Source organism: Cnephaeus nilssonii, assembly GCF_951640355.1.
Source record: "Cnephaeus nilssonii genome assembly, chromosome: 3".
In the NCBI taxonomy this organism is placed as follows: Eukaryota; Metazoa; Chordata; class Mammalia; order Chiroptera; family Vespertilionidae; genus Cnephaeus; species Cnephaeus nilssonii.
Window position 1 is genome coordinate 56,282,645 of NC_137074.1, and position 120,802 is coordinate 56,403,446.

Consider the following 120,802-nt stretch of genomic DNA (forward strand, 5'->3'; position numbering starts at 1 on the left):
TTTGTGGTAATTTCAGCTTTTTAAAAAATATGTATTTTTATTGATTTTAGTTAGCAAGGGAGAGGGAGAGAGAAATAGAAACATCAATGATGAGAGGGAATCATTGATCTGCTCCCTCCTCCACGCCCGCTACTGGGGATCGAACCCGCAACCTGAGCAGATGCCTTGACCAGAATTGAATATGGGATCCTTCAGTCCGCAGGCTGATGCTCTATCCACTGAGCCAAACCAGGTAGGGCAATTTCAGCTTTTCAAGTGTTTAAATAAATATTTGCCTTTGTCCCTAATTTCATATTATTTTTCTTAAAGGGGTCCCTAAATTGCATGAGCTTCAGTCCTCACAGATTGCGGCTTATGGCTAGCAGCAGTCTCTGTGAGGGCGGTCAGGAGGTATAACCCTTAAGGGAAAAACGGTTGGGAGGCAGTGCTCAGGCTCTGTCATGCTGGTGGGTGGTCAGTGGCTCAGCAGATCAGAAGCCCCACGTGGCTGTGGAAAAGCCCAGAAGCGGATTCCCATTACAGAACTCGGTGTAGGTGAGGATTTGGAGGCCTCGTGTACATCTGAAAGTGAGGCTGAAAACAAGGGGACAGGTTGAATACATGCATGACAACAAGTCGTATCCCCAGATCCCATTGCCAGCGCCCAGATTCGTCACTCAGCTGAAGACCCTCCCTCCCAACCTGGCTGATGGAGCCTGAACCACTCCAATCTGTTCTCTGAGTTATCGCTATCAGCAATTTACCTTCTTCAGACATCTCTTTTACTTTTCAACTTCTGAAAACCCAGTTGTCTGCCTGCATTCAGATAAGCCCCTCTATGCTTTCACATGTTAGTTTATTTCATGATGGGAGAATTTTGAAACCCAGACCAACTTTTTTTCCGTGCTGCAGAAAGCGGAAGGCTTGAAAGCAGCCAGATGATGACAGGAATGAATGTCTGAGGGCACTGAGGCTTCGCCATCCTGCTAGAGGAGACTTGTGCTTGGCAGCCTCCCAGCCTAACGCCAGGCTGGCACCCAGCGATGTGGCAGGCAGCATCTGCACGTCATGCTCTGCGAGTACTGCTCACTCTGCGGTCTGGACAAATATAGTGGTTTGTTACTGTGACTTACTTGGCTGTCTTCGAGTCTTAGAGCCAAAACATTTTTACGGCATGGATCCTGGATGGCAGTGATAACGTGGGCAGATTTACATATAGAACTTCCTATTGAACGTTTTTTAGAAAAAATTTTTCAGGAGAGTAAAAGGTAGTAAGAGATCAGATGCAACTTATTTACTTAATCCTAACAAAACATCTCCAAGGTTTTGAAGAATAATGTTGTTGGAAGAAACTTCTTTCCCTTGATTTTTTTCCAAGTTTTTTTCTAGCCTTGCTTCATACACACAAGTAAGCTCAGCATTGCACGCCAGTGACTCTGCCGTGCTCGGCCCGCCGTCCTCACTCCACTGCCCGTTAGAGTAACCTGGAGATCAGTTCTTTTGGGGTGGGGCTCTGGCCCTGGCTGTTTTTAAAGCTCCCCAGGGGATTAACCATGCAACCAGGACTGAGAACCATCGGACCCGGGAAAAGATGGGCGAGGATGTTGGTCTATCCTTTTCCCAGAGAGTGAAACAGCAGACAATCCCGGTGGTTGTAGGGAAGTCAGCCTTTGGGTTTTCCAATGGTGAGAGCCCAATGGCAGCCTTCCTTCCCTTTCCTCGTGGCGAGGGACTTGGGGCTTGAGGTGGGAGGGCAGCTGGGATCTGTGGGCCATAGCTCTCAGCTCAGGCTGTGAAGGTGACTGTCATAGAAAGAATGCCCTCCCTCTAAGCTAAAATACTCAGGGTAGGAGATGTGGCCCAAGAGGATGAGGAAGTCCTCGAGAATGAGTTTTTTGACTTTGCAGTTGGAAGTGATCCCGGTGAGAAGGAAAGGAGGACATACATAAAAGAATCTGTGGGGGCTGCCCTGCGGCGGGGGGGGGGGGGGGGGGGGGGAGCTCAGACCATAAAGCACAGGAACAAGGAGGGGGTGTGTAAATGACCTAGAAGGAGAGCAGCTGGCTCAGCTCTGAGTCTTGCAGCAAAAAAGCCACAGACAACAAAAAGGGCTGCTTTAATGAAGTCCAGAATGAGAGGTTCCAGGAAGAAGATTTGGGCTCGCTGCTCGGAGCCAAGTACATAATGTTGATGGATGAGGAAAGAAAGTGAAAACTCCACAACTTTTATTTCTGTTTACCCTGTCAAAGGGAACGATCACCGCACTGAAACGAATAGGATGACCTTTGGTTGGAGGCACCTGGAATCTAAGACACAAAGTTCAACTGGGGAGGAAAAATGCAAAAAAAAAGCTAGGAAAATTATAAAATTTAAAAAAGTAATTAAAATCAGAATAAAAAAAATAAAATAAAGTGAGAATACATAGATTAGTAGAACCGGGCAGAAAGTATGACATCCAAACACATTTTGAAATGCACTCTATGCCATAGAGTCTACGGTAAAGTGACATGCAGTGGAGAAAAGACGAATAGTGTTGGCTAACCATTTAGAAAGACAAAAAGCTGGACTTCTTTGTCATTCCTTACATCAAAATAAATTTAAGGTGCATTTTAAAACACCAGGAAAAAAATAAATAAATTTATATGTGATCTTGGAGTGGAAAAGAGTTTTCTGAATCTGTATATCTACATATAGATGTCTACACCTACACACACACATAAATGGCATTGATATATATTTGTTTATGAACAACAACAAAAAAACCCCAAGTGCTTGGAAGGATACACACCAAACTTGACAGTAGTTATTTGTGGGGTGTGAAAATGAAGGGCAAAAAGTGAGATAGTTGCTCTCTCTTTCTATGCACCTGTGTGTGTGTGTGTCTCTGTGTGTGTGTGTGTATACATATATATAATACACTAACACTATTTTAATAACTAAGATTATAAATATATAATCTATTTTATGTATATTTAGACATTGGTTATCTATTTGTTGATTTTTTTTACAGAGAAGGTACATATAGCCCGGCTGGCGTGGCTTAGTGGTTGAGCAGCGACCTATGAACCAGGAGGTCATGGTTTGATTCCTGGTCAGGGCACATGCCCGGGTTGTGGTCTCGGTCCTCAGTGGGGGGCATGCAGGAAGCAGCTGATCAATGATTCTCTCTCATCATTGATGTTTCTCTCTCTCTCTCTCTCTCTCTCTCTCTCTCTCTCTCTCTCTCTCCACCCCCCCTCTTCTTTCTTCTCTGAAACCAATTTTTAAAAAAAGGTACGTATAATAAAAATAAATTTTAAGAAATCAATATTGGTTAAGAATTTGAAGAACAAACTTGCTTTAAAATAATTTCAGATTTTTTTTGGCCCAGACAAATCTCCCCCCAGGGTCCTGAAAGAATGTGAGAACTGGCTAAATCATAGTCCAGGAAAGGGAAGACTTATTAAGCAGGCATTGTGCTGTTTAGTACAATAATAATTAGCGGAGGCTTGGAAAGGAAGCAACAATCACTAGAAGGAAGTGGAGCCAACTCTGAGTTCTGTCACTTGGACAACCTCTGTGACCTTGGACAAGTTACCTAATCTCCCGGAGCCTCAGCCTCTGCATTACAACACCACGGGGTTGTGTGAGCATCGAATGAAATGAGGCTAAAAATGCTTTCGAAGTGTAAAGGGCCATGCACAAATAAAGCCTTGCTATTCTTTCACAGGGATAGTACATTGATTCATCAGAGGATTGTGGCAGACCCAGTATATCTGGATGCAAACAAAATATTTGCCACATTTCATTGCATATTTTAAGAAAGGTTGGAAAATGTGAGTCAGATGCTGGGACAATTGAGTGGGCTAGGAACTTGCTGAATGACCATTCATTGGGATGCTGAACGAATGGGTTGATGGGAAATTTCTACTGGCCTAATACAGGATTCACTACACTCTGTATTTTACAAGGCTTTAATTTTTATCAAATTTGCAAGTGACATAAAGTTTAAGACAGAAAACTTATGAGAGACGGAAACAGAATCTAAAATATCCCAGCAGGCCAAAACAAAGATTATTTTTCGAGATAAAATGTAAGTGGGATAATTATCTCTAAATTATATAAAAATTTTGCAAACATTTAAATATTATAATTCCTAGAGTTAGCAGGAGTTTAGAAAACCAGGTAATTTCATATTGTCTTGAGAAGAGTATAAATAGGCACACCACCAAAGAAAAATAGACAATGTATAACATGGGCCTTAAAAATAAGCATATTCTTTGACACAAAAAAACACTTCTGGAAATGTATAAATTGTGCAAAATAACCTAACCAGAGATGTCTATACAAGTATTATTAATGGCTGGGAATAACTATCAATAGCATATACATCTAATAGTACAGATTTTATAAGTAAATGATGGTACTTACATCGCATGAAATACTATTTTGCAATGATTCTCAGCAGGGGGTGATTTTGCCACCCCTCCCTCCCAAGGGACAATTGGCAAAGTCTGGAGACATTTTTGGTTAACATAACCTGCAGGGGGAGGGAGGTACTCCTGGCATCTTAGGGGGTAGAGTCCAGAGGTACTGCTAAAAACCCTACAATATACAGGAAAGCCCCCCACCCCTGCAGCAAAGAATTATCTGCCCTCAAATGTCAATAGTGCCAAGAAATAGTGTTGAGAAGCTCTGCTATATAGTCTTTAAAAATTATGTTGAGGCAGAAGAGTTAACGATATAGGGAAATGTTAAAATATTTTGTAAAATATTTTAAAGTGTGATTAAATACTGAGCAATTTCTTTTGTGTGTGATAAAAACGGACTGCATTCAATAGTAATTGATGATAGCAGTGTTACGAGTGATTTTTCTTCTGCATTCCTTCCTGCATTTTTCAAAGTGTCTTATAACATGTATTACCTTGAACTTTCCAGTGAAGGAAAATATTCAATGAAGATTAATTATCAAGGGCTGGTCTTTTCCATGAGCGGTGTGAAAAAGTTTTGATGGTTTTTGTTGGTAATGAGTCTGCAGTCTTGGGCTAGATTAACCAAGATGCATCTTATAAAATGTGGAATGAGGGACCCGGGGTCCTCTCCAGCCTGTGCTGGCCGGATCTCACCTGGACTCTTGTGTTCAAGACTGGGCACGTTTTATCAGCATGTGGGAGTTGTATGTTTACACTGCACCTATTTATGCAGAGACAAATGTGTTTTCCTATTGATTTAACAGAAGCGGTGATCTCAGTCTGATCCAATAAACTGAAAGTTCTCTTTGGGTAACTCTAGGATGACTCCCCAGGTAATGTCCAGTCTTCAGAGCTCCCCTCCTCCCTTCCACACGAGGGGTGGACAATGGTTCACTTGGGACAGTGAGGGAGAGAGGACCGACCCACACCAGCTCCTGCAGGTCCTCACTCCTCCTGCTGGTCAACGCTGCACCTGGAGTGGTGGCAGCTGAGGGGCAGTCTGTCACTGTCCACTGCTGAAGCCGGGGCTCAGCCACCTTCCTTCCTTCTCTAGTCCTGGTTGGACACTACCTCATTCCCGCTGTTGGACCGCTAAGGTCGGCCGGTGATCTCACACGTCTGGTAAGCTCATCAGCCAGATTCTCGGCCAACTTTGGCACCGCTCTGTGGGGACACAGGAAAGGTCCTGGCCACGCAGGAAGCAGCTCTGCCTAGAGTGGAACTCAGCCCTCCCTGCTAAACTGGGTCACTAAGTTATTTACTTAGGACATGCTCTTTTCCATGTGCAATATTTTTTGGGGAGGCACTGCTAAGGAAGTGGGTGTTAGGGGGAAAAAGAAAGGCTGAACAGATGTGGAGGTTGGGGGAGCGGAGATTGGGAAGTTGGGACATTGCACAAGAGCTCTCAAAACTTTCCATTTCACTTAACAGAGCCCCAAACAGTGGCACCTCACCAACACCCCCAGGAACTCCGTGGCTCCAATCCTCCCTCTCCATGAACCTGTCAGTGGGAAGGATGGAGACTATGAGGGAGGGGCCAGTGCAGGAAACAGGGCTGCACATTCCTGCAGGCAACTCCTCAGCAGGCCACAGAACTGCGCTGGCTGCTCAATACCAGGACCACTGCTGACAGCCAAAGTCACGGCAGCGGGTGCGAGACAGTTCTACTCCCCACGGAGAAGCACCGAGTGGACACATGAGGTGCTCGGGCTCTGGTGCATCGCTGGGCACAGGGCTGGTGTTAGCCGCTCAGGACTGGGGGCGCGGGGGTGGGGGGATGGTTAGGGAGATGTCACAGAAGCAGGAGGCAGGGAGGCACTGGAACAGAGTGAGGCCTGGGGTGGCACTGTCCGTGGAGAACGTGGTGTGAAGGTGGGATGTGATTGTGGTTGGGGGCGAGCCGGTTAGCAGATCCAACATCTGCACACTGAGAATTCACCACCATGTCCCCCACACCACCCCTTCCAGCCGGGGTGCAGAGCAAGCAGCCTCCAATGCCCTCCTCCACTCCATTGAGGGGCTGGAAAAAGGAAGAGAAGACAGAAATAGCTGGAGAAAGAGAAATATGTAAACAGTTCCAGGAAAACACACCAAGATTGAAACCACAATGACCCAGAAAAAGCTAATGCTTGCTCACCGTTGGCTTCAGCACCCCATTTTCCCTGCTCATGCTAAGGTTTTTCCTCTCAATACTAGTTATTATCCAACAGGACATTTTGTGGTCCGACTTCCTTATTCTGCTCTTCAATGACTGAATGGGGCCAGCACTCATGCCACCCACTCACCCTGGGTTGTGGCTCTCACCTCCTGGAGGACGTGGAACGGGGGAACATGAGCATCCATTCTTTCGTTAGCACAGGCTCCGAGGAAATAACCCACAGCACCAAACAACTGGTTTAATTTTATTTCAAAATTGTACAAAATGGCCATACGTGGCTCTAAAAAACTTTGTCTTCAGACACATGGAAATTCAGAAAGAACAATAAAACAGGTATCATTCACAGTGCAATGGAAAGGCTTTCTCTGAGGCAGAAGTTACAACTCTTCTTTCTTCTTCCCTAGTCTCTCGTGGTCTCCCTCCCGGAGGGTTCGAATAAAATTGGTAAATCCCAATTCCTGTGGGGAAGGGGAGCAGAGGAGAAAAAAAGGAATTTTAACCCGTGATGCAGATGTCATTCTCCCCCTCACTGCCCTTCTCTGACACGCCCCCCCTTCCCCGTGTACTCACTCCTCTGGGCAGGGAAACTGGCTGAACCAGTAGGGGCAGCTGGTGATGTAGGGCGGGTCTGCTTGCCTACCGGAGAAGCCCTGAGAAGCGGGCAAGGAAACTCTCCACCCCCAGGGAGCCCCCCGGCCTCTGGAGATAGGGTTTCTATGACAACCCCCTGAGACCCTCTTCCAGCCAGGCCCAGACCCTTGCCTCTCAGGTCTGATGGGCCAGCTGAGCCTTGAGGCCTCCCATTGCTGCCCCTCAGTGGCTGTTTCCCTGTTCATCAGCAGAAAGAGCTCTGGGCAGATTTCTCTCCCCAACTCACCGTCCGATCGCTGTCATATTTTTCTACAAACTTCCCGTAGTGGTAGTAGTGGAAAGTGGGGTAGCCCTTGATGGCCTCCTGTTGACACAGGTCCTGGTTCTTCTCTTTGATGCAGTCAACAGCAGCACAGCAGATCTACAGGGGGAGAGAGGGAGGGTCAGCCTGGGCCCTCCGCACACTGTGGCCCTTCCCCAACAGCAGGGAGGGCTGCACCAGAGCATCCCCAGCCCGGAGCTCCCCGGAGCCTGGCGGTGCCTGTTTCCTATTTCCCAGGCAGCTGGGTGAAGTCTGAGGGCCCGGCTTGGAGTGCCCTCAGACCACCTTTTAAAATCAAGGGTACCGCAGCCCATCTGTATCCGCAGGTTTTGAATCCGTGGAGTCAACCAACTACAAATAAAAAATATTTGAACAGCCCTAACCGGTTTGGCTCAGTGGATAGAGCGTCGGCCTGTGGACTGAAGGGTCCCGGGTTCGATTCTGGTCAAGGGCATGTACCTTGGTTGCGGGCACATCCCCAGTAGGGAGTGTGCAGGAGGCAGCTGATTGATGTTTCTCTCTCATCGATGTTTCTAACTCTCTATCCCTCTCCCTTCCTCTCTGTAAAAAAATCAATAAAATATATTTTAAAAAATATTTGAACAAAGAAAAATCCCTGTTTCTAAAGCGCAACTTGAATTTGCCACACGCTAAGCACTACGCTGAACCCACTGGAATGAAGTGATGTGTAGGCACACCCTGCTGTAGCCTTTATGCCAACACAGGTCATATGCAAATACTACGGCATTTTATGTAGGGAAATGAGCATCCTCAGATTTTGGTATAAAGGCTACAGCAGGGTGTGGTTCTGGAACCAATCCCCCAAGGATACCGAGGGACGGCTGTATAATGACCACAAAGGAAACTTGGACTTGAAAGCAGTTGCAAACATCACAGGTTTACATGATACTTTCTGGGAGGCACAGTGGGATTCATTCATTTACCAACTAATATTCCTGAACATCTGCTTGGGAGGCAGTGTAGTTCCAAGGTTAAGAACAAGAGCTTTGAAGTCCAGTTTCTCAAGTGCAAACCTTGGCTTGGCTGTATATTAAGACTTGGGGAAAATTACCGCACCTCCTTATGTCTCAATTCCCATCAGCTCAGGGCCCTGGCACATAGTTAGTGGTCAGTGAATGCCAGCTGTTGTTATATTCACTCCTACCGGCCCCATACACAAGCTCTGTCCCCGCTAGAAGCTCAGTGTCTGTTCAGATAAAGGGAGTCAGATAGAGACAATCCCAAAGCTAGTTAGGGATGATGGAGATGGTCCTGGGCGCCAAGAGAGAGCCGGGGAGTGGAGCAGAGGCACTGTGCATGGTTGCCATCCGAGCCAGGCCTGAAGGAGGAGGCAATGAAGGCTGGTTCCAGCCAGGAGGGCACAGTCCAGAAACTAGAAAAGAGTTCAGCAGGACCAAAGCAAGCAGAGTTTTGGGTCAGAAAGAGGCCCCCAAATTCCACAAGCTGGGCAGTGTTTCCTTATTATTTACTGTTCTTTCAAAACAAGAGACTCTAAGGCAGACACACAGAACTTTCCCCCTGGTCAGGGTCACAGAGCAGGGCAGGAGGGGAGAGGGCCCAGTGACGGCAGCACGAGAGACAAAAGCATCACAGGGCAGGGGAGGACCAATTCTGAGGACAGGCGGCCTTGATCGAAGTCCTGCCACTGTTCTAGAGGCCAGGTCCAGGCTGACCTTGACCAAGTTCAGTCACTGAGTGACGGCTGCTCTCACTGCCGAGAGACACATAATAAGTGAGATCATTTTAGAGCCCAGTGCCTGCTCTGGAGGAATTAAAAGAGGGCGATTCGATGAGACAATAGCCAGAAGGGCTGCTTTTGCCAGATGGCCAAGGAGGCCTTTGCGAGGAGAGAGCATCTGACCTGAGCCCTGAGTGATGAGTGGGCAACCAGCTGCGTGGTGAGCACCCAGAGGGAGGCCAGCCCACACCAGGACCTGAGAAAAGAATGGCCATGGGGTCTCTGAGAACCAAGCCCATTAAGGAATCCGGACTGAACTACTACCACAGCTTCATTGAAGTGTTGAAGAACCACCACTCACATGGTTCTTTGGCTGCTGGTCATTTACATTGGAACAGAGGCTCCCTTTCCAGGTGGGAGAGCCCAGCAGGCCGCCGACAGTCACATGTACTGAGTGAAGAGGGAGGTATGGCCTGCCCTCTGGTCACCAGTGTGCCAACCTGTCCTCCCTCACCTGCCCTCGCCCTGCTCTGCTACCTCTGTGGCTACACAACGTTCTCTATAGTACAACTTAATGGAGCAGAGTTTGCAAACTCGCTGCACACAATCCCTATCTGGCTCTCATCCCTGTTCTATTTGGCCCACAGAGTATTTTTTTTTAAAAAAAAATCTGAATTAGCTGCCAACCTAGAAAAAGAGCCAAAAGATTTTTATATCAAAGTTTGGCTCGCCAACTTCTCCTTAAAAGCCAGATTTGATGGCACTTGCCCTGCGTTCTCACAGGCAATGCCTGGTGGGAGCTGAGGGGTGGCTGTCTCCTTCAGGTGGGTCCAACTTGCCATCCCTGGCCTCCACAGGGAGCCCGCAGGCTGGCCCTGCAGCCACCGGACCTGCAGGCTGGCCCCGGCCGGCTCCCAAACCCAGTTCGCCCTCTCGAGCGCTTTCTGAATTATTTAGGCACGTGAAGCAGATGCTCCTCTGGCTGTCTCGGGGTTCTGTTTCTCAGGGCAGGCAGGGAAGGGCCCGGCCCAGGGGAGACCCCACACCAGAGCCGGGCAGCTGTCTGCGTCCAGCCCTCAGCCAGGGACCAGTGCTCCTCGCTATGCTGTGGAAGTGTTTGATGAGCGTTGCTCTGGGCTGCTGCTCTCCCTGCATCCACTGTAAATTATGAATTTAATTTGTATACATGCCCTGGAGCGGTGGGAAATGTAGTGCATGATTTTATAAATCTGCTAAATTAAAAATGTGTTCTTATTCGAAATCACCTAAACGCACTGCCAGCCGCACACGCAGAGGGCGACATCCAGCTGCAAAGGCTCCGCCACACTCAGTTTCCAGGGGAGACAAGGGCGGCCCCTCGGAAGGAAGTGGCGTGGACTCTCGAAGGAAGGCAGCAAGCAAGCCTTTCTCATCTCTCCCAACGACACCTGCCCAACACCTGCCCCTCCACGCCCACTCAGGATGTGCACCGAACTCACCGGCGGCACCGAACGTACACCTCGAACTTCCAGGTTTGCTCCCTGGTAGTTGGCCGTCAGTGCCCGCCCGTGTCCCCCTGGCCCAGCCCTTGCCACTGTCACCTGTGAGTCCTGGCTGCAGAGAGCACGAAGTAAGGCCTGCGATGGGCAGGGCTGAAGGACATACCCCCCTGGCATGGTCTCTCCAGGGACAGCCTAGTTACCCACGAGGTAATCTGCTCATTAATGGCCCTGCTCTGGTTCCTGCCCTGTCTGCTCTCCCTTCCTCTACCCCCTCCCTCGGCAGCTTCCTGAGACCACCTCCCAAATACACCCCTGCAGTCAAGTCCCAGGCCCCCACTGGCTTCTGGGAGAACTCTGACAATTCCTGCTTATTGGATTCTGACTCTGCTTCTATCCGGCTGGGTAACTCTGGGCTAATCATTTAAACTCTCTAAGAGTTGATCTTTGAATGGGAAAGTCATAATACCTCGTTGATGAAGCTACTGTGAGGATTACATGACATGCTCTTTTAAAGTATTAATGGGAGGCCCAGCTGGCATGGCTCAGTGGTTGAGTGTCAACCTATGAACCAGGAGGTCACGGTTCAATTCCTGGTTGGGGCACATGCCCGGGTTATGATCTCGATCCCCAGGAGGGGGCGTGCAGGAGGCAGCCGATCAATGATTCTCTGTCATCATTGATGTTTCTATCTCTCTCCCTCTCCCTCTTTGAAATCAATAAAAATACATTTAAAGAAAATAAATAAAGCATTAATGGGAGAGGTACTCCCAAGAAATGGCAGATATGTTATGGTTCCTTCATTCAATCAACATTTACAGAGGACTCAGGAGCAAAGCAGGGAATTCAAGGACAAATGGGGTCCCTGTCCTCAGAGAGCTTTTCCTTCTGATGGGCAGACAGCTTTGTAAACATAGGATGGGGGAACTATATACAACAGAGTTACAGCAGAGGAAGTTACGGCCAATCACAGAGGAAGGGACCCTCCCGGGATGACCTTCATTCCTGGCCAAGAGCTGCACGGCGACCCCGGCTCCGCCACCAGGCTGGGCACACCTTGATGTACAGTGAGACGAGCCCCGCCTTGCAGCCCAGTGGTCCCCTGACCTCTGCCTGTGTCCACCAACCTTGCACCTCGGATCCCTGTCCTCCATGGCCCCTGCCATAATGCCACCCATTCCAACACTAACAGTGTGCAGCCCTTTCCCCACTCAGCCTGCCCACTGCTAACGTCCCCCAGTAAGCTCCTGGGAGGGGGTGGAGGCTCCCCAGCTAAAATATGAGCGGCCTCACATGGCTTTATTGACTCAGTAAAATAAATCTCTGCAGGAGCTAATATTGACTTTGGCTATGAAAATGGAAGTGAGCGACCAACTGCATATTGATCGGGGGAAGAAACAGGGACCAGCTTCTGGGTGGAAAAAAATACAATTCCGGCTAAGAGGTGGATGTCAGAAGACCCAGTTCTGGCTGCAATAACCCACTGGGCATTCCACGACTCCTCTCCGGGCCTTGGTCCCTCATGAATAGAAGGCGAGAGCTGGCCAGACCTGTGGTCACCAAATGCCAGCCTGTGGCCAGCACAAGAGCCAGCTGTTGTGAATCACAAGTCCTGGAACCATCCCCAAGAGTCTGATTTGATAGCTCTACGATGGCGCCCAGCAATGGGGCACCAGTAACATTTGTCCCCCAAGCCAGAGAGACAGAATGCTTCCCTGAGGTTACTGAGAGCCACCTCCAGGAGCCCCAGGCCTGGAGCGGCCCGGCACAGAGGTTAAGTGTGCCTCTGAAACGAGGGGATCTCTGGCTTGGAACAAAGGAAGTTGGAAGGAGAGACAGAGGGAATGACCCCAGAAAAAGGCCAGCAACATCACTGGCCCGCGTTAAGACAACTAAGCAAAAGGTGTATCAGTGTCTCAGAGAAGGAGGGGTCACCATGAAAACGGGGCTCCTGTGCACCAGTAGAGGGGAAAGGGGAAGAGGAGGGCTGGCCCTTGGCTGCCGGCTGTGGGCACAGCCAGCCTGGCCTTGTCACAGACCTGGAGCCATGGAGACCCAAGCAGCCACCCGGGGAAAGGGCAGTGGGGAGACCTCACCCCCCCACCACTCCCCTGTGTCCAGAGCAGATTGTTCTCCGGGGAGCAAAGGCTTCCCCATACTACCCAAAGCCCAGAGTGAGGGCGCCCTGCAGGGACGGGCCCTCCAGAGCAGGGGCAGCCACCCTGACGAAGGCACAGGCCCCAGTGCAGAAGCAGGATAGGTGGTGCGGGCGACGGGAGCTGGGAAGCCCTTCCTGCCACGTCCCTCTCAATGCTGGCCGAGTGGCAAGAGAAGGAGAAAATGGTTCTGGTCCTATACCCGCTATGGGAGGGGTGAGGTGTACCTTCAAAGGCACAGCCAGGACTTGTGGGTGACTACGGGACTCCCTGAGTCTAGGGCAGGGTCCTGGGGTGTGAGTCCCCAGTGTGTCCCCACATGTGCCTGTGCTCCAGCCTGGCTTCCTCTCACTTGCTGTCCCTCTAAGCTCTCCCCATCGTGTTACTGCCCCTCCCGCAGGGCCGACTCAAGGTGATCCAGGCAGACATCTGTGTCCAGCCAAACCCCACTTAGCCTGAGGCTTCTACAAGGAAGATGAGGCCCCACGGCAGAGATGCATGACCTTGGGTTTGGGTGTGTGTGGGTGCGTTTCTGGGGCCTGCCAGGGGACAGGTTCCTACGACGTTGTCCCAGGCTGGGAACGGTCTTCGTGTTCATCTAGACCGGCGCTCCAACTTTACAGAGGAGGGAACTCACAGCCTGGAGAGTTGATGGACTTCTCCCAGGTCACACAGGTTAGCAGCAGCTAAGCCGCACCATCCTGAATCCTGGGGTCTTCTCCTGGCCACACACCACCCTCCCCAGGCGGCAGGTGGTAGCCTGCCCTGCCCTGGCTGCTGGAGCTGCCGGGGGGAGGTGCCTGGGGGCCCCCGCTCCCTGAACACTAATCCAATCTGCAGGTCTAGCTTGTTAATTTTATGCTTCATCAGTCAGCCGCTGCAGGAGCCTTTCAGTGACGAGGCTCCATAGACAGAGCCTGCTCTCCTCCGCCCTGGCTGCCTATAGTCGACTTTGGTGAATTATTTTATTTGTATTTTTGATTATATAAGTAATGCACGACTACAGATCCTACTATAAAAAGGTTCAAGCTCTAAAAAAAGAAACAGATAACCCCTCTTCTACCCCCTCCTCCAAGGAAGGGTTGCAACGGCCCAGTGTATCCCTTTTGGTTGATTTTGTAGCATAAATTCAGCGGCTCTAGGCTGCCTTATGAAAAGAGAATGTCCTGGTTCCCAGGACCCCCAGGTCTCGGCAGATCCTATCTGGGAAGGGGACTGAACGGAAAGGAGGAAGGTGTGGGAATTGGGGACAGGGCAAAGTTGGAGGCAGGACAACGGATGAAGAGGAGTATCCATACCTTCCGGTCATCTTTGAAGACGTCCGCGGTGGAGGTGAAGTATGGAATGACCTTCTTACAGTGTGGGCACCCTGTTGAGAGGGAGAGAGAGTGTTGCACACGAGGGGGAGGCTGCAGAGCCGGAGCCCTTCCCAGGACCCCCAGAGAGGCCTTTCCGGGAGTGTCTCTCACTTAACAGACTGTGCGGGCTCCTCTCACTCCCACCACCTGCGCACCCCACTGTCAGGGCCCAGGCATCAACCCTGCCCCTCCAACCACCATCCTGTGTGTCTGCTGTGGGCATGAGGGCTTTGTCGGCGTCCCTGTGCAAGCGGCAGGCCCACGCCTGCCCAGGACCTCCCATCCCACAGTCACCTTAGAAGGTGATGTGTGCTCAGGGTTCTCTGAGCCTGTTACAAAGCCCCCTTCTCTTGCAAACCTCTCCATTTCATGACTGAGAAAGTAGGACTGGGAAAGGAGGGGCTGGGGGTGGGGGTGGCACAGGAGTAACCACGCTGCCTGAGGCCCTGCAACTTAAGCTTTGGGGCTCACTCCCACATTCTCAGTAACCACTACCCTCATCCCAGACCGAGCTGCCAAACCAGCTCCTGGTCCTCATGCCGTCCTTCTCCCCTTCGCTCTACAATCCACCTGAACCTGGGATCCAGGAACGGGAAAGCCAAGGTCAGGCTGAGAGGACAAGCTGCAGGGGGTCCCTGCCGCTTCTAGGCGCCTAGGTTCCTGACCCCAGGAAGAGGCCCATCAGCGTAGACAAGGACCGGTCACTCCAGCAGCCCTGTATGGGACGGGGGGTGCATGCGGCCCCTCAGGCCCTGACAACAGCATCTCAGGCACAGACTGGCACCTGCATAGGGCCACTTCGTCCTCCTATCCCAGTGAATCCAGGGCAGCATCGGCTGAGGAGAGAGTCCGGGAAGCTGCAGGCACTCTTGCCCAGACTCGCTTTCTTGGCTCTTCCCTCAGCACCAGCAGATCAAAACCCAAGCCCACCTCCTCTCTCCACCATTGTCCAGACACTGAACACATGCCAAGAGAGCGAACTGCTTTCAGCGGAAGATTTCCCTGACGGTGGTAATTAATTCTCATCAAAACCCAGGTGGGAGAGGCGAAATGCCCTGGCTCCAGCCAACTTCCTGACAGACAGCCAGGCCGGCCCTCCAGCCCTCCCTAGGCCTGGGGGGAGCCAAGGTGGGGAACAGAATGGCTCTGCTCATCTGCTTTCCCTCTTTTAAAAATAAGATAATAATGACTGGCATTTCAAAGGGTTTTGTGAAACCAAATTAAGCCTAAGCTATACTTTAGTCTGCAGTCAGTGCTTCAAGGGCTCCCGAGATGGGCAGGACCACCCCTGTGGCCTGGCTGGTGGACTGGCCAGCTGGCCCCAGCACAGTGTGGTCCGTGATGGGGAGGGGGCTTAAAGGGATTTTCCATCCTCTGGCCCAGGAGTAGAGAGGAAAGCTAGGCTGGTTATGGGTTACATCAGAACCAAATGAGACGAAATGCCTAGTACAGCCTAACTCATGGCAGATACTAATAGATGTTTTTCAAATGGCCTCAATGGCAAATACAGGAATACTTCACTAATGTGACTCAACAGAGGTAAGAATAGCTCAAATTCATGAAGATTTCAGATAATGAAGACATGACAGTATAGAGTTTTTAAAACATTTACAGAGCTTAATGTATGTGCTGGTGGACAAGGCTTATCAAAGCTCACCCTAGGCCACCCAGAGGGCCCTCATGGATGCCCGCTGATAGCATCAGGCTGGCCAGGAATAAGCTACCCTCTTCCTCCGAATCTGGTAGCACTAATTGTTCCTTTCTAACTTCTCTGCTTATGGAAAGTACAAAGGTAACTGTAGGCCTAGTGCAAACTCCCATTACCATCAATTTAAAGTCTCTAGGCCGCAGATTAATGGCCTCCTGTTGCATCTAATCTTTTCATTATCCAAGAGAAAGAGCACAGCGATTGAATGCAGGGAAGGGAGGCGGTTTTAGAAAGGGCATAAAGATGCTGCCAGGGTGTCAGGTGGGCCAGAGAGGCACGATTTTTTTGATCTGGATTCTTTTAAAAAAGGCACCACCGCTGTACAGCAGGAAACCAGAGGAGTCTCCCAGAGAGAGGAGAGAGAAACAAAGACTGAGGACAGAACAGAATTCCAATTCTGGAGACTCAGCCACACTGGCCTAAGAAGGGCAGTCACCGTGGCCAGACCATTCAGAGCAAATGGGGCTTGGAACAGGGGAGAACAGGGAAACAGCAGGAGGAGGATCTGTGTGGATGTTGGGGAGGTGGGGGTAGTGAGGGGGGTGTGCAGGGAGGAGATGGGGGAGGGACATGGAGGTCAGCTTTTGCTTTTTATTTTATATCTACCTCTATCAGGTGTTTGACCTTTCTGTCGGATTTAGTCTTTGTATATAAATGAGTAAATACTATTGACTATATCTACTATAAATTAGCATAAATTATTATTTATTGTTATTATTATTGTTTATCCTCACCCGAGGATATTTTTCCATTGATTTTTAAAGAGAGTGGAAGGGAGGCGGAGAGACACAGAGAGAAACACTGATGTAAGAGAGACACTGTCGATTGATTGCCTCCCACACGCCCCCAACCTGCAACCGAGGTACATGCCTTTGACTGGAATCGAACCCAGGACCCTTGAGTACAAGGGATGATGCTCTATCCACTGTGCCAAACTGGCTATTTTTATTATTAAAAACTAGAGGCCTGATGCATGAAATTCACGCAAGGGGCTCGGCCCCCATCCGCCACAGCGGCCGCCTTGGCCCTCGCAGCCCTGGTTTCCTCTGGAAGGACGTCCGGTCTAATTAGCATATTACGTTTTTATTATTATAGATTGTTAAAGGCTTGTTTGTCTCTGGATAGTTCCCCTCCCCCCAATATTGTCTAACCCCCTGATTAACATGTCGTCGGATCTGGAGCAGAGTCCAGAGATTATAGGCACCAAGCCCTTTGCCGTAAGTTGAGTCGCTCACTGACTCACCCTATGTGTAAAGTTATCTCTTGCCGGGGCCGACTGTGAGGCCCTTGAGGCCAGGCAGGGACCACGCCTCCTTCCCTTGTGTTCTGGGTTCAGGACTTTGCTCAGCACACAGCTGGTATTTGAGGGAGGTCCTTAGCACCCCAACAGGGTAGGAGTCCCTGCCCCAGAGTCACAGGGTGAGGGGAGTTTCCAGGAGAAAGCATTTAGTCTGGTCTTTCTAAAGTCCACGCAGCAGCTGGTCAAGGACTCCAACCTCTACAGCCAGGATGTCACTTGCTGCTGAGAAAGCCCCTGTTCTCTGAATTGAATCTGTGACAGGAAAGGAGCATCAGGCTGCAGAACAGCTGTCACGAACAAGTCACCCATTGAATCTCCTGGGACTCAGTCCTGCACCCCCACTCTGCCTGGAAGGAAGACGCTAACCTCTTAATTCCTAGTCCTCCAGGCTCACTCTAAGGACAGGCGAGGACAGAGAGAAGCTCTGTAAGGAACCCAGAGCACAGTCCCCCCAGCGAGATGGGTGAGCCGCCTGAGGGCGGGGTCTGAGGCGGGGTCAGGAGGCAGCCCCTTCCAGACAGTGAGGGCTGAGGAGGGACACTGCGGATGAGTGACACTTGACAAGTGGGGGCAGGAGGGGAGCAAACAGGAGGGCTGGCTGCCACCCAGCAGGGTTATGACCAGCTCGAGCTGCCTGGCTTCTGCGGAGCCCGGCTTTATTATCCCCCCACCCCCCCAATGAAGCTGGGCATAACCTGGCAGAGAGAAGGGCGACAGGAAGTGGGACATTCAAGAGCCTGGCCTTTTACGGATCAATGAACTTCCAAACGGGAATACACAAAACCCGAGGTGACCAGCACCCCCGTTAGCAGGTGTGTCACTTCCTCAGCTCAGCTTAAGCTTTGATTGAAAAGGAATCGCAGGATCTCAGGAGCTGGAGCAAATGTGTCAGCTTCCCCACAGCTCCAAAGCCTCTGGGAAGGTAACTCCAAATCCCCAGGTCTGAAGGTGAAGTCAGTGTCCGGAGGGAGCGGGGAGCCGAGGGGCGGGAGGAAGTGGCCGGTGGGAGGCAGCCAGCCTGGAAGGTCCCGGGAACATGAGGAGACTGCGTAATGACATGGCACATCCCTGCCACAGACAGCAGCGGAGGGCTTCAGGACTGATGTGAGGGAGGCTCCCCAGGAGGGAGAGGACCTGACAGAGCTGACCTGGATTTGAAGGGGCCCTGGATTTGAAGGGCAGCCTGGAACGGAACTGGGAGCCTTGCTTACCGCAGAGGCGAGTCCAGAGTCAACCTGCAGGTGCCCTGGTCCCAGGGGCGACTTCTTGGTTCCCTCTGGCCCACCCCTCTCTCACCCCCCAGTGAGCACCCCAGCTACTTACAAGGGGCATAGAACATGACCAAGGTGTGTTTCTTCTTCTTCAGGGTCTCCCGGAAGTTGTCCCCCGTCAGATGCAGCACGCTGGTCTGCTGCTCTTCCCAGGTGGGCTCTGGGGGTGGGGGGGCCTCGGGGCTGCAGGGAGCCGGGGTGGAGGGGACACAGTCATCAGGAGAGGCCCATGAACAGGCAAGTGCTTCCTCCCCTTCCCCCCTCACCACGCAGGGGAGCATGAGAGAGACCCCTTTGCATCTTTTGTAAAGTTTAATTTAAAACCTCTGTTTAAACATGAAAAAATCTGTACCATCAGCAAAGATTCCCGATTCCCTCGGAAAAGCCTAAGAAGGAGCCACTCTGTGGAGGTGTGGAACAGCTGAGCCCCTTTCAGGGCGGGGCCGCCTCTCAGGTAGGGCCCTCACTCCTGGCCGTGGGGACAGCAGCTCCTCCACACGGCTCCCCTCTCGCCTTTTGTTTCTTCTGGGACCCTGAAGGCCGCCCACTACTTCCTGCTCCTGAACCTCTGTTCTGGTGGAGAGAGCATGGGCCAAAGAGTGCAGTGGGTCTGGGTTCAAATCCAGATTACTTACCAACGGTGTGACCTTAGGTAACTTACTAACCTCCTCTGAGCTTCCATTTTCTTTTCTGTTAAATGAGTACAATGATACCTACTTCCTGGGATCCTTAGAGAGCGCGGAGAGTGCATGAAAGCACCTAGCCAGCCAAGCAACTAACAGCTGTGAGAGCCCATGTGCTCTGATAAGTGACAGGCGCGTAGTGGGTGTTTATCATTTCTCACCCTCTTTCTGTCCACTGGTCCCCTCCCCCGGCCTCACAAAAGGATAGATAGAGCTCCAGGGTCTTTTAAAGCCTTTGTTGCCCTTGCCCCCTTCTCTACAGCCACGCTCCTCTCTCCCTTCGCTGAGAAGTGTCTCTGGGGGGTGGGTGGTCTGACACAGCCCCCTGCATTCTCTCCTTTGCCCCTGCACCCTGACACCCTATGGCCACTCTCACCTTCCAGAAGCACTCTCTCCTTTTCTGGTTCTATCTCTCACCCCCTGCAATTCCCCAAAGTTCCCATTTTGCATAAGCTGGTGTTTCTCAAAACACGGAGGCTGAAGGTCCCACTCACACTTCCTGAGTCAAAGATTCAAGGACGGCAGCCCCAGGATCTGCACTTTAAATCAGCACCTCAACACCAGGTGATGCTGACATACATCCAAGCCTGAGGTTTGAGGTCCTAACCAAGTAACTCCAGTTAGATGTTGCTGTTTTGAATTCTCTCTCTAAAGTCCTGGTTCCCAACTGGGCATCATTACACCAGGTACTAGGGACCTTGCAGAGGCTGGAATATGTCTTCTTTATCTCGCCCTCAGCAGAAATGAGGAAATAGTCTCGAATATTTAAGGTGTGTGTGTATGCTTGTGTGTGTGTGTGTGTGTGTGTGTGTGTGTCACACGTGTGTTGGGGGAGGGGTGTAGATAGGAGAAAGGCTCCTCAGTTGTGTCCTAACAATTCCTGCCTCTCAAGCAAGGCCCGAGGCTTCCTCCATTTCCCAGGGCACCTGTGTGACAGCTCAGTTAGTCCCTCACAGGACAGGGAAATGCTAAGAACTGCATGTTCCAATGTCCTGCGGTGAGTTGGAGGGCCTTTGGGCCTGTAACCGCAAGGCTACTCAGGTTCTCTGGACTTGCAGACTGTTGTGGGGTGGACTGTGTCCCCCCAAATTCACATAGTGAAGTCCTAACCTCTAGTGCCTTGGGAGGTGACTGTATTTGGAGGCGGGTCTATAGAGGTAATTAGGTTAAAATGAGGTCACGGGGTGGGCCCTGCTCCAACCTTACTGGTGTCCTTTTAAGACAGAAGAGGACACAGACACAGACCATGTGAGGACACAGCGAGAAGATGGCCAAGGAGAGAGGCCCCAGAAGAAACTAACCCTGGAGACATCTGGTCTTGAATTTCTGGTCTCCATAATTGTGAGAAAATAAACGACTTGCTCTCTGAAATCTTATTCTCAGCCCCAGGATGCCCCGGGCTGCACTGTGGACACCGAGGAGGCCCTGTGAGCCACCAGCAAACCTGGGTGCAAGTGAGTCCAGCTCTCAATACAAAGAGCCGTGTGTTTCCTTCATCCATTCACGGGGGATGGAACAAAGTGCAGATGATGGCACCTGGGGCCAAGACCTTGGGAAGGGTGGCTGGGGGCTCTAAAAAGAGAAACACAAGGCTTACTGGAGCTGACGAAACTGCACCCAGAAAGGCTACCAGTGGTCTCCTGGGTGAGGACCCGTGGTGAGCACACCAGACGTGGCTTTAGGATTGGGGAAGTCAAACTGGTCTTGGCTCCGTGGCCCTGAGCCAAGGGCAGTAGCTGCTAAGGTTTAATTCTCCTCCTCAAGGCCGTCTCCGGTGGCCGACAGCCAGGAGTCAAGATGTACTAGCAAGACCATCAAACTTACTTTCGAATCCACTCAATAAAACTCTTCTTCGTTCTGAGCACGGGCACTGCATATTTCTCTCCATTCTTAAAGTACTTCAATGTGGGGAACTCGGCGATGTGGAACCTTTCTGCCAGGGCCTTGTTGACAGTGGCATCGACAGCTGCAAGGACACCAGAGCTCTGGGATGGGGGAGAGGCCAACCATGCACGACAGCCTCAGACACGGTGCTGGCAGAACAGAGGAGCCCAGACGACAGCCCCCAGCTCCCTGCCCCCGGGCCTGCCGGGACCTCACTGTGGGGTGGCTGGCCCCTGGGCCCATGTACCCCAGGGAATGACCAAACACTGGCACGTTCATCATTTCTCATTATGGGCTGAGATGAGGCTTTTCAATCTGCCCACCAAGCAGGCTGGGTAGACAGACTGTGGCTGTTCCCAATAGCCAGCGTCCCAGAGAAAAGAGGGGGAATCCTGGGGCTTCTCCTCAAGGCCATGACCTGACAGAGGCTACCTGGACGGGCTTGGGAATGTGACCCCAGCCTCTCTGCACCCCTCCATCCCTGGTAGGGCCCCACCCATCTGACTCGGAAACGTGGAAGTACTACAGATCTCCAGGGGCCGGGAGAGCTGCTGCAGAGCTGGCAGGGAAAAGCCATTGCCATGATTCATGTCACTGATTCTTCAGACAAGAATGTGGTGGGGAGGTTAGGGGAAGGAGGCTTACGTCTGCTTCTCCGTGGAGGACTTCCGCTGCACTCTCAAACTCTGGCTTCATTTTCTTACAGTGTCCGCACCCTGAGGGGAACAATCGAGAGAAACCATTCCCATGGCGGGGAGGCTCTGGCGATGTCCCCCGCCGCCACCTCTGCAGGACAGCTCGGCCTGCTCCCAGGCGCCCGGGAGAAAAGAAGAATGAGGACAAAGAAATCGTGCCAAATCCACTGGGGAAGAGTCAGCCCCAACGAACCACCTATTTCTCTTCTATTCACAAAATACTTCTCATTCACATATTTCTATGGCATTGAATTCTGTACTGCCTTATTGTCTTCTGATATTTTAGGAGCAGCCAGGGCATCTTTTTAAAACATAAATCAGATAAAAATCCCCCTGGTTAAACCTTTCCCGTGGCAGGCACATTAAAATCCAAACTCCTTACCCCGGCCACAAGCCCACACCATCTGGCCCCTCCAATCTCAACCCCCTCCTGTCCTCTGCTCGGCGGCCGTGGCCCCCTTTCTGTCCTCTCTCCAAGCTCACGTCACCTCAGGGCTCTTAACGCTGGTGCCTGGAACACGATCTTCCCCCAGGTCTTTGCATGCCTCACTCCTTTATTGCAATCACGCTTTAGTACGAATTTCACGTCTACAGAGAAATTCCCTGGACACATAACCCAAAAAGGCCTCACTCCATCATGATCTCTTCCAATGCCCTATTTATTTTCTCAATTGGACTCAAAGCAGCTGGAGTAACTGCCTTACTTGTTCCCTGTCCATCCCCCCAACCGGACAGGCCTATCTGTCTGTCCAGCTCGCCACCACATCCCTGCTATGAAGGACGGTGTTCCACACACTTTGTGAATGAATTAACCTCATGGCTATACTGCTCAGGTTTACACCTGTGGTAACAGGATTTAACTGGACTAAATCCTTTTGGGGCAAGTCCTGCCTTGTGCCCAAATAGTTGCTGGTTTTACTAACCTCCTCAATTTAGTGTAACTGGCCACCAAGGCAGTTTACTGTGCAGGTACTTCTGCTCCCCGGCACCATTTACACATTCCCCTGCTCTTACCATGTCTAAAAAACATCTCCGGAAATCTCCAACACCCAGGGATATTGTTCTAAAGTGTCCCATACATACCCTAGCACTGACATGATATCATATGATTTTTGCTTCTAGCATTAATTCTCTCTGCTCCCTGAATAAAATACTGAAGCTAAGCAATAAACTTCTGTAGGCAGTTTTTGATGAGGAGACTGGCCAGGCCCCGAGGAGGAGAAAGGGCTGGCTGGCACCTGCTTGTTCTGGGGAGCCAAGCTGTGGGTCATGGGCGGTGCTGGCCTGGACCCCAGCTCCAGCTTCCTGGGCCTGGCCTTCAGGACATCCTGGCGGCAGGAGAGTGCGAGGAGGAGGGTTACACTCCGGCCCGCTGCGCTTTAGTGTCCTGATTGTGATTTGATAGGCCATTAAGTTTTATCACCAAACTCCTTGTTGGGTTTTTATCATCTGTGTAAGTGCACTTACGCTGATTTTCATGACCTGGCACAGAGGCTACGCATCAACTCCTCAATCACACTCTTCTCTGACTGTGGGAACGTTGGCCTCCCATCAACCCCAAGCCTTCAGATGCCTCTGGCCTCCATTCTCTTCAATTACACTTATGATTTTATTATCATGGAGACTTTCCTGGATTAATTTGGGAAGCTCCCTGGGACCTGAGATTCTAGAGGAGCCTGGATGTTCCTATTCCCATTCCTGCTACCTATATGAGCAGAAACACTGATGTCTTAACACCGTGAATGTTGTCCCTCCCCCACTCCGCCCCCTGCAGCCAGACACCTGAGAGCTTTTTTGAGGCTTCCAGCTGTATACACACCAAATCTGACTTTTGCACACTCACAGACACTCTGGGGCAAACCCCACACTGATGGATGCTTCCATCCGTCACATAGCCCTCTTCTTGTGCAAAGAAAGACTTAGGTTTTTCCCCTCCTTTATGTTAGTGTAAAATATAGATAACAAGCGCTTGAATGTTTTCTTCCAGGCCTCTATCCTAAGGAAATACTCTGACATGTGGACAAATATTTATGATGAAAATGCTCTGTGCAGCATGATTTATAACGGGGAAATACGGTAAACAACTCCAACCTTCAACCTAATGACGCTGGTTAAGTAATTTATGGTGCCATTATACAATGGAATAGTATGTGGCCTCAAAAGCATGTACAAAAAAGCATTTTTAAATAGCATTAAGAAAATACATATAAGATAATGTTAAGAAAAAAGAAAAAAAGATATGCACGGGAAAAGAGACTTAAAGAAGTAAAATGAAATCCCTTCTTTCCACCTGGCCCAACAAGCAAATGAAAAATCCAGATGAATTAAAGAACAAAATACAAAAGCAAAAATATTATGACAAAATACAGTGCGCTATTTTTGTATCTTAGGGGTAGATTTCCCAAGCAACCCAGAGGTCGGGATGGGAAAGCAGGTTTATGGAAGGCTCCGTGTGGAGACTGTGGCCTCGAGGGCTGCCAGGGTTTGTAATCTTGGCTTCCCTTTTTTGGCTATGTGGCCTTTGGCGAGTTCCTCAACCTTTCGGTGCCTCCCCTTCCTAACCTGTAAAATGGGATAATCCTGATACCGTCACAGGTTTTGTTATGGAGGTGAAATGAGTGAATATGTGGAAAGTGCTTAGAACAATGCCTGATTCATATAGTAAGCGCTCAAAAAAATTCTCGCTGTTATTTAACTACTAAAAACATAGAGCTTTTGTACAATGAAAGGCACACCCTAAAGAACGTTAAAGCAAGCAACAGACTAACAGAGAACATCTGGAACATGGATGATAAATAAAGATTAATATCCATAACCACAGAGTTCTAGGTCAAAAAGAAAAACAAACAAACTGGTCCAGTAGAAAAATGGGCAAAGGGTATGAACAGGTGGCTCACAGGAGAAATAAGGAAAGCTGATAATCACAAGAAAAGATGCCCGACTTCCCTGGAGTCCAGGGAGCTGCGGGCAAGTGGCCCTTTGGCCCAGGCTGGCAGGGCTAGAAAAAACTGACAGCACCCAGGCTGGCAAACATACAGGCTCTGTTACACCTTTCTGGAGGGCGAGGTGGCAGGATCTATCAAAGCTCAAGCACACGTACCCCATGGCCCAGCAACGTTACAAATTTCAAGAATCAGTCATAAATATTTAGTCATATCCCCAAATACGTATGTTTACACTTGTTCATTGCAATGTTTGAACAGTGCAAGGCTGGAGACAACCGCCTACCATCAGGGGAATAGTTTGCAATTTACAGCATCTCTAAATTATAAAACGCTATTCAGTGGTTAAACGGATTGAGATAGATTTATATGCCAACACCTACGGTTACATGAAAACATCTTCGAGACCTACTGGTGAGTGGAAAAAAAGCAAATCACAAAAAAATGGACAGGGAATGATCCTATTTACATAAAAAACAAGACCCGCTTTTTAGGTAGAAGCGCAGAAGGAGAAGGATAGAGCAACTGTTCACAGCACTCAGCCCCGGGAAGGAAGACGGGGTGGGGAGCACCGTGTTCGTACGTATCCCCTGAACCTTGCACTGCCAATAATGCAAATGTCATTAATATTATACTTAAACTATTTGTGCAATTAAAAAAATAAAAGTGATTGCATGAAGGATTTTATGGCATGATAGTTATACAAACCTCTACATGTGCCAGAAAAGTCAATTTAACTGTATGTAAATCTAATAAATAAAAGTTAAAGACAAGGGGAAAATCAAAGAAGCCAGCAAGAATGATGCCAAAAAGAGAAATGCGGTTTCCTCTGAATCATGGGATTATAGGTTGTTGTTTTTTTACCTTAATCATTTATATTTCTCTGTGCCTTCTAGATTTTCTACGAAGATCACATATTACTTTGAGAATAAGATTGAAATAAAGAAACAAAGTCTGGATTCAGACAGGGACCTGCCGTCCAATGGACTGTCAGCTACTGCAGGGCAGGCCGGGCGGGCACAGCACACACCTGCTGGTGGTGGGTTGTGGCAACGAGAACATCCACAGGGCCTGTTGCCAAGGAAAGGGGGAGGAACAGGGCAGAGCTGCTGGCTGGCCCCCAGGGTCCTAGGGAAGGGGCGGGGGGGTGGGGGTTTGGTTCCCCAGCAGCTTCTTTCTTGGATTCCCTGCACCCACAAGGGAGACAAGCCGCTTCCCAGCGACACCCTCCCTGGGAACTCTCACTTTGTCCTTTTTACCATCCCTACACATGGGACGCTCATTCAGGCAGTGTTATTACAGCATCGAACCCTTCCCCGGCCTAAGGCAGGGCTGGAGTTACAGGGAGAGGGAGGAGCAGGTGGAGGTTATTGCAGTAAAACAGATGGGGACAAGGACAGATGAGTGACAACATATAATCTGATTTCTCCTTCAGGAAGCAGCAGAAAGGAATGAAAGGCGCCCAGGAGGGGCAGTTAATGTCCTGCTGCCACGCCCCCTCCCGACACCATCTTTGTCCTCCGTGGGACGGGAGAGCTGGGCTGGGGCTCAGCCTCCCGCTGAGATGGATGACAAAGGAGGACGTGCTGAGCAGTGGAGAGGCCCCCCAAGGCTGGGGCCCAGGCCCAGGCCTCACACTTCCTGGTGCACAGGCCCCTCTCGGAGCCCACTGCCCACTCAGACTATCCTCCCCGGAGGCCTGGCCGCTCCTGGAGGGCAGGGTCCAGGGGGCAAACCCGCTTTAAGTTTCAGTTTCCCTGCTCCCCGCTGTGACCTGGGCAGAACTGGAGCTAACTGTGGAGGGCCCGGCACTGTGGCCCAGCCTGTGCTCATTCGCTCAGTGACCACTCGGATGTCAGATACGTGGCTGCAGAAGAATCTGTGGGGTTCCCACCACTGCAGCTGGGGGAGAGCAGAAGGCAGGCGAGGAGGTGAGGGAGAGGCTGAGGGCGAGTAAGGGACAGGAGATCTGGGAAAGAGGTTGAAGAAACAGGGGCCAGTGAATGTTTGATCATTACAACAGCCATGGCCGTGCCTGTCCTGCCAAGAACCCAGGAGGGCAGCTCAGTGGGCACACCCGGGCTCCAGGCAGAGAAGCCAGTGACTTGCCCTGGAACCCACAGGTGCGGGGAGCACCCGCCTGGGGAAGGCACAGGTCAGGAGGAAGATGAAGACCCGTCTCTCTCGGCCTTTCGAAGCTGGAGCAGGAAAGAAACAAACGTGGGGCACTGACTCTCCATAGAAACAGCCCAGCAGAGAGAGTCCACGGCTCTTCCTGGAGTCACTGTCAGGAGCAATGTCCATGTTCTTCCTATACTTTCCTATGCTAACCCTTGGTGACACATACATGCGGTCCGTTGGGATCCTTTAAAATCTGATGCAAAGAAAGGCCTCTCCCACCTAGTAGGCCTATCCCAAGGAACAAACCAAGGACACCTGGCAATCCTTCGTACTCTATGGTCTTCTGTGTCGGCAGAGCCTACCTTGTTTTCCCCAGTCTCCAAAATGGCCTGTTTCTAAACCAACCCCTCTTTGGGACTGACACCTGTAATGTTGTGATTTCCAGAATTCACCTTTTCTACACTTGGGACACCTGGGACAGCACTGCCAGTCTCTGGCCTCCTGGCATTTGTCCTTTTCTCCGGGTTCCTCAAACACCCCCAAAATGGATCCCCAATCACTGGAGCAGCTGGCATGATACACAGCTAGGCCACCAGGAGCTCTCTGCTCTCAGTTCACCTCCTGGGCTCCGTGTTCTCTCTAAACCACACGTACTCCATCTCAACCCAGGCTGCAGGCCGTGCTCCTGGGCAGGGAAGGAGGACAGTGTAGAGAGATTATCTGATGCAGAGCCACTGCCATCTGATGTGAACTTGGACAAGCGGTTCATTAAGAAGCTTTACCTCCTGTTTTAGCCCTGAGCCCTCTCATGCTGCCAGGCCCCCCCCCCCCGCCCCGGATACCCCCCCAACACACACACCAGAGCCAGGCGCTGACAGACACCTCATCGGGGAATGCAGGGTCCCCAACTGGCAGACACCCACCAAGAGGGGCCTCTGACAGCTCCATTTGCTAAGTTTGAAATCAGAGCCCCTCAGCGGGGCTCTGCACAGAGCAGCATATTAGTTGTAATGTTCATTAGTAATGACGAATGGGGAAAACAAAAGCTGCCATCTGGTTTCTAGTTCTCACTCTCTGATTTCTAATTTAGCTCCAGAACAACTTCATTTGTTCATTTTCTCATTCGTTAAGCCCCTACTCTATTCTGTGCCCATGGGTGACTTGGGTCAGGGGCGGGGGCAATGAGTGATGTCCTTTTGGTTCAGGGAGGGAAGAGAATGCATAACGAGGGGGAGGGGCAGGGAGGGACCCTACAGTCAGGCTCCTGGCCCCAAGACCCTATAAGCATCAGCCACTACAATGGTCCCTCACAACCTATGACTACAAAAAAACAACAGACAAAACAGATCTAGTTGGCAACCAGGGTTGTTAAAAAGAAAGTGCTTCTAATGTATCTGGTACATATTTTTGGATAATTTGCAGGACTCATCAAAGGGGACACCTACTCTTCACGCTGTGATCATAAACCACAAACCACTGCCCAAACCTGACGCAGATCAGAAATTCCCGGGGGGACTGAAAGCAGCCAGTTTGCTTCTGCCTTTACTGCGGGGAGAGGGATGCAGGCAGGATGATTTCAGCTCTAGCCTCCACCTACAGGGACACACTCACTGAGGCCCCGGCAGGGCTGGGGTGACCTGCTCCTAAGGCCCTTAATCAGGAGACTTTTTGAAACACAGGTTTTTTTGGGGGTTTTTGTACGTGTCAATTTTTTAGAAATCAAGAAGGAAAAGGGCCAAAGGGAATACTTTTCCTTTGGATTCTCTTAAGAATTTGACACATAAGAAAAAAAGAGTTGTGGACATCCCCAGTAGTAATCCATGTAGGAAAAATTCCCACATAACCACACCCACGCAACGCTTCAGGGGGAGGGGCGGGCAGGCCGATCAGGGGTCAGCAGTGCAGGACTCACAGAGCGGGGAACAACGTGTCACTCCTTGGTGCGTCAGTCTCCACATCTGTAAAATGGGGTTAGTCATATTCACACTGTGGATAAGATAAAAGGAGATGACCCTGCAGGAAGCCACGTTATCACCACAGAATGAAGCGCACTGTTATCATGAGGATCCCTATAACTAAGACGATAATAACATATTGTCACTGAATACGGACTGGACAATTGTGACACTGATTGGCAGTTACTTTTTGCTTTATTTTCCTCCTCCACAATCTCTTATTCGCTATCATTGGGCCAAAGAACTGGTGAGAAGCTAGGAAAGAAGAGCGCCCCCCACCTGTACACCATGTGTCCTAGGGTGCCAACGACCTACCTTCTTCACCCACCCCGGGCGGGCCACCCTCCCCCAGTACTGCTCCCAGGAGCTCTGTGCCCCAGGCTGTCATCCCTTGCTCTCACCCATCCTTGCTCACTTTATAAGAGCAGCCTTCTCCCTCTTGGAAATGAATTACAACCAATCTCCATTGGAATGGGGAGGGCACTGGCCTAGGGAAATCCTGAGCTATAGGCCTTCCAGCCATATTGCAAACACATTTTACAACTTCATTTGTTCATCTCCTCATTTGTTAAGCCCTTACTCTATTCTATGCTCATGGGTGACTTGGGTCGGGGGCAGGGGCAATTTCCTTCCTTGATCCACTGTGGCTGCTTCAGGCTGTGACTGGCCCAGTGAAGCAGAAGGAAGGCATTCTAGATGCTGGGGAGTCTGAAGCTCCAGCCCTGGCCTCACTGTGCCCTCCCAGTTGCTTGGCAACAAACAGCCCTCTCGGGGCCTCAGTTTCCCACCTGTAAGATGAGGGGTGATTACTGTTCTAGGCAATATCTAATGGCCCTTCCGGTCCTAATTCCTCCAATTCTGGGAAATTCACTTGCATTTCCTGATTCACACTGACTTGGAGGAAGTGGCTCAGGTCTGCCAGGTGGAGCTGAGGGGCACGTTGCAGCATGACTGGGACTTGGGGGATGCAGGGCGGGCTGCGTGCACCGTGGAGGCAGGGACCTCGCCTAGCACCAGAGCACCCCTGGCACCGAGGAGGCATCCGACGAGCAGGCGCTCAGTGGCCTTGCATCCCGGAGCAGCGCCTCCTACGCTGAGCGGGGGGAGGAGATGGTGGGGAGGAGCCAGGCTCCACTCACATGGGGCGTGGAACATGACGAGGACAGAGGAGTGCTCCTTCAGAAACTGGTCAAAGTCTTCATCGGTCAGGTGATAAACGGAGCCGCCCTCATCTGCCCAGGGAGTCTCGGGGACCTGGGGCTGTGGCGGCTGCGGACTGGAAGACCAAAAACAGGCAGAGCTCAGAGCACGCCCTGGGGCCTGAGCAGCCCGTACAAAATCCAGCCCCTTGGCTCAGAGCCCCCCTGGCTCGGCCAGGCTGGCTGCAGGGCTCACCAGGAATCCCCCTGGTGGCGGAACGAGCAGAGGGGTGAGTGGCCTGGCCCTGCCCACCTCCACTGTCCCCGCAAAGCCTCTTGGAAGTGCTTAGCTGATGTCCCATCACAAATAGTGGGGTGCAGCGACAGCTCTCTAGGCAGCTCATGAAATGTCGCTGCCTCCCAGGAATCTGGAGGTTTGTGAGCTTCTCAAGCTCTTTCAAACGTTCAGCAAACTGGCGAGAACCAACAGCACAGCAGAGTGGCCTTTGGACAGCTGGCTGTTGTGTTTAGCAGCGCCCCACAGGCAGGGACCGGGAGAGGGAAGACCACAGGGGAGGGGGTGCACATGGGGGTGAGGAGGAAAGAGAGAGGCCGGGAAGGGAAAGGGAGGCTGCTGCATGGGTGACCAGTGTGGGAGGAGGTCATGGAAAGGAAGAGGCGGGGGCCAAGCGAACCGGGCTGGGGGTACCCTAAGTATGGCAGCATCTATGGTACATCACAAGGCGTTCCTAGAGACCAGGCCAAGGTTATCTAGTTCTCCCCGAGGCAGAGCTGGAGCAGGAAGAGCCGCTTGGGGTGAGTCCAAATCCCAACTCCACCATCGCTGCCTACAAAGCCTTGGGAGCCCCCAGCCCCTGTGGAGCCTGCTTCTGCCCGGGGTAACTGCGTGTTGGTGTCTACACGGCCAGCGGTCCGCTGTCTGAGCGGGAGGCGCTCAGGTGCCCTCCGTGGCTGGTGACACGAGCTCCCTGGTGCTTCACTACCACAAGCACCTTAATTGCCGCTTTGAAAAAAACCCATCAGGATGACAAATGTGAAAGACAACCATTGTTTCCTGCTTCTCAGCGCTGATAGTAGAAAAGTGTAAAGTTCCAGCAGCCAGGGCTGAGGATTATGAGAGCAATGTGGTGGACACAATGGAATCCACCACTCCTACCCCACAGCAGGGCCTGGGTGTGACGGTAAACCCCCCTCCCCCGCCTCAGAAGCCCTCCTGGTGCTTCTGACTAGGCCCGGCTGGCAACCTCAGTCATCCCCTCCCTGTAATGGGGAGCGGCAGGGAGATGGCAAACCACTCTCAGCCCTTGTGCATCCCACATCCAATGGGGCTGGTGGCAAAATCAAGCTTGGGAATGTCACCAGCCAGACAATGGTCTCAGACCAACACCAAGAAACCTAAATTCTTATGCTTGGGATCAAAATACCAACCCCTCCAAACACACCATCAATTCCACTTCGGAGAATTTATCTTTACAACACACTTGCACTCGGTAAAATTATGTGCATGCAAAGGTATTCGTCGTAGGTGACTTGTCATAGCGAAGACTGAAAACAGCCCAGTGTCATTGGTGGGAGATGGGCAGGTAGCCTGCAGTCCGTCCACCCGACAGAGGGCTGAGCAGGGCAAAGGACCAGGAAGCTGCTCCACTGTCGTGGGCAGACTGCCGGGACACACGGAACAGGCCGTCACGTGCTAACAAATGTGGGAGAGATTTAATAAATACTTTTTCACATTTGCCCGTGTCTGCATAAAGAAACGAATCAAAGTTGCTACCTCTAGGGGGTAAGAGCAAGGAAACAAGACTTTTCAGTGTATAATTTTTAAGTATCTTTTTAAAATTACTTTAATTATATGAATGGAATTAATATTAAAATAACTAAAATCCGGCAAAGCGTACACACTGAATGGAGAAGCCATGGCTTAGCAGCAGTAGAAGCACATGCAAACGCCTGAGAAACTTCTAGTTAAACATGGCAGAGAACACACTCCCAAACCGCTAACGTAAGAGTGCAGCTTGTTGTTGTTGCTGTTGCTTGTAAGGATGAACCCACAGGAGCAGAAAGAAGGCAACCATGAAGAGAGAAAAAAGGCCAGTGCCATTTTAGAAGTTAGAAAAATGACTTAGGCAAACGGAGGGCAGGATCCTGATGCGGGTGCAGAGGGTACGGGACGGGGGAGGGGGCCAGAGGGGGCAGGAACCACACCGATGTGCCAGGCAGAACTCCAGCGGACTCACAGACACCACCCCCTGGAAGCGGGGCTGGGGCTGTGGCCCGGGCTGAAAGCAGGAGGCAGCTGAAAGCTTGCGCGGCCAGGCCCTATCCTGCCCCTGCTCTAGCAGCCAGGTGCACACCCCTCTCCCCGCTCCCACCCAGCAGACAGCGCGAAGCTTACTCTCTGGAGAGGACGGCCAAGTTGGGCACAGTGGTGAGACTTACTGGGAAGAGGGGGATTGAGTACAAGTCTGAGGCCAAACACTTTTTACTGTCTCTCTCCTTGGAGATTGGGGCTCCCTCTTATCTCTGTACCCCTGCACCTAACACACAGCAGATTCCCAGCAAATGCTTTCTGAATAAACGATGGAACAAGAAAAGAATGGTTAAAGGACCCGGAGAAGACCTCGGAACACAACAACTACCTTTGAATATTTCCGACTGCATCAGGAAAAGAAATTAAGATTTATTTTCCATGGCCCCGAAAAGGAGAACCAACAGCCACAAATAGAAGCCCCAGAGAAAGAACTGCAGCTCAACAGAAGACAGAACCTTCTATCCACAACAGATAAGCAGGAAAGAGAGCTGATCGGGGGTCAAAGGACCTGGGCTGGAGTCCTATTCCTCCACTCCAGCTCTAGGGGCTCAAGCAACCAACTTGACTTAAAACAAAAGGCAGCCCAGCCAGTGTGGCTCAACGGTTGAGTGCGACCCATGAACCAGAAGGTCATGGTTTGATTCTGGTCAGGGCACGTGCAAGGGTTTCTGGGCTCAATTCCCAGTAGGGGGCGTGCAGGAGGCAGCAGATCAACAATTCTCTCTCTCGTCATTGATGTTTCTCTCTCTCTCTCTCTCCCTCTCCCCCTGAAATCAATAATATATATATATATATATTTAAAAATATACAAGACAGTATATTTGTGGGCCTTTCTTTATCTACTCCTCAGGTATACCTAGACAGAAAGTGGATGTGAGACAGCACTTTGTAAATTTACGAAGTGTGACTCAAATGTTCCTAGAGACTCATAACCTAAATCGTAAGAACCCTTCCAACAGGAATGGACAGCCTCAAAGGGAGCCCCAGCCCAGCTCTCCGGGGTGTCTGTGGGGCTGAGGTAACTCCACTGACCCTAGAGGTGATGCGAGCATTAAAGGGAACTGCAGGGGCAGACTCACTGACGTTGACACTCCCTTCCCACCCTGAGACTGAGTTCCCGGGTGATGACACTCCCTTCCCATCCTGAGACTGAGTTCCCGGGTGGTTCGCACAGATCCTTGCCTGAGGCAAGTGCCCGAGCCATGGAAGAGGAGATGCAAGTCTAAGCCTGACAAGAAAACTCGGCGCTTGTTTTCAGCTCTCTCTGGTGAGTATAAAAATAAACAGGCAGAAATGGGTGGCTAGGCCGAGCCGATTGCCACTTCCGCATACTCCACCTCCCGAGCCCACGCTGCGGCATGAAGTCTGCAGCGGGGCCTGAGAAACAAGCTGTCAGGAGCCCAGAGGGCCCAGCTGCCATTGCCAATGCATCTACCCCCCAGCCCTGGGACACTGGACACCGGGACTCCCCGCCCAGCCTCGCACTGTGCCCACCCACCAGCGTCACTCGTCAGAGAGCAGGATCTGGGCTCTTTTCCTCGAGCTTCCGAAAGTCATCCAGAGAATTAGCCAGGCTGGATCCACCCTCATCCTCTCCACCCTGGGCTGCCATTGCTGTGAGCAATGGAGAGGCCCAGGGAAGAAGGGCAGGGAAGCAGGAGAGGTGGGTCACTGCTACCCACCAGGATTTGGGGGAAATCTGGTAAAGACTTAAACTACCGGCACTCAGAGCTGGGTATATGTGTGTGTGTTGGAGGGGAGGAGAATCTAGAAGGAAATTCACCAAAATATCAGAACACATCCCATTATCTTTGGGAAGTGTGTGTGTGGGGAGGGGAGGGGGGGCTTTTTTGTTGTTGCATAACGATATTTTAAAGTCTTTCTAAAACAACATATCTCATTTCAATAGCCTTAAAATCTAATTTTAAAAGAGTTTTAAACAATTAAGCCAGTTGGCAGCACAGTGGCATTGCTAGTTCTTGCTGGGTGTGAGATGAGGCCGCTCACTGGGGTCTTTCCGGAGGCCATCTCCTTGCCCACTGTGCTGGGGGAGTGGGCTGTGTGTGTCCCCGGACACAGTGAACAGGTGGCTGGGCATCTCTGGATGGGTTGCCAGGGAGACCCAGATGTTACCTGCCTGGAGTTATCCCACCAACCTGGAGACCCCGGGGTGAGCCGGAGCTGCTAACAAGGTGGGTGAGGAGAGGGAGGGGTGATGGAGCGGTGGGAAGTAGGGAGGCACCCACCCAGGACACAGACCTGGAGGCAGCCCTGGGGTTCAGGCTGGAGCCCAGATCGGTGAGAAGCTGGGCGGGCGTGTGCAGACAGCAGGGGTGGGGACAGAGTGGCAGGCCACAGGAGGAGATAATAATCCGCCTCAGAAACGCCACAGATAGGTTTTCCTTGTCTATGGTTAGCAATTCTCAATATGTTTTTTTAAAAAAACCAAACCTATCCTTTCAAAAAGACAAGAGTCTATTTTGAAACCAGAAAAGGTTAGAGGAGGGGAGGGAAGCAGGCAGGTTTTTATGCTCTGGTGACAAATGAGACTGTTGTTTGCTGAAACCTCCCAAAGCGGAGCGATATGCCTGGCTGCTGGAGCGGACACGGCTGTTATCGAGTGAAAAAGGAAGATGGGGGCAGCGAAGGCCCAGGTTGAGACAATGAACATGTGTAATGGGCAGCTGCCTTCCTGGGCAGGGGCTGGAAATGAGGTGACAGATGGGAAGAGAGATAGGAAATACTCCAAGAAATCAAAGACCCTGCATAAACAACATTCTATCGTTGTGTTTCATCTCCCAGGCCCCTGGGCACAGAGGACTGAGAGTTTCGACTTTTAGAATCGAATAGTTTGTTTCTTGTGGGGTTTTTCTTTGATACAACATTCATCCTCTTCTCCCTTTCTGAAAGCACACATTTTCCACCTCCACATTTTGGTGACTATTCTTTAAGCCTGGGCCCCTCAGGTAATGTTGTCAACAAATATCCACCAGGCTGGCCACGGGGGAGGGGCCGACCAGAACTCCTGAAGTGGGAGCTGCTATCAGATGGTGGTGATGGTGGGAACTGCGGCGGCTGCAGCTGGTGGGCCCTGGCCCGGCAGCTTATCAGCGGCAGAAGCTAGGGCAAGCTACTTGATCACTGTGCTCGGTTACCTCGTTCTTACAAGGGTAATAGCCATATTTTCCTCTCAGGGCTGTTCTGAGGACTGGAAGAGAATCCACCTAAAGTGCTTAGAACAGTGGCAGCCACAAAGTAGAGCCCCCACAATGCTAGCTGGGATTATGCAAAAATGACCACACAGCGGTTGTGACTGGTTAAGTGCAAACCGATGCCAGGCCAAGCAGGAAGCAAGCAGGTGAGCGCTCAGCTGGGCCGGCCTGGGAGGCTTCCGGGAGAGGTGGCCCCACCCCCGCTCCCCATCCACACAGTCAGGGTCCACCCATCACGCCAAATCTACGCTGAGCACGAGGGGCCTTCGGGTGAGGGGGTGCTTTGGGGTATCGGGGGCCTAATCCCATTACCAAACGGGGACCACAGGCTGCGAAGAAGCAGTGTCTGTGGGGAGTTGCAGGGTGAACAGCCAAGCGCTCTGCACGCCTACGGCATCAGAACATGTCTAGTAGCTGCACAGCACCTGATATGGTGCTATGTTTGAAATAACACGCAAATGACAATTCTATTTTCAGAGAGACCTACAGTGACAGGTCTCAAACCTGGCATCTGGTGAGAAACACGTCTATCCACGAGACCGATCGTATAAGGAAAAAAACTATCTGAAATGCGATCATCACAGCCAAAGTCACACCAAATCCTCCCAACTCCTGCATCCTAAACTCAGAGCCTCCCCACCCTCCCACGTAGATGCAACTCAGAAATAGCTGTGTGGGCAGCGTAACGGGTCCTCCCCTTTCCTCGCCCTCGTCCTCAAACCGCAGCCAGAGCCCTAGGACCAGGGACCACCCTGGGGCCTGGCGGATGCCCCTCCCTCTGGGCACCAGCTCCCCCACCCCCGCCTGCAGGTGAATGCCCAACTTACTTCTTCAGCCACTCCACAATGTCCTCGGCCGTGGACCCGTAGTTTTCATACTGGAACAGAAACCGCCCTTTCCTGTAAAACGTGTAGAGACAACGTGGGCTCAACCGGGGATGCACATGCCATCGGGGAGGCGGCGGGCATCCGCAGGGAGGGAGGGGACTTACTCGAAGTAGCAGATGGTGGGGTAGCCCCGCACGTTGTACTCCTCCTTGATGTTTTCAAATTCCGAGGGGTAGATGTTCATCCCGGCCAGCACCTCGGATCGAAGGGAGAACAACCTGTCCACCCTCTGCCCAGCGGACACCTCACCTTGTCCGTGTGCCTCCTGTCCAGCTGTCCCACCAAAAACGATGGGGACATAATGAACAGGACAAAGGCCCTGAAACAGAGGTGCAGCCCAGGGCAGCAGGGAGCAGGGCAAGCGGGGCCAGCTGGGAATGGCAGCCGCACGCTCTGGGAGAGGCACCTGGGCCCCAGTGCTGCCCCCTTCGCACAGGTGTCTTCCACCTGCCCTGAAGGAAGAACATCCGAGAGCAGAGACAAGGCTCTGGGGTTTGAGGAAGAAACCTGGCCTTGCTACTAAGTTCAAGCAGGTCCTGGAGGGGGACCACGGCCACCAAGGACAGATTAGGACTCTTCTTTGCCCGTGTCAACTCTACTCCCAAATGATGGGACCACCACGCAGCCATGCCACCGTGTCCTCAGACACCTTCCTGGATACCTCATGGCCCGTCCACCTTGGCTTCCTGTGCAACATCCGTGTGGTTGTCAGGATGACCCGCCTGCCTAACTCTCCTCTCTCCAGACCCTGCTAGGCCTCCCCGACTCCCTCCTCCTGTCTGGGACCATCACCCACCGCCTGACCTGACCACCGTCTCCGAAGTCTGAACATGCTCTGGTGGCAGGGGTCCACATGCCCAGCACCCCGGCATGGGAAAGAGTTTTAGTGGCTGTTATCGACGACAGGGCTGCTCTAAGAACAACCCAGAGCAGGGTCCCCTAAAACATCTTTCCTGGAGCAGAAACCTCTTTCTCCAGGGCAGGATCAGGTGCCCAGAAAGAGGACTCGGGATCTGCTCTCATGAGAGAATGGAGATGGAGGGGCCACACACAGGAAGGCTGTTTCAGAGAGCAGGCGGCGGAGAGGAGAGGGGAAAGGAAGTCCGAAAAAGCCAGCGGCAGTTACAGAAGAGCAAGAAGAAACCCAGGAAGCTGGCTTTTGCTGAATAATACGTAAGGAAGCATGGGAAGAGAAAAAGGTAAGCAGTCCTCTCATTGGACAATGAACTTCATTCAGGAGACTGCCTCAACGTTGGAGTCATGTGACTCTGGGCCAGTCACTTGCCGTCGCTGAGTGAAGTTCCTTGTCTGGAAGATGCGGGCGATCAGACCATCACAGGGCCCTTAGGAGAGCTGAGTGAGATGATCCATATCCGAGATTTTAGCACAAAATTTGTGCTCAGTAATCAAGTTCTTTATTTCCTGCCAAATCCTCCCACTGTGGCAGCCACCTGTGCCTCTGACAACTCCATCCCTAGGGGCATCGAAACTCGTCTTTCTGACTGTTTTAGGTACCTCGCACAATGCCTGGCACACAGCGGGCACACAATAAATGTTTAGCAAGCCCATTTTGGGATGCTGCAAAAAACATAGGAAAAACAAGCCTGAAACAGAACTTACTCGAAGCCCTGGGACCCTCGAGAAGCCATGCTGCTCATTTCGCCAGACTGATTCAGCAGCCTTTTCCAGTAATAATTGTCTACTTAAAGTTCTTTCCTTTTTATGTCTGATTGATCTCCCTAGTGTCGGTGTACATTCACCATAAGATTAATCTTCCACATCCTCCTCTTTCATTACATCACTCCCGTGCACAAAACCTTTCAATTCCATTGAGTACCGGCTAAAGTCTAACTTCACACTCAAAGACATACACTCCCCACCTCATTTCTGAGTTCTTCTCTCTTACAAAACCCTTCACTGCACACCTCCTAGGGTCTAGACTTTTTCTTCTCCCAGGAATGGGACAGGTTGAGATTTCTGCACAGGGAGGAAGTTGGACCGAGTGCTGTCTAAGGCAGCGGCTGCCAACCGGTGGTCCGAAAGGTTGGCGACCGCTGGTCTAAGGCACCTCGCAGACAAGCAGCGAACCACAGTGGCGAGGAAGAGGGCTCAGGGTCAGGAGGCTGGGTTTGAATCCCAATTCCCCACTTAGTCGATGCATTTCCTTGAATAAGTCACAGTTGTCTCTGTGCCTCAGTTTCCTCGCCTGCGGCCACCTCCTGTGGTTGCTGTGAAGATTAAATGAAATAGTACAAGGATCTACAACATTCAAAACACACTGTATGTTAGGTCTTTTCAGTAGTACTGCTAAGAGGCTCTGCAATTCTGGTCTCATTTCCAGAACACACACCGTGCCCCTATTTTGCATCTTCCAATCCCTTGGCTTAAGGTGCCCACACTGGAGACTCATTCATCCTTAAGGCAAATCAAATCCCACCTTCCCCGGCAGCTTTTCCAAACCACCTTTGCTTATAATGAACTACAAATTCCCTGAATTTCTGTAGCACTTTTAGAACACTTTGGGGGCATTTCTTAGTTAAAAAGATACATATTTTTTAAACAACTTCGTACAAACCCTTTAGGAGTTTGTGAAGTTGAATGAGGCAAAACTGGTCTCAGCCTAAGGAGAAGCTGGGGCCACAGCGCCTGGCACTGAGCCACGTGTGCCCGGGGCTGTTCTGTTGGCACCACACGCTCTTCCTCATGTTTAGCCCACGTTGTGACAGGACCGATCACAGAAGCTCCATAAGGCAAGTGACATGTGAACTAGAGCCCACAAGAGGGTCAGATTTCCACAGACATTGCGGAAGGTAAAAAGGAGGCAAAACAAAACAAGATTCGGCTCTAGGAACACATCAGTTTATGAACTGCAGGACACAGAAGGGCGTGATGAAGGCTGGATGAGTTTGCTGAGGTCACTGGAAGACTTGTAGGCCTAAGAAACCAGACTTTATTCAGGAGGTGCTGGAGAGCTATGGCAGGCTTCCTGGCTGCATTCTTTAAGTAGAGAGGTTGAGCTGCCCGGGAAAGCCATAGATCAGGGAGACAAGTCAACGGTCTTTATTTTGGCAACCACCCTGTGTGAGCGAACCAGGGCCTGACCCAGAATGGGGGCAGAGAGAGGACGGAGGCCGTGAGGGCGAGATGTGTGATGATGCCCTGGCACATTGGCAGAGGAACCTGGGGTACTCAGGAGAGTCGTGAAGAGAAGTGGGCAGTCTGCCAGGTGGGAAGATACAGAATTTTATTTTAGACATCCTGCATCTAGAACACAGGGAGAAAAATCCAGTCCAAGATGTCAAGCAGGCATTCTGGCACGTGGTACTAGAGTTAGGGACTCGGGCTGCTTGGAGCTACATTATGTTGAAGCAATGGAGGTAGATAAGCTCACTGAGGGAGAGGCCATAACGAGTCAAGGGAAGCGCAGCGCCAGGCCCTTGCTCCAGCGTGCTACTAAAAAAAGAGGGCGGAAAGCAGCACCGAGGGAGCACCCCCATCTAGTGGGAGCACCCCCATCTAGTGCGTGAGAGGAACAGCAAGTACCGAGCAGCAGGGTGTCAATCATCTGTATCTGTGAAGTGTCTGTAGGTTACAGACCTGTCTCCACACTCCAGTGAGGTGGGCAGGCTTACCATTCTCTCCCCATTTTACAGATGGGGAAATGGAGGCTCCAAGGCTCTTTGCCAAGATCTCCCTGATGGTTAGTGAGAGTCTGATTTGCACAAATCTGTCACCACGACTGACCCGTTTCACAGTGTTTGCACCCAGAGGGTCCATCGTGGCCAAGGTTAACAAGAGACAGTGTAGATGTGGATCTGGCAAGGCTGGGAAAAGAAGGCAGACGGGGACAGGCTCCTTCTGTTGGTGGCTCTGATCAGGGAGCAGCAACCCCTGCTAACGAGGATGTCAATTAGTAGTAGATGGGACAGACACCGATGATTCACCAGACGTCAGTGACAGCACAAAAGAGGCAGACCTCAGTCTGGAAAATGGCAGAGGCTGCGCATCCCTGACCTGGCCTGGCTTCCGTCTTAATGATATCATCAGGTTGGATACCTCCCAAGACATCTGTAGAAGAGGCAGATTTATGACCCTTGCCATAGACATGGCCAAAACGGGCTCAAAGATGACAAAGATGAAAAGGAGACAGAAGGCGTTAACCCAGCTGGATTTCAGCAATAGCGAGGAAGCAAGCTTTTGATTTCTGGGGACTGTCAGCCCATCTCCGCCCTGTGTGTGAGGACAGAAAGGAATCCGCACCTCTAGTCACCCCGTTTCTGGGGAGCTGTGGCTGCACCATGTGCTGGGGCCTCCAGATCCCTCCTACAGTGGGTGGTGTCCATGGTGACCAGCACCCTCCCCCTTTATGGAAGCTGGGAAAGGGTGAGAACTTTTCGAAGGAAAGCAGAGATGTTTTCCTAAGAAACTAAGGGGAAAACAAAACAAAATAAACCTCAAACAAGAAAAGAGAGAAGCAAGGCAATGGCTGAGTTCACATGACATGGATGCCTTAGGCCGAGGTAACTGACACCTGGCCGATCCTGGAACCCGGACAACCTCACTGCCTTTCCTGTAACGTGGTCTAGGGAACTGGGAGGCTCGCATTTTCTGTTTCTCGACCGGGGCCCAGGCACCCTAACAGAAGTGACCTCAGGGCTACCCTCGCAAAAGAGTCCGGTGTGAACCCAGGGCCAAGGGGGAAGGCCTGGGTGCCAGAAACGTCCTTCCCACTTTGTTCTTGTCCTTAGTAACTGATGTTTTGAATTCCTTTGAAAGGGGGAACATTACTTTCATGTAAGTAAAGAGCTTAAAATGGACCCAGGAGTAGCAAACCACGCACCCATTCACCCGTTTATCAGCATTGGGTACCTACTATGAACTTGGCTCTGAGCTCTGTGCGCCTGAAGCAGACATGAATCAAACGGAGCCCCTGTGCTCAAGAAGCTCACATTTCAGTGAGAAAATCATAATTAGTGTCAACTGGTGAGCAAAGTGATGTAGAACAAAAGCAAAGAAGGGCACACCTGGCCGTGTGTGGCGGAGACAAGCTCTGTGGGCGTGTGGGAGAGGCCACTGGGGTTGACAGGTAGATGCAGCGATGGCTGAGAACCTTCCAGAAGGTGCCCGAAACTGGCACCAAGACCTGGCCTGCTTTGAAGGGGCTGGCCAGGTAGTTTGTGATCTGGTTGGGGCTGGAGCTGTTTACCTTCCACTGCACCAGAGTTAGGAAGTTGAGCTGAGCAGTTTTCTGTGTGTATGCGGGGGCAGACAGGGAGAACGCTGTGGGTAATTAAGTCTTTCTCCGGGCAAAATAATCTTAAAATATGGTATCTATGGAGGCCCCAAAATGTGAAGTGAAACGTCCCCAGAGTGATGTATGTGTGCCCCACGGCCAAACGTCTCCAGGCAAGTTGCTAAAAATTCACTAGTGAGAACCAAGCAGGACCTTGGTATCCCCAGAATGAGGTCAAAAGAGAACCCGACCTCGCAGCCGCCCAGCAGAGCTGCCACCATACCCAGGTGCTGCCACTGAAACTTTTCGAGTTGACTTTGAACTAATCACCAACTTCATTTGACCCATAAAGATCATGATGCAGTTTTAAGACTCAGAATGCCCTTAGTGGGACGCCGGCTGGCCCCACGGAGATGGCCTCCCGATGACCTGTCATCAGAGGCGCATGGATTTTCCCAGGCTCCCCAGAGGACCTAGCTGTTGTTTCTTTGTTGCCACCGAGAAACTTCTCCACCCGCTCCTGCCCCCAAAACCCAAAACCTCTGTGGGTAAGGGTAAACGGAGAAATGGACAGACGCAGGTACAGAAGAGACAAGCCTGGCAGGGTGGGGGACACAGAGCCGGCAAGGACCACCAGTGACTGATCCTCAGCCCTGGGTGGGGTCTGACCGCCCAGCACCCCTCCTCTCTCACTGACCACCTGGCTGTTCCTACTGCTCCGCAGGCCCGTTTCCTCAGTGGCCCCTCTCCCCGCTCAGGTCCCTCTGAAACACCTTGTGCTCGGTCTGCTCTGCCCTGCACACCCTGCCCACGTTCCTTCAGGACCCAGGGCTCCAGCTCCCACCTGGGCTGCCTCCTTTCCACCATTCTCCCGCCTCCCAGGGACCCAGGAGCCCTGGCAGCCTGGGAAGGAGACGGCCTCAGGATCCTGCTCCTGCCTTCGGCGGCCACTGGTGTCACTGGGCCCCTTTCTTTGCCACTGGGCTCCCCGTCATCAGGAGCCTCGGCCCGCTTTGGAGCCCAGCCCCAGTCATTCTGGACCCCGATGGTCTGCTGTTGGCCACCGGCCTCCCGGCAACACCCCTTGTGCTTCTTGCTGTTTTCTTAGCTATTTCGTTACTGGCCTTTGACAGGTGCTAAACTCTCCTGGTCCCAGCAACTCCATGGAGTCAGTTCTCAACATTCCCCGAGGACAGGTGTCTGAGCCACACACCAGGGCAGCAGGGTCAGCAGCATAGGATCAGTCCCCCTCACGATTTCAAAACCTGCCCTTCCCCTCCTCTCCCCCCGCCCCCGCCCGCCCCTGCTCGACGGCATCTCCCCAGCCGGGAAGCAGCCAGCCCCGCCTGGCCCTCGGGCCTCACTTACAAAGTGTCCTCGCAGCTGGGTGGCAGCCTTCTGGAAATGCGGCATTATCCTCTTGCACATGCTGCACCCTGGTCACCAGTGGGAGGAAAACCAAACTTAGTTACTATGGGTGCTGGGCCCTGCGCTCCACCCTCCCTCCCCTCAGGACCACCTCTATGCACAAACGTGAACCCAGCCTCCACGAACACACGGGAACTGGAGGCAGAGGCGCTGGCCCCCAAAGAGCTTACATCCATGAAGCAGGACAGAGCCCAGCAGTGACAATACACGTGGGAGGGACGAAGCACACGTGACACAGCTGGAGGAGGGCAAGGCACTAAATCACTGAGAGCTGACAGGGAGCTCCAGAGGAATTCTGGGAACCAGACCCGGTGCCAGGAGAACACCGGCTTCGTGCACAACTGAGAGCCTCCCCTCACCACCCAGCCAGGGGCTGCAAAGGAACCTGGATCAAATATCATTAGGAAAATGCGCAACCACAGATACAATGACTTTTGGGACTTCTGTGCCTCTTCTCCTTCATTAACAAGGATAACTGCTCAAGGACTGGAGGCCGGCCGGCCATGAAAAAGCTGGCTGTTGGCCCCGTGGGAAGAGCGCCAGGCCAGGATGACACGCCTCGAGTCCCCATCTTCCCTCCACTTGGTGGATGGCCCTGGACTCGTCACGTTCTCTCTGCTCCTTCTGGCAAATGAGGAGGTTGGACCGGACGGTTCTGACATTGGAGGATTCTGTGATGTTCTTGGCTCTACCCTCTCTGCGGTTCTGTGGTCAGCCAGTCACAATCCTCTCCTGGGATTGGGGAGCTCAGGGCCAAGACAGCCAGGCCCCAAACATCCACTACTACTTCAGAGTGACCTTGATTTAAAGCCCCCTCCTCCCTCCAACCAGAGCGGCCACACATCAGTGTGGGTCCTGCAGAACACCAGCACCATTTCCTCAGATGTGGACATGCTGACATGCAAGGCTGTCTGACAGCCACGTTGCTGCAAAGCAGGCTTTGAGATGCATCTGAAGGCTGCCGACACCAAAGCTGCCCGGAACCCCACGTTAGGCTGGATCTCATTTCAGCATGGCACAGAGCAGACAGGGCCAGGCGGCAGCAGGCTGACAAGTCTAATCCATGTTTAGCGAACGACTTGGCAGGTGTGGGCAGAGAGATAGAGACACTGGGGAGCTGGCAGCAGGTCAAACTCCCCAGGACCACCCGAACCTCCCAATACCAAGTCTACTGGACAAGGTGTGATGCACGATACTTTGACACAAAACTCTCAAAATGCCCACGACCCCCTCCCTGACATTCCTGCCTGGCAGACAGATGCACCCCCCCCTCCCCCCAGCATATTAGGCCTGGGCTTCAGTTCAGGCTCAGACTAGGAGAGCAGAAGCTGTGGCAAGGTCAGGCCGCAGGGTGACCCCAGGCATCTGCCCTGGGAAGACAAGATGTGCCCTCCCCTGCCCGGCCAGCGTGGCTCAGTGGTTGAGCATCGACCTGTGAACCAGGAGGTCCCGGTTTGATTCCTGATCAGGGCACTTACCCTGGGTTCGGGCTCGGTCCCCAGTGTGGAGTGTGCAGGAGGCAGCTGATCAATGATGCTCTCTCATTGGTGTTTCTATCTGTCTCTCTCCCTTTCCCTTCCTCTCTGAGATTAATAAAAATAAACAAACAAAAAAGATGTGCCCTCCCCAGGAGCTGCCACCATAGCACAATCCCCACAGCGTCATGAAGGGGAAACTTGTCAGAGGACGTACGCAGCTCCCACTGTGGGATTCTGAGGGCAGGACCAAGGCCCACTTCACTGGACACCGTCCTCCACCAGGTGGATGCCACCCAGTGGGGACGCCGGGAGGCTGCACGGCAGAGGAAGGAGCACAGCTCTGGGGAAGCATCTCCCCTTGACTATTCGCTGCCTGTATGGCCCTGGGCACTGACATAAGAGGCTGAGCCTCCGCTTCCCTACCTGTGCAGTAGAAACAGCACCTGCCCTGCAGGCTGAGGGGCAGAGCCAGGCATCCAGCAGGGGAGGCTCAGTCAACACCAGGCCTGAGAGCTTGCCTTCTGGCCCATGAGGAAAACACTTCCACAGGGAATGGAGGAGGTCCTTTCACAACCCAGGGGAGAAAATAGGAGGCACACTTGCAGCCCTTCGCCCACTTTTACTCGGTGACTTGATAAATGGGGGGACTCTGACACCCACTGTACCACATTCATCCGTCAGGAGCCTAATTTATTACCTGTCCCCACAGGTGCAGCCTCTCTCTTCCAGCTCTGCCCGGCTGCAGCCTGCAGCAACATGACCACCCAAACCCTCAAATGAGTGGTGGGTCGGCCAACTGTCCCCGTGGGTGGAGGCCAGCAGAGGGAAGAAGTACTGGGGGAAGAGGCCATGCCAGTTACCAAACACAGAGCCGGTACCTATCTGAGTTTATCTTCCCACTGATTCAATGGGAGGCAGGGGAAGAGATAAGACTAATTAGCCCTCTCAAACCCTAAAGGTTAGAGCAGTCAGCCTATTATTTTCTCGTTAATTCAGTCAACAAACATTCACTAAATAAACCGTAGGTCCTGGGGACCCAGATTCCTTGTCACAACTAAAGGCTCCCACAGCCTCTGGGTTCCTTCACCCCAAACATGATCAAAGGGTCAGAGCCCTGAAAGGCTCCCCAGTTAGAGAATTGGTGTGTGTCCCAGGCATAAGCTCAATTATGGAAGACTTGAGTGTCTGAGTAGAATAAAAGCACAACTGTGTTTCATTAAAAACAACAGCAAAAGAATCCTGGGGTTCCTCACCTAGGACCCAGGAGAACATCTAATCTGACCCCCACCACCACAAATCTGAACTTCACAGCTGTGCGTTTTCTCCCTCCCTCCCCCACTAATTGCTGTGACACCTACAAGGAACCTAACTTCTCCTACCCAGCTTTCCATTATGTGATGATAATTACCATGCTGGCATCTTTGCCCTCTGTGATTAGTAGGATGGGCACACTGCCAGACTGCCTTGGAGTGGGTGAGAGGGATGACACATTCAGGTGCAAACTGCGAGGAAACCACTCTTTGTTAGGGATGAACAGGTGTCATTATACTGATCCTGTGGTTATACCAGGATCCTGCTTGTGACACGTGCTATATACTGACATACACTGTTTTAGTCTCACTTAACCAGTGTGTCGAGTCCTGAGGGACCGGACATGAACCAAAGGAGGGAGTTCATGTCCTCAAGTGTAGGCAGGACAATGTGTAGGCAGGACAATCCTGAAGCAATTCACAGGTAGGCAGTTAAAAAGACCCCTCCAAGGAGAAACAAAATGGGGTGAAACCAACCAGTGAATGTTATAAAGCAAACTAGAGGCCTGGTGCATGGATTCGTGCACCAGTGGGGTCCTTCGGCCTGGCCTGCAGACATCCCCAGAGGGGTCCCAGATTGCGGGAGGGCACAGGCTAGGCCGAGGGACCCCACCGGTGCACGATTGGGGCCAGGGAGGGACTGCAGGAGGGCTCCAGGGCATGTCCAGCCTGTCTCGCCCAGTCCCGATGGGCCCAACCCCAGCAACAAGCTAACCTACCCATCAGAGCATCTGTCTCCTGGTGGTCAGTGCATGTCATAGCTACCGGTCGAACAGTCGAATAGTTGACTGGTTGCTTAGGCTTTTATATATACAGATGACCTGGGGTTAAAGTACGGAGCACTCTAGGCAGAGCCAGGTCTTCTAGGAAGAGGCACAGGCAGGCACACCCCTGGGGCCAGTGAGGTGTCTGTGGGGAGGGCAGGTGGGCCACACAGTGATCAACATGAGCTGAGAGAGGCTGTTGTCATGGTGAATAGCCCCAGGTCAGGCAGGACCACCAGAACCCCACAGAAGAGCATCAGCTGGGGAGGCATGGTCACTAAGGTGGGAGTGGGAGGGGCCTTTGCTCTAAGAACTTCTCAGGAAGAGGGACTTTCAACAGAACTCCAGTGCCATAGCCCACAATACCCAGCCCAGCCACAGAACCGCCCGGGCACACCCACCTCCCACTACCCACAACCCCTTTCTCCAGCTGTCAGGCATCTGGCTGCCATGAGGGGCATGTGATGGTCAATGAGTCCCAGCTGTAGGGGCCTCACACAGGCTCTGGTCCACTATCTCCTAATCTGTGGGTCAGGACCCACTGGACTACAGGGGTGGCCCAGACGGGAGATATCTGAGGTTTTGGGGGACATACTGTCACTACTCAACTCTGCTTGGAAGTAGCCACAGACAACATGTAAACAAATGGATGTGGCTGTGTTCCAACAAAAATTCATTTACCAAAGAAGGCAGCCAGCCTGGGGGCCAGAGTTGGTTGACCCTTTATTAGAGGGTTATGAAGTAGTTGGAAGAACCAATGACTTCTTTTAAATAAAACAGAATAAAAAAGAAAATATCAGTGGGTACTACATCTGGTAGAGTACATAGTAAAGGTTAGTATGATTTTGTGAAACTTCTGTTTCAGCTTGTTTATATATAATTTATGTGTACTTATAGTACTGAGTTTCAATGAAAAAATTTTAATGCTGTCAAAAAGTTTGAAAGCCATTGCTCTGATCCAACCCCTTTTTTTCCATAAATGGAAGCCGAGGAACAGGGAGGTGAAGGACTTGACCACGGTCACCCAGCTCACTGGCAGCATCCCTGGGGTTAGAACCCAGTTCTTCTGGTTGTCATCTTAGTGATCCTTTGCTATTCCCATGGCCTCTTGCCGTATCCAGAGACGGAACCACTTTCTCCCTGGTCCTGACTCCCCTCCCCTCCCAGGTGGCACCAGCAGAGGTGCGCAGGAGCTAGAGCTGGAGGAGGAGCTGCTAAGCAGCTGCCAGGAGCCAGCAGGGCTCCGGGTGGTGAGCAGCGGCAGCACCTTGGAGAGCGCACTGGGACTCTGCAGAGGCTTCACCAGGCACACACCTGGCAGGAAAGGGGCTTCCGGCCCCTGGGAGGCAGAGGGGCAGGGAAAGGTACCTGAGAGGAGACCTGAGTTGTGGCTGGGTGGACCTCGGGGTGAAGAGGGCAGAAGAATGCCGATTCCAGCAAGAGAAAAACTGGTGTAGAAGCAGGAGGGAGTAAAGCCAGAGGAAATGGTCAAGATGAAGGAAAAGAGGCACAGATGGTGAGATGGGATGAGCAGCGTGATTCTAAGTGAGAAACTGGGGGCCTGTTCCCAGTCTCCCCGCCTCACAACCCCTAGCTGCCCCGCCAAGAATCTGAGTAACAAGCTCTGGCCCAAAGGAGAACGGTCACTCACAGGGGGCATAAAACATCATCAGCAGCGGCTTCTCTTCCTTCTTCAGGAGCCGTCTGAAGTCCTGAGGCACAAGCAGAGAACACCACAGGTCACACATTACACAGTAACAGAGGCCCATCCCCCAGGGACCACAGTGGTGGGAGGGGCAGGCGAGCACTGCAAATCCCACTGTCAGATTTGGGGGTTGGGGGTAAGAGTCATGGCGTGTCAGGAGCCGAAAGAACCCGAGACCATTTCTTCTGAACCACCCTTGCATATTACAGATGGGGAAACTGAGGCCCCGAACAGACAAATGGCTCTCCCAAGGCCACCTGCTGGGATGAAGGAGTCGGCACCAGGCTACCAGCTTTACTTTCAGCTCCACCTGAACAATGAAACGTCTACAGGGAGCTTTTCATGCCACAAGAGGCTGTCGACCAGGCTCTATGGAGCGGCTGTGCTGTGATGAATGGTTGTTTTCACGTAGGCCTGACACGGCCAGACAGGGATCTGGAACATGGGGTTAACCCATATCTTCTAATCTATTCCCCCGGCCCCAGCCCGGCCCCCACTACCCATGTCCCCAGAGCCCACTGTGAGCACAGGACAAGACATGCCCTCCACCCCCAGGAGGTTCCAAGCTACACTGATCATGGGTATTTGTAAAACCCTTAGAGAACAGTGCCCGGCACATTGTTAGGCAATATAAAATTCTTGGTTGAATAAATACAATCAATGTAAAAAGACAAAGGCCACAACAGTGCTAATGGAGAGCCTTCTGTGAGAGCAGGGCAGGAGACCTTTCTTCCCACGAGAGCCAAGGGTGTTCAGGAAAAGGCAAATCTATTAAGGACAGCAAAGAGGCCCCACGACAGAGCATATTTTGATTAAAATGAGCTCCTCTAGCCAGTTTCCATAGAAGAAAATTAGAGGTTTTTCTCTTCTGAACAATAAGGAAAATAAGAGGAAATTTCAAAATGCAGCTTTCTGGCAGCAACAAGACGTTAGGTAAATAGATGATGGCACATCCGCACAATGGAATGTTGCTGCATCACTGCAAACTATGAAGAGGGGCACTTAATGTCACAATAAGATGTGCATGTTACATTAAGTGGGGGTGGGGGAGCAAGTTACAAAACAGCATATAACAGCTAATGAAACTTTTGTTAATATTTATGTAGTGCATTATGTTGAAAGCCTAAAAGGCTACAGAAAATACCAGCAGTGGTATCCCTAAGGGAAGGGATGGGGTGATTTTTTCTTTCTTTTACGCTTAAGCTATATTTTCTAAATTTCCAACAATGAATACACATTACTTATAATTTTTCAGCTAGATAGAGAAGATGACAAATAATTTATGGGAATTTAAAACATTTTATAATAAATTCTGAAAATGTTTACTCTTGTTTATATAACTAGAGAGCAAAGGCACTCATTTTTAAAACTTTTATTAAATTTAATCAGATGACATTTGCTAATAAGATTAGATAAGTTTCAAGTGTACAATTCTATAATATATCATCTGTACATTGCATTGTGTGTTCACCACCCAAAGTCAAGCCTCCTTCCATTACCATATATTGGGCCCCCTTTACTTTTTAAAAAAATATATTTTTATTAATTTCAGAGAGGAAGGGAGGAGAGAGAGATAGAAACCTCAATGATGAGAGAGAATCATTGATCGGCTGCCTCCTGCATGCCCCCTACTGGGGATTGAGCCCACAACCCGGGCATGTGCCCTTGACGGGAATCAAACCTGGGACCCTGCAGTCAGTAGGCCAACACTCTATCCACTGAGCCAAACTGGTTAGGGCTACTTTTTTTTTTTTTAATTGATTTTTAGAGAGAAAGGAATGGAGAAGGAGAGAGAGAGAAACATCAATGTGAAACATCCATTGACTGCCTCTTACACGCCCCCAACTGGGGATGGAACCCATAACCTGGGCATGAGCCCAACAGGGAATCAAACCAGCAACCTTTTGTTGCACAAGAAGACATCCAACCAACTGAGCCATACCGGCCAGGGCTGGCCCCCTTTACTCTTTGCTACCTCCCCCAACTCCCCTTTTCCCAGGTAACCACCATACTGTTGTATGTGTCTATTTTCCTTTGTTTGTTGCTTTCTGTTTTATATACATGAATGAAATCATATGGTTCTTGTTTTTCCATCGGACTTATTTCACTGAGCATGATATTCTCAACATTCATCAATGTTGTAAAAAATGGCAGTATTTCATCTTTTCTTATGACCGAGTAGTATTCCATCGTATATACACACGAGCAGCTGGACATCCCTATCACAATCTGGGACTGCTGGCTCCCAACGACTCGCCTGCCTGCCTGCCTGATTGCCACTAACTGCTTCTGCCTGTCAGCTTGATCACCCCCTAACCACTCCCCTGCCAGCCTGTTCGACACCTAACTGCTCTCCCCTGCTGGCCCGGTCACCCCTAACTGCCCTCCCTTGCCAACCTGGTTGCCCCCAACTGCCCTACCTTGCCAGCCTGGTCCCCCCCAACTGCCCTCCCCTGCAGACCTGGTCCCCCCCAACTGCCCTTCCCTGAAGGTCTGGGTCTCCCCCAACTGTCCTCCCCTGCAGGCCTGGTTGCCCCCAACTGCCCTCCCCTTTCTGGCCATCTTGTGGCAGCCATCTTGTGCCCACATGGGGGCAGCCATCTTGTGTGTTGGAGTGATGGTTAATTTGCATATTACCTCTTTATTATATAGGATACACCACATATTCTTTATTCATTCATCTATCAAAGGACACTTAGTTTGCTTCCATGTCTTGGCCAAAAGGCACTCATTTTAAGACAGAATTAGTAACCCAATCTTTGACCCTGACTTGGGATGGAGGAGGCAAACACTTTGAAAATAATCTGGAATCCCTACAGATAAAAACCTGGTAAAAGCTCTGAGAAGAAAAGTTTTTCTGAGCCTGTCACAATTTGGTTTCATATCCTGAGTAATAACAAATATTACTTTACATTCAAAGATGCTTAGTTACCTTCAGTAAGGATGGATTACAAATATGAATCGGCAATTCAACTTGCATTAGGAACTTATAGTTATTTCATGTGGGGATTTGATTAGCGAAAAAGCAGCTGTATCTATATTTCCACATGAGAGAAAATGGCAGAAAGTATAACAAGGGGACTGCCTACAGATGTGAAAAAATATTTGTTTAATATTTCTAGTCACAGAAGAGCAATCTTAGGAGCCCGAGGACATGCACATCTTGGGGGCGGGAGGCACCAGGCTGTCACTGGCCAGGGGCTAAAACTGCATATTATCACAAAACCTACCCAGGAGCAACATCTTTTTGAGCTGTTTGTTGTTGCATAGCTACAGGCACAGGTGCCACCACCTCCTGGCACTTGACATGCTTTATAAAAAGGAAAGAGAGTCAGGGCTGTATGGAGATGATAAATCAGTACCTCCAACCCCACCCCCCCCCACCCCCAAATCCTGGCAAAACCCAGAAATTGAAGCTTAAAAAGGGTAAACAATTTGTTCAAAGTTACACAATGCCTCAGAATATTAGAGACCTGACCCAAGCCTCTGGAAATATAACCCAAACCTCGCAGATTATTCTTTAAAAACAACAACAAACTCAAACCCACTTTTTTAAAAAGCAAAACACACAAAGTCCATTCCAGCAGCAACCAGATGACATAATGAGGAGAGGACATTTAAATAGATATTCTTATAAGGAAACTCTAACCGTGTTAAAATACATTAAGAAAGAGTCAGTGGAGGAAGCTCTCAGGCAGCCTGTGAGGCTGGGGAGGAGCATCGGGTAGGAGGGCCCTGGCCCAGCTCCCCTGGAGGAAAGCACAGCTGGTTAAGAACACCCCCGCTTCTCAGCTCCTTGGGCACCTGTCCTTGGGAGGCCGTGGTTCAGGGGACGCTTCCAGCGACCATCAGAACTGATGGGAAATACATTACCTTTTCACTGTCAATGTGAACAACATCTTTGGCTCCAGGATCTTCCTCCCACAGCGGGGGCCCTTTCGGATCCTTCAGAAAGGCCACTATGGACTGAGGAAAAGAAGACAGAAGGCAAAACTCGATTTAGCCGGGAAGAGGGAGGTGAGGGAGTCCGAAGTTTGCCTGTTTCCCTGCCTGGAGACCCAGGTGCCTGGAAGGGAACTGCATGTGGCCTATGGGCATACACTTGGGAGTGTGCCATTCCATCGCCCACTGATGTCACTGCGAAGGGCCCTAACAATGCACCCTCCTCCACCAGGATTTTTCAGCCAAAGACACTTTATCTGGTCAGTTGATCCATCCTACTGTGCTTCATGGAACCAAAAAAGGAAGCTTGAGACAATCAGTTGGCTTATTCAAACCAGAGATACACTCTGCTAAATCCCACCTCCTCCAGGAAGTCTCCCTGATGGATTTGAATAAAAGTCTCCAGCCCTGCCCAGAGGAGATACTTTCACTCTCATGCAGCCACTAAAAGCCTTCACCAGGTAAGTAGGTAATCACACCTACTGGTAACCCGCCTGGTATTTCGTGATCTCAACTGAGTGAGAGCGTTAACCCTGACCCTCCTCTGTGGAGCTTAGGATGGGAAGCCCCAGAGCAGGGGGCCCATCTCTGTGGCGTGGTTGCTGTGCTTCTCTCCTTGGCCTCCTGTCTAGACGGTCCAGGATTGAAGACCGGACAAAGAGCTTCAGGATCAGGGCTGAAGTAGCCTCTGTCACGTGGACAACCAACTCCGGTCTCTGCTTCCTTTGGGAAAGACACCCTGGGGCGGGGGCCAGGGGGCAGCTCCCTCCACCCGCCTCCCACTGCCACACGTCACTGGTCCAGGACACCCGCAGCATACCCTTTCCTCTGTCACTGGGAAATGGTGCTCAAAGTCTGAGAACCAGGAATGGGTACCAGAAACGAGCCAGCCTCCATCCCTCCACCCTGGAGGGAGCTGCCGGCCTCTGTGGCAACAGACAGAGACCTCAGTATCCCCCGATGTGATGCAAGATTCTGTTGCTTCTGTCCACTCTGCTCAAACTCCACTGAGCACAGGATGAATTGGGCGTGTCCCTGTGTGTGTTGGGGGAGGGAGGGAGGTCTGGGGTGAGTAAGGGAAAGACCCTCTCAGTGAGGCTACGCATGAGGCTTATTTCTGGAAACTGCTATTTGGAAGGAGCTATTATAGGAGAACGGGGGATAGCCAAGACTTGGAAGGATTTCATTCAGGTAATGCTCCCTGTCCATCCAAACGGAGCTCTGAAACACCCCCTGGCAAGAGGAGGGCGTTTCCACCAGAGCTGCCCCCTGGCAAAGGCAGATGGCCTTTCCCCAGCCCCTTGTCTAAGCTACACTGCGACAGTACAGGCCAAAATGGAACCGGCAGGGCCTTCCCGAGGCCCACACTCACCCGCAGCTGCAGAGGCACCTGCCCACTGGGCCACGTGAGAGAGACGCTGCAGGTGCCCACCTGCGCGCTGCTGCAGAACACCTGGTGCAGGGTTCTCAATCTAGGGTGCACGGTGGGCTTCAAGAGCCTGTGAGACCCCGGACGCACGTGAACACACTTTCTTTAATGTATGCTCACACACTGACTGTGAGGAGGAGGTCTGGGATTTTCAGGTGACTATCAGTGGGCGAGGAACCCAAACTAGGCAGGACTCTGGGGGGCTCCTGTCCCACACCAGCACGAGCTGAGTTAAAGGGTTAGCGCAGTATCCCATTCCCCTACCCTCTCCTCAGCATCAAGGAAAAAACATGGATGTGGATGGAAAAAGAAACAGCCTCTTTTAATGTATTAATTGAAACATTCACGCTTGCAGTCTTTTGCTTTTCAGGTAGAGATTGTTCTCCTTTAACTGAAGTTGAATAATCCCACTCATAGGTTCTCTTCAAAGATCTTGGGCGGGAAAGTGTGTAGGGAGCAGCCCTGACCCCACCCTCAGCCGTCTTATTCCGGGTGCTCTGCATCCCAGGGAACCGCCCAACACCTGCACCTTGGTCTTCAGGATGACTTCATGGCTACGGGGCCTGAAGAAGGTCACCAGAGAGCCATCGGAATCTCGGTTTCTAGGCACCGTTGGTCCTCACCACTTAGACATAGGAAGGATTTTGCTGGACAGACTGCTGACAAGCAGAAGGCCCCTTAAACAAGAAGTTTCCTCTTGGAGTTTCCCGCTCTTTACCCTCATTTATCTGGCCTCTGGCCTCTGGAGGGGCCACGGCATAGTTGCTGTGACCAGGCCTTGTGCGGGATGACAGCAACAACAGCCGGAGCATGAGCCTGAGGCTGTGCCCAGGCTACCTCTCTGGAGACAGAGGCCCAGGAGAAGCCCCGAAGGAGAACCAACCGCGACCAGGGGGGGCCTTTGTCTCGCCACTCCTGCTTAGAAGCAGACGCTGTCAGGCAGTCCCTGGAACACTACCCCCGGCCCTGGAGGACTTCAGGGCTCAACCCAATCCGTATGGTCCTGTGGGCTTTGGGGACCCCGGGACCAAGGATATCCTCTCTCCATGAAAAACTGACCCTGTACAATGCTCAGCTACATCTCTGGCTTATTGGCATAAAAAAAAATCACAGAGGGACAAGATCACACACACCTAGTCTTTGTAAAGAGGTGGACAAAGGCCAGGACTTGGCCACCCCACCCAGGCCAGCTCAGGCCTCCGGGGCTCCTTGCTCCGTTCCTGCTACGACAATTCTGAGCAGCGGCCACCCCCTAGTACACCCTCACAGCACAGACTTCTCAGAGGCTGGCTAAACATACACCGAACACAACCTCCAGAACAAAACAAAGCCTCCCCTTTCCATCACTGCAGAGGCACCTCCCCACCCCGCCGAGCTAAACCTTGCTCCTGGGGAGCACGTGTTCTCTCCAAAGACTTCAGTGGAAGTCTTCACACAGAATAAGAGGGGTTAAGCAACCCCAGTTGGTAGCATTGTCTCTAAGTGTCTACGTGGGTGTTTAAATGAGTAATCAGGCTGAGTCTGTGTCAGGGAAGAGCTGCAGCAACTGAAAAGGAAGCAGCGTTAGTGGATAAACAAGAGATGGCAGGGAGGTGGAGGGTGGGGGGGGGCGCGGTGACAGCTGCTCAGACCGGACAGGAAGGGATGGAAGGAGACACTGATGGAGACACACAGAGAGAGGAGTACAGGGTCGAACCCAGTCTGGGAAGCAGGAAAGTCAGAACGCCTGGGATCAGCAGATTTGGGAACGGGAGAAATGCGCGGCCCCAGCCAGGGCAGGGGATGTGGCCTGGACCCCAGGAGGAAGAAGGCTGGTTTGAGGAAGGGAATGTGTATGGCGAAGGAGCAGAATCCAAGGGCAGGAGAAGGGCACGGGGCGGGGCAAGTGCCTAGAAACCAAGGTGATCACAGGACAGCACCTGCAGGTCACGGGATCTCCACACTTATGTGCACTGATGTTTTTCCATCCACTTCTAAATTGGATTTGGAGCAGGGAAAATCTCGGTGACATCAGCATCTCATCTGGAACAAGCTGCATAACCCACATGTGCCAGCCTGCTGGTGTGCTGCAGAGTGCTAACCTGGGCACAGCCAGCCCCCTCCAGCCCGTGCGCAGCCACGTAGCCACTGCTGCTGAGATGGGGGAGGGGGCCTTGAAGTCACAGCGAAGGGAGACCAGGCCTTTGGAGGGGAGAGGCGTGACGTTACACGAGCTATGAGGCTGGTCATCCTTATTGTGTTAAGAGTTACAAACTTCCACAGATATTTTGCTGACATACGCTCTAGAGATAAGACTCCCTCAGGTCCTCCAGAAGAGCTATTTGTGCTCTCTGCCCTTCATTCTCTCAGAGAGAAGCTGCCAGACTTTTGGCATCCATTCAGATCCAGCTCTGCTGAGAATGAGGGAGGTAAATTTACCTTAAATGTCACAGCTCGGTTATATTCAGTGTGAAAGGCACCATCCCTGTCAAACGAGAGAAAAAGGTGTTAACTATAGGAATGGTTGTGAAGAGACATACCTTTGGTTTCCTGCAGCATCTTAATAAGATTCAGCTATTGAAGAGAGTTCAAGGTGTTTTTAAATGAAATAACTGTAAACAGGAAAAAAAAATCATTCCGGAATAAAATTGATCTACCTAAAATCGCTGTGCACTGAGAATACCAATGAGAGCTTTCAGCACTTACTTGGAAATTGGAAATGACCACGTGTACTTACTGGTAATGGAATAATTCGACCTTTTTGTCCTTTGGGCTCAGGTCAACTTTCATCTTCTTGCACAATTTTCTACTCTCGGTGTCACTGGAAGACACAAATGCCGGGAACCATCGGTTACCTGCGGTCCTCACAGAGGTGTTGACAGAGTGAAACCTGCTGGTAGCCTAAGAATAAGGCAGGTAACTTGGACTTCATAGCAAGAGAGGACCTCCCTGGAGACGGGTTCTCAGAGAAGCGGGGAAAGGGGAGTACCCAATGAGAGGTGGGCTGATCAGGAAAGATGGGCCAGCAGACGGGGAGGCTGTATCACTACCTGTCAGGGACAAGCCAGGGAGGTCCAGATAAAGGAAGTGCCCCAGAAGCTTAGCGGGTGGACAGCCCAATCTAAGAAGACAAAGACACTCAGTATAGATCAGTGGTTCCCAACCAGGGCCGCTCATGACAAGCTCCTGGGGAAGTTTAAAAAATAGTGATTTCCTGGGCCTGCCCAGATCATTCCTTCAGAATCTCTGCCTGGGGCCCAAGTAAGTTTCTGTTTTTCAAGCTCTAATGTGTGCCATATGCCACCTGCTATAGACCATCTGACCAGGAAAAGAGGAAAACGTTCTACGATGTTGAGAGAATTATGACATCTGACCAGGTACTGCCAAAAGCCAAAAGGAGAATGGGGAAGCTTCAGTGAAGGGCTGGAGTCTGTAATCTCACGCTCTCGCAATTCTAATAAAAAATGTCTGTTGGGTGCTGTTCACTGTGTACAAAGTGCTCAGGCACCATCTCATCTAGTCCTTCCTGCTAGACCGATGGGCCTCAGTGTGGCCCCTGACCAGCAGCCCCAGCCTCACTTAGGGACCTGTTAGAAATACAAACTCTCAGCCCCATCCCAGACCTTCTGAATCAAAACTGAGAATACTGGTGTGTGTGTTTTTTTAAAATATATTTCTTTATTGATTTCAGAGAGGAAGGGAGAAGGAGAGAGAGATAGAAACATCAATGATGAGAGAGAATCATTGATCGGCTGCCTCCTGCACACCCCCTACTGGGGATTGAGCCCGCAACCCAGGCATGTGCCCTTGGCCAGAATCGAACCTGGGACCCTTCTCCGCAGGCTGACGCTCTATCCACTGAGCCAAGCCGGCTAGGGCTTTTTGTGTTGTTTTTATAAAATATTTTTATTGATTTTTAGAGAGGAAGGAAGAGAGAGAGACATTGATGTGAGAGCAGAACATCGATTGGCTGCCTCCTGCATGCCCCTACCAGGAATTGAGCCCCAGCCTAAGCATGTATCCTGACTGGGAATCAAACCAGTAACTTTTCGGTGCACGGGAGGATGCCCAACCAAGCCACACCAGCCTGAGCTGCGTACCCTGTTTTAAGGAACCTTCCAGGTGATCTGATGATGCCACCATCCTGCACTGGCTCTTCCTCTCCCCAGTCTCCAGGTTTGGCTTCCCCTGTGCCCTATACCAGCCCCCTCAGAGACCTTACCTGCTCTCATACACAACCTCACCACACTCAGCCAAGTGTGCCCAACAGCCCGCCAAAGGCAGCCAGCCACCCCACCCCCGCCCCTGCTCCTTGCTGCGGGGCTCTCCCCATTCTGCGTGGAATCAGTGAGGGTATGTTGGTCACCCAACCTCCACTGGTCTCTGCTGCCTGACTACGCTGCATGAGAAACTTTGTTCTGCCAGGTATGACAGCCACCTGGGGGAAGTCCCTTCATCTCCCACCTGTTTACTTACCTCACCGCCTTCTACAGCTATCAGCTTCCCACAGCTGTGCACCAGCCCCAGAACAGATGGACTAATGAAACCATTCAGCTCAATTCTAAAAGCATCGCTCTTCAATGCACAAGCAGAATTGTGGGGCCTCATTTTAAATGTAAATATACGATCTGCAATTCAGGAAGCATGGCCTCTCCCTCCCCATTCAGTCCTGCCGGTGGCAGCCATCACAGGGGCCACTGCAGCTTGCAGCCGCAGGCCTCAGAAATGCATGATGAATCCAAAAAGGAAAGGCTGATGGCATTGCAATGGCTGCTCCTCCAGGGTGGTGAGGGCATTTTAAAATAGGGAGTCCAGAAAGAAGGGATAAGCTGGGGTGGGAAGGAGACCCAGAGAGCCGAGGGCGTAGCTCAGAAGGCCACTGGAGAGGCAGCCCACTCACTGCATCCTCGCTGAAAACTCTACCCTAAAGCCCCGTGGGGATGCCACACCCGCCTCCAATGACTACGGCCACCACAGTCTGGTCTGCCCATCCCGCAGGCTGAGGTGAAGCCACGCTGACAGGCAGCGGGTTCGATTGGGAAGAACTGTGTCTGAGGTGCCCTTTCCCTGCCTGAGTTAATTCCCCAGAAGAGAGGGCTCGGCTCAGGATGCTGACAACCGCTCACTCAGCACTTTCCTAGGCCAGCTTCGTTCTGCTGCACTCAACTGTCCCTGTGACCACCTACCGTCCACTCACCTGCAACGACAAACCATGTCAGGAGCAGGAACCCTGGCACGGCACCCAGCTGCGCCTGTGGTGGGCACTCAGACTGCAAGGCAGCCTCTGGAGGGGAGAAATGCCACCCCATGCTGGCTCTCCCTTCTGTCAAGTTGGCAGCCTCTTCCTGTGACTTTCACGAAGCAGGGAGAGGAGTGACAGGGCTCAGAGTCATTGCAACCCAACCCCTGCCTGCCGGGCTGACCCACTCCCGGGGAGAGTCGGCTGCAGCCTGAGATGCCCGTGAGCCCAGCCAGGCTGAGGAGCAAGGCTGCCAACCCACCAGCCAACGTGGCTGAGTGGACCTGGGAGGCCGGCGGTCCTTCAGCCTGTTTCTCAGTGTGGACCCCGCAGCCTGTGGCCCCCACTCCCGTCAAGCCAATCACAGCTCTGTCTGTGCCACAGGACTCCTGTTGCAGACTCCACACTTTCTCTTCCCTCCTTAGGTTCTAGACACTGCCCAAGGATTCTCCCCTCTCCCCTGCCCCCTACACACACACACACACACACACACACACACACACACACACGTGTAAATGCACCCATTCTCAGAGGGGTGATGGCTTCCTGTCCCCTCTGAGCACCTCTGCCATCCCCTCCAGCACTCCCTTCCCTGCTGTCTCTCTCCACCATGCATCTCCACATCTGGCAGATGCATCTCCACATCTGGCCAATGTGTGCACTGACTGTCGCCCCATCAAAAATGTTTGCTCCGTGAAGGCGCAGGCTTTGTGTGTTCACCGTTTCCCCAGGGTTACAACAGCAGCTGGCACAGAGCGGGCGGGCCCTCTGTAATCACCCGAGTCAATGAGGCCCTGACTGACGCTGTCCTGCCACTGCTGGGAGGAGCCCTGCCTGCTGCTTCCTGGGCTCTGGGCTCTGTCTGCTGAGCTCCAGGAATCCCACCAGGTGACACTTCCTGATGGTGCTCTGTCAGGTCGTCTCCCCTCCCTCCGACAGTTCTCTGCGTGTGTGTGTGTGTGTGTGTGTGTGCACTAATCGTGCAGTACAGACAATATAAGGCATAAGAGTTAAAGAAGGAGAGAGAAATTAGCCACCTCAGGGACTTAGAAGGATCTTGGTTGAGAGATTAGATACAATTAATTGATCTTCTGGCTACCTCCTGCTGTCCCTCCCTTCCCCTGCCAGTGACTGAGGCTCTAGAGGGGGGAGAAGCCATAAGCAGGGAACAAGGGAACTAAATACTTTGCTGGAATGGTGAGGGAGGCAGAAAACCGCCTCCCTAGATGCATCACAGAGAGTGGACTGGCCATGCAAAGGGCCTCCCTGCCACTCTGTCTGCTGGGGATGCTGGAGCCCAGCCTCCTTCTGCCCAGTTACTCACCCACGACCTGCCACATCCTGTCCCACCCACCTCCCCTGACCCTCCTCTACAGAGAATGTGGACAGAAAGATTTCAGAGGCCTGTGCACACTTCCCTGCTAACCCTGGCCCCGACAGATGCGTGCACATGGACATTTCCTTTGAATTTGTTGGGGAGTGGCTGGCTGGGAGAGCGCAGTGGGTGTGTGGAGCCATGCTGATCATCCAGGAGGCTGGCCACGCCCTCTCCTGGGGGTCAGACCCAGAGATGAAGGAAGGGTGAGGGAGGCGGGAAGAAACAGGTGCTAGAGGCTCAGGAAGGGGGTGGGGGGGTGGCTTCCATAAGTCGCAGTCTGAGTCCCAGACCCTCCCTGGAGGCAGGCCCACCGGCCAGCTGGAGTGACTGACGGCTTCTAGATCTGGCTCTGCCATTCGCCAGCCTGTGACCTCTGGCAGGCCTTGGTTGCTTCAGCTGCAAAATGTAGGAGTTGGGCACGTGAGCTGAATGGAGCCTCCAAGTCCTCTACAGGGTCAAGTATTACTAAAGCACCAAGGCAGGCTGCCTATATCCTGACGGATGAACCAGGAGCCAGGAGCCAGGACAGAGGTGGAGACACAGAAAGATCTGAACCTCCGTCATCTCTCTCCTAGCCCCCTGACCAGATCCTCACTCAGCGGCTCATGTCCACACAAAGCCCGCAGCCTCCCGCAGCAGGGAGAAAGCGCACCACACTAGGAACCTGGCCTTGGCCCCTGCCTGTCTTGGCCACTGGGTACCCTTGGCTAACGCAGCCTCCTGGGTTCCATCTCCACATCAAAGAAAGGGTACATCTCTTTCTCCCACCTGCCCCGTCTGACGTGGCGGGATCCTGAGCAGATGGGCCTGTCACCCTGAGGCGGGTGGGAGAGGAGAAGTAGAAAGTGCCCTCACTTCAGAGACATAAAAAAATGGGAGCTAAGGAGCAAATGAGCAAGAAATACTGTCAGAGTGACTTCTAGATGCCAAATACCAAGGACAATATGAACGGATGTAACTGGAGGGCAAGGGCGGCAGACAGAACAGTCCTGGAACAGCTGGCCTTAACCTTGGGCAGACCTTGGTGGCCAGGTAGCGCTCTCTGATGAAGAGGCCTGCTGCATACGGCAGGGATCCTCCCACGCCTGGCTGTCCCCACCTCAAGAAGGCACAGGATAAAGTATGAATTACGCAGCACAGCTGGTAAAAGTGAATGGAACAGAGGGAGATAAGTGTGCCTTCTCCTCCTCCACCTGCCTGCCCAGCTCCTCTGTGGGGGACGTGCCACCCCAAGGAGTGCCCACCAACGTGCTGGGAGGTGTCTGAAGACACATCAACACCGCTCTCGTCTGGAAGTCTCCTCTAACACACAGTAAGTCATGTTAAACATGCTTACAGAGAAAGGAGAAAATGCTAAACTCAAATATTCTCTAGAAGAAAAGCTAAGACTTCAAAATACGTTATTCCCACGCTGGCAGGCCCTAAATCCTGGATCTGGGAAGCCAGCGCTGTTCCAGGGTAAATAAGGCAGATGGGAGACAGAGCAGGGGAGAAGGAAACTGTGGTTAGGTAATGACCTTGACCCTCAGAAAAGAAAGCAGTGAGCAGGGAGAGGGCAGCCTCAGCCCGGTGAGAATCCGCTCCAGGAATTAGCATCCCAGGCCCAACTCCCGCCTGCTGGCCCCGGCTCAGCTGCCCAGACAGCAGCACTCCACGCCAAGGCCGAGCCCGATGCCAGGCTGCGGGGCACGGAGGGAATACCAACTCCCTCACGCACACACACTTAGCCAGACAACCACCAGCAGCCAATCCGAGCGTGGCTGCTGAGGCCTGAGCCAGGAGGTGGAGTGAGGGGCCGGGAGAGCTGACAGATCCCTGGACAGAAGCCACACACCCTATAGAAACCTCACAGCAACAAGTTGCTGGGACTGGGAGAGGACCCACAGGGAGGGCTATGTGTGCCTGCAGGCACGTAGGCGCCGGTTGAGAGGAAGGCTACAGAAAAGAGAGAAAAAGAGGGAAAGAAACATCCACACAGAGAAGAGAGGAGGAAAAAGGTCAAAAGAATGTGCAGCAGGGACCAGAGAAGGGAAGAGGCGGCAGAAACTTGTAAGGGACAGGGAACAAACACGGAGACATGAGAGACACACAGAGGGAAGGATTGGAAAGCTTTAAGAGGCAGATACCCAGCATGGGGAGAGACGCAAAGGAAAAAAAGGCCCCCCGCAAAGACTGGAAGACAAAAGACTTACACATACACACACACACACACACACACGCACACCAAGTCTGGCAGCTTCTGGGATTTTTCTGAACTAGGCTATGTAGGGATGAGCCCAGACTCAAAGGCAGGCCTCCTGACCTGCAGGTATACAAATTCCACTGCACCCTGCACTTCGTCAGGGTCGGAGCCAAGCACCCACGAGCCGGGGCTGACTCTCATGCCAAAACTTCCCTCAGAGGCACCCTCACAACCACCAAGGGCTCCTCACCCAAGAAAAGGCTGCTTCTTGAAAGTCCTGAACAGCCCTGCCCAGATGAGAAATAACTATAGCAGCATAGGGTCTCCCATCTCAATTGTATTCCAGAAAGAACTTCCATGGAGCTAGGAGGAAGGAAGAATTATTGTCCCATTTAACAGACGAGGAAATGGACCCAGGGTGACTGTCCTATCCAAGGTCACGGAGCTAAGAAGCAGCAACGCAGACCCTTCAACCCCGCCTCTGCCATTGTGCCACGCACCTCTCACCAGAGTTCCGCCTTCCCTCACCCTCAAGTGCCCCCGTCCCCTTCACCTGCTCTTTAAGGGGGAAAAGCAGAGGGGGCTGTTCCCTCTTGACCATCCTGTCACCCCACTCCCAGCCCTGGTGCCCCCATCCCAGCCTCTGACCCTTCGCTGGCAGGGCAGGAGGCAGAGCTGGAGAGGACGGAGCTGGGGAACCTCCGAGGGCCTGTGGGAGGGGAGGGACGCTCTGGCTGCCCACCTGCTAGTTAACAGCTGCCGAGATAAAAAGCGAGCAGACGTCGGCTTGGCTCCCTTCCACCTACTTATTCCACTGCAGACGGCAACAGAAAGCGTTCCTGAGCGCGCGCCTGCCCATCCCCAGAGCGTCTCTTTCAGATTCATAAACAGACGGATCGCATTTAGGACAACAGCGAGAGCTGTCATCGCAGGGCCCGAGAGTTAAGATGGTAGGGTTCCCTAATGATTTACGGGGCACGTTCGGAAGCCGAGGAGCAGGGGTGGCTGAGCAGGAGGGCAGAGCCAGCTGGTGCCCTGGGGAGTTTCACGTGACACCGGTCTGTGAGAACTGCCGCCCAGGGTGGCCTGCGCAGACCAGAGCCGAGTTCTGTCCGTGGGCTGTTCTGGGAAGATGTGGCCCGTACTCTGCCTCTGATTTCAAACACAGATACCACTGCTTCCAACATAATCCATTATAGCTCCTCAATCCACCTACTTCTCTAAACCATTTTAAAAGCTATTTCGCATTTCCGTTTACACTTCCTCTTACAGGGATACATGGAGTGGCAACTACAGGCATGAAACCATCTAGCCCTTTGTCTTCAGGTTACCTTTTAAGCTCCCTCGGTTTTCATTTAGCACATCCGTCCCAGGATTCTTTCTCCCACTGGCACGTATACATGTCTCCGCATGAGTCCTGCCTTCTAATCGCCTCAGTCTCTCTCCACACACTAGTCCGGCCCCATTTAGTCTTGCCCGTCCAGGGAGCAGAACAGGTCTGTGCCGGCCCGGGCCACCAGCCAGAGGACCCCAGGCAGTGCATGGCCCACACCACACCTGCAGGGAAAGCCGGGGCACTTTAAAGACCTGACGCTCTGGGGTATTTGCCCCAAACTTGAACTCTACCTCCTCTGTGAAGCTTTCCCAACCTCTCCAGACAAAATTAAGAGACAACACAGACAGCCGCCATTTACAGCACTTTTCACCTGGATTGTAGTCACCCGATTAGGTGTCTGCCTCCTCCTGGCTCAGAGGACACTGCTATCCTTGGGGGGGAGGGGATGACTGTGCACCTCAAAGCACACAGTAAGTGCTCGGAAATGTCTGCTGAGTGGACCCAGGTGGACGGAGCAACATCAAAGCTCTTCTGCCCACTTCTGCCAACTGCAAGCCTCACAAGACCCCCGTGATAGGCCGCATTGGGCAGAACTGGCATCATCTTCAGCTGTGGAGAGTCCTCTCTAATAGGCTTTGGCGCTTTTCCAGTCACGGAGTGCACGCCTGGCGAGCTACTGGAGAGAGTGACACACCTGGAAGACAGAAACGCTTCCAGACCAGGGATGAACTAGAATTCACCAATGGCTACAATCTCACCCACCATCTAGAGCAGGTGTCCTCAAACTTTTTAAACTGGGGCCAGTTCACTGTCCCTCAGACCGCTGGAGGGCCGGACTATAGTTAAAAAAAAAACAAAACTATGAACAAATTCCTATGCACACTGCACATATCTTATTTTGAAGTAAAAAAACAAAACGGCAAAAACACCTGCATGTGGCCCTCGGGCCATAGTTTGAGGACGCCTGATCTAGAGGGTAGCCTCTTCCATTGAGTTGGTGTTTCAATAAACCTGGAGGTGTGCGGCCAGGCATGGGTGCATGCACACATACACACATGGCTTCAGCAAACACTGCTGGGCTAACACGTCTGCGGGTCTGACTCGGTGCTCTGTCAAAATATGAATCTCCTTCAGTCCTCTCCAGTCATGGGCGGGACAAGATTGAGGCCATGAAGTTCATTTGCAAAACAGCCCTTCAGGACTCAGATTGCAGGGGAAGAAGATGGCCCTGGAGTGGAGCCCATGAAAGCTCCCTTAACCCACAGGGTAGCAGCGAGGCTTGTGACTCAGGCAGGGCCAGCTACATCCGAGGTTAAAGACCGCTATGGGCCATCCAGGAAAAGGGCTGCCTCTTTCCCAGCAGCACCCGCCTCTTCCCCAAACGAACTCACCGGAGTACAAGGCCCTTGAGAACAATTCTCCTTTCCCCTCCTCTTCCCAACTCCACGCTCCTGACAAGCCCCACGTCCAGGTGAGCAGTGGCTGGACAAAGAGGCTCCGGAAACACCTCTTGTCCTCAGTCAGAAGGACATGTAAACGCTGCTCGCTGCCAAGTGCAGCACAGTGCCTGGCATACGGCTGGCGCTCCATAAACGTGTAAAGGGCAAGCCTGTTCTTAGCTATCTTTTTTCCTATGTTCATTCACTATCTGCTTGTCTTTCTGTGCTTCTGCCAATCTACGCCAGCTTGGGAGCTAATGATATGACAAGAGGTGTGTATAAATATAATCCCAGCAGCAGAGCACTGAACACAGAGAGATGTGGAAATTATTCTTAATGATGGGAAGGAAAGGGAAGCTGAGTACACCCTGCACTCCAGCTTCCAAACTCAAGAGAATCAGAGGAACTCCACCAACAGGCCCTTCCCCACCCTAAGAAGTAGCCTCTTTCCATGGGCTTCCTCCCGGGGGGCGGCACTCGATTCCGACAAGAAAACCGCTGAGAGGAGGGAGGTCAAGAAGAAGGAGGGAGAGGAGGAGGAGGAGGAGAGGGGAGAGGAGAGGGAAAAGGAGGAGGAGGAGGAGAAAGAGAGAAGGGGGACCAGGAGGGGGAAGAGGAGGGAAAGGAGCTCACGGCACTGGCACTGGGACAGGTGGGGTAGGGGTGGAGACACAGCTGGAGGAGCGAGCTGGAAGGACTAAGCCACCTGATTCATCTAATAGCGTCACCTTGGAAGCCAAGGCAGCAGACAGGTTGGCCAGCTGATTCCACCACCTTGGGCCGCAGGGTGAGGAGACCTCTGTTACTGGCCTGGATGGGGGGGTAAAGCCCAGGTTCTTGCTGCCCAACTCCCTCCCCCACAAGCAAGCTTATGGGTCACCCTGAAAATCACTTTGGCCCCATCTACAAAACAAGGCCCCCTCTGCCACCAACAAAATCAAGTGACATATGGCAAAGTAAAACGTAAAAGCTCTCTGGGAGAAGGGAAGACGGACAGACAGAGGGAGAGCCAGAACTGCCTCCTCCAGGACACAGGTGACCCTGCCAGGCTGCCAGGGAGGTCTTTCTGCAGCATCTCCCCATCCCATCCTCTCTCTCAGAGGGTTAATCAGGGGCAAGTCCCGCCCCCCACTGGCCACAGCCTCCAAGCCCCTGCTCTCCAGCCACATGCCCATGTCCCCAGAACTTACCCACAGTCCACCCAGCAGACAGTGCCTTGTCCTTTCACGGCCTGGGCCACCGTGGACAGTAGCCTGAGATGACTTTCAGCTGCAGCCTCTGTAAAAAACAACAACCAAATATTAAACATCTGTGCCCAAGGACACCAGGCCACCCTGCCATCTTCTCTTGGGGGCAGGGAAGGAAGAAAGGAGACCAGTCCAGAACCCCAGTTAAAATATCGTCCCGGTGACCAACAGTTCTGGGAGGACAGCGCAGCTCATTCCAGGAACCCCTGCTCCCGCCATCTTCCTGGGCCCTTCCTCGGGGACAGAGAACCCCCACGTAAGCCACGCCTCCTGTAAGCCACCCCTCACCCCTCACTCCTCCAAGTGTCTCTGAGCAAAAGAGATAACTCCCAGGAGAGTCTCTGACTCACTACCTGTCTGGGACAAATTTTGAAAGCTTTATAACCACATAACGACAATTCTATAACTAACGTGGGAAATGAGTTTGCCAATTCCACCCCTGTCTGTCCTGGGAGCTGATGAGGGCAGGGGCCGGATCCTTCCTACCTGTGTCCATCACACACGCATCTAGGGGCTCTCGGGACAACCTGGCGATCAGATGAAGTTTACACGTGACACTAGTCCCCAACAGACCAATGCCAAGTGTACCCATGTCAGATGTCATAGCCCACTTCCCGGGAAATGGCAGGGAGGAACTGGGCCGGGCAGTACCTCGGGAGTCGGCTGCAGGACCGCAGACCACGCCTTGGGCAGGAAGGAGTGGACAGGAGAAAGGAAGAGTGCTTTGCTGGCCCAGGTGTCAACTCCTGAGGGTCTGGGCAGAGCACCTGCACTCTATCGTAGGAGGGCAGGTGCTTGGGATGGAGCCTCTGGGGCCAGGATGTAGCACTGCCAGCCGGCAAGGCCCCACTGCCGAGCGGCTGTGGCCATGTGTCACGTCCCCCTGCCATACCTGTGAGCGCATGTGAGGGGCCTACCAGGCAGACGCTGGTGGGGAGAGCAGTCTGCTGCCTTCCCCCTACGATACGTTCCAAAGCCAAGCAGAAACGGTGTCTGAATTGTTTGCCTCCACAGATCTCCTTTTCTAGTGTGGAGAATGGTAGCTGTTTGTGAACACAAAGCATGCAGAGCCTTTATGGAAGTAAACAAAAAGCATCGTTCTAGAACCGTGCCAGGAACCCCACCAGGGCACCAGGAGGAGGGCACGGCGGAGGGGGGAAAGGCCATCGCTCAGCAGGCAGATGGGCTCTGGGGAGCGGGGGAGGGAAGCTGAAGGAGAGGGATAGGCAGCACCCCTCCCCTAGCCCTGTGGAAAGGGAGCCCTGCCAGGAAGGACGGGAGGCGAGAAACCCAGTTACTGTGCTGCCCTGAAAGCCCACCCACAGTCACAAGTCTAGTGACAGGCCTGGGGAGGAGGCAGGAAGGTAGAATAACCACCCACGGCCACTGCCGGCGCAGGAAGGAGCCAGCACGTGGGAAGCATGCGACCACGCTTGGGTGAGGGCTGAAGAGAAAACAAGACCTCTGGGCCCTGCCTCCTGCCCTGCAAGCCCCAACGGGGGACCCCACCCGCCCACCCTCTAACTAAACAAAATCATTTCCTGGTGGCAGAGCCCTCCCGTCCCTGCAGAGGTAACACATCGCTTCCTCCCTCCAGCAGAAGAAACAAGCAGAGGTGGAGCAGGGACCTGTTCGACCGACCACCTCGGACGTCGTCTACCCTCTACGTCAGGGGTCCTCAAACTTTTTAAACAGGGGGCCAGTTCACCGTCCCTCAGACCGTTGGAGGGCCGGACTATAGTTTAAAAAAAACTATGAACAAATTCCTATGCACACTGCACACATCTTATTTTGAAGTAAAAAAACAAAATGGCAAAAACACCCGCATGTGGCCCGCGGGCCGTAGTTTGAGGACGCCCGCTCTACGTCATCTACCGGTCTACCGGCTGAAAGGCCTCAGACAAGTCAGCTGTTCTCTCGCAGCTTCAGCTCCTCCCTCGTAACCTGGATGTTATCTGCGCTGCCTCCCTCCTGGCAGCGGAGCGAAGGGGAGCGTACCGCAGAAGGTCCTGGAGGCGTCCTTGTATGATGATGAGCTCCCGTGACGGGACGTAGCCAGACAGGAGCTGAGTGTGCCCCCACACCGACAACCACCAGCTCCACGAGCACCCACGGCGTGAGCCACGCTTATTCAGGGCCCTATGCCCAGGCCTCAGGAGCAGCTCTGCTTCTCCCTGGCCTCAGTTTACCCCTATTCCTGACAGCAGAGAAATGCTAGTCACATGCTGGGCTCCCAACAACCACCCCAGGGAGCGTCTGCCAGGCCTGCAGAAGGGCAAGGAGCAGCATGTGCCAGGGTGCTTGGAGGGTGCGGGCTCCAGGAGGGACACACGTCCAAAACACCCATCAGCCCCAGTGCCAATGAGTGTCAAGGATGAGCTGCAGGGAGAGCTGTGCCCGGAACTGGCCCAGCCACTGGCTATTGCTTCTCCAGGGCACGGAAAACTTGGCATCCTCAGGAGCAGTGAAAACACTTAACTATGCTGGAATAATATCAACAGTCTGATGTTCAAAGTCACAGCCAACAGCCGAGCAAACCTCTCTCCATCCACTGTGCCCTCGCCAGTTCCAAGGTCAGAGGAGGCAAGCTGCTGCTCCCACCCCCTCTGAAGCCGCCCTGAGCCCAGTCCAAGCTCAGCCTTGTGTTCCAGTCCCAGAGGAGGACAGATGGGGGCCAGGCCGGGTCAGAGCTGCCAGCCTGGGTGCATGTCCCCCGGCTGGGACCAATTCAGCTGGCGACGGGCCGGCCCAGGCTGTTCATCAACAGCCCTGGAGAAGCATGCCCTGGCAGGGCAGGCCCGTGCCTGTCCAGGAAGTCAGAATGTCCATTCCCCAGTGTCCACAGTCCTCTGTCCTCCTTCACACTCACGCCTTCTCCTGAGGCAATGAGGCTTTTTCTAAGAAACACTTACAGAAAGGAAGTGAACGATCGCTCAGGGATCCCAGATCAGCAGAACTAACGCCCCTCCGGGCCTCTGCCGTCTCCTGAGGAAAGCCGACAAACACGGTGTCCCTAGGACCCTCCCTGACTGGTTTTTGACCCTGAGGTCTCCGTCTCCCACCTCTGCCCCCTCTCATTCCCTTCCTGTCGCATACCATCCCCAACAGGTGACCCCAGGCGGGGCACTCACCGGATTTGGAGTAAAGCACCAACACATTATTCCGGGTCCTGAGAAGTTTTTTCAAGTCCTTGGGGTCAGAGATCCTCTCGATGAGCGAGGAGACCTTTGTGGAGGACAGCCATCCTGGCAGGACGACCTGCAAACGAAGGAGACAAGGATGGTGAGCCCTGGGTCCCGGCCAGGCCTGAGGAAGAACAGGTGCCCACAGACCTGCTGCCTGAAGCATCTCCCACTTCAGAGGGAGGAGGGCACACCAGCCCTTCTCAGGAGACTAGAGCTGCCCTTCACCTCACCCCGTGTCCAAGTCACCACACACCCCAAGACACTTCCCCGTCCACTCTCAGCCTCCAAGTCACTCTCTTCTCCATGCACTTCCATGACGCTGCACAGACTGCATACATCACGAGCACGTGCATGGACGTACTTGCCACGCCCTCAATCAGGACCTCTCTGGGAGGTCAGTGTCTACATTCTATACTGCCTCACACACTGGAGCAATGCGAAAACTCCATCCCACTCAGAAGCACCGAAACACAAATCCACGGAGAAATGAGATCACCTCTGATGTTCAGGATGGGAATGGATGGTGAGGGGGTTTCTGCTTGCCCTACTCAGCCAATGATCTCAGGAAACAAGCCAACAAAAATGAGCAAATTGTCCCCAAGAAGCCTGAAAACCTTGGGCACTGGAGGTACCAGGCACCTCCACAGGCATGTGTAAGATGAAAGCAGTGTGTGTGTGTGTGTGTGTGTGTGTGTGTGTGTGTGTGTGTGAGAGAAACACATGAATAAGGAGCCGTCAAACAGCAGACCCCCTCACCAGCCCACACAGCTGGCCTACAGCCCCGTGCCTAGCTGGCAGAAGGCTCAGGGGTTACTACCTGGTTACTGAAATAAGGAAAGCTCTGCTGGGAGACACCAGGCAGAGGGTGGGAGTGTGGCCCTGAGAGAAAACAGGAGATTAAGGAAAGTCTACGAACTAAACCTTGAGATTAACCATCCGCAAGAGCCCCACCCCCTCGCACCCCTTTTCCAGAATGCTGCCAGTCTTATTCCCCCAGGCAGGAGATTAGAGAATTTTTCTCTGGGGAAACCGAGAAGCATAAGAAAAACAGTCCAAAGACAGTGACTTGGAGATCCTCCCATGGAACAGCTGAATTCCCACCCAAATACCTACTGTGAGGTCCCCTCAGTAAACCAGTGCCCTCCACCCCCTCCCCACACTCAGTCTCTGATCATGTGCTAGTGCCTTGCTCTTCAATACGCACCGATAACAAGGTTCGCCAGATATCTGAGGAAAGCCCTTAACATAAAAGGGGCAGAATCAAACCAATGGAAAGATGAAACTAAGACTAAAAACAGCCAAATTAAAGCACAAACAGCCACATTAAAGGAACTCCTGAAAAAAGAAGAAAACAGAGGGCAAGAAATTATCAAAGAAATAATTTGAGAAAATACCCCAGAATTGAAGGATGTGAGCTTTCAGTTGAGAGGGCCCAGCATCAAGAATAAAATTAACTCTCACCAAAATACATCTCTGCAAACATTCAGAACACTGCTGACAAAGAGCAGATTTGTGTTTCAAAGAAAAAATACACACCACATATAAAAGACCAGGAGTCAGAATTGGTGTAAGACTGGTCATCAGCACACTGGGACACAATGAAGCATCACCTTTGCAATGATCAAGCAATGTGGTTTCCAACTGGAATTTGATAACCAGCCAAACTGTCAGTGGTGAGAACAAATTTACTCAGACTTAAGATCTCAGATGTGCACGATTTACCACCAAGGCACCCTTTCTCAGGAAGCTACTAGAACTCATGCTCTACCAAAACAAGATGTAAATAAAAAATGATAAATGCATGGAATCTAGGAAAACAAGGATCCAGCCCAGAGCAACCAGCCCAGAATGGAGTAAGGACTGAGAAATATGGAGGAATGTGGTCAATAAAAAGGACCAACTGTAGGTTATCTGATATGCTTAATCATATTGATCAGGTAAATTGTCTGACCAAAGTTACACAGCTAATGTAAAAGCAGAGCCAGGACCCGAACCCCAGTCTCTCTCTTTGATCCCATACCCTCTCAGTCCACTGCCTCTTTACAGCCAAGAAGTCTTGAGTTAAGTCTGAGCTCTACCACTCAATAGCTAAGATGGCTAAGCATCATCCCTCAACCTTCCAGAGGCTTAATGCCTCTCACATCTGACATGGAGATAATAATACCTCCCTCATGGGACTGCTGTAAGGATAAAATGGGATAACTTATCGAACATACTTTATAAATCATAAAGCACTCCAATAGCGTCATTACCATAATATGTAATACAAATTTCTATCTCAGCAGAACAGAAGGCAGAAATGTAGCCACGTTCTAGTGTTTCTAAATATAACCTGCCATTAGGTTTCCAGGTTCCTTCTCCCCCGGGTAAAACCATCCAGAAGGAGGAGTTGAGGAATGATCGCTCCCTCATTCTGCCCTGCCAGAGCTGTGGACAGGCCTACAGACCACTGCCCTTAGGCAGCCCACCTTGAGAGCTCACCAAAAAGTTAATTGTTACGTGTTATTTAGTTTACTGCTCCCAGAGAACTAATGGACTTCAGACTAAAGAGTTCATAGCTCAATGCACATGACTAAAGGAAAAAAGGAAAAAAAAAATCTGTTGGAAAAACACACTGACTCTGCTCTGATTTTAATCCTCAGATAATCTGCAGAGAAGAAAAACAACTACCTTTGCCCAGTGCCTGGGGCTTCTGACCTGTGGACCAGCCCTCCTGAAACTGGCAGGCATCTGTGCTTCTGGAAAAGGGCGGTGGGAGGGCCAGCCCAGTGCCCGCCTGCCCAGGCAGCACGGTGGCGTAGCTGGGCCGCAGCGACAGCCGTGTCTACAACAGAAACCACAAGAGCCGAGTCTCAAGGCATACCCACAGCTTCCTTCCTATAAAACCCAGTGGGTCCCTCAGGTCATCTAAACATCGGCCACCCCCAGAGTAAACAAACCACGGCCCAGGCCCAGCCAGCCACCAAAACCTCTGACCCAGTGCTCACCCTCACACAGCAGAGGACTTAAGCTCAACCAGAGATACACCGAGCAAACTGCCTCTGCTTGAACACCGTCACCGGGCATGACACTGGGGCTGACACGGGTACTGCCCATAGCCCGTCTTTATAGGGGGTCTGTCTCCTCCCCACCTCCCCATCCCTACCCTGTCCCCTAGACTGGGCCCAGAACAGCACCTGGCCCCTTGAAAGCCACAGGAACTGTTCGTCCAGAATAACAAAAACGACAAGGCACACTGGTTACCTTCCTGGCCTATGCAGAGATCACCGCTAGGAGCACGTGACACGGTGAGTCCATGGCAGCTCTCAGGAGACCGGGAAGGGACCACGGACACCAGGCCGACCACAGCACAGCCAGTGAGGGCCTGGGTGGGAGCACGGTGGGAGAGGGCAGGTGGAGCCAGGCTGCGGGTCTTGAAAGCCTGGCTCTTAGAGAACTGCATTTGGCCATGACCTCAGACTGGGCAGCCACTAGGAAGCTGGAGGTGGAGGGACCAGCTGGGTGGCTGCCCAAGTGGAAAGAAATGGGTCAATCCAAGCGCCTTAGGGAAAAACAACAGAACTCAATGACTATTCCTATGTAAGCAAGGAAGGAAGAGAGAAGAGGCTAAAATGACCCCAAGGATTCTGGGCTAGGAGCGGAACAATCGCCAAAGATGGAAGAATTGAGAAGCAGCGGGGGCTTTTGTCTGTCTGATGCTGAGGAAGGTGATAATGAGCTCAGGCATGGGCGTGTGGACAATAAGGCACCCCAGACAGGCTGGGCAGTAAGTCTGGAGTGGAGGTTCAGAGGGAGAAGCCCAGAGAGGGAAGGACAGTCCAAAGGAAAAGGTGGGAAGTGCTCTGTCAACACAGACCCAAGAGGAGACACACAGAAAGGCGGTGACCGATCCGCAGGCAAAGTCCATGGCAGGGTCCCAGGACAATCTGAGATCATCTCAGTAGCTGAGCCGGAAGCGAGCGCTGGGAAGAGACAGCACGCCCAGCGCAGGAGCTGGGGTGACAGAGAGGCAGGGTCTGGAGATTTGGGAGTGACAGGGGAAAGCAGGCCTATAGCCAGTTCCAGGGGAGACCTGGGAGGCTTACTTAGCATCTCTGAGACTGGGGAGGATGAAAAGCCTGTGTCTGCCTCAGACAGACCCTCCCCTTAGCAGGCAACTGCAGGGACAGCCAGGAGGGCTGCCCTGGCCTCCCTCCCCTAAGACCAAGGCGGTGCTGCTCCAGCCACCTAACATTCTCCTTTCTCCTCCCCTTCTGTCTATTTTAACCTTTGCAATGTGCACGCTCCCTTCTTTCCTTAAGATGCAGCTTCAGTGAGCCCTGGATCACACCGCCCAGTGCCATCCTGCAGATTTCTTAGGCCACAACCCACAAACCTTGATGACAACAATAACTACGGTAACAATAACAGTGTTAATGATGCAAAGACCCTCTGCTTTGTCAGGCCCCCAGGGGAGAGGGCAGCGCCAACTTCCCAACTGCCCCTGAGCTGGGCGGGCTCTTTACATTCTAAGTCATTCCCTTTAGAAGGAGAAGGGAAAAAAAATCCCCTCTGTTCACCAGGCAAACCCCTGATGGGCTGCAACAATTGCTTTCTCTCTGCTCCTGGACCCACAGCTTTAACAGGATTTGTATCAGGGCTGAGCTGCCCCGTGGGCTGGGCTGAGACCCATAAGCCATTCCCCCAGCGCAGAGCAAAGCAAAGCTTGGGAAGGATGGCCTCCCTTTGCTGCTGCTGCTGGGGAATACAGAGCCAGTGCCCCCCTGCATGAGAGTGCCCCCAGCCCCTGTCACCGTAGCACCTCGCTTAGAATACCAGGTCCCTCCATCCTCAAACCCCTCCCCCCCAGCAGAGTACAAGGCCCTCTTCAGAGCCCAGTGGCCCCCGGGTCTCCGTCACAGGAGTCCTCACCCCACCTCCACCAAGGTGGGAGGCAATGGGGTCCAGGAAACTGGGTTCTCTCCTCATCTTCCAGACTCTCTGCAGTGTCCTCCTAACAGGGGTCTGCCCAAATCTGGGCCCCTCCAGCCTAGCAGCCCACTCTCATCTGCTCCCCTCGGGTTCCCCTACACACCCCAGGGTTCAACACCTGGCAGAGCACTGCTTCTGGAGTCAGGCCCGGGTTCAGACCCAGGCGCCATCCTTCATAGCAAGACCATCTCAGATGTCACTATACCTCCCAGGGTCATTTCCCCTCGGTAGAGCAGAAGGGAAAATGCTGACACCTGCCTTGCGGGGTTGGCTGAGGATTAAGCGAGAGGAGAGGAGGGGAAGTACACAGAGAACCTAACATAATGCTTGGCATACAGAAGTACATAATAATCGTAATTATCTGTAGTAGTACCATTAGCGAGATAATCAGAGACCGAGCAAGGACAACAGTAAAATGGGCACCACCTCTTCCTCTCCAGGGCCCAGGCTGCAATCAGGCAAAACAGCACATCGGGCAGGAAGACGTGTGCACATACACACACTCAGCATCATAAACCCTGGGGCAAAACCCCTCTGCACAGCAACCCAGGCCAGAGGCCGGGCAGCACCTGCAGAACATGCTCTCCAGGTTCCGTGCCCATTTGCCCCTCACAAAACCCGATGAGTGGGCACTGGCCTCCTCCTGCAGAGAGGAAACTGAGGCTCAGAGAGGCTAAATTACTCGTCAACGCCGCACAGTAGGTAAGCAGTAGAGCTGGGACCAGAGCTTAGTTCTCCCAGCTCCTGCCCAGAGGAGGTGGTCTGCTTCTCTCAACCCAAGCTCCCTGGACCCGGGCAACCTCCTTCCCAGGCAGGGCCCATCAAAACCGCCAGGAGAAGCCCTCCTCTTCCCGAATCCCATGGCAAGGAGGGTCCCAGCAGAGACTTCCACTAGCCCTCTGCTTCCTGCCAGCCCAGAGCACCGGGCGTCTGCCCTGAGTATCAGGGTCCTGGGGCCATTAGCCCAGACTTGCTGTTAATCAGATCTTGTACAGAAATCTGTGCCTCTTTCCACCACCCTCTCGCTCTAACACACAGCTCACACAAGCTCCTCTCTCTCCTCCTAAGCTCACCCACCAGCACCACCAGACTAAAGAGATAAAGAGCCATACAATTCTGGAAAATAATCGGGGGGACAGTCCTTGTCACATTACACCCTCAGCTTTAAAAAGCTCTAGATCGCTGGGGCGCATGCCAGCACCCTCACAGTCTCTATTAGCCAGGCAGGCTGTCTGTCCTCATAGATTCATTATTCAATGCAGATCATGAAGCCAGAGTATTCAATTATGTAACAGCAGCTTGCTAAAGGAGGAAGATTTAAGGACAGAATTTTAACATTTAGGAAAAAGGGTGGCGGGGGAACTTGACCTTTTTGGCTTTGTCACCTGGAAAAAAAAAATACCCTTCTTATGTTGGGGGCTGTGAAGAAACTAGTTTAATTTAGTGTAACCCACATTTTGCTCAAAATAGTTTTGAAATGTGAGAATATAAAAGTCTAGATTCTTAAGAAGTTGGTGGTAAGGGGAGCTAGGAAAAAGGTTGAAGACAGATGACCTGAACCCAAGGTCAGAGAACTTGAGCTGGCTGAGAAGTTAGAGCTGGAGGTTTGGTGGAAAGAGCCGAGAAGCCCAAATGTGTTGCTGCCTTGGATGTTTGCAGGCTGTGTGACCTTGGACAAGTCCTCTCTCCTGCTCTGAGTACCAGTGTCTTCCTCTGTAAATGAAGGAGCTCAACGTGATTTCCAAAGTCCGTTCTGATTGTGGCATTTGGCAAATCTATTCTCACGACCCCTACCGGAGAAGCACTATGACGTCATTACACCTTCTGAAGCCGAGTTTCTCTGGACCCGTGGCCACCACATTAAAAGCCACACCTCTCGGTTTCCCTTGCAGCAAGTGTGGCTATGGGACTAAATTTCAGCCCCGGAAATGTAAGCAGAAGTGTTACAGGAACTTTTAGGAACTGTCCCTAACAGACATCTGGTATAAGTCTTCTTGGTCCCCTCCTCCTTCCTGTCAGTCCAGCTGAGACAAGGAGGAGAAGGAACTTGCTAAAGGTGTGAAGTAACAAGACAGAAGACATCTGGGTCCTGGTGATATACTGGCCCTGGAGCCCCTTTTCCAGGCTTCTACATTAGTGAATAACTGATCTTCGTAAGGCACTGTCATTCTGTGTTTTCTAGCACACAAGCAAACAGATTTTGAGTATCAACTGGAACAGAAGCTCTAACTGGAAGGATATATTAACAGCTGCTCCAGTTGGGATATTTCAAAGTATCAAAGGCATTAAGCCATGCATTACACTTCAGATATTGTAATAAGGAAAGAGACAGAGAGAATATCAAGGGTTTGATTTACTATGTGCTTGCTAGTTATCCAGGTTTCTCCTTGCCTGTTCTTATCGGGTATCTTGGTCACCTGGTGACAGTTACCCACCAATAAGAGGACATTTAGCTAGTAACCCACCTATTTCCCTACAGCCTCAGCCCTCTGCTAGTAAGGGGACCGGAAGGCCAGGACATCCCTTGCAGCCCCCAGGCTTTAGTTGCGCTGGTTGGTTCCCCAATAAAGGACTCCTCTCAACATTCTTCACATTCCAGCCTCCAGGTAGCCCCCCAGAGCCAAGGACTCAAACTCTCCTGAAGCTGCTCAACCTAGTGGGGCCCAGGGAGGTGGGGGAACTAACCATGTTCACACACAGAAGTCCCAAGTCCTCCACCCTAACCTTTTCATCTTGGATAGCTGCCGTCATTAGAAAGTTCAAATTCCTCCCGCACCATTCTGTCAGCTTATCACACTCTGAAGATAGCAAACACATTCCCTCTTAGGAATCTGTAGGTCAGTGGTTCTCAACCTTTCTAATGCTGCGACCCTTTAATACAGTTCCTCATGTTGTGGTGACCCCCCAACCATAAAATTATTTTCGTTGCTACTTCATAACTGTAATTTTGCTACTGCTTTGAACCCAGGTGTCGCGACCCACAGGTTGAGAACCGCTAGCAGGGTCGCCTAAGACCATCAGAAAACACAGATATTTACATTACGATTCATAACAGTAGCAAAATTACAATTATGAAGTAGCAACGAAAATAATTTTATGGTTGATGGTCACCACAACATGAGGAACTGTATTAAAGGGTCGCGGCATTAGAAAGGTTGAGAACCACTGCTGTAGGTGAAATATCCCAGTCCCCTCAGGTGTGCGTGCCTTCAAGTCCCTCACTGTCGCAAACGACCTGCCCTAGACACAGCCATGCTCCTGACTCTCAGAGCTAACCCAACGCTGGGAGCAGCGAGTCAGAGCCTGAAAAGACTAATGTGCTACATTACACTGTAATTTATTTTGGGAAATAAATACCTATGCTTTCATAATTCAAAATAACAGGAAATTAATCTCAACGCAAATCTTGACTGGTGGGTTACAGTGTTAAAAAATAAGAAAGCTGAGCTTGGCCGGCATGGCTCAGTGGTTGAGTGTCAACCTATGAACCAGGAGTTCATGGTTTAATTCCCAGTCAAGGGCACATGCTCAGGTTGCGGGCTTGATCCCCAGTGGGGGGCCTGCAGGAGGCAGCGGATAAATGATTCTCTCTCATCATTGATGTTTTTACCTCTCTCTCCCTCTCCCTTCCTGTCTGAAATCAATAAAAAATATGTTGATAAGATTAAAATATTGAGAAACGCCATTAGTGAATCTCTTAAAATATGGCGTTCAACTGTCTGTCACACAGTGCTGGCAACAGCCTGAACTAGTACAATTCTTTTGGAAAGCTACTTGGCACAGTTTATCAAGTATCTTAGCAGTATTTATGCTCCTTGACTGGGTAATTCCACTTTTGGGAATGTGTCCTGAGGAAATGAGCGGAGGTCTGACACAGATATGACTCACATGGTCCTACTCACAGGAGACAAGAGTGGTAAACAGCCTAAGTATCCAACAGTGGAGGAATGATTATCTAGAGGAAGCCACTAGACAGAATAATAGAGCCATTTAAATGATGTTTCCAAAGACTGTGCGATGAAAAAGAAAATGCTTGTTTTAATGTTAAGTTTTAAAAGATAGAATTCAAAATATGCCTGATATGAACACAACTACATGCAAAATGATGCTCAGAAAAAGACTGGAAGAAAAAACAAATGCACCAAAGTAAGATTTTGTCCTTGGAGAGATGTTTATTCTTCCCCTTTGTCTATTTTTCTAACTTGCTATAATAGGCATGTCCAATTTTAATATTTAAAGAAAAAGAATTACCTCCATTTGGCCACCATCGTGGAAATAATTAACCGTCTCCAAGTGTCTCCCCACATGGAAATATAACTGCACAGTGGAGAAGCCTTGATAAGGAACCAACGCTAACATCACCAGTAATGGGTCAAATGGACCTCACACGCCTCCTGATAGAACGAGCTAAAGAGAAACAGCATCAAAAACCGAAAGAGGGGACATTCTTAAAAAGGTCAAGGTCACAAAAGACAGAGACTGAGAAACTGGTCCAGCTTAAAGGAGATTGAAGAGCTCAGACAATTATAATTCAACGTGTGGTTCTGTACTGAGTCCTGAGCCAAAACACCACATTCCTGATTTTTATCACTGTGGTATGGTTATGTAAGAGAATGCCCTTGCCTTTTAAGAAATACCGAAGGCCCTGGCTGGTGTCTCAGATGGCTGGGCATCATCTTGTGCACCGAAAGGCTGCTGGTTCGATTTCCTGTCGGGGTACATGCCTGGGTTGAGGGCTCAATCTCTGGTAGGGGGTGTGCAGGAGGCAGCCTATTGATGTTTTACTCTCACTTTGATGTTTCTCTCTCTCTCTCTCTCTCTCTCCCTCTCCCTTCTTCTCTCTCTAAAAATCAACAAAAAGATCTTAAAAAAAATAAAAGAAATACTGAAGTATCACAGGGAGCAAAGGAACATCATCTCTGTACACTTTATATATGTAGAGGGAAAGTATCAGAAAACAAATGAGATGAAATGTTAGTATTTGTGGAATATGGGTAAAGGGCAGGCAGGAATCCTTTGTATTCTTGCAACTCTTCTATCAGTCTGAAATTATTTCAAAATTAGAGCTAGGGGAAAAAAGTTACCTAAAGACAAAACCAGAGATCCCAAGAACACCTTCCACCGGCCTTTCATAAACTTCCACCACCCGACAAGTGCTCACTGGCACTCTCCACATAAGAGCAGTGCTGACCTGCCTGAACTCACTTCCAGCTGCTGTCTGCTCCTCTGCTCACCTGACGTTATGTAGTTATTATAAGAACCACCATGTGGAATCTGCAAAGTATTTGCATACAACACATACCTAGAATGTCTTGGACGAGAGAGATATACAAAAGGACACTGATTTTAAAATATGAGTAATTTATGCCCCTTAAAAGGGCAAAGGTTGAGCATCTGTCTCCAACCACCGTGGCTAAACACCATTCTTTACAAGGAGAAAGGTCTAACCTCAAACCAAGTTTGGGGATTTCACCAGCAATGCTTCCCAGGGTTCAAATGTCTACCCAGCAGCCTTCAAAATAAAAACTATCACCATAAGACCCTGAATGGCACGTGTGTGTGTGTGTGTGTGTGTGTGTGTGTGTGTGTGAGAGAGAGAGAGAGAGAGAGAGAGAGAGAGAGAGAGAGAGAGAGACACACACACAATCAGATTGGCCCTGGGATGTGGGACCCCCTCCCACTAGCAGAGGGAGCTACATGTGCTTATCTTATATAATAAAAGGCTAATATGCAAATCGAACGAACGGCAGAATGACCAGTCACTATGACACACACTGACCACCAGGGGGCAGACACTCAACGCAGGAGCTGCCCCCTGGTGGTCAGTGCACTCCCACAGGGGGAGCACCGCTCAGCCAGAAGCCGGGCTCATGGCTGGCGAGTGCAGCAGTGGTGGTGGGAGCCTCTTTGCCTCTGTGGCAGGGCTAAGGATGTCCGGCTGATAGCTTAGGCCTGCTCCCCATCAGCTGGTCATCCCCCAAGGGCTCCTGGACTGCGAGAGGGCGCAGGCCGGGCTGAGGGACCCCCCTCCCCAGTGCCCGAATTTCGTGAACCGGGCCTCTAGTTAAGAATAAGAGAGAAATGGAAAAGCAGTTGGCAAGGAATAGAACCTAAGGGCAGATTCTTTCATTTCAAAATCCAGGGCCTAGCGATCAGCCCAGGATCATGATAACAGCTGAAGTACAGAGTGCTTATTGTGTGACCAGGAGCAAGCTAAGCAGTTCACATCATTAATTTAATTATCTTGGCAAGTGAATGAAGTAGGCACCTCTGTTACACCTATTTTATAGAGCAGGAAACTGAGACTGAGAGGTGTTTAGAAACTTGCTCAGCATCACACAGCACGTAGGATGACAGCTGTGACTCAGACCCACGTCTGACAGACGCCGGCACGCGAGTGGAGCACAAAGACAGCAGATTCCTGGAGCCATGCACCTCTGGCTGCTTGCTCCTGCAAATATAGGGTGTCCCGCAAAATGTATTCACACTTTGAATAATTATTAATCCCAATGGGTTACATCTGAAAAGAAAGAAACATCCATTGAGCTATGAGCTGTTAAAGTGTGTATACATTTTGGGGGGTCACCCTGTACAAAGCCAGCTGCGCATCTTATATTTTTGCTTCCTTTAAAAACCACACTTTATACACACAGTGTGGTGTCCCCTCCCCCAAAGTCCCTGCAGCACAAATGTGGCCGTCAACAAGGGACAATGGGGGAGGGGGACAGGACAACTGATCTGAGAGCTTATAAAAACAGGTTTTCTTATCCTGAAATTGCAACCGCAGTGCATTTAACCAGGACTTAGGCCCTAAAGCCCTAATGTTTTGGAAAAACCTCTCTGAGAGCCAGGAAGGCTTGGCTCGCTGACAGCCTGGGCACATGTGACACAGGCTAACGAGAAAGGGCTGGTAGAGCGACAGTGAATTAGGCAGCAGGGAGGGAGGAAGAGCAGGTGAATTCTCACTCCGGAAATCCAACTCTGCCTCAAAGCTCCGATCGTTGATAAGAAAACAATTCAGGTGCTCATGACCCATGTGTACATCGAGCTTTTACACACATTATCGCCTTCAATCCTTCAGAGTTGAGAGCCTCAGCCAGCGTTTTCCACCCCGCAGGCCTTAACCCAAGAGCCGAGTCATAAAATCAATTCAGTGAGTTACCACCTGCATTTTTTAATGACATTAAATAGAAACATCGGTGTGTACCACAGGTGGCAAATACTAAGTATTCAGAGAAATGTATCTGTTATATTTATATATATATGCACTTGGCTATAATCATTAAATGTATAATTATTCTTGCAGGGGTTGCAGTAAAAAATGTTTGAAAAACAACTATAAATAATCTTGTGTGGGATGTGGTACTATCCCCACTTTGCAGATGTGAAAACCGAGGCTCAAAGGAGTTAAGGGATGGGCCTTGGGTGAAGCCTACATGGCCGCACCAGGACTCAGACGGGGTGTTGTGAGCACAGATCCCATGCTCTTCTCTTTGCCCATCAATGTGAATACTCCCCACTGATGTCCATCGCGCTCCCTCCCACTCCCTACAGCGGCACCCAGAACAAGACCCAGAGGCCAGAAAGTTCGCTTTCCCTTCCCATCTAGCTCCTGGATGTGAGCGCCTGAAAAGCGCTGGGATGACAACCTGATCCATCTTTCCCCTCTGCCTGCAAGCCCGCAGTTCCCCACGTGCCTTCAGAGAAAAGCGAAAACCGCACATGCTCAGCCAGGTGATGCCTCACAGTATCACTTGTGTGTGTGGCCTAAGACATGGGCAGAACTTGGGCTACGCCTCTCAGTGGAGAGCAGCGACCTTGGCCACCCAAATATTATCCACCCCGTAAACTGAGTGCTGCCAACTTATAAATGTGTCTGGATGGTAGCTGCACAACAGCTCTAAGTACAGGCTTTTCAGAAATACAGATTCCTGAGCCTTATCCTGTAAGTAAATTCGTTTTTAGACACAATCCCTTACGGTGGTTTGGATCCACAGGCAGGTTGGAAAACCTCTACCACTGGCCCATCTTTTAAAAACCCGCTTTGTGGTCCCCATGCCACTCTTTCCTCCACAGCCAGAATTTCCCATCTCTCGTTCTCTCCTATCCACTCCTCATTCCTCTCAGCTCTGTCCCACCACCAAAAAGGTTCTCAATGGGGGTTCAACAATAACCTCCACACGGATAACCCTACAGGCACCTCCAGTTCTCGGTTTGTTCAACCTCTTGAACCTGGGGGAACACTCTTGGTCCCCCTTCTACCTCTCCAGCCACCCGTCCTATCTTCTTTGGAAACCCTCCTCTCCCTAGCCTTTAAATGTTGAGGTTCCCTGGGGCTCACGCAGTCCACCTTCTCCTTCCTCTCTGCCCTCTCCCCCAGGGGTCTGGCCACCTCCTAGGCAGCACCCCTAAATTCACATCTCCAGCCCAGGCCTCCCTTCTGAGCACCACACCCTCACATCTTATACTGAGCATATTTCAAAGTGTTATTGAACTCTTTCATAAAGGACCCACAAAAATAAAAGTTACATCAAAAGAGGATATAAGAAAAGGTTTAAAAAAGATTTTAAAAAAAGAAGTTATAAGAAAGTAATATGCATGACTGATTTTTAAAAAAGGATCCTGATACAAGACTGCTAAATTAGATACCAAACTGGTGAATGTCCTGCAGGGTGGTAACCTGCAGGTCTCTCTTCTCTACCAAACAGAAATCATTTGCATCTTCTCTAACTTCACGGAGGCTGGGTCCTAAAGGATAGTAAGCGAAGTTACCTTCTCCAGAGCACCTGAGAGGGCTTCTTAGACAATGCTGCAGTGTGACATTACAAAGTCACTAAATCATCTTTTATTTCCAAAATTTGGGATAATTTTCCTTTTCCCTGGGGTCTATGAATTTGGATGGGGAAACATAACATCTTCATTTTCCTTCACGATGCATTGTAGGTAACGAACAGTAATACTGGCAGTATCTGAGGCTTTGCCATCAACAGAAATCACATTTTCTCGTCACATTACAGTTGGTGCAGATGTCTTGAGACCTAACACTAATTTAGCAAACCTAACACTAGATCTTCTCATATGATATAAACAAAGAAATATAAATGTTCTTTTATCAGGTATTTGCTATGTGTTTTTTTAAGTATATATTTTTATTGATTTCAGAGAGGAAGGAAGAGGGAGAGATAGAAGCATCCATGATGAGAGAGAATCATGGATTGGCTGCCTTCTGCAAGTCCCCCACTGGGGATCGAGCCCACAACCCGGGCGTGTGCCCTTGATGGGAATCGAACCTGGGACCTTTCAGTTCACAGGCCGACGCTCTATCCACTGAGCCAAACCGGCTAGGTCTATTTGCTATGTTTTGATAACTGTATTACAATATCTCTGGTTTCCTTTATAACCCTATGGGCTGTTTTACACATTTTTTTAAGAAAGGCCCACAAGTCCTCAGAGAAGCCTTTCCTGACTCCCTGCACTAGGGGAGGGACCCCTGTCACACTTTCTCTTCCCACCTCAGGCTTCTTCCTTCCAGCACTTTCTACCTGAATTAAATAACAAATCAGTGGTCCTCCCACTAAGCAATGGGACAAAGGGCTGGTGTCAATCTTATTTATCATCATGTCCCCAATGCCTTAGCATGGTAGGTCTGACTCCTAGGAGACTCCCAAGAAATATGTTTTGTTTTGTTTTTTTAAAAAAAGGACCTGTTGAATGAACGAGGATCTGTGACACATGGAGCATGCAGAGCGTGGCACACATTCCTTTCAAATAAGGACCCAGGACCTCGCAAGGTGAGACCCTTCGTAGAGCAAACCTGTTTGTTCCCCAGAGCCTGCCCTACTTGGCCCAACAGCAGAGCTTCCAGCCAAGCCCATGTCTCGGCTCAGCGCTAAATCACCTTTATGTGTAAGCCCCAGCTTAGAGCCCTCGACCTGGATCCCCGTTAATACCTTCCAAGGCAGGATTAAAGGATCTGCTCATGAATTAAAGACATCTGCTCATGCCAGGGGGTTGGAGGAGCGGTAGGATTCTTTGGGGGGATGGAGTCCTACTCCCACCCCAGCCAGCTATAATGAGTTGGAAACTCCGAAGCCAGGCCCAGGCTCACCATCAGGCCATCTGGGAAAAGAGTGCCCATCAAACTGGGGACTCAGTATGACCCTGGGGAACCAAAAGGCTCTTTTAACTCCACACTCAGTGTGAGTGTTTAGCCCGCACCACATGACTACACAGCTAATTACTTAGAAGTGGTCGTACGCTGGCATGTGGGAAGAGGCCCTGTTAGACCTAAGGTGGTCAGAGGAAACAGCAAACTGGAGCTAAGAAGGGAGTGATAAGAAAGGTGGGACGACTGTCCAGCTGGCGGCCCGTCCAGCTGGCGGCCCCTGCTCCCCTACTCAGACCATCAGGGAGCTAAAGAGCAAGTTTCATGGGCACCCCAGGAAAATGGCTGGTGTTGCTATTTCAGAAAATTGCACCTAGCAACCTGGCTGCTTAATCACTCAGCTGAGCCCCTGAGAACTATTGCTGTGTCTCAACCCTCTGTCTATCCCTCCGCCTTCCAGGCAACACCCCTACTCTTGTCTGATGCTCTATCTCCTTCCACCTCTCTATCCACCCACCCATCACTCTTGACGAGGGAACAGCATTTAATCCCCTTACCTCCCCCAGTTAACATGGGAATTAAGACTACACAGACGTGAAATATGTGGAAATGCTTTGCAAACTCGAAAGCCTTCTTTAAATGTACCAGGTTTTGAGGAAGCTCCCTACCAGAGTGCCTATGGAAAATGAAAACCCCTCAAATGGACGGCTCCAGTCAGTGCTGCAGGATGGGCCGGGTGACGGGCCAGGCAATGGGGAGCACTGCGCTCCTCCCCTTCCCCACTGGGACCTAGGACGCCAGGTGTGGGGAAAAAAAAAAAAAAAGGAAGATGTAGGGGGGGGTTCGGAGGGGGGCAAATAAACCATCAAAGTCTGGGTAATGTAAAGAGAACTTAGCCTGTCCTTACCGCCCATGCGTCTCTCTCAGGCCCACTGTGATTCAGACAGCCTCCAAAACCCACCACAATGGCCAAGCAGACACAAGAGCCCCACAGAACAAAACCACAATGCAGGGCGAACCCTCCAGGGAGGCAGTGTGGTTGGTCTATCCATTCTCAAGAGAGGATCCACTTTCAGAAGAAAGCAGAGAGGAACAAAGAGCACTTAAACCCTTAGCCCCTCTGCAATCCCCCCCCCATCCCCCTCAGGGGCAAGGAGCGAGGCCGGCTCCAAGGAACTGTGATAGAAAGAATGCCAAGCAGCACAGGGCGTCCCCATCCACGTCTCATCTCGACCTCTGCTCACACCCGCTCTGGCCATTCCCTGTCCACCGCCTCCTCCTAACTGGCTTCCCCAGCACCTTCTCTGGCAACTTGAGATGAAAGCGATGGCTCCCACTTATTGGGCTCCCAGGTGCCAAGCACTGTGCTGGGTGCTTCCTGTATTATTTCTGACCCTTTCAACTCTGCAAGATGGATATTGTGACCACCATTTACAAACGGGAAAACTGAGGCAGGCCCCCAGGCCACACAGCTCCTGAGTGTCCAGCTGGCTAAAAGCTCACGTTCTTTCCACTCTATCCCACTAGATAACAGAGAAGTAAGAGGAATAAAGTGCTGTTCTGAGAAAATTAATCTGGTCTCTCCCATTCCAGCCCTTGCTATTCAAAGGGCAGCTTTCATCATGTCTCTCCATTATCTACAGAATTGAGTCCCCAAAGTCGGCATTTAAGCTTCGTTACGATCCACTCTTGCAGTCTTATTCCCCAGTTCCCAGACTCAAATCCTTCCTACCAGCCAGCCAGGCCCACCTCGCCTCATTGCCCACATTTCTGTCTGGAAAGGTTTCCTTTCTCTATGGGCAACACGAATTCCTTCAACCAAGCACGGACTGGGGAGGACTGCATGCCAGGGCCTGGGCTAGGTGCTGGGGACACAACAGCCAGCACAGGGAGGACCCACTGCCACAGAGCTCAGAGTCTGCCCTCCGTGTGAGGCGTGAGCCTTTGGCGCCCCACAGCCTGGCGTTTGCCCGAATCCACAGCACTCAGTGTTTGCCGCTCATTCGGCACTCGGCCATTCCCCCAACTTATATGCCAGTTCTGCTTTAAATCTTCCTCTGTAATGTGTTTATTTCTGTGGGAAAAGTGCACTCCAGGTTCCAAACAGCATTATAAATGGCAATTAGGTGCCAGGCCAGCCCACAGAAGCCTATTAAATATATAATGTAGACTCTAAATACGCACATGAAAAGCTCTGCAGGAGAGACGGGCAAACATCTCCAGCTTCCTGCACCTCCGCCCACCAGGTTCTGAGCTTCAAGCCACCATCAGGGGAAGAGGCCCCAGCAGTGGCTTTGGAGGAGGGAAGCAGGTGGGGGGCCTGGGATGACAGAGATGGAGTGGGAAGAACCCTGATGTATAATCAGGAGCCTGGCTCTAATCCCAGCTCTGCCTTTAGAATCGGGGTGGCCTTGAGTGAGTCCCTTCCCTCTCGAAGCCTCACTTTTCTTTTACAAAATGAGAGAGCTGGGTTGGATCAGTAGTTCTCAGACTTTTGAATCTCACAGCTCGGCAGGATATATTTTAATATATATGTATACATGTATATGTTTAAATATAATGTATAATGTGATATATATGTATATATGTATATATATATATGTGTGTGTATATATATGGTAGCAAGAAAAGACTTTTAAAAAATCCCAATATACCATCACAACTTTTATTTTTCAAAAGGATACTGCAAACCACTCCCTATCCCCAAATATGGACATCATCTCGAGAATTAACAAGTTTTTAAACTGAAAATATTTGGATTCATGAAAAAAACCATTCACCATTGTAATTTTTCCCACTTGTCTGTGGACCAGTGAAAACGTCACCACAGCCCAGCTCCGCGACTTGGCCAGCGGCAGCAGGGAGCCGAGCCGGACAGCAGGAGGGGTCAGTCAGCCACGGCCTGAGGACAGAACAGCTCGGCCTCCTGCGCTGCAGGCCCTGAGGGCAGAGACACCCAGCCAGGAAGGGCTGGAAGCCACTCGTCCCAAGTGCTGACTGGGACTCCTTCCCCCCCAATATTCCTCTGGGAGGCTGAGGCCCCCAAAAGAACCTTTCCAAAAATGTTCCCTTATTAGCTTTTCTGAGCAAAAACTAATATATATTCATGTACAACGCTAGGAAAACGCAGAGAAGCATAAGCAAAGAAGTAAGCAACTCCGCCTTCCAGACCAACCACTGTTCCTTTGGCTGCACTGCTAATTCCTCCCACACGTACGTACGTAGCCATCTTCAGCCACCTGGGATTAGGTTCTGCCTCTGCCTTTCCCCTTCTCGTCACACCAGAAAACTTTCCCATACCCTTAGACATCCTTCATTCGCATCACAGAATATCTCCATAATACACATAGCATTCTAGTAAATCATAAATTGTCTTCATAAACAGGACTTCCCATGGTATGGACAGGGCCAAAAGTCATTTAACCATGCCACTGTTGTTGAGCAGGTATGCTATTTCCATATTTTTGCTATTAAAAACATGTGGTGGGTGTCCATGAAACTCCATAGACTCCTTTATACTTCTTTATATGGCGCAGGTCACAGTCCAGTGCGCTGTGCACATATCAGCCCTCAGTAAATATTGAGTGAACAAAGAAACTCGATCCACTCCCGGGACCTGGAAGCCCGTACCAGAGGGACACAGAGTTTAGATTGACAGAAGCCCACCCTCCTGTCCACCAGCCACTCCCCGCTGACGGTACACCTGTGCCTCACACCTGCTAAGCCAAGGGCTTAGGGGAAGGAGAAAACGGCAATTCCTGGCTGAGGATCCCCAGGTTCTCGTGTTCTCAGCTAATCTAACCGCTCTTCTGAACCCCTGGGTGGAGGGCACCTGCAGACCTCAGCGGCTGACTCCCACACGCCCTCCAGACTGCTCACCCACTGCCTCTGGAAAGCCATGGCTAACCCTCCCTCTGAATGAATGGAGGGCTCCCCTTCAGGGGAGGCTCCCAGCCCTTCGGATATTAGTCTTCCCTGTTCCGTCTTAATTTGCTCACAGGACTGACTCCTCTGCCCACCCACGGCAACACAGGATGGCAGGGACAATGTGGAGTTTGCTCTCCACCCAAAATCCAACCCAGCGCCCAACAATGTGGTTGATAAATATTTGTTGAATGAAACTTCTTTCCAGTCACATTCCCAAGCCCTTTATTTTCACAGGAGGGAGGGGGAAAGGAAGAAGGCAGGAAAGCAGGACCTCCTGTAACAGCCCAAGGGCAAAGGCCTGAGAGGAAATCGCACCGGAGATGGTCCCCTCTGCACCCTCCCGGGGTCCTGCCTGGCCCAGAGGCCGGCCAGGGCCAGCCGGCTCCAGGGAACAGAATACAAGCGATCGTCAAGCACACAGAGACACTGGTGAAGGGACTCTGCCCCACGCCAGCCTGGTTCTCGCCCAGAGGGAGAATGGTCAGACTAGGGGGACAGGGAGCTTCCTTCCCACCTCCTTCCAGACAACCAGGAGAAGGGCCACACCCCACTGGGGATCCCACAAGGGCAAGGCATTGGGAGATGGAAGTATTGAAACCAATTCAATCCACACGATTTTTCCCCCTCATGTTTGCCCAGCATCCTTGCCACACCCTAAAGGGGAGGGAAAAAAAAACACAAAAACTTGAAAAATGTGGGTTGGAGAGGGTGCCAGCAGCAGGAAGTTCCTTGAAACTTCAGGGGGAAAAAGAAGCCAAGATGGTCTTAAAATAGGGAGACCAGAAGTCATGGGAAAATGTGGAAAGAGGCCCTCACATTATCCCATCACACATCCACAGGAACACCAAGGCCAACCCTGGCAGCTCTGGACCCTGTGGGCACACCCATTCAGACCTCTCCCGGAGAAGTCTTGGAGGCCCAGCACCCGGGACCACCCCTCCTCCACTCTTGTACGATTTTGCAGTTTACAGAGCTTCCTCCTCGGATTTCTCATCCGACCCCCGGGGCAACCTTGCGAGGTTGGGTATCTTTATCGTCCCCATTTCAAGGATGAGGAGACTAAATCAGATGCATGAAATGATTCATGAAACGATACACGCGTCACACAGCCAGAAAGTGGCTGAGGTTGGGGCCAGCCTCATTGGGGGGTCGGGGGGGGGAGGGGCAGAACCCTCCGCGGGCGGGGACCAGGTGTGGACCGGCGGTTTCCCAGCCGCCCGGGGTGGACACCAAGAACCGGGTGACCCTCACACGAGGTTTCCGGCAGCGCGGGTGGAAAGCACCCCTTTCCCACACGGCACTCACACAGGTGCAGGGCCGGAGTCTGGGGCGCGGCGCACCCTCCCCCAACCCGCGGGCGTCCCGCCCCAGCCGGCGGCCGCCCCCAGACCCGCACCCCCGCAAAGTTGTGTCCCCCGCGCTAATACCCTGCGAGGGATCGCCCAGCGCCTTCGGGCTCCCTCCAGCCCCCGTGGCCCGGAGCGCTCTGAGGGGAGGACACGAGGGGGGGGGGGAGCCACCGGTCCCCGCCGGCCTGGGACACACGCCCCTACCCCAGTGGCAGGAGGCATCTCCCCGCGCGTCCAGGATGGGCCGGCAGTAGGGCGCGCGGACCCGCACGCCGGGCGCACGTGCTGGCCCCGGCCCGGACCCCGGTGCCAAAGCCTCACCCAGATCGCCAGCAGCAGCAGCAGCCACGCCGACCCGGCCCGCGCCATCCCAGCCGCCGCTGCCCTCGGCCGGCTCCGGTCTCCACTTGGGCTCCCGCGCCCGCAGCTCCGCCGGGTCCAAATGCCACCGCCACTTCCCAACGGCACCCCGCCTCCGAGTTCCCGGTGCCACGTCTGCCAAAGCATGCGCACCCGGCGGGGAGAGGCGTCCAGGAAGAAGTGCTTGCTGGGAGCTGTAGTTTGCAGCAGGGCTGGGCTGTAAGACCCGTAGGTGTGAAGTTGGCCCCGAGGCCAAGTAGGAGCTTGTGTGGATTGTGAAATGGCAAGGTCCGGGAAGGCAGTTAATGTGGGACATTACTCTGTGCCTAGAACTTTAGAAACGGCCTCATTCAGCTCACAGAGGTAACTCCCCCCCCTCCCCCCACTTTGAGGATGAAGAGTCAGCCTAGAGTCATTAAGCAGAACACAAAGTCTGCAAAAGGCAGGGTCCAGTGCTGCTTGTAGAGGATCCCCAAAGCCCTCTTCCCTGCCTCCCAGGCTTCCGCCTAACTTTTCTTTCTTTCTTCCTTTCTTTCTTTCTTTCTTTCTTTCTTTCTTTCTTTCTTTCTTTCTTTCTTCTTTCTTTCTTTCTTTCTTTCTTTCTTCTTTCTTTCTTTTTTTCATTTGGAAAATACTTTATTGAGCTGTTGGAACACAGTTTGGCAGCTCCTCAGAAAGTTAAACATATGACCCAGCAATTCCATTCCTGCATATATACCCAAATGAACTGAAAACAGGTTTTCAAACAAACATTTGTACATCGATGTTCATAGCAGCATTATTCACAATAGCCAAGAGGTGGAAACAACCACCCACTGAGGGATATATGTCTAAACAACATGGGGATATCCATACAATAGAATATTTTCCAGCCATGCTACACTGTGGATAAAAAACAAGAATATTATGCTATTAAAATGTTATGCTAAAAAGAAGCCAGACACAAGATCACATATTGTATGATTACATGTTTGTAAACCATCTAGAAATGGGTAAATTCATAGGTACAGAAGGCATATTAGTGGTTTCCTGGGGTTGGGGGAGGAGAGAATGGGAACACTGCTCAGTGGGTAGATCTCCTTTGGGGGTGATGAAAATACTTTGGAATTAGACAGAGGTGATGGTTGCACAACATCGTGAATGTACTAAATGTCACTGAACTATACATTTAAAAATGGTTAATTCTATGTCATGTGAAGTTTACTTCAATTGAAACATTCAAAAAACTCATATTGAGCTTATTCCATATGCTAAAACATTCCTACATTCAATCAGTTATTCATTCTAGAACATTTATTGAACACCTACTGCATCCTGAGGCTCAAGATGTATAGTAATAAGATGGACAAGGAAGTGCACAGTCTATGGTTGTTAGGTAATACCTGAAAAGTCCAAAGGTCAAAACCTAGAAGTCATTCTTGACTCACCCTCACTTCTCAGCAGGCCCACCCAACCCATCACCACATTCTGTCAGTTCTACTTCCAAAATCTCTTCTGCCCCCTCCTGAATCCAAGTCACTTCATGTCTCCCTGAGGCAAGGGTAAAATCTCACAAAGCATTTGCCTGCTTCTTCTTCCCTGCACCCCAAATGATACATTTGTTAATGTCACTTGGACGTTGGTTATCACTCCCCTAAAACCCTACAATGGCTTCCCATTGCTCTCTCCAACTCCTCCCCGTGACCTGTGAGCCCAACATGGTATGGACCTGGCCCTCTAGACCTCATCGCTGCCTCTCCTCTGGCCTTGTCCACTCAGATCCAGTCACACAGACAGTTATTTCCTGTCTTCACACTCCACCTCCCCCCCAAGCTGCCTGCACTTCAGGACTAGTATTCTTCCTATTCTCTCTGCATCAACACTTTCTTGGCCCTTGGTCTGACTGGCACCTTCTTCTAATCCTCCAGGACTCTCTGTATGTCGCCTTTCAGAGAGGCCCTTCAGAGCAATCCATCAAAAGGAAAGTTTACTCTCCCAAGTTCCATTCATTCCTTACCCAGCGCTTAACCACAGTAAGTCTGTAATTACTTACTTAGCTGTGTGTGTTCATTGCCTGCTGCTACAACTGGAATTTAAGCTTTACATCATTCTTGTTTGTCACCTAACTTTAGGGCCTAGCACCTGCCTGAACCTCGGGTGGTTCTCCGTGTTGTTTTTGATGAACAATTGAAAGATTGGATGAGGCGATGTGTTGGGGAGTTTCAGAAATTCCCGAGGCAGGTTTGGGATGGGCTTCCTCAGCATGCTGTGCTCTGCAACCTCCAGCTCATGGTCTGCATATGGAAAAGTGGGACTTTCAGCTCCTCTCTGTTTCTCATCTGTAAAATGAAATGGCCAGTGAGGCTGTAGAGTAACTGTATTTCCTACATTGCTGATGGGAGTGTATATTGGTTCAACCACTTTGGACAATGGTACCTGTGCAAAATATATACACACCTGTTTATAGCAGCTTTATTCATAGTAGCTATTACGGACTGAATTGTGTCTCCTCCAAAGCTCTTACATTGAAGCCCTAGTCCCTCAGAATGTGGCTGTAGTTGGAGATGAGGCTTTTAAAGAAGTAATTAAGGTTAAATGAGGTAATTGGGGTGAACCCTAATCTAATGTGACTAGTGTCCTTATTAAAAGAGGACATTAGGACACACACCATATGAGAAGGAAAAACCATATGAAAACACAGAGAGAAGATACAAGCCAAGGAGAGAGGTCCTCAGAAGAAACCAGCCCTGCCGACACCTTGATCTTGGACTTCTAGCTTCCAGAATCATGAGAAAATAAATTTCTGTCGTCTAAGTCACCCCATCTGTGGTATTTTATTATGGCAGCCCTAACAAACTAAATCAGTAGCCAAAACTGGAAACAATCCAAATGTTCTTAAAAAGAAAGATAGATAAATATCATATTCTGCAATTAAAAAAAAAAAGCCACTACCGATACACACAATATGGATGAATCTCAAAACCATGATGTTGAGCCAAAGCAGTCAAACACAAAAAAGTATGTATAATGTATTATTCCATTTACCTCAAGTTCAAGATCAGGCAAGCATGATCTATGGTGACACACAAAAACTAGGGGTTGTCATGGTGGCAGAGGTGAGAGGAGGAAGAGAGATCAATAGGGGAAAAGTATGAACAAACTTTCTGGGTGTTCAGTGTAGAAATATTCTATATCTTGATTCAATGATGATTACATAACAGTCTATATATGTCAAAATTAACATAATTATTGAGCTGAATCATTTGAACTATGTGCTAAGATTTGTATACTTTACTGTATGTACATCACATCTCAATGTTTCAAAAGTCCCCAAACTGAAGGGTAGGGTGAATCAACTAATCTACAGGTTCCTTTGTAACTCTTGTCTCTTCTCAGTCCAACACTGGCTAAATCCGGAGGAGGGCTGACCTCTGCAGAAATCTAACAGCCAAAAGGGGAAAGCGTCGGGGAGCGGAAGGAAGGAAGGAAGCCATGGGCCTGTGAGCCAGAGAACCAGAGGAAAAGGGACTGAGAGGGAAATAAAAATTGCCAAGAAAACAGGCCATTTCGTTCTGCAATTGAAAGCAGCTAAAATAGGATTTATGGCCCTCCTGGGAATGCTTAACAATTCTAAGCGTCACTCTCCTGGAAATATGAGGGGAACAGCACAGGGCAAGTGCTGTCCCTCCACATTCCAGCCCTCAGTGGGCACCATCCATTTCCCAGCAGCAGCCCGCAGGGCCAGGCCAGAGAAACTCCTTGTTCTGTGGTTTACTGTGAATTGTGTCACCGCCTAATACTTGTGTAGCCAGTTTCTCTCCGCCATCTGGGCTGGGATGAGGACTGGCACCATGATCATTTTCTGACATTCAGAGGTGGATGAGAATTGGCCAAACAAAATAGGAGCCAAAGAAGCCAGACACAAAGGAGTGTATTCTGTATGATCCCAAGGTACAAAAATGGCAAAAGTTATCTATTTTGTTAGAAGTCGGGCAGTGGCTACCTTGAGTGAAGGGTGTGGGTAGTCAGTGGAGGAGGTCTCTAGAGGTGCTGGGATTCTATTACTCCATCTGTGTCCAGGGGACCTGGGTGTGTTCACTTGTGAAAATCCATCACACATATTCATGGATTTTGCTGTGCAAGCATGTCAAACGCCGGCCGCAAGTTTGACATGCTTGGTACAGTAAGAAATTTACAATTTGAAAAGAAGAGGAAAGAAAGGAAAGTCAGCTCTGAACAGGGAAAGTAAAAGGAGGAAGTGAATTCCAAAGAAGAGTTAGTTGGAAAACCATTTGGTGATCCCTGGCCCCACCCAAGAGAGACTGAGCTTGGCCACTCACAGTGCCTAGAACTCTCACTGTGTGTGGCTCACAAGCCTGTGCCTGTGCTCAGCAAGTCTGCACCTGCAGCTGCACCCACTCTACCCACACTCCCCTGCTGGGCTGACACCCATCCAGCGGGGGCAAACCTCCTCCAAAGCCTCTTCTGACACTCATCACACGCCCACCAACACCCCCACCAGTCTGGGCCTACGTGTCCCTTCTCTGTGCCCCCACAATTTCCCAGGTGGAACGTGGTTCTTAAGAGCATGAACTGTGACAAATTCATAGACACAGAAAGTAGAGCAGTGGTTTCCAGAGGCCAGGGGGGAGAGGAGAATGAGAAGTATTGTTTAATGGGTGCGGAAATTAAGCAGGATGATGAAAAGGGTAAAGACGGCAAATTTTATGTTATGTATATTTTACCATGTTTTTTTGTTTTAAATTAAAACTATAAAAAAGGAATTGTGAAAATTTCAAAATAAATAAAGAACAAGACTCCAGTTTTCTTTAAAAAATGTGGTTAAATGGTAAATTTTAGGTGATATATATATGTATATATCTATCTTACCACAATTAATAATTTAAAAAAAAAGAACTGTGACCTTAGAAAGGCATGAAATTGAGTCTTGTCTCTGCCACTTACCAGCTGAGTGACTTTAGAGAAGTCACATGACCTCAGATCCCCATTCTGTAAAATGGGGATAATAACAGTGCTTTCCTCAAAAGGTTATATTGAGGATTAAGTGAGATTAGATATGCAAAATATCTAGCTAGCAATTGTACTGAATGAATATTTTTCTCTTCTTTCATAGCCTTGTTCACAGTACAGGTTGGGGCAAAAGTAGGTTTACAGTTGTTTGTATGGAAAATAATACAATCCTATATAATAATCCTATATAATAAAGAGGCAATATGCAAACTGACTGTCACTCCAGCATACAAGATGGCCGCCCCATGTGGTCAAAGATGGCTACCCCCATGTGGACACAAGATGGCTGCCACAAGATGGCCACCACAAGATGGCCACCACAAGATGGCCACCACAAGATGGCCAGGAGGGGAGGGCAGTTGGGGGTGATCAGGCCAGCAGGGGAGGGCAGTTGGGGGTGACCAGGCCAGCAGGAGAGGGCAGTTGGGAGGGACAAGGCCTGCAGGGGAGGGCAGTTGGGGGGGACCAGGCCAGCAGGAGAGGGCAGTTGGGAGGGACCAGGCCTGCAGGGGATGGCAGTTGGGGGCAACCAGGCTGGCAGTGGAGGGCAGTTGGGGGTGACCAGGCTGTCAGGGGAGGGCAGTTAGGGGCAATCGGGCCAACAGGGAAGGGCAGTTGGGGGTGACCAGACTGGCAGGGATGGGCAGTTAGGGGCAATCGGGCCAGTGGCAGAGCAGTTAGGTATAGATCAGGTTGGCAGGGGAGTGGTTAGGGGGTGATCAGGCTGGCAGGCAGAAGCGGTTAGGGGCAATCAGGCAGGCAGGCAGGTGAGCAGTTGGGAGCCAACAGTCCTGGATTATGAGAGGGATGTCCAACTGCCCTTTTGGACAGTTCCCCAGTGGAATCGGGCCTAAATGGGCAGTTGGACATCCCTCAAGGGGTCCCAGATTGGAGAGGATGCAGGCGGGACTAAGGGACACCCCCCCACCCGGTGCATGAATTTCATGCACCGGGCCTCTAGTACTTAATAAATAATAATACAAGAATAAACTCTGTGCTTGGACTACTCATAAGTGTAAACCTACTTTTCTTTATTACAATTCTCTGTAGTGTCCAATTTCTCAACCATCTTAACCCCTCTATCTCAACACCCCCGTCAAACACACACACACACAGTAGATGTGACTACATCTGGTTTCCTTTCTTTTCTTTGTATCCTCCAGTGATCAGGCCAGTGCCTGGCACATAGTGGGAGCTCACTGAATGTTTGAAATGAACTTCAGCTAGAAGGTTTGACAAAAGAAAACCTTACCAACATTAATATGGACAAACAACAGAATAGGCTGTTCAAGTAATTTTAAGACCATAAAAGAATCCTCACGGACCTGGGTTAGAGTACGTTCCTCCAAAAACAGGGGTATAGAAGGGAGAGCTTCAGGGAGTCCCTGTCTGCCCCTGTTTCTATGGTAGGCTGGGAAAGAGTGTGGTTGCTTATTGAATAATAATTAGCTACTCATTATTGGACATTGATTCAGCTTCATCATAGACTCATTTGCAGGACTTCCCTCCAACGTTTCATTAAGAAAACATCACATTAAAAAGCCCAGTTCTCAAGTTAGTAGGAGCACTTTCTGCCTCTCCTCTCTGACATTGATCTTTATCTCTTCTGACTATCTCACCCTCCTTTCCACCTGCCTGTCCTGGCTCCAGCTAGCAGGCTGCTTAAACTGGCTAGGCCAAGCCCTTAGCCTTCAGTTAGAACAAATCATCTTCCCCAACTGACTCCCTCCCCTGCTCCACCCTCCACAGCCCCCCAGCCAGGCAGCTCTAGCCTGTGCTTTTAGGCCTCTTTAGAAAGCCTGGACCATGGGTGAGACCACAGCACCCTAAAGCCATGCATTCTGACTTCTGTGTCCTGGTCAGAGGATCTCCTAGAGAATTATCTCCCTGACATCTCCACATGTTTTCATTTTCTCTTTTTTTTCCTCAGAATTTAGCTCTCTAACTGGCTTCACCTACAGGGCCCAGACTTTATTTAGCTCATTAAAAAATTTTTTTGGCTTGACTAAAACTAAATCCAGAGTTGACCTCAGATGATACCATTTTCTTCCTTAACTATAACATTCACATTACTACACATTTGGAGTTTATATTTAAAGACAAGTGTTAAAATGTCTTCATATCTTCTACCTGTGAGATTGCCCTTCTGGGGGTAGGTAGACGTGGGCAAAGGGGGAGGGGGTAAGTGGGGATGGAAAGAGACTTTGCTTTGGGCGATGAGCGCATGATGCAATGTGCAGATGATGTTTTGTTGAGTTGTACACTTGAAACCTGTATGGTGTTGTGAATCAATGTCACCCCAATAAATTCAATTAAAAAATACCAATAATCCAAGAAAATTTCCCAGAACAAAAAGATAAATAAATAAATGTCTCAAAACCTCATCCCGAATGTGAAGGGAAAGCCAACACCATCCCCCACCAGATGACTCTGGAGGGTCTTGGGGACAGTCAGGGATGGGCTTCCGGGAAGTCTCAGGGATGAGAGCCCCAATATCTGGTTTCCACTGAAGCATTTGACTCTCACTGATACTTTGGTTTCTCTCCACCTTGTGATATGGCCCCCTTTTCCTTTGATTCTCTAAGGCCGTGGTCAGCAAACTGTGGCTCACAAGCCACATGCGGCTCTTTGGCCCCTTGACTATGGCTCTTCCACAAAATACCACGGCCTGGGCGAGTCTATTTTGAAGAAGTGGCGTTAGAAGAAGTTTAAGTTTAAAAAATTTGGCTCTCAAAAGAAATTTCAATCGTTGTACTGTTGATATTTGGCTCTGTTGACTAATGAGTTTGCCGACCACTGCTCTAAGGCAAGCACAAGCACAAGAATACAGCAGAGCTTGATTGAAGTATTGACTGATTTCAGGAGGAAGTTACATCATCACGCAATTACCTGACAATACCACAAATGGCAAATGACCGACATGGGATAAATAATAAAAGCGTGGCATTGCATCCCAAGAACCTCCTCACTGGCTGTGGCTTCTCCTCAGACTCCGCCTCCACCCCATCACTGTGCTGAGTCATCACCTCTCTCTGGAGCTGTCCTGTAATAACAATAGTATATGTGGTCTCTGTCCCTGGTTCCAGGCCCAGAGCTCCTGAGCCCCTTAGAATTTCCTGAGTGGTGACACTAATGAGTGACTCAGGGTGGGGCCCCTACATAGCTTCTTGGTGGGACCTGTCCCCAGAAAGACCAAGTCCCTGATAGGAGGGTGGAATTTATAGCCCCCTCCATCTCTGGGGAGGGGTAGAGAGCTAGAGATTAAGAGATAAAAACTCTTGAAAAATAAGATTTGGAGAGCTCCTGGGTATGTGAACACAGTGGTGTTCTGGGAAGGTGGTGCACATATAGAGGGCTTGGAACCTCTGCATGCCCCCCCCCCACCCCAGATACCCAGCCAATTTAGCTGTTTCTGAATGGTATCTTACCTAATAATAGACAAACATGTAAATTGACCGTACCTCCGCTACACCCACAGCCAATCAGAGTGAGTATGCTAATTAGAAGGCCAAAGATGGCAGCTGCCCAGCTGTTCCAGACTCGGAGTGTCCAGGCAGGGCAGGACTCCTGCTATGAGAGGGAGGGTGGGGGGTAGGGAGGGGGTGCCAAAGGGATCTACAGGAGCGGAGTGCCACAGCGAAGACAAAACTGCAGACTCCGGAGTCTGCAGTGAAGATGAAGAAGGCAGACTCTGGCCAAGCGAAGGCCTGGGTCCCGGGTGCCGGAGGAAAACCGGTGCTGGAAGCCAAGGGAAGGAAGGCCTATTGCACGAATCTCTTCATGCAACGGGCCTCTAGTCCTTTATAATAAGCCAGTAAGCAGAAGTAAAGTGTTTTCCTGTGTTCTGAGAATCACTCTAGCAAATTATAAAATGTGTGGATGATTGTGGGAACCCCCAAAACTTGTAGTCAGCTGAACAGATATGTGAGCCATCTGGAGACTCCATTTGTGGCTGGCATTTGAAGTGGGGGCAGTCTTCTGGGACTGAGCCCTTAACCCATCGGGTCTATGCTAACTCCAGGAGTTAGTGTCAGAACTTCCCTCAGAGAATCAGACAGGAATCCTGTGTGGGCATTGCTCTTGTGGGTTGTGTGAGTTTGGGAGATCTACAACTATCTTGATGGGAGTCTAGATCCTGTTTCATATTATAAAAGCCTTATAACAGGTAGGGTCTGGGCACCATGATCCAAGTCAGTCAACCAGCTACTTAGGCCAGTGGTTTTTGTCTTTGGAGCAAGTGATACAAAGAAAAGCAGGGACTGTTTGCCAGAGGAGCACCCCTGCCTGGGCAGCGAGGTCTGCAGTGTCCACCCCTGCTCAGCTGTTCCCTAGGGATGACCTTGGCTGGGACACTGGATATCCAGCTTCCAGCCTGTATTTCAAGTCTAGTTTCCAATGGTTTTCTTACAATGGTTTTCATTTTCATATGAAATGGTTTTCATTTTAAAATATGTCCACACATTCTGCCCTGGCCGGTTTGGCTCAGTGCATAGAGCACCAGGCCAGGGACTGAAGGATGACAGGTTCGATTCTGGTCAAGGGCATGTACTTCGGTTGCAGGCTTGATCCCCGACCCCGGTCAGGGCATGTGCAGGAGGCAACTGATCTATGTGTATCTCTTACATCAATGTTTCTCTCTCTGTGTGTCTCTCCCCCTCCCTTCCACTCTCTCTAAAAATCAATGGGAAAAATATCCTCGGGTGAGGATTAACAAAAAATAATATGTCCACAAATTCTTTGACAGTTCTTTCTTCAAGAGGCGGGCTTAACTCCCCGCTGGTACCACGTCTTTACATCTTCTCCCTCTACCCCCAACCCACAGTCCCATCCTCCTACTCTCTGCCCCTTTATCAGGCAGCACAGTTCAGGTTCAGATTTCTCATTATCTCACCAGCACATCCAGGTTATGTCCCGAAGGCTTCACATTTCTCAAACAGGCTGTGCAGAGAGTTTCCTAGTTGTAAAATCACCCTCACCACTCCCTGAGAAGGCAAAAGCAGCTGCGGACTTCCTCTCCCCCAAAGCTTTGCCTTCTGTCTTCTATCCTCATCACCCACTCACGGTCGCTTGGGGGTTTCCCCTGGTCTCTTCCTCTGGAGTTAAAATGCCTAGTCTCACACTCCTGAGAACCAGCCGCTTGTGGCCTGTCTGCAGTTTGGAAACCATTCACCTCGATCCACTTCTGAAAACTGTCTCCTTCCTCGATTTCTTCAACATTGCACAGGCTGGGCCTGCCTTCCCTCTCAACTGCTCTTTCTCTGCTTTTCATTCCCTCACTTCTGAGTAAGGTGCCTCCGCCTTTTCTTCCTGAATGTTCTCTTTAAACTGCCTTGGCCTTGGCCCTGGCCGGTGCAGCTCAGTTGGTTGGGCATCGTCCTGCGCAGTGAAGGGTTAATGGTTCGATTCCCACCAGCGTTACAGGCTTGATCCCTGATAGGGGGCATGCAGGATGCAGCTGATCAATGTTCTGCTCTCACATGGATGTTTCTCTCTCTTTCTAAAAATCAATTTGTAAAAAAAACAAAAACAAAACTGCCTTGGACTCTCTTCCATCTCAGCTGAGGGTAATCCCCCAGTCTCTGCTTCTACAGCCGTCTCCTCTCCTGAATGCCAGGATACACTTCTTTCTGTTCAGTCACTCTAATTAGCTCTCTCACTGGTACCTCAGCTCAGCATCGGTGTGTGAGAGCCGGCTCATCTTCTCCCCTGCCTTCCCTCCTCCTATTAATGCTCTCATCCTTCCTTCTGGAAACCAGGCTCAAATTTCCAATTCTCTTTGCCATCCTCTTCTCCTTCTCACCCATACAGCTTCAGTTTCTCAGTCCCACCCTGTCTTTTCCCTCCGTATCCCCCACATCTCTCTGGTCACTCGGGCCCTGCTCACCTCTCATACTGGCCTCCATGGGTACCTCTCTATTATTATCCACGCTCCCCAACTAATCTCTACTGCACACAGGCTCCAGAGCAACATGCCTAAGGAATTGTCCCCATCCTATTTACTGTGTCGCTTAAAAACCTTCAATTATATTCAACAGCACTGAGTTCCTACTGCGCGTGTATTATTTATAATTCTTTGCACGCAACCTACTGAAACCAATGTGTGCCACTTTAAACTGAAAATGGGAGTTGATTACATGGATACGGGGAGATCTCACACAGCCCAAGGGCAGGAGTGCAGCCAAGCCTCAGAACTGGAGAGGATTCCATGGTGTCCTCTGTCCGGGCCCTCTCTGCCTTTCCCAGCATCTGATTCTCCATCTCCCCTGCAGACTCCAGCTCTCTCTGCACCCGGACCCTTGCAGAAGATTGCTGCCTCATAGGAGCCAAGGTTTATTTTTATCCCCACCACTCAAGAGACCACACACAAAGGCAATGGAGCCTTTCAGTCCCAGTTTCCAATGCGTAGGCGAGCTAGTCAGGAATCTTCTGCTTGCAAAGGAGGGACACCCAACATAACTGGCTTGGACAAAAGCATAAGTAGTCCTGCTCCTGCCACATGTTAAAGAGCACTGATGACACCTGATAAATTTTGCCCCCAGAGAAAGTTGGCTCTACTCCACAACTCCAATTTAAGAAAAGTCTTTAGAGTGGACTCCAATTGATCTAGCTTGGGGCATGTCTCCATCCTTGGGTAAGGTTTGAGGGGAACTTGACAAGGGTAGAGGATAGAACATAGACTCTGGCATCAGATTGCCTGGGTTTAAATTCTGGCACTGTTACTTATCAGCTGTGTTACACTTGGCACTTAACCTTTCTGTGTCTCAGTTTCCTTGTCTATAAAATACGGAAAACAATAGGACCCATCTCATACATTATTATTAAAATTAAATTTAGAGTGGTTAGAATAGTGTCTACTACCAAGTAAGGCTCTGTAAGTTTTAGTAATGATGATGATGATGGTGGTGATGGTGGTGGTAGTGATGGTGGTGATGGTGGAAAGGAAGGAGAAAAGGAGTGGAGTACAAGCTTCTTGAGCCATATGCTTGAGAGGGGAGGAGGAGCTCACCAAAAGGAGTGTGTATTAGTTTCCTAGGGATGCTGTAACAACACACCACAAACTGTGTAGCTTAGAACAGAAAGTCATTTTCTCGGTTCCAGAATGTAGAAGTCTAAAGTCAAGATGACGGCAAGGTGGTTCCTTTGGAGGGCTATGAGGAAGAATCTGTTCCAGGCCTCCCTCCTAGCTTTGGTAGCCTTACGTATTACTTGGCTTATAGATTTAGATTTTCCCAGTATCTTCACACTAGCGTTCCTTTGTACTTGTCTGTCCCTGATTTCCTCTTTCTACAAAGACACCAGTTGTATTGGACTAGGGTCTACCCTAATGACCTCATCTTAACTTGGTCATTTGCATAGATTCTATTTCCAAATAAGGTCACATGATTTGGTTGGGGAGGAGACACAATTCAACTCATAACAGAGGGGCTGGGGCAGGGCATTTGACAAATGCCCCCCCCCCCCCCCCTTTCTAATTCACAGAACTGAATATTCTGCTCAGCCCAGTTTGGGTCAATTGCTCATTCCCAGTCCTATCAACAGTAGCTGGAGGGGTAGAGTCATGCTGCCTCACATGATTGCTGGGGACAGTGTGCTATCTCTGAGAAAGGGCTGGGGTGTGGTTCACCTGCTGGACAAGCATGACAGGCATTGTCTACTGCAGTGCGCAGTGTGTCAGCCACTCACCGGGAGGCTCCTGGAGATGAATGAGAAGATGTTTATACTACAGCAAGGGAGAATGTCCTGCGCAAAAGGCAGAGCAGGTGCCATAGGATAAGTGCTCTAGTGGAAGCACAGACAGAGCACTGAGCGAGTGCCGGGGGGACCGAGAAGCTCCACGCTGGGAGTAGGGGGAACAGGGGCCAGTAAAAGCCTTGCTGGAAGAGTGACAGTAGAGTTACCCTTAGAGAGAAGAAAAGAATTTGGATGAGTAAAGAAGACGTAGGGGTGAGAGGGGAAGAAGAGGGTCAGGGAATGGTGCAGAGATAAGCTATTGTGTCCGGGTAGTCAAGTGAAAAATGAGAAGTGATAGCAAACATTCGTTGAATGCTAACTGGGTGCCTAACACCGCTTTATGCCTTCCACGTGCATAATCTCTGCTCTCTTCACCGCGATCTCTGAACATCACCATCACTCCTACTTCACAGATGAGGTTCACTGACTTGGCCAAGGTCAGGTAGCCAACAGATGGTAGAGCCCTAGGGTTATACGCTACATCCTCTATGAAAGGTTAGATTGGTATATGGCCAGATTTGCCAAGGAATCCGGAGTTTATTCTGGAGGCAACAAGAAGCCAGTGAGGAAGTGTAGGCAGGGGAGGGCCTGGTTGGGCCTTTATTTCAGGATGACAGCTCAGCGGCAGCATGGAGGAGGCTGTGGAGCAGGGAGGGATTCCAGGGCAGCCAACACCTACCATCTCCCACTCCATGGGGAAAGAAAAGAATTAGCCAGTCATCCTGCTATAGAAGATAGCACCAGGAGCCCTGGGAACTGTTTGCTAGCTTGTTCATTTTAATTTAATTTTTATTGAAGCATAACATACATACAAGAAAGTGCACAAATCATAAGTATGGCTTGATAGATTTTTCCATCAGATGAATGCATCTCACAGATTCAATCTTTACATAACGACCCCAAATCCTCCCCTATCAAGCCCACCCCTGAAGCCATCAGTCTGACTACCTTGTCCTTCTGTGGAAAATCTGCTGCCTAACTATGGCTCCACACTTTCTCTCAGAACAATGCACGGTCTTTGGAGAGCCCAAGCTGCCCTGCCCAGCTGGGTGGGCTCCCTCTTACACTCAATGTGGCCTCAGGCAAGTTAAGTTCCCTTAGTGCTGGAGGGCTCAGGGTCTCCATCTGTAAAATGGAGTCAATAAAGGTTAGCTTTTTTTTCACAAGTTTAAGAATAAATTCATTATAAATAAATTAACAATTTATAGAAATGTGTATATATCCTATCTAATAAAGAGGGAATATGCTAATTGACCCTCAATCGTCACAAAGATGGTGGCGCCCACAGCCAATAAGGAGAGAATATGCTAATTGGCTGCCCCATCCTCAAAGATGGCAGCGCCCAAAGCCACAAGATGGCAGTGCCTAGTCCCCTCAGCCCCCCAGCCATCCAGGGCCAGCCCGAGGTGCAGGCAAGCCTCAGATGTTAGCTGCCCAGCCACCCAGGGCCGCCCAAATCTCAGGTAACCAGGGCCTGCTGAGGCTTGCGCTGCCAGCAGTGGCAGCAGCAGAGGTGTGATGGGGTGTTGCCTTCCCCTGATCACCAGGTTGCCTCCCACCCCTGAGGGCTCCCAGACTGTGAGAGGGGGCAGGCTGGGCTGAGGGAACCCCCCTTTCCAGTGCATGATTTTTCATTCACTGGGCCTCTAGTTTATATAATATTTATATATTTACTAGAGGCCTGGTGCACAGATTCATGCACTGGTGGGGTCCCTTGGCCCGGCCTGTGCCCTCTCAGAATCTGGGACCCCTCAGGGGATGTCCAACTGCAGGTTTTGGCCCAATCCCTGTAGGCCAGGCTGAGGGACCCCACAGGTGCACGAATCCATGCACCTGGCCTCTAGTATGCATATAAGATCTTTGGTTAATCTCTTTCCGCCCTCCCCCCTCCCCCCTTCTCCCTTCCCTCTGAGATTCATCAGTCTGTTCCATGTTTCCATGCCTGTGCATTGACCATCTGCCCCCAGGTGGTCAGTGCATGTCATAGCTACCAGTCGAATGGTTGAACAGTCGAATGGTCTCTTAGGCTTTTATATATATAGATATAATTATAAAATATATAATTTTATATCATATAATATGTAATTTATAATGTGTATAAAATTCATAAATAAATTAGAGAAATGGACAGATGTCTGCCATCACCATCTCTGATGGTGTGTGCTTCATTTACTTGGGTACGTTTACAGAGGAGTTTCATGCCACCAGCAGGCAAGGTGCTGCAGAGGACACAGAGGTAAAGAAGATGTATCTGTCCCCACGTTCCCGAGCACTCCAGATGTAGGGGGAGAGGTGAAGAGGATGCAGTGTGGAAGCCAGGTACACAAATGACCTTTAGAAGATTCTCTCTGCAGGTGTGGTGTTTTATAGGACTCTGGGGGAGTTTGAGCTATTTTCCTCTCTCTCTTTCTCTCTCTTTCCTGCTTTGAATGGCTCTGCCCCAGGCCTGAGGGAATTCAGGCCAAGACTCAGGCAGTGATTGGTGGTTAACCCTTTACTACTAGAATTTGATGGGGTTGGGCTACCTGAAGTACTACTGGAAAGCTTCATGCTACACGTTGCATGTTCAGTTACCAATGATTGTATTTCCTCCTCTCCTCACACACACTTCCATCCAGTTCATCTTCTCTCCTCTGTTCAACTCACACCCTGGGAGGCAGAGGAGCCATAATCATAAAACCTTCAGGGAGGGCCCTGTTTGCCGTTTAGGCCTCATCTCTGCCACCAACTTCCCAGAGGGTAAGCTACCCAGCTCTTCACCACCCCCACCACCCCGGTCTGCTCTGGAACCCAGGTCCTAGACACCCTTCTCTGCCTACCCAGGGTTCCAGTGTGTGTGTATGTGGGGTGGAGGGGTAAGAAAACTGTTATATATTTATTTGGCATGAAAATAAGTTTTTATTGATTATTAGAGAGAGAGGAAGGGAGAGGGAGAGAGAGGGAAAAACATTAATGTAAGAGAGAAATATCGATTGGTTGTCTCTCATACGTGTCCCACCAGGGATGGAACCTGCTGGCCCTAAGGGTTGGGGGAATGGAGAAGGGCAGGAAAAGCCATGGCAAATGGAAATCAGTGTTTTCTGGGACATCAGAATCCTGCTCCTTTGGGATTTGAGATTTATTTCTGAAGTATGGAATTGTAGAAAGGACCAGGTCAGAGGCTGGAAATCAGAGTCTTGGACTCCAGTAAATTTCCAACTAGTCCTAATGATGCCCTTGCTATTTCTTTATTTCTTTGAGCTTCAGTTTCTTTGTCTAGAAAATTAGAAAAAATACTCACCCAACTCACCTCAAAAGAGATAGTGGAAGCACTTTTAGAAGCTGCAATGTTCTTTCAGAACTGTACAAGATTATTATTGTTACTATTGTTATCTCTTTTCCCTGCCTCTCTGCTTTTGGCAGACCTTATAATATTCTTTTAAAAATAAAATGGAAAATAATAAATGCTTGAAACACACAATACAAGCCATAGAGGAGGGCCTGAGGTGAACAGTTCAACTTCCCTCCATTCTCCCCACTCCTACGCCTCCAACCTTCTTCAGGTCAACTCTTATTCAATTTCTTTTTAAAAACAAACAAACATGTTTTTATTGATTAGAGAGAAAGAGGAAGAGAGAGGGAGAGAGAGAAACATTGATGTAAGAGAGAAACATCGATTGGTTGCCTCCCATGCATGCCCCCACCAGGGATCAAACCTGCAATCTAGGTACGTGACCTGACTGGAAATCAAACCCACAGCATTTGGTGTACAGGACAACGCTCCAACCCTGAGCCACCTAGCCAGGGCCTACTCATTTCTTATGTATCTTTTCAGACACCTTTTGGGCACATGCAGGTCAATCTACATGCAATGGGTTGTTTTACCTCCACATTCTCTACCTCTCTTCTGCACTTCTTTCATTCAGTATTTGAAGAGCTTTTCATTTTAGCACCATCTCCTTATTGACTGCATAACACTCCATGATATGAACATACTATGAACATCCCTCACAATTGGGCATTTGGGATTCTCATCCTTTTAAGGCCCCTCAGGCTGCCAGTTTGGAGTCTCCACAGTTGTCCCTGGCACTGTGCTCCTCAGCATTTCCTCCTCACAGGAAATCCTGGGCCCCTGAAGCCAGGGCTGTGGGAGCTGGATGCAGCCAGTCACATCCGGCCTCAGGATGGGAGGAGCAGTGGGAGACACGCCGGCACCCATGGCTTGAGGGATCCCTGGGGCACAGGAAGCAGAGAAGGAAGTAGGTCTGGGGACATCACTTAGCCTCTGTTGACCTCCTCAGCCTCTCTGCCTGCCTGGGTCCATGCAGGAGAGCTTGCTGGCCCATTAGAATCACCTAGAAAACTACAATCTCAGAGCTGAACCACACCCCAGGCCAATTAAACCAGATTCTCTGGGGACCAGCCCAAGACATGAGCAGCTTGCTAAGTATTTCAGGTGATTCTATTGTGCAGCCCCAAGAATTAAAGCCAAGAAGCCTGGAGGCCTTTACTTTCTTCCTCTCATGTCAACCCTATGAGAAAGGTAGGGCTATCTCCCAAAAAACAACCCAGCATGCATTTACCAGCATGCATGCCTGATGCATACGGGAAGTGTTCTTATTTAATTCCTTGCTAACTTTTTATTTGGTAACCTTTTGGGTTCTTATTCAAAATTGCTTATGTAAATTGGTAAGAAGTTTTTAGCAGGCAATTTGGCAATACTTATCAAGAGCCATAAAGCTGTTCAGAATCATTGGCCTACTTATCCCAACTGTTGGAAGCTATCCTAGAGAAATAACATAAATATGTGGGGAAGCTATATGCGTAAGATGTTCATTGCAGCATTATTTATATTAATGGAAAACTGCAGAGGCCTAAATGTCCAATGATACAGGAATGGGTAAGCAAACCGTGATACATCTATTTGGTAGAAAATTAAGTAATCATTAAAATCATGGCTATGAAGACAGAGCAATAACATGGAAAATGCTTGTGCCATTAAGTTAAATGAAAATACAGGATACAAGATTGTGGGAATACACTAAAATCACAACTGCCTGCAGAGAAAACTAAATGAAAAGGGGAAAAAAAAATAGAAAGGAAAAGAACCAAATGCTAACATAGATTGCATTGGGCTGGTGGGGCTAATTTTTTCTTTTCCGTACTTCCATGGTTCTGTAATGTGATTAGATTACTACTGAGATGAAAATGAATAGTAAGGAAGTTCTGCCTTGTATATTTTTTCACATGTCTGAGACTGGGGGTGCCCTATTGTTAATGTGGCTACATACTATGCTGAGGCCACTGGACAACACCAGATGCGTCAGGCTTTGCCCAGCCCCTCACCCAGCACCAAAGACCTGATGATAATGAATCTGAGGTCAGAGGATCTGGTTTTTAACCCCAGCCCCCAATTCTGCAGTATGACCTCGAGCAAACGCCTCCTTTCTGAGCCTCAGTTTCCTCATCTGTGCAACAATGGGTTCAACTAAAAGGATGCTCAAGAACTTTTTGGTTCTGAACTGTGATGACCATGATATTGATGACAAGGAAGACGATGCTCATGAAGCCCAAGTGCATTCAGACTCGTTAAATGGGAAAGTAGGAGGCCGCATAGCACCCCCTCGGAAATGTTTGCCGCAGGCTGCCTCTGCTCCTGCCGTCTACATGCCGCGTGGCTCCCCTCCCCGCCCTGCAGTTAAATCCTGAAGAGCATCACTGAATAAATGTAAGGCAAATCACACCTCTGTTCAATAGTTGGTCATTTCTCTCCACATCACTCACGTGCAGTCCGGACGACTTGTAAATAGAACAGCCTTCGGAATATGCAGCAGAGTGCGTGGAGCCGACAGGAGGCCCGGCTCCACCCCCACCACTGACTTCTCATCTTGATAAAGTGATTTTCCTCAACAGGCAGAGGACCGGGAGTCATAAATCAGTGACAGCACAGCTCCTTGGGGTGGGTGCCGCCCTCCACTTGGGAGAGATGGCTCTCTTACTGGATGTGGATGCAGCAGCCTCGGGCTACAGAGTAACAGGGAGCAAGGTCTGGGGCTGTTATGAGCAGAACCATTCTGATGGGAAGGGAAATTGAAACCCCAGGATTTAAAGAGAGCGATAAAGGTGATGATGGGAAACGTAAGGCCCACGGATACACAGCTATGCCTCACTCAGCTGGCGGGAGGGAATAGGCTGTTGGGATTAGTGCATTTTCCACATGACTAAAGTTTAACTGTGGAAGTAACCTTTACTCCCATTAAGATGTGTCTACTTTCCCGAGTGTCTAAATAGGACATAATTTAGCCTTTTTCTAATAATGAAAGGGAAAGAGACTGAAAGTTATATAGTTATTTGGGTGATTATTATTTTTTTAAAATATATTTTTATTGATTTCAGAGAGGAAGGGAAAAGGAGAGAGAGATGGAAACATCAATGATGAGAGAGAATCATTGACCGGCTGCCTCTTGAACACCCCCTACTGGGATCAAGCCTGCAACCTGGCACATGCTCTTGACCAGAATTGATCCTGAGACCCTTCAGTCTGCAGGCCGATACTCTATCCACTGAGCCAAACGGACTAGGGCTGGGTGAATTTTTTGAAATGCCTGTATTCCTCACTGGGCTGTCAGTGCCATGAGGATGGGGAGTGTGTATCCCAGCACCTGGGACAGGTCTGGCACTGAGCAGGCGCTCAAGACATGCTTGTTAAATGCGTGAGGGAGAACCCCCTGTTGTATGATGCCCTATATTAAGAAGGGCTCCTTTGGTTGTACTGAAAAAGGATTTTTTGCTAAGGTAGACACAAATGGAGATGTATCAGAGGGATTTACGGGGTCTCTAATTGAGTCCAAGCACGTGACTGGGCCCAGGCTGGAGCCCTGGGATTGGGGGCTCCTCCTTCCTTATTTTCTCTTCCTGCTGACCATCTTTTCCTGCTCTGCAGACAGAGCAATCTTCATATCTTCAATTTATTGGGCCTCAGTTTCAGTATGAGACTAGGTTGTTTCGGTTCCTAAACTTCCCCGGAGAGGACTCTAGTTGGCCTAGTTTTATGGATGTGTGTCTTGGACCAGTCTGCTGTGGCCAAGGGTCAGGGGTCGTGGTACCCCTAGGATGACAGCCCTGAAAACCTTGCAGGTGGAATGAGGGCATGGTCTCCAGATAAAGGGATATGAATCCACAAATCTACTTCACCTTATCTCCTTTAATCTGTAAAATAATCTTCTCAGCCAGGTGGGTCTGTTACCTACTTTTAAAAAAAATTAAATATATTTTTATTGATTTCAGAGAGGAAAGGAGAGGGAGAGAGAGAGAAACATCAATGATGAGAGAGAATCATTGATTGGCTGCCTTCTGCACCACCACCCCCCCTCCGGGGGATCGAGCCCACAACCCTGGCATGTGCCCTCACCCGGAATCAAACTGTGACCTCCTGGTTCATAGGTTGATGCTCAATTACTGAGCACACACCGGCCGGGCTATTATCTGCTTTTTACAAGTAGAAAAGTGAAGGCTGAAAAAGGATAAGGAACTTGCCCAAAGTCACACGACGAGGGACAGGTGGAGACAGGAGGCAGGAGTGGTAGGAGAGAGGTGGCATCAGAGCCTGGGGTGTCCCGCACTCTCCGGTCAGCCTCCCAAACACCAGCCATCACCTTGCGCTGCAGTACTTGCGGCAGACAGGATGGCCCGTAGGGCTGAATGATCATTGACCCCAGGAAACGCTCTGCAAATTGCTCTCTTGGAAGAGCCCCAAAGTCAGCTTGCTTTTTGGTTCTTTGCTTCTTTCTCGTAAAGTGAAGCGAAGGTTGTATCCTGTCTGCTCTTGGGGGCAATGTACTGCAAGTTACCTTTCTGAAAAATTAATTAGCCAATCAAAGGTCAGAGCTGCCTTCTCTCCAGGATCACTGGGTCCTCCAGAACAGCTTTTTCTTCTTCGCCCGTGGCCTTCCATGCCTTTTAACCCTCTGGCAGCCATGGAAACCGTATCAGTTATTTCTGCATCTCTGCTGCCATGAACTAGACTGGAACCCACCGTGCCTTCATGTGTAGGAGGTTTGTGTTTGGATGTGAAGGAAGGTTATCTTTTGCCACCGCCAAGTGATTGTGCAGGAGTGTTTCGACACCAATTTATTCAAAACATCATTGACATGATCATTTTCCTCCTCCTCGGGGTGACATGTTTCTTCAAATATGCCTCTAGTTGTGATTTCCTCAAGTTCTTTTGAATGTTTGACTTTTGTGACAGACTCTCGGGCCCAAGCAATGTGAAAGCCACCTCTTTAATATTGTCATAGGCTGAAGAAATCCTCTGTAGTGTCTACATGATAGAGCAGCTTGCTCATGACATTTGTTTTGTAATAATACTTCATATTCAGAAAATCCCCCTGGTCCACAGGTCAGATCAGGGAAGTCACACAGAGTGGGGAGGGTGACGGGGGAGGGCAGGAAGCTGGTAAAAATATTATCAGACCATAACCTTAGGGAGCATTTTATAATTACCTAGTAATAGGACAGCTTTGCTTACCTAGGGAGTTCTGTGGTCTCAAGCAATTTTTCATGTAAGGTTCAAAAGGATGTTAGTACCAGTTAGGAAAAATATCTTTGTCTAAAAGAAAATGGTACCATATGTTTGAAAGATTCGTTCTGTGAAATTTATAAAAGGAGAACGCAAACTCCCCGGGGGGGAAAGGCTTTCAAATAATAGAAAACAACTTAAAATGACTGAAATACTAAAGAGATTTACCATGAATTCACATAACAAAAAGGTGAGAGTAGAGGTAAGGCAGTTTTAGGGTTGTTCAGTTAATTGGCTTAACCTTATTGATGGTCCAAGTTCCATCCTCCCTCTCTGCCACCCCAAGCACACTGGCCAGATTTCTTCATAATCACAAGATAGCTGCACTGTCTCCAGGCATCACACCCTCATACACCGCCATCCAGAGGCAGGAAAGGGGCAATCTCTTTCTTGTGTTTTTGTTTAAGACTAAGAAACCTCTCTTGGAACATTCTGCCCAGCGATGGACACTGTTATCCCCCTGGACAGAATTCAGTCACAAGTCCTTTTCAAAGCCAATCACTATCAAAATAAATAGAATTCTTTGCGATGACTAAGACTATCCGTTGGAATGGGACTGAGGTGACCCATCCATGAAATAGGCCTGCCTGACATCTGAACAGTACACACATTCTATTAGCAATGAAGTGATGGTTGGCGTGGGGATGGCTTTGGGGCAGGGCACCAACAATGTCTCTTACAGGGTTCAATGCACATTTCTTGATTTTAATCTGTTTTATTCTGCTTACACCCCAGGATATTTGACTCACCTACTGGGATAGAGATCATTAAGCCTCACATAATAACAAACAAGTTTCCGAAACACTATAAAACTGCTCAAGAGAGACAGTATTAGGAAAAGATTTCCTTGAAAAAGCCACAAAATTGGTCTACAGCTTCATGACAAAGTGATTCGTTTTCACTAATTTGGTATAACCTTCTAATTCTGTAGCTCATTTTGAAATTCCAAAGCAGCCCTTCAGAAAATGCACAACTCCATCCCCCATTGCTCGTTCAAATCCATTTGCCATCTCAAGTGACACTGGGTCAGAGAGAGGATGACTATGCAATATAAGAAATAAAAATTGTATCCCTATCCACCCATATGCCGGGCTATCTCTCTACCTACCTACCTGCCACCTGCTATAACTGTCCATATTCCACAGAAGAGATGTGCTCTGTGACATTTTCATTAGTGGAACTGGTCATCCCTCTGGTAGGATGACACTTGTCACATCGCCAGCTCTGCTCTGGCACATACGGTTTCCCTCCAGTTTGACTTAGGATCTTCCCTTGCAAGCAGGAGAAATTGGCAATGGCTACTTCACGTGGAAAGGGAATTTATTTGAAGGACGTGGGGCTGCCAATAGAATCAAGGAAAGTTCCAGAGATCGGGTAGAGGAGCTGATCACAGTTGCTGGAATGAATTAACTCCAGCATGCCAGTCCTGTCCTTAAGGTCTGAAGTCTGGAGATAAAGTCCAATTGGCTTAGCTTGGGTACATGTCCTTGTCTTAGGGCACCTTGATTAACATGCCTCCCCAAACTGCATTGGGGAGGAGTCATTCCTCACAGAGGAATCCGGTGCTGCTACCAGAGGGGGCTGGTTGCTGGGTAGCAACAGCTGAGCACTGCCTGAAACAATACCCAATTAGTAAACAGTGCTCTTAGGAGGGAGTAAAAAACAGTTTGTTTTCTGCTTCCCATGTCTCCTTAAACCTGTTTAGGGGAGGAAATCTATTCCCTGTCCCTGCCTGTACAAACTCTACTCACTTTTAAGTAAAAAACTGTCTATGATCCCTTTTAGATGATGCAGACACAATCTTAAATTCAGGAATAGAATGTTAATTCTATTAACACTTTAATTCTTATCTTTCATTCACAGATAAGACTTCTCCCCCATTCTCCCAATGGGATCAGTTGCAGGCAAGCTGTCTGCCTTTGGCAATGAGAGTAGCCAGCCTGTTTTTTCTTCTTTTCACTACCTGCTGCTTCTCACCCCTTTGTGGTCACAGCAGGAGAAGGAGTGGGATGGAGGAAAAGAAAGTTTTTATGTAACTGACACTGTCATGCAGTGGCCTTGTGCTGTCACAGCACAGCAAATATTTAAAGCTGCCCCTTTCTCTTGGGGGCACTTTCATGTATTTTTCTGAGACTTCCCTGCTGTGTCTCTTTGAGGGCAACACTCTCACTCTCACCTCCCAAGCAACCCTGAGTGGTCCTGTTGAATCCCCCTTCACTAGGCTGGAGTGGAGGATGCGTGTGTGTGTGTGTGTGTGTGTGTGTGTGTGTGTGTGTGAGCACACTCTCTCCAAAGAAATCCTCTCCTCTCCAGTCACCATCCCCTCAATTTCATTTATATCTTTATAGGATGTGAAGGGTTCAAGAATTGTAAATAATTTTAAAAAATAATTTCACCAACAGGTGACAATGGTGTTTTGTTTTCATTTCCATTTCTTTTTTTAAAAAAATATATATTTTTATTGCCTTCAGAGAAGAAAGGAGAGGGAGAAATGGAAACATCAATGATGAGAGAGAATCATTGATCAGCTGACTCCTGCACACCCCCCTACTGGGGCTCAACCTGCAATCCGGGCAGGTGCCCCACCAGGAATCCGAACTGTGACCTCCTGGTTCATAAGTTGATGCTCAACCACTGACCCATACTGGCCAGGCACCATTTCTTTAGTTATTAATGAATGTACCAATTTTTCATATGCCCTGTAGATATAGCTAATAATAGAAATAACACACATTGAGCTCTTACTATGTACCAGCTTCTTCATTTATGCTAACTCATTTAATCCTGGCAGGGACCTGGGAAAGTAGGTACCATTACTATACCCATTTGGCAGATGAGGTCCAGTGCCAGGAACCAATTCCAGCATGTAATAATTACAAGAGTTTCATCAAAAGGTTGGTGAAACTTGGGAGGCTCAACAAGGGTGAGCCACAAATGTAGTTTACCTGTTGGGAATGGCTAAACGGCACTTCCCCCAAACCTGAATAGGATTATTGCTAACTGCCAGACAGCTCAGGGCATTTTATTGCATCCTGTTGGCCAAATGTCTGAACAGCTGTAGGCTCTTCCCCAAACTGACAATGCTTCTGTACCCTTTGAAACCTTACCCTTTGAAGTGCATATCTCCACCTTGCCTTAGGACAAATTGTGTTAATAAAAGCAAGGGTCCTAGACAAGGAGGGAGTCTTCAGTTCTTTTAGCTGAAGATCCTCTGACCCCCCAATGCCTTTCAAAATTATCTTTCGTCTTTGGACTCCTTCTTGAATCTACGCATCAGCCCCTTCTCCAGATTGCTGAACCCTTTGTAAGGCTGGGACAAGATCCCCGGCAGTCCAGAATGATGAATTAACCTGTCCAAGGTCACATAGCTAGTGGGAAGGTCACATAGCTAGTGGGTCAGTTCCCTAGTACTCCTGCCTGACTTTTCCACATTTCCTGTTATGTTCCTCTGCTTCCTGCCCCATTTCTTTTCCTTCCTCTCTGTATCTCCTTGGATCCTTCCTTTTCCCAGGAAGCATTTTGAACTTACTAGCTGTCATTAACCTGTTCAGTTCAGTTCAGTTCAACACAGATAAGGAACATTTTGCACATGTCAAACACTTTATTGGGGGGCTGAGGGACAAATACAACCCCAGTGTGACCTGAAGTGATCAGCTGATAGGGGAATTATGCATTGCACATGTACCGCTCATCATGGTTTCCCGGGCATGTTCACAGTTCTCTCACCACAGGGCTTGTCTCAGAGAGGTTGCATGACTTGTCCAAGGTCATACAACTGAGAAGTGGTAGAAGAGAGAAAAAAATAGAAGGGCACCTGGCCTACAAACCAATTGGTCTCAGTGTGAGCTCTTCAGACCTTTTCTACTTTTACTGTGTTCACTGTCACCTCCATGTCCAGGGACTACTTGCCATTTGAAATAGTTTTCATTTCCATTTTGGGGCTATTCCTGAAACGTAAAGCTCCAGTTAATTGAGGTGTTGCTATGGCAACAAAGACAATAAAAACCAGAATAGCAGGTACACATTTCACATCCATAGACTATGATGTGCAAACATGAGACTTCATTCTCTTATAACTCAAGTTAATATCTGACCTTGAGCCCCTATTCTGCTTGGTGAAATAAATATATTCTAGTCACTTTCAAATAAACTCAATAAAAGGCAGTATTTCTTAGCCATTTTTATGTAAAACTTAGTCAATTCATGATGATTTTCCCTTTCCCCTTGGGACTGGTACTGAATTCCAGGAGGAAGATGGGATTCTGCAAATGCTCCCCCAGGAGTGCTGTAGGTGGAGGTGGTGTCTGTTTGCAGCTTTTATGGGCCTCATGGCTGGCATTGGCCCAGGTAAGGGTAGGTCCTCCTTTGAATGGAGACTGCATTGGTGAGGCGGATCCCTGACTTGTGGTCACATCCCCATCAGATTGGCTGGGGAGACAGTTCAGACCACATCCCTCTGATGCATGTCTCCTTATTCTGAGATATCCCTTCCAGCTCTCTCTGTCCTCCACCCCGACTCATAGAAACTAGATGTACCTTCTTGCACCACTCCCAAGGTCTAGAAAATCCAGGAGGCGTTCTCTTTCCTTGCCCTGAGGTCAGACTGAGATGGAGAAAATGGAAAAGAGAAGAAAAAACACAGTGGTTAACATCTCAAACATCATTCTGTGGCATCAGTACAAATTGCCTCCTTCAAAGCAGTACTATTTTTCCTTTCCAAGTTCAAATTTACTGACATATCTCTTTTGTTGCCTTTTAACCAGCTTTGCACTTTCTTCTCAGGTTGATCAAAGAAACATCCAGCACTTCTATCCCAGGAACTCCCACGGATGGGCCTCTTTGGTCTCCATCCCAAACACACAACCTGCGACACAGTCATCCACTGACAGCCACCTCTGCCCTCCCCAGCCACGGGGCCCTGCACCTGGGACCTGCCGCTCTGTTCCCGGCCTCACTTTTCTCTCTCTCCATTCCTGACACACATGAAGCCAACCCAACCCAACGCTGATGCCTCTATGTTTCTTTTCCTTCCTTTCTTACACATAAATGTGTGTTTTCTAACTTTGTTACTTGCCTTCAATCCTCTTTGAAAATAGATGATGTCTAAAGTAAAACTGTAATAAATCTCATGGCCCTTTTAAGGTTTAGTGAGTAGGAACCTTAGGCCAGACGTGGGCGCACCATAATTTTCCTGACTCCAAATTGCTTTCATGTTGAATCAATTTCTTTGTATGAAGTCTTTGATGTTCCCCTCCTTCTAAGTGGTTCTTGCAGGCAAAAGAAAGGGAAGGAATTACAGTGTTGAGTTATCTCTGATATCCCAGGTTCTATGCTGGACACGTACACCTACATTATCTCATTGCATGCACCTTAGATTTATAGGGTCCTAGTTGGAGCATAAGCCATGTTTACCGGAAGATTCAGACACGTCCATCTATCTGGAAGCTGCAGGGAGAATGAGGTGGGCAAGGATGCAGGGAATGATTTGAGCCTCCTGGGGAAAAAATTAATTGTCTAAGTTTGAAGAAAGAATCCACTGGAAGAGAGAAATTTGCCCACTAATTCGTTTAATAAATATTTGCTGAGCACCTACAATGTACCCAACACTGTGCGAGGCACAGGGGATACAGCAGTGAGAAATTCAAGGGCAATGAACTTTGGAGTAGAGGGTGGGTTCTAGTGCATCAGGGAGTGTACCACTCCCTGTAACCCAGACCCCAGTCCTAAGGCATGGAAGCTGCAGAACAGAACAAACAAATGCCAAATGTTACTCTGGCTCCATTTCCAAGAAACAATAGAAAAGAACAGTGAGAGAAAGCCGGGGCCAGTGGTTTCTGCATCCTGGGAGATCATCTTTCTATGAAACTTGGAGATATTGTTGGACACTAGGAGGGCATTCAAATGGGACGTCAGTAGAAGCTGGGGACATTACCCCAAACAACCAAATCAAGGAGACAGAATAAAACAAGGGCAGCTGACAGGGCTGTGCCCCCGACTTGGCTGAGATTTATGCTGGGGCTAACTGGGGAGAATTTGGGGAAAGCTACAATTGCACAGAGCTGAGGGGGTGGAGACTTGGAACTTCTGCCTAGTCTTCCTTTTACCCTCAAACTCATGTGGCTTGGGGAGGGTTCTGTTACTTCACAGAGGCTCAGAGGAGCTAAGACACTTGCTCAAGGTTATAGATTTAGCTCAAGGTCTTTCTCCAAAGTCCTTCCCAGACCCAGTGCATCATGAGGCGTAGTGGCAAAGCCTCAGGATTCTCCTCTCTTCTCTGTTGGTAACATGTTATGGGATCTTGGGCAGGGGGCGGGGGGAGTGAATTGATCTCCTTGAGCTAAATGAAAATTTTTTTCATTCTTCAAATTAAAGGAAGGGGTTGGACTAGAAGAGCTACAACATTTTGTGATGTTTGGACTGATTTTTAGCGCCTCAGCACTGGTTCTGGATACTCTTTTTAAAAAAATATTTTTTATTGATTTCAGAGAAGAAGGGAGAGGGACAGAGAGAAAGAAACATCAATGATGGGAAGCTGGGGACATTACCTCAAACAACCAAAGCAAGGGGGCTGCCTCCTGCACGCCCCCTACTGGGGATCCAGCCTGCAACCTGGCATGTGCCCTGACTAGGAATCAAACCGTGACCTCCTGGTTCATAGGTCCATGCTCAGTCAGTCGGGCAGTTTGGATACTCTTAATAATCTAACCCAGTCTTTCATATTCAGATAAGCCTCCCCTTCTTCCTCACATGGCACCTTGACTTCTGCCAAACCAGTGTTCTCACTGTCCCCAAACATAGCACATTCATATTCATTCCTGACCTTCTGCCAAATCCCTCCATAGGGACGCTAAGAAAATTGGAATGCACATCCTGGTCAGGCCACGGTCTCTCCAGGAAAGGACATGGCCACTGCCTTCCCTGATCCCGACCTGCAGGTGGACATATGTCAGCTCCCCCGGGAATCCATTTACATCTCTGACATGAATTTGTCCAGGCCCTTGTGAATTCATTTATATTTCCCTCAGGTACTACACTGTGGAGCAATGTGTTTCACAAGTTTATTACCCATTTCTTTTATTTGTTCTGACTGTTCCTCGCTCATCTTCCCCTCCAGCAAGTGTTTGGGTTAAATAAGTCCTTGTGTACCTTCTCCTGCTTATTGATGAGTTTATTGTGTCCTTTTTCAGTCTGGAGAATTCTAACCTTTACGGCCCGCCTCCCTTCTGTAGCTGGAACTCACCACAGATCAATGAGGGAGGGCGTATTGTGTTTAGAGAAACAGCAAGGGCGGCATGGGCTCCGTTATTCCCAGTCTCCCCAACCCCTTGCTGATGCCTGAAGTGTTTGCTTGGCCTTTGGAGCAAAACAGTCCTTCAAATTCGTGAACTGGAAGGGAAAATACTTCCTAAGACACGAGCCCTTTCCCGCTTTGATAGAGATGTTAGTCACAAAGTTTGGATTTGTTTATTTTTAAACATATTTGCACATGCCATGGTAAATTCATCTGTCCCTTTGCTGCCAATTTATGCAAACTCAGTTGATAGCAAAAATAATTAACATTTAGCGAGCTCTTAAAATGCCTTAGGCACTGTGCAAAATGTGCAGTATTTTTCTTAATCCTCTCTGCAACCCTTTGAGGTAGGGATTATTATTACCCAATTTTGAAGACAAGAATATTAAGAAACAGAGAAATTCAGTAACCCGATCATCACACAGCTGGCAAATGGTAGAGCCTAGACCCCAGCCGGGGAGACTGAGATTTTCAGCCTTGATGCTCTGCAGTTAACTCTAGCTGTAGATTACAATCATCTGGGAGTTTTGAAAAAACACCAACCCCCCAGTCCCCTCCCCAAGGCAGCTAAATCAGACTCTCTGGGGGCTGAGGTTTAGATACCTTTAAAAGCTCCCCCAGGCAATGCTACTGTCCATCCAGGACTGAGGACCACTGTTCTGGTGCCTCCTACTGTCAATGCCTGCCAGTTGATTTCTCTTGCAACCAGGAGAATGTGTTTAGTCATCTGTAATCAAAGGTTTGCCATGTGACTTTCCCCTCCAGCACATTTATAAGGGGGCTAAATCTGATCAGTCTTGCCATAGATTCTTTTGTTGTGGTGGTGGTGAAGGTGGTAGTAAGTATACATAATAAAACATTTAGCATGTTAACTATTTTTTAAAAATATATCTACTTTTAAATATATAAACTGGGTCATCCTACATATATTGTGTTTTCCCTTTTTTAAAAATATTTTTTTTATTATTATAAGAGAGGAAGGGAGAGGGAGAGAGAGATAGAAACATCAACGATGAGAGAGAATCTTTGATTGGCTGCCTCCTGCACGCCCTACACTGGGGATTGAGCCCCAAACCGGGGAATCTAGCCATGACCTCCTGGTCCATAGGTTGATGCTTAACCACTGAGCAACACCAGCTGAGCGTATTTTTCCTTTTTAATTGTGGTAAAATACACAGATAACATAACATGTAAAATCTCCCTTATTTTTAAGTCTACATTTCAGTGGCATTAAGTACATTCATGTTGTGCAACCATCACTATTGTCCATCTCCAAAACTTTTTCATCATCCCAAACTGAAACTCAATATTCATTAAATGCTATCTCCCCATTTTCCCATCACCTTAGTCCCTGACAACCACCTTTATACTCTATTTCCCTATAAATTTGACTATTCTAGGTACTGCATATAAGTAGAATCATACAATTCGTGTCCTTTTCTGACTGGCTTATTTCACTCAGCATAATGTCTTCAAGGTTCATCCATACTGTAGCATGTGCCAGAATTTCATTTCTTTCCAAAGCTACATAATATCCCACAGTATGTCTATGCCACATTTTGTTCACCCATTCATTGCATCGATTCTTGAGGAGGGAGTTTTAACAGTGCACCATCTAGAGAAGCCAAAATTTGCTCATATTTTTTTTTACTGCTACCTTTTATTTTCTAAGACATTTGCTAATCTTGATAAGAGACATCATCATTCCCTCCTTTAGCCCCATAGTGACTTACCCTTTTAAAAGAGCCTTTTTTTTAGAGAACTTTGTCAAAGCTTTTTAAAAGTCCAAGTGGATTATAGTTGTTTCTCCCTTATATCTACCTTTTTTTTTTTACTTTCTCAAAGACCTCTACCAAGTGTGTCTCTTCCCTCCCCTGTGCCTGTTCACTCCTACATTTTCTGTGTG

General features: G+C 50.1%; 1 protein-coding gene across 1 annotated transcript; it reads right to left on the reverse strand.

Annotated features, from left to right (window-relative positions):
* Positions 1 to 6,819: 6,819 nt before the first annotated feature.
* PDIA5 (protein disulfide isomerase family A member 5) lies at positions 6,820 to 90,454 on the reverse strand (the record flags this gene model as incomplete). The annotated part of the gene is made up of 17 exons (XM_079762150.1): positions 6,820 to 7,046; positions 7,466 to 7,600; positions 14,133 to 14,203; positions 18,524 to 18,654; positions 20,979 to 21,139; positions 21,684 to 21,754; positions 29,891 to 30,027; positions 36,262 to 36,333; positions 36,426 to 36,517; positions 42,923 to 42,990; positions 48,186 to 48,246; positions 52,113 to 52,205; positions 56,029 to 56,074; positions 56,327 to 56,410; positions 66,354 to 66,441; positions 69,542 to 69,668; positions 90,269 to 90,454. The coding sequence occupies 17 exons, from the start codon at positions 90,452 to 90,454 to the stop codon at positions 6,966 to 6,968; spliced, it is 1,704 nt and encodes a 567-aa protein (XP_079618276.1). The 3' UTR covers positions 6,820 to 6,965.
* Positions 90,455 to 120,802: the final 30,348 nt, after the last annotated feature.